Below are 144,179 nucleotides of genomic sequence, written 5' to 3'. Positions count from 1 at the left end.
TCTAAAATGATTTTCGAAAACCTTTTCCTTTTCTTCGCCCTTCTTTCATTCGATCTTTTGTTTTCTTGTGTTACCATGTGCCTTCCTTTTGCTTGCATCTTTGCTTGCTAAAAGTTTATGGATCCTCATCCACTTGCTAATCTTTTTAAGAGATCCAATTATGATGAACCAATTTCTAGTGATGTGAGTGCACTAGATTATCTTTATGAGGTTTTGCTTGAAATTCATGAATCTAAAAATTGTGATGAAGTGTTGAAAGAAGAAATTTATAAAGTGATTCACAATAGCTCCTTGAATAAAAAGCATGATTGCAATGGTTCTAGTATAAATTCTATTAATGCCAACTGTGCTAATAATATGCAAACCCATAAGCTTGGGGATGCTAATTTTGCTATGTCTACTACTTGTTGCAATGATCATGATTGGGGTGATTCTTCTTATGATCTTGAAAATTTATTTAAGCCCCATGATGAATATGAGATTGATAATAGTGTTTGCAATAATATTGAAAGTGGGTTTGGAATAGTGTAAACTTTAGATCCCACATATTTCGAGGATTTTCAATCTTATGAAATTTTTGATAAAAGTGGGTTTGGAGAGGTCATGACTTTAGTTAATGTTAATCCCACTGTTTTGGAAGACTATCAACTTTGCATGCATGTGGTTCATAAAGAGAATATTTTATGTGATAGCTATGTTGTTGAATTTTCTGATGATCCTACATGTAATTATTATGAGAGAGGAAAATATGGTTGTAGAAACTTTCATGTTACTAAATTACCTCTCTTCATGTTGAGAATGCTATCGTCTCTTTCTTCTTCCTTGCATATGCTAGTTTTTGCTTGCCTTGAAAATTTGTTTGCTTACAAAATGCCTATGCATAGGAAGTATGTTAGACTTAGATGTGTTTGTCACGTGTTTTATGATGCTCTATTTGCACTTCAATTCTTGTCTTTCATGTGAGCATCATTAAAATTATCAATGCCTAGCTAAAAAGGCTTTAAAGAAAAGCGCTTGTTGGGAGGCAACCCAATTTTATTTCTTCTTTTGCTTTTTAGGTTTTGTTTAGTAATAAATTTTTCATCTAGCCTTTGTTTAGATGTGGTTTTATGTTTTAATTAGTGTTTGTGCCAAGTAGAACCTTTGGGAACACATGGGTGAAGTCTTTGCGATCTTGCTGTAAAAAACAGAAACTTTTGCGCTCACGAGATTAGCTGTCATTTTTACTGGATAATGCTTTTAGGTTGATTATTTTTGAAGATGATTAATAGACAAATTCCTCACGTCCACCAATTTATTTCAGAATTTTTGGAGTTACAGAAGTATTCGAACAAATCAGATTGCTACAGACTGTTCTGTTTTTGACACATTCTGTTTTTTGTGTTGTTTGCTTATTTTGATGAATCTATGAGTAGTATCAGGGGGTATGAACCATAGAGAAGTTGGAATACAGTATGTTTAACACCAATATAAATAAAAAATGAGTTAATTACAGTACCTTAAAGTGGTGGTTTATTTTCTTATACTAACGGAGCTCATGAGATTTTCTGTTGAAGTTTTGTGTTGTGAAGTTTTCAAGTTTCTGGTTAAAGATTTGATGGATTTTGGAATAAGGAGTGGCAAGAGCCTAAGATTGGGGATGCCCAAGGCACCCCAAGGTAAAATTCAAGGAAAACCAAAAGCCTAAGCTTGGGGATGCCCCTTCGTCTTCGTCTATCGGTAACTTTACTTGAGGCTATATTTTTATTCACCACATGATATGTGTTTTGCTTGGAGCGTCTTGTATGATTTGAGTCTTTGCTTTTTAGTTTACCACAATCATCCTTGCTGTACACACCTTTTTGTAGATACACGCATGAATCGGAATTTATTAGAATACTCTATGTACTTCACTTATATCTTTTGAGCTAGATAATTTTGCTCTAAGTGCTTCACTTATATCTTTTTAGAGCACGGTGGTGGTTTTATTTTATAGAAATTATTGATCCCTCATGCTTCACTTATATTATTTTGAGAGTCTTTTAGAACAGCATGGTAATTTGCTTTGGCTATAAAATTAGTCCTAATATGATGGGCATCCAAGAAGGGTATAATAAAAACATTCATATAAAGTGCATTGAATACTATGAGAAGTTTGATTCCTTATTATTGTTTTGAGATATGAAGATGGTGATATTAGAGTCATGCTAGTTGAGTAGTTGTGAATTTGAGAGATACTTGTGTTAAAGTTTGTGATTCCCGTAGCATGCACGTATGGTGAACCATTATGTGATGAAGTCGGAGCATGATTTATTTTTTTATTGTCTTCCTTATGAGTGGCGGTCGGGGACGAGCGATGGTCTTTTCCTACCAATCTATCCCCCTAGGAGCATTTGCGTAGTACTTCATTTCTATAACTAATAGATTTTTGCAATAAGTATGTGAGTTCTTTATGACTAATGTTGATTCCATGGATTATACGCACTCTCACCCTTCCACCATTGCTAGCCTCTCTTGTCCCGTGCAACTTTCGCCGGCACGTACACCCACCATTTACCTTCCTCAAAACAGCCACCAAACCTACCTATTATGGCATTTCCATAGCCATTCTGAGATATATTTCCATGCAACTTGCCACCGTTCCGTTTATTATGACACGCTTCATCATTGTCATATTGCTTTGCATGATCATGTAGTTGACATCGTATTTGTGGCAAAGCCATTGTTCATAATTTTTTCATACATGTCACTATTGATTCATTTCACATCCCGGTACACCGCCGGAGGCATTCACATAGAGTCATATTTTGTTCTAAGGATTGAGTTGTAATTCTTGAGTTGTAAGTAAATAAAAGTGTGATGATTTTCATTATTAGAGCATTGTCCCATGTGAGGAAAGGATGATGGAGACTATGATTTCCCCACAAGTCGGGATGAGACTCCGGATGAAAAAAAGAGAGGCCATAACAAAAAGGAGAAAGGCCCAAATAAAAAATGAGAGAAAAAGAGAAAAGGGGCAATGCTACTATCCTTTTACCACACTTGTGCTTCAAAGTAGCACCATGATCTTCATGATAGAGAGTCTCCTATGTTGTCACTTTCATATACTAGTGGGAATCTTTCATTATAGAACTTGGCTTGTATATTCCAATGATGGGCTTCCTCAAAATGCCCTAGGTCTTCTTGAGCTAGCGAGTTGGATGCACACCCACTTAGTTTCTTTTTGAGCTTTCATACACTTATAGCTCTAGTGCATCCGTTGCATGGCAATCCCTACTCACTCACATTGATATCCATTGGTGGGCATCTCCATAGCCATCGATACGCCTAGTGGATGTGAGACTATCTTCTCCTTTTTGTCTTCTCCACAACCACCATTCTATTCCACCTATAGTGCTATGTCCATGGCTCACGCTCATGTATTGCGTGAAGATTGAAAAAGTTTGAGAACATTAAAAGTATGAAACAATTGCTTGGCTTGTCATCGGGGTTTTGCATGATTTAAATATTTTGTGTGATGAAGATAGAGCATAGCCAGACTATATGATTTTGTAGGGATAGCTTTTTTGGCCATGTTATTTTGAGAAGACATGATTGCTTTATTAGTATGCTTGAAGTATTATTATTTTTATGTCAATATTAAACTTTTGTTTTGAATCTTTCGGATCTGAACATTCATGCCACAATAAAGAAAATTACATTGATATTTATGATAGGTAGCATTCCACATCAAAAATTCTGTTTTTATCATTTACCTACTCGAGGACGAGCAGGAATTAAGCTTGGGGATGCTTGATACGTCTCCAACGTATCTATAATTTTTTATTGTTCCATGCTATTATATTATCTGTTTTGGATGTTTAATGGGCTTTAATATGCTCTTTTATATTATTTTTGGGACTAAACTATTAACCGGAGGCCCAGTGCCAGTTTATGTTTTTTTCGCCTATTTTAGAGTTTCGCTGAAAAGGAATACCAAACAAAGTCCAAACGGAATGAAACCTTCGCGATGATCTTTCATGGACCGAAAGCAATCCAGAAGACTTGGAGTCGAAGTCTGGAACTCCACGAGGCGGCCACGAGGCAGGAGGGCGCGCCCCCCCACCCTTGTGGGCCCCTCGTAGCTCCACCGACGTACTTCTTTCGCCTATATATACTCTTATACCCTAGATCGATCAGAGAGAGCCACAGAACCACTTTTCCATCGCTGCAACCTTCTATACCCGTGAGATCCCATCTTGGGGCCTTTTCCAGCGATCTGCCAGAGGGGGAATCGATCACGGTGGGCTTCTACATCAACACCATGGCCTCTCCGATGAAGCATGAGTAGTTTACCACAGACTTTTGGGTCCATATTTATTAGCTAGATGGCATCTTCTCTCTCTTTGATTCTCAATACAAAGTTCTCCTCGATGTTCTTGGAGATCTATTCGATGCAATACTCTTTTGCGGTGTGTTAGCCGAGATCCGATGAATTGTGGATTTATGACGAAGATTATCTATGGATATTATTTGGTTCTTCTCTGAATTCTTATATGCATGATTTGATATCTTTGCAAGTCTCTTCGAATTATCAGTTTAGTTTAGCCTACTAGATTGATCTTTCGTGCAATGGGAGAAGTTCTTAGCTTTGGGTTCAATCTTGCGGTGTCCTTTCCAAGGCACGTATTGTATTGTAACCATCGAGGATAAAAATATGGGGTTTATAGCATATTGATTGAGTTTATCCCTCTACATCATGTCATCTTGCTTAATGCGTTACTCTGTTCTTCTGAACTTAATACTCTAGATGCATGCTGGATAGCGGTCGATGTGTGGAGTAATAGTAGTAGATGCAGAATCGTTTCGATCTACTTGACACGGACATGATGCCTATATTCATGATCATTGCCTTAGATATCTTCATAACTATGCACTTTTCTATCAATTGCTCGGCAGTAATTTGTTCACCCACCGTAATACATGCTATCTTGAGAGAAGCCACTAGTGAAACATATGGCCCCCGGGTCTCTTTCTTATTATATTGTATCTCTTTTATTTACATTGCATCTCGTTTACTATTTTTCAATCTTTACTTTCCAATCTATACACCAAAAATACCAAAAATATTTACTTTACTATCTTTATTAGATCTCACTTTTGCGAGTGACCGTGAAGGGATTGACAACCCATTTATCGCATCAGTTGCAAGGTTCTTGATTGTTTGTGTAGGTACTAGGTGACTTGTGCGTTGTCTCCTACTGGATTGATACCTTGGTTCTCAAAATTGAGGGAAATACTTACGCTACTTTGCTGCATCACCCTTTCCTCTTCAAGGGAAAACCAACGCATGCTCAAGAGGTAGCATGGAGCTTACGGTAAAAGCTCCACCCGTGCCATCCTCCCTGACGGGCACCTTCTTGGTTTCTGGTGGGGCCGCCTTGGACCTCTTGCTCCCGCTGGCGGAGCTCTCTGGCACGTCCCCAACGGGAACGCGGTGCTCTGAAGAGGCACGTTTGCCGGAGGGGGTGCAGGAGTCCTTGCCGGGGTCAGAAGTCTTGCCGGAAGGGGTCTTGCCGGTTTTCTTCTCTCCCGGGGTCCCAGCGGTAGAAGCAAGTGCTTTGGCGGCAGCTGCTGCAACTGCCTCCCAGTAGAGTTGGTCGGCGCAGATGAGAGCGTCTTTCTTGTTAGAGGGGATGGTGATGATGCTCATTGGCCTGGGCATCTTCAACATGTTGTAGGCGTAATGTGATGCCACCATAAACTTGGCCAGCGCTGGGCGGCCGAGGATCCCATTGTTGGGCAAAGGGATCTTGGCAACATAAAAAACAATCTTCTCCATCCTATGGTTCAGCTCGCCCCTAAATGTAACGGGCAACGTGATCTTACCCTTTGGCTGACTCCTCCCCGGGTTGACCCCTTGAAACGTGCCCGTCTCCACGTGATCTCCATCGGGGATTTGCAGTCTCTTGATCACAGCGGGCGAGATCAAGTTCAGACCGGCCCCACTGTCGACTAGCACCTTCGTCACCTTGAGGTTGTGTATTGTTGACGAAACCAACAACGGCAAACACCCGACCGCCATTGTGCAATCAGGGTGATCCTCGGTGTAAAAAATGATAGGCGTGCTGGACCACTTCAGTGGCCTCTGGTCATCGAACGATGGCTCCGCCGCAATGACTTCATGCGCCCACTATTTCAGTTATCGGTGAGAGGTATGCAACTAGGCTCCACCGTCGACGCACATAGCCTCCGTACCTTTCTAGAACTCATGCCCGCTGGACTCGTCGTCCTCATCATGATCATCGTCTCCCTCTTTCTTGTCACGGCCCCGAGCGGGCCTCTTTGGTTGGTTATCTTTTCCGCGGCGACCTCCTCGGCCACCATGCTTCTTGCCGGGACGCCTCAGCACCATCCTGGCTTGTCTGCAAGCAGCTCATACTCAGCTTTCTGCTTGTCTGCAAGCAGCTCAACCTGCCGGCAATTCTGGAGGTCATGGCCCTTGGTGTGATGGATCTTGCAGTACTGCTTGTCGGAGCCTTCTGGCTTGTCGGCAGCCGCCAAGGCCCGGCAGGCGGCGCACCCGGCAACACCCTTGCCGGGGTGGCCTACCTAGCGCGCCAAAGATGTCGGGGAAATGACACCTATGGGATCCCGAGGACCCCTACTACGGTTGGCGGGGGCGAAGAGCTGCGCAAAGAGCGGGTCTAGCGATCAGCGCGAGGGAAATTTTACCAAGGTTCGGGCCGCAATGATGCGTCAAATCCTAGTCCTGCTTGTCTGTGTTTATCTTGTGTTCTTCAGTACTTGGACTAGCTACTATGCGTGCCCAGTCCAGAAAGTCTGAATCCTTCCACAGTACGCCTCGGGCCTCCTTTTATATGGCAAAGGGGTCGCCACAGTGGCACACAGGAGGTGGAAAGTATCTACAGTGTACAAGTTTATCGCCTGACACCGTAGGACATATGCATTTAATGCGCTGCCTACGTGCCCTCTTGCTTTATCAAGGACGGCAACAGAGCTCGTCCCGTCTGTCGCCGCCTCGCATTGCTTCGACACGCGTCCAAGCCGAGGAGGCATGAAGTACCATGCTGGCTGGCTGGTCGCTGTGCTGGTGCGGTGACAGGGCCTTCACGAAGATCTTCATGCGACCACGCAGGTGCTTGACTAGTTGGCCTAGAAGTTGCATGCTGCCACGCAGGCGCTTGCCTAGTTGGCGGGCTGGTTGTCGCGACGGAACGGCCGCGGGGCAGCGAAACTTTGGTAGGTGCGGGCCTGGCCGCGACCCCGCAGAAGCCCCCGGCAAGGATCTTGCCGGAGCCTCGTGGCCATCCCCGGCAAGGATCTTGTCGGGGGTCTTCATCTTCTGGTTCTTATCTAGACTCGTAGGCCTTTGGTCTTCACAAAGATCTGCATGCCACCACGCAGGCGCCCCTGAGTCTTGGTCTTGATGTTGTCGATGGTGTCAGAACTCTCAGGCTCAAGGGTGGCGGCCTTGCTGGTGTTGGGCAAGTCGCCCCGGCAAGGCTCTTGCCGGGGCTAGGTAGGCTGTAATAGCCCCAAAATTGGGTTATCAATTTTTGTGTTGTTATTCCTTCCTGGCAATCATTTTTCAAAATTTTCTCCTGAGTTTGCTGGATGACTCTGACAATTCTTTTCATTTCCAACCTTTCAAACCTTGCTCATGTCTTTGTTAGTGGGCAAGATCTCAGTTGCATCATCTCAAATCCATCAAAACCCTAATTCTAATTTTTGGAATTTAAATATTTCCTTTATGCTTGCAAAGGAGCCATTATTTCTCTTGATCTATTGATCTTCCAAATCCCATCAGAGATCCGCCAACCCTTTCAAACCTTGGATATGCAAAAATATTGCTAAGTCCTATGCAATATTTTTCATTTGTGATTTATTCCTTTTATTTTCTATCTAAGGAATAAAATCCAAAGGCATAGCTAGCCATCTCCTAAATTCATGAAAATTTGTGGAGATGATATTTATGTCTAATCCTAGCTCTGGCAAAAATATTGGCCATAATTAAATGAGGAAAATTGTTTTTTCCTATTTTAAGCCGATATTGCATTTCTGCCATTTTTCAAAGGAGCTACCATTTTTATAGCAAGAAAAATTTCCAAATTATCTGTGGAACTTTTACTTGCTATATCTTCACCATTTCCATCCAAACCCATGTTTCAAGGGTCATAATTTGAGCACATGATCCAATGCAAGTTTCTGCCTTGTCAAGAAATTTTTGCAAAGGAAGTGCTTGAACCCTTGATACATTTGAGCTGAAATTTTGCAGGGTGATTAACATTGATAAATCACCTCTGGATACCAAAAATCAGCTCAATCCAATCTTCATTGGCAATTATCTCAAGTTTCTGTTCAGATTGCTTGTCTGTGAAGGAAGTACCCTCATAGATGATCAAAATGAGCTGAAACTTTTCCATCAGCCTCTAATGACCATATCATCATTCTCCACCAAAACTCAGCTCATTCCATTGAACTATGTGAGAACAGGAGCAATTCTTTGTTTCTGTCCAAATTTTCAGTTTGTGAAGCAAGTATATTTTATCTTGCTCCATTATGGCTGAAAATTTTCCTAAGCCTTCTCCTACTCATATACCCTATCTCCACAAAATTTTGGCTCATTTCAGTTAGCCATTTGCCCTGAGGATTTTTCTCAAGTTTCTGGGCAGAATTAATGGCTGTGAAGGAATTACTATTTTGGCAAGTCCATTTGGTATGAAAATTTTACAGCATCATTATATGCCCAAGTCATCTAGATTTGCCAAGTTTTAGCACAATCCAACACTCCTAGTGAGTGCTTCTTCATCATTTGGTTTCTGGACAAGATTTGGCATTTGTACTGCAACTATGTTAAATTCTTGACCTAATGCCCTCATAATTCCCAGGACTCTAGTTCTTACTAGCCTATCCCTCCCAAACAATTTTTTACTTTTTAACCTTCCTGGTTTGATCTCAAGGATGTGGTCATGTTTGCTACAGCAAACTTGTGGAGCTTGGTTTACTCCACTCCCTGTGTCTTTGCTCGTCAATTTACCGTAGTACTGCTCTATCTTGGACGGACTACGCTGACATGAGCTGGCATTATTAAGGAGGCCAGAGCGTGCCTTGCCGGCGGTGACCATGGGCGACGCCATCCAAAACGGTGGTCTAACCACAGTTTTCATTGCCACATCTTCTTTGACCAGTTCTGGCGCCCTCATCAATGTCCTACAGCACCCCCGCAGCTCCTCTTCCCCCTGGACATCTCGCCCCCTCCGTTTTCTTCTCCGGTGAGTTGTTCCAATGACCGCACAGTGCTCTCGTGGCCATCGGCTACTTCCTCCCCTCTGTCCTCTTCCTCCTCTTGTCCTCGAGCTTTGCTCGTCTCCGTGAGCCTCTGCGCCGCGTCCGCTTCCCCCTCGTCGGCTTCCCGTACCTCCCCATGACTTCTGGGCACGACCAGAGCCGCGACCGGACGCGCTTGGCAGTGCCCGACTCAGGTGCCCTTGCCTCGACTATAAATACCCGGCCCTCGACCCTCTGGAGGTCATCAGCAGCCTCTCCTCACTCCTCTACACATCCCCGAGCCACTCATCCCTCCTCGAAGCCCCTCTCCGACCCCCACCATCGCCATGGCCGCCGCCACGGACCCGCTCGATTCCGGCGATCCCGCGCCCTCCACTCCATTCCCTCACCACCACTGCATCCCTCAGGCTCCGGCGAACCTCTCTGTGGCCTCGGCTTTCCTCTTCCCCACCAGAACAATGTAACCGCCGGCGACAGAACCCCTCTCCGCCGCAAGCCTTGCTGATCCCTCCCTAGTGCTCGTCGGCGGTAGGAACCACCCCCATCCGATGCGACTCTCCACCTTGAGCTTCTGGGTAGGTCGCGCGCCCCGAGTGGTGGCCGACGCGCCGGTGGTCGCCTTCGGGGTGGTCGTCTCCCTCGGCCACGCTTGCTCCCGCGCGGGAGGAAGAAGAAGGCCAGGCCAGGCAGGCCCCTCCCCGCGCGACCCCACCTGTCAAGGACTCTGCCGAGTCCACGTCAGCGTAAGTGGAGACGCCCGGCCAAGAATACACTTCTTGTTTCTGGAAACGTATTCAGTGTAATACGTTTTCTGTTACTGAAAACGTATTGCCTGAAATACGCTTTCTATTCTCTGGAAACGTATTTTCTCAAATGTGATTTCTCTTTTTCAGCCTCGCCCGCCGAAGTGGCTATTTTGTGAACGTTCACTGTTGAGTGCCTTTTCTGCGTAAAAAGTGAACGGCCATAACTTTGTGTTCGTAACTCCGATTGAGGTGATTCCAACGCTCATGTTCTCTGTTCGTCGAGCTCTGTCCCGCAAATCTTTTCGTGATCATTCTACACTTTTTCCCGGAGTATTCCTCGACCCCAGGCAAGCCAACCTCCTTTCATGAGCCCTGAACTTGCATGTTGACTTTGCTTGCACCTTGTGTGTGTAGTTGCAGTTGTTTTTGATATGTTTCGTCTACAGTTATTTTAGTTGTGGTATATGTTGTACTGCTTGCCATGTCATGCTTGCTCTTTATTATATCTTTTGCCATGCTAGATATATTTATTGATGATATCATGAGTCTGTTGTGGATTAGTATCATGCCTGTAATATAAATGTTAGGATGATTATAGTACATCGTTGATATGCTAGTACCTGGTATTGCCATGTTCTGTATGCCATAGTTGTTCACTCGAGTAGCTTGGTATTTTGTTCATGCATTGGTATGTTCATGCTCATTGGTGCAACCATATTAATCATGCTTGCATGTTGATGATGATGGAGAAGATAATAAGGTGACTTAATAATAACAAACCCCTCCATCATCAATGTGATCAAGTCATAGTGCCACCAAATCGAACGTCTTCAGTGCAGCCACATTTTCCTTTATGGGAAGGCCCTAATGTGATCTAGTGTCATGCCTCTCACCGGTGCCTCAAACGAGGGAAGGTTATGGTTGCGCGCTACCCTGATCAGGTAGGCGGACATAAGCCTTGTGTGCCCAGGTTTGTTTTTTAGCTCATGTCCCTGTTTGGGACCGTTTATGTTTTGCCACGACGGTGGCCGTTGATGCCTTTGGTAGGAACGGGGCCACCCAGGACTGAACCCAAAAGGGGTGTTAGTCGGAGTGGCCGGGAGAGTGTCATGGAAGTAGGTCGGTTTTGTCGGAACGTTGTTGGTCCACCCGAATGGGAGTGCGAGGCCATGGGTTCTGTGGTGTGGGTAAAGTGCGCTACCTCTGCAGAGTGTTTATTAAGTCTATCGATAGCCACACAGTTGGTAGTAGGTCACACTATCGGGTCTTGGTTGAAATGGAGGATAAACCTGAAATAACTAAGTTGATAACTAATATGTGATAAATAATGTGGTGGCTTGAACTATGAGATAGTCGTGAGAAGTCACGGTGATGTTTTGGTATGATCACGAGACGAGGTCTCGGTGAGTCATGAGTTTGCTCCGAGGAGCCATGACAGAGTAAGAGATTGTTGCATAACGTTAATATAGTATGTCGTCATGAGAGGTAACTGGTAGTTTATTTTCAGCATAGTTTATGCATGAATCCATGTCTCGTAGATGCATCTATGGCATGTTATGATTGAGATACTATGCTATGTTTTGCTATTGCTATGTTAGGAGCTTGTTTTGATATGCCATGTTAGAAAATGCTATGATGTTGTCCATGATTAGTTTGATCTATGTCTCTTGTTAATATCATGCCATGCTTAGTTTCTGTTATGAGGTAGGTTGTTGCATGTGCTTGGTTCTTGCTTTGTCATCTGTTAGTTTGGATGCTATGTATTTGGTTGTCTTGCAAGTACATTCAATGTACTGACCTGGCGTGTCATGCTAGTTTGTAAGTCGTGCCTGGATTTTTTACTTGTTTGGTCGCGCTAGGCTGTAACCTTGCCAGTCATGGACGTTGTGGAGCCCAGCCTGAGTCGATATGTTGTCGAACCAAGACTTCCGCCGCCATTTAAATAACCTTAGAGCTATGGCACACATTCTGTTCATCAATGATGTACTGATCTATGTCATGTAATTGTTGAATATTCTTGTACCTGGAATGCTGTATCATGGACCTGTCGTGCGTCAGGTGTTATCCTGGGCTGACGTGCGAGGGCCCCCTGCTCCATGCGGATCGGGGTGCCACAGGAGATGGTATCAGAGCAGCCAGGCTGGCATAGGTTCTCCTAGCATTAGCTCACCGCTACCATTAACCCGTAATGACCATAAGGGATTTGACCCATCCCTGGCATCCGGCTTGACCATTGTTGAGCAACAGGTGATGCAGCCAAGATTAACACGTCCCTAACCCGCTGTCCTCACCTAGTTTTTCGTGGATCGGATAGCAACTCTATCCATTCTGGTCCGCCGCACAGCGTACCCTTCGCCATTAAGGGAAAGGGGCCATGCCATGCGGGTGTGTCTCGCATAGCTGCCTATAAGGTCTCTTTCTCCTAGCCACATCGCTCCCTACTCAGTCAGCCATGTCCCTGTAGAGAAGCCTAGCTAGTAACTCCGAAGCCTTGACCCGCTCTCTCAAAGCACCAAAATTTACACCCAAACCTTCGCAGTCAATCATGCTGGCTTTCCACCCCTGCTTACTGATATGCTCACCAAAGCCCTTGGCTGTAATGCTAGCCCTAATTACCTGGTGTTCCAATTGGCACCTGTTCCTCACCTTCACCGATACGAGGCAAGAGTGCATATCTACCTAGGTCCTGCGGAAGATGGCCAACCCTTGATTTTTCAGGGCAGAACCATGCCAATTACTGAGTTGGCCATTCAGGCCACTGCTGTGGAGGCTATCCTATACCTCCGAACCCAATTTTCGCAAGTTGCGGAGAAGCAGGAGTTCTGCTTCTTCCCTGTTGCGGCAGAATTAGGAAGCAAGCACCCCATCACTATCCAGGCAGATGACCCAGCAATCGCTCGCCTGGTGCAATATATCACTGCCCAGGGAATGATGATTGCTAAGATGATTGCCAAGTTTAGAGCCTTGGATCGCGACGCTACTCGGGTTGTCACAGAAGCTTATCGTGAGGCTCGTCAATTTGCATCTCAAGCCATCCACCCCATGCCATACAGCTCAGTGCTACCCTCTCAGCCTGTGCCGTGGGTGAAGCCAGACATCATCACCCTCGACTCCTTCAACAAGGCTCTTTACCGTATTCACCGACAACATTTGCTTGGATCAGTTCCAGTCGCACCCCCAGCAGTTGAGCCCCAACCCATAGAAGTGTCCGACGATGAAGGTGAAGATTGGCTCAGTCTCCGTCCTCCAGGAGAGCCCCAGCAAGACCAGCCCTCTGGGTGATCTCAGTCACGCAGTGAGATGATTCTGCGAGTAGGTTAGTCAGTCTGTTCATCCTCGATATGAGGATAGAACTATGTATCCCGGAGTGAGTTGTTTCTTTTAGCGCTTTCATGCTTTGTTGTATGCTTGTACTGTTTGTAAACCGTATGATTTGTTCTCTGTATGTTTTCTTGCTTGTTGGTTTTGTTTTTGGTTGTCTCCCTGTCAAGCAGAAATGTTTGACAGTACTGGCAATATGTTTCTAACAAGATTTTAATCAGTAGATCACATACACTAAATAAGATTGACTTGTCTCGAGTCTATAATAAAATGCGCGCTGGTGTAGGTATATGTATACCAGGAGTACATTTACCCACTAGCATTAAAACACTTTAGTATGATTTGTCTGATGTGTTTTTCCTTTTGCATATTCGTTGCATCTGTCTGTTTGCTAGTTTAGATTATGCTGCATACTGTACGCATACCCGGTTCACCCACGAGTACATTCGGGCAGTACTCGGGGGAATGCAAAGTCATGTATCCCTCTCTATCTGTGCATACCCCGTGTGCCGGATTTCTAGACCCAGAGCCTCGCAGAGGCATTTCCGTCTGGCAATTCCTCGTCTCTAATTCTTTTTCCCAATTTTATTTCCGGGGGAACACTGCCAACTTTATTTCACTCGATCCAGTACATCTACCCCAATACAGATTTCAACTCCGATTCTACCTCGACACCTACTTTTTCATGGAGCAATCCACGAATTTTTTCCCGTATCCCAGTGTGCTTCCTGAGCTGGTGCAGCCACCTCACCTGCATCTAGACCCCACCACCACCATCGTCTCTGCCTTGCGTGGCGCAGGCAAGTCGCCACCCCGCTCCACCGCAGCACACGATTACTCCGCTGGCGCAAAGCGATGGAGGATCAAGCGTGGTGGAGGACCACTCAGTGCACCATCTTCTCCCGCATCTCAAGCCAGCGCACCTAGCTGCGCGTTGTCCCAAACCCGATCATTCCTGATGAGAATCAGTAGGAGGATCGACGAGCCGATCAGCGTGCCCAGCAGCGCCGCCAAAAACACCTCCTCACCGAAGGAGCTCGGCTCGATCTCACCCAAACCAAAGAGGTAGTAGAGCGGCATTGTGTTTTTGCGTTGGAGGAGAGCCGCGTTGCCGTCTTTTATAGCCCAACCCTGGTGTACGGTGAGCGAGGTCCAGGAGAAACCGCTCGTCGCTCGATCACCGGTGTCGAAGAGGTGAATCCGCGAGTAGTGCCGACAAGGTGCTGCCCTGCGACGTGAGTGCTCTCTGCACCGACATCGTGTACGCAGCGCACTACGGTACTAGGGTCCTCATTGCCCCAGGAGCTAGACGCGCGTTGTTCCAAGACGCACGCGAAGCAGCGACGAAGAAGAAGCAGCATGCTGGAGGTAGAAGAAGGAGGCCGGCAGTGGGCCCTGGACCCACGTGTCAGCAGGTGAAACCACTGTTCATTGGGGTGCATCCAGCATTTTTTCGGGAGTTTGATCTCGAGTGCCCCTAGCCGTGAAGGTAACCCTGTTTTGCCCATATCTCTTCCTGGGTGTACCAATTATCGATGCCCCAACCCGTCTGTATCTGACCAACGGGTTAAAAATTAACCCAGAGGTTTTCCTCGGTGTGGCTATCATTTCATGGTTACTGTAACCCTAGGGATCTCGAGGACGAGATTCTTTTAAGGGGGGAAGAGATGTAATAGCCCCAAAATTGGGTTATCAATTTTTGTGCTGTTATTCCTTCCTGGCAATCATTTTTCAAATTTTCTCCCGAGTTTGCTGGATGACTCTGACAATTCTTGTCATTTCCAACCTTTCAAACCTTGCTCATGTCTTTGTTAGTGGGCGAGATCTCAGTTGCATCATCTCAAATCCATCAAAACCCTAATTCCAATTTTTGGAATTTAAATATTTCCTTTGTGCTTGCAAAGGAGCCATCATTTCTCTTGATCTATTGATCTTCCAAATCCCAACAGAGATCCTCCTACCCTTTCAAACCTTGGATATGCAAAAATATTGCTAAGTCCTATGCAATATTTTTCATTTGTGATTTATTCCTTTTATTGTCTATCTGAGGAATAAAATCCAAAGGCATAGCTAGCCATCTCCTAAATTCATGAAAATTTGTGGAGATGATATTTATGTCTAATCCTAGCTCTGGCAAAAATATTGGTCATAATTAAATGAGGAAAATTGCTTTTCCTATTTTGAGCCAATATTGCATTTCTGCCATTTTTCAAAGGAGCTACCATTTTTATAGCAAGAAAAATTCCAAAATTATCTGTGGAGCTTTTACTTGCTATATCTTCACCATTTCCATCCAAACGCATGTTTCAAGGGTCATAATTTGAGCACATGATCCAATGCAAGTTTCTGCCCTGTTTGAAATTTTTGCAAAGGAAGTGCTTGAACCCTTGATACATTTGAGCTGAAATTTTGCAGGGTGATTAACATTGATAAATCACCTCTCGATACCAAAAATCAGCTCAATCCATCTATCCAATCTTCATTGGCAATTTTCTCAAGTTTCTGTTCAGATTGCTTGTCTGTGAAGGAAGTACCCTCATAGATGATCAAAATGAGCTGAAACTTTTCCATCAGTCTCTAATGACCATATCATCATTCTCCACCAAAATTCAGCTCATTCCATTGAACTATGTGAGCATAGGAGCAATTCGTTGTTTCTGTCCAAATTTTCAGTTTGTGAAGCAAGTATATTTTATCTTGCTCCATTATGGCTGAAAATTTTCCTAAGCCTTCTCCTACTCATATAACCTATCTCCACAAAATTTTGGCTCATTTCAGTTAGCCATTTGCATTGAGGATTTTTCTCAAGTTTCTGGGCGGAATTAACGGCTGTGAAGGAAGTACTACTTTGGCAAGTCCGTTTGGTATGAAATTTTTACAGCATCATTATATGCCCAAGTCATCAAGATTTGCCAAGTTTTAGCCCAATCCAACACTCCCAGTGAGTGCTTCTTCGTCACTTGGTTTCTGGACCAGATTTGGCATTTGTACTGCAACTATGTTAAATTATTGTCCTAATGCCATCATAAATCCCAGGACCATAGTTCTTACTAGCCAAATCCTCCCAGACAACAATTTTACTTTTAACCTCCTTGGTTTGATCTCAAGGATGTGGTCAAGTTTGCTACAGCAAACATGTGGAGCTTGGTTTACTCCACTCCCCGTGTCTTTGTTCGTCTATTTAGCGCAGTACTGCTCTATCTTGGATGGACTACACTGTAGACATGAGCTGGCATCATTAAGGAGGCCAGAGCGTGCCTTGCCAGCGGTGACAACTAGCGACGCCAGCCAAAACGGTGGTCTAGCCATTGTTGTCGTCAGCACATCTGCTCCGACCGGTTCTGGCGCCCTCATCAATGTCCTACAGCACCCCCGCAGCGTCCTCTTCCCCCTGGACCTCTCGCCCCCTCCATTTTCTTCTCCGGCGAGTCATTCCAATGACCGCACAGTGCGCTCTCGTGGCCATCGTCTACTTCCTCCCCTCTGTCCTCTTCCTCCTCTTGTCCTCGAGCTTTGCTCGTCTCCGTGAGCCTCTGCGCCACGGTCGCTTCCCCATCGTCGGCTTCCCGTGCCTCCCTGTGACCTTTGGGCACGACCAGAGCCACTGACGGACCGCTCGGCGGTGCCGGACTCGGGTGTCCTTGCCCCGGCTATAAATAGCCCACCCTCGACCCTCTGGAGGTCATCAGCAGCCTCTCCTCACTCCTCTACGCCTCCCCGAGCCACTCATCCCTCCCCGAAGCCCCTCTCCGACCCCCAACATCGCCATGGCCGCCGCCTCGAACCCGCTCGATTCCGGCGATCCCGAGCCCTCCTCTCTGTTCCCTCACCACTACTGCATCCCTCAGGCTCCGGCCAACCTCTCCGTGGCCTCGGCCTTTCCTCTTCCCCACCAGAATGTCGTAGCCGCCGGCGGCCGAACCGATCTCTGCTGCGAGCCTTGCTGATCCCTCCCTAGTGCTCGTCGGCTGAAGGAACCACCCCCATGCGATGCGCCTCTCCACCCTGAGCTTCTGGGTAGGTCACGCGCCCCGAGTGGTGGCCGGACGCGCCGGCGATCGCCGTCGGGATGGCCGTCTCCCTCGGCCACGCTCGCTCCCCTGCGGGAGGAAGAAGAAGGCCAGGCCAGGCGGGCCCCTCCCCGCGCGACCCCACGTGTCAAGAACTTAGCCGAGTCCACGTCAGCGTAAGTGGAGACGCCCGGCCAAGAATACGCTTTCTGTTTCTGGAAAGTATTCGGTGTAATACATTTTCTGTTACTGAAAACGTATTGCCTGAAATACGCTTTCTATTCTCTGGAAACGTATTTTCTCGAATGCGCTTTCTCTTTTTCAGACTCGCCCGCCGAAGTGGCTATTTTGTGAACGTTCACTGTTTAGTGCCTTTTCTGCCTAAAAAGTGAACGGCCACAACTTTGCGCTCGTAACTCCAATTGGGGTGATTCCAGTGCTCACGTTCTCTGTTCGTCGAGATCTTTCTGTTGGTATCATTTTCATTATGTTTTCACACAGTGAAAATTACCCCTTTGCCCTTGCCTGTAAACAGCCCCCTTTGAGAGAGAACTGTTTCCGGCAAATCTTTCCGCGATCATTCTACACTTTTCCCGGAGTATTCCTCGACCCCAGGCAAGCCAACCTCTTATCATGAGCCCCGAACTTGCACGTTGACTTTGCCTGCACCTTGTGTGTGTGTAATTGCAGTTGTTTCCGATTTGTTTCATCTGCAGTTATTTTAGTTGTGGTATATGTTGTACTGCTTGCCATGTCATGCTTGCCCTTTATTATATTTGTTGAAATGCTAGATATATTTATTGATGATATCATGAGTCTGTTGTGGATTAGTTTCATGCCCTTGATATAAATGCTGTGATGATTATAGTACACTGTTGATATGCTAGTACCTGGTATTGCCATGTTCTGTATGCTATAGTTGTTCACTCAAGTAGCTTGGTATTTTGTTCATGCATTGGTATGTTCACGCTCATTGTTGCATCCATGTTAATCATGCTTGCATGTTGATGATGATGGAGAAGATAATAAGGTGACTTAATAATAACAAACCTCCTCCATCACAATGGGATCGAGTCATAGTGCCACCAAATCGAACTTCTTAAGTGCAGCCACATTTGCCTTTATTGGAAGGCTCTAATGCGATCTAGTGTCATGCCTCTCGCTGGTGCCTCCAATGATGGAAGGTTATGGGCGCGCGCTACCCTGATCAGGTAGGCGGACATAAGCCTTGTGTGCCTAGGTTTGTTTTTGAGCTCATGTCCCCGTTTGGGACCGTTTATGTTTTGCCACGACGGTGGCCGTTGATGCCTTTGGTAGGCACGGGGCCACCCAGGAGTGAACCCAAAACGGGTGTTAGTCGGTGTGGCCGGGAGAGTGTCATGGCAGTAGGTCGGTTTTGTCGGAACTATCGGGTCTTGGTCGAAATGGAGGATAAACCTGAAATAACTAAGTTGATAACTAATATGTGATAAATAATGTGGTGCCTTGGACTATGATATAGTCGTGAGAAGTCACGGTGATGTTTTGATATGATCACGAGACGAGGTCTCGGTGAGTCATGAGTTTGCTCCGAGGAGCCGTGACGGAGTAAGAGATTGTTGCATAATGTTAATACAGTATGTCGTCATGAGAGGTAACTGGTAGTTTATTTTCAGCATAGTTTATGCATGAATCCATGTCTCGTAGATGTATCTATGCCACGTTATAATTGAGATACTATGCTATGTTTTGCTATTGCAATGTTAGGAGCATGTTTTGATATGTCATGTTGTTGCCATGTTAGAAAATGCTATGATGTTGTCCATGATTAGTTTGATCTATGTCTCTTGTTAATATCATGCGATGCTTAGTTACTGTTATGAGGTAGGTTGTTGCATGCGCTCGGTTCTTGCTTTGTCATCTGTTCGTTTGGATGCTATGTATTTGGTTGTCTTGCAAGTACATTCAATGTACTGACCTAGCGTGTCATGCCAGTTTGTAGGTCGTGCCTGGATTGTTTACTCGTTTGGTTGCGCTAGGCTGTAACCTTGCCAGTCCCGTGAGTTGTGGTGCCCAGCCAGAGTCGATATGCTGCCGAACCAAGACTTCCGCCGCCATTTAAATAGCCTTAGAGCTATGCCACACATTGTATTCATCAATGATATACTGATCTATGTCATGTAATTGATGAATATTCTTGTACCTGGAATGTCGTATCATGGACCTGTCGTGCGTTAGGTGTTATCCCGGGCTGACGTGCGAGGGCCCCCTGCTCCATGTGGATCGGGGTGCCACATAAGCCGCCCCGGCAAGGTGTTGCCGGGGGAAGTCCATCTTGCCCCTTTGCTCGTCATGCCTCTGGCTTGGGTGCTGCCTTGGCAGTCTCATACCTTCCCTTCCTCTGTCCCGCCAAGCATGGCCGCAGGTGTGGCTACGACTGCCCGTGCACAAGTAAATGGGTACAGAAAGGCCCCTACTTTTGTACACTGACAGTAGGCTAAGCACATGGCATTGCAATAGAGCAGATGCACTCCACGGCATTATATGCATGATGTACCCATATCACGGGCTAAGTTAGAGCAAGGACCTTGTGGGGTGAATAGGATTCATCATCTTTCTGCAACTCTTTTGAAGAAATGCATTTAACTATTCCATGATATTGGATATCATTGTCGTCAAGTTTGTTGGCCGTTACATTGCTCCGCCAGGTTCTTGTGGATATATCCGTGTGTGCAATTATATTTGACATGCATCGAAGATAACTAGTTGTTAGATTGCCTGTAAGAGACGACATAAATAGTAGGATTGGACTTAACTAACACCAACAGGTCTAAAAACCTAAAGGGAGAACACAAATGACAGCTACAGAATATGTATTGTTTGCACTTGAGATTAACTAGATGGCACACAAAAGTATTAAAGAACAACAACATAGGTAATACTAGAAGTGGTATAATCACCAGCCTATAGGATAGCATTGGCTGATGGATGATAACTGTGGACTAGCGTTAACGCATGAACAAGTCTCTTATCTGAACTATGGAACAACGTTAACTCCTAAACAAGAAGTGGGGACTATGGATCCCTTCTGGTGTATGCTTCCCTTGTTGGAGCAGCTACCGTGAGAACGAAGACGATGTGGCTGAAGATGCAGAAAACACATAATGTTAAGAATGACACATATCTCTGATATGAAAAAATACCCTAGGAGATCAACACTAGGGTACGAGACTGGTCACACGTCTGTTGATTGAAAACTAAATTGGGGTCACACGCTTTTTTTTGGTACTGTCCGATCTACGCCGGATGGCTGGATGGCCGTCTTGTGCCTCCCGTCTGACACTATTCAGAATCTTCCCCGAAGAGCGAGTGGCCACCGGTAGAGCAGACTGCCTCCGCGGTCCCTGGCCATGACAGCTCCGACCAAAACCCCGCCGCCCGCCCATCGCACTGCCGTGGTTGCGCCGCCGCCGTCCAAACCACAAAGACTCGCTGTCATCTAGATCCAGCGGTGGCAGTACCTTCAACCCACGCAACACTAATATATGCACCTAACCGCTGCTTCCGCGGCGAACTTGCGCCCCCGCACCCCTATGATAGACACCGAGACACAACTGCCCCAGCCAACTCGCAGCCTGGGAGCTCCGCCGCCTCAAGGGATCCTGCTTCTGTCCATTGGGAATCGACTGGCCCAGAATAAAAATTTAGGCGACTCACGTATAAATAAAGTGATTTAAGATGAGTGTATGACCTATCTTGCCGCTTGGTTTAGTAGGTAGCTCCAGTTGTCGAGTCGGTGAGGCCGGCATGGTTGCGGTGGCTACCGTCGGTGGGAAAGCAGATATGTTGCGATGGTCGATGGCTACGGGGAAGCAGTGCCGGGGCCCTGGACGCATCTGAAGTTGGAGCCGCTCCGGCGCCGTGCACAATGGCGCGGGTGAATCGGCTCCTGTATGATTCACGCGGTCGTCGTTGAGGCAGCTCCGATAGCAGAGACTAAGAGGCACATGGTCCAGTGCACGACGGCAAACGGACAGTGGCTCCGACATTGGGGAGGAGGGCGGAGGTGAATTTGTTGCAGTGGGGCACCATGGAGAAGGGCTAAGGTTTCGCGACCGAGGAGAAGGTTATTTGGCGCCCATAGTGTATGAATGGGGAATTGGAAGGGGCAACCATGTCTTACGGACGCATTTGTTTGAGATGTGGGGGAAGTTACAGTTCTATCCCTGCCTTTTGGATTCTGGGCTTGGGTCTGTGTCTTGAGGGTCGGGGATAGTAGGGTAACTTTGCTTCTCCCAAATAGTGGGCGCCAGCGATTTTGGGCGAGGAGGGCGTGTTTTGAAATAGTGGGCGCGAGCGATTTCGTCTGAGGAGATGGTGTTTTGCCGCCCATGGTTTATGAATTGTTCGGCACCTGCCATTTTGCCCGAGGAGAGGGTGTTTTGCCGCCCCTGGTTTATGAATTATTCAGCACATGTCATTTCAGCCGAGGAAAGGGCTTGCTTGCATGAAGTTACAAACCTACCCTTGATGTACAACTAGCCAATTGATGTGGGTCCCGGATAGTCCAGTAATTTCGCGTCTCCCATTTATTTGCTCGGGCGAATTCCACCGAGCAGAGGGTTTTTAGCGGTTCGTTCAAATGTTGGGAGAATGAGCATCCACATCTATCTTACCAAGTCGGTTCGAATAAATTTTGAAATATTAGCTTGCCACTTCTTTTTTAGATGGTGAGATGATGCTCGGGACTAATGTGTTTTTACATGCTCGTTGCTACCGATTTACTATTTGACAAATAGTTGACCCACTCAAAGCGGGAATCAAACCCAAAATGAAATATCTCGATTCAATGAAATAGCTCATTCACCCGGTCATAATTCTAGACTAAATCCAAAATTGAACACCTCAATTGAGTAGCATGTTGTATTATAGTACTCCATGAACATGTTGAAAGTCAAATTAATGAAATTGTTTGATACGCATATCTCCGTTCATGTGTGGATTGCAAACACCATGTTCTCCAATTCAAATATTTGAATGCAAATTTATATGGAAACATGGTTCATATCAATCTTCGATGCATAAATGCGACCTCCCCCTCTCCTGGACTCATGTTCTCTCTCTAGCCGACAATCTTTGTTTCTATCGCACACATACAAACACAAACCTTGTCGGTCTCTCTCTCTCGGTCTTTCAAGTTCGGATGCACACTCCATGTATAGGTCTCTCTCACACACAATGTATGATTCTCTAGTCCAAGCTAAATACCTAGGGTGCACTCATCGTAAACACACAAATTCCCTAGCTCGTTATATGTAACTCTCTCACGTACCACTCCGTCGTCTTGGGGACCTTCTCCCTCTCTCTCTCCAACTCTCCATCTCCCTAGGTCACACATACACATGCATATCTCACTTGCACTAGATAGACCCATCTAAAACTCTCTATCTCTCTCCCTCATTCTCTCTCCATCTGACACGCACATGCAAACGCACACAATCTCACGCCTGGCTAAGTACGACTGTCTCTCACTCCATTGTAGGCACACGCAGTCCCCCTAGGTATATGACTATTTCTCAGTCTCCACACAAACATACGCATTGCCTCTTTCCCTCACCTGGTCTATGTCGATTTCTCTCGGGGCATCTTTCTATCGCACACACACCTCATCCCTCGATCTCCCACCCATATAGTCCCCCCCCATGATCTCGAGGGGATCTCTCTATCACAAACATGCCCTCTCTTCCTCCCTATGCATCCATCTTCTCCATACGTCCCTCTCGACCTTTGTCCCTTGTTGGTCAGACCTCTATTGGATAGGTGCTATAGGGGGGTCTCTCTCCGTTGCAAACAACCATGCACTAGCTATCTCTGTGTATCTCCTCCCCTCGCTTTCTATCTCGAAGATGCATGTCTCATATGTTTGCATAAGACACGCACACACTCTCGCTCTCTCGCTCTCTCTCTATTTTACCATTTGTTGTCCCTTTCTCTTTCACACACACACACACACACACACACACTATTTTTGCACACTCGCTCTTTCTCCTTGACACACACTTGATCTCTCTCGACTTAGGTACTCTGTTTGGTCCATAGCATATAGATTTTTGAAAAGTAATACCTCACAAATTTTGGCCAGGTACATGGAGAAAAACATTTACATCTAGAACGACAAACATATATCATTAGATTCATCACAAGATGTAGTTTCATATCATGTATTCTTTGGTATTGTAGATATAAATAATTTTCTATGTAAACCTGGTCAAACTTTCCGAAGTTTGACTTCCAAAAAAATTATATGCACTTCATTATCGAACGGATGGAGTATCTCTTTCCCTCTCTCAACTCTCTGATGCACCACTCAGCCGTATCGGGGCTCCTCTATCTCTCTCAAACTTTATATCTCCCTAGGTCACACATACACATATCTCGCTCGCACTACATAGACCCATCTAACACTCTCATCCCTTGTTCTCTCTCTATGTGACACGCACCCCCCTAAGTACCATAATCTCTCACTCCACCATAGGCACATGAACTCGCCCCTAAGTATGACTATCTCTCACTATCCATCACGAACACACGTATTGTCTCCTTCCATCCCTACGTCTATCTCGATCTCTCTCGGGGTATCTTCTATCATGCACACACCTTGTCACTCGATCTCCCACCCATGTTGATATTGTAGATATAAGTAATTTCTTTATAAACTTGGTCAAAGTTTCAAAAGTTTGACTTTTCAAAAAATTATCGGCACTACATTATCGAACGGAGAGAGTAGCTCTTTCTCTATCTCTACAATCTCTCACAGGCCTCCCTATCACTGTGTCAGGTATAGCTCTCTATACGGTCGCCGTGTCAGCGTATAGCTCCGTATATTGTTTAGTTGACCGGTCAACCAGTCCACATGCTACATTGTCAGCTCGTGTTCTCAATCTTGGTGTGCTGGCCCATGTGGCAGTGGGTGAAAATAAAAAAGCTAGAGGCTCGTCTGACATGCAGTGAAGTAAAAAAAGTTGAATTCACACTCGCGGTAGCACCTTGCGCGCTACTAAATTGAGGGCACACTTCTTCCAAGTGAAGGACACACTCGCGCACACTACACCACTACACGGCGGAATGCACACAAGGACGCACTCGTGCACACCCAGCACACAATAGACACCAGCACACATGTACAACTGCGTCGCCGCCGACTGAGTGCACGGCAAGGCAGCCAACAAGCAGAGGTGGCTCGAGCCAAAACCGCATCCGGCGAGCCTGGACTTCATTAGCAGTCTCCCCGATGACATGCTGCTCGTCATCATCGCCCTCCTCCCCTCCAAATATGTCATGCGGACCTCCCTGCTCTATCAACGGTGGTGCCCCCTCTGGCGCCGCGTCCTTGTCAACCTCACTAATGACAGCTGCCTGCGCGACGGGGATTGCAAACGCATGGCCGTAGTCTCCAAGATCCTTACATCGCACCCGAGGCCGGCCGGACGCCTTGACATCTGCATGTTCAGTACCAACTACAAGGTCCAAGCCAAGTTCGATAAGTGGTTCTTATCCCCCGCCCTAGATCATCTCGAGGAGCTCAGTTTTGAAGGTGGACGATGTTGCTCTGCTGCCGTCCATGCTCCGCCTCACGCCAACGCTGTGGCACTACAGGTTCAGTGATTGCTTGTATCTGCATTGGTATTTTCCCCGAAGAGGAGAGAATGATGCGGCACAGCAATGGTAAGTATTTCCCTCAGTTATGAAACCAAGGTTATCAATCAAGTAGGATAACCAAGCAACACTATGTAGATGGTACCTGCACACAAATAACAAATACTTGCAACCCAACGCGTAAGAGGGGTTGTCAATCCCTCCTCGATAAAAAGATAGATAAAATTGTATGAGATTGGATAAATAGATCTAGTGAAAACACACACAAAAATGAAAAAGTGCAGCAAGGTATTTTTGGGTTTTTGGAATAATAGATCTGAAAACAATATGATAAAAGATAGACTCGGGGGCCATTTCACTAGTGACTTCTCTCGAGAAAATAGCATACGATGGGTAAACAAATTACTGTTGGGAAATTGATAAAAGAGAAAATAATTATGACGGTATCCAAGGCAATGATCATGTATATATGCATCACGTCCAAGATTAGTAGACCGACTCCTGCCTGCATCTACTACCATTACTCCACACATCGACCGCTATCCAACCTGCATCTTCTGTATTAAGTTCATGAAGAAACAGAGTAATGCAATAAGAACGATGACATGATGTAGACAAGATCTATTCATGTAGGAATGGACCCCATCTTTTTATCTTTAATAGCAATGATATAGGTGTGCCTTGCTACCCCTTCTATCACTACGGGAGGACACCGCAAGATGGAACCCATCACAAAGCACCTCTTCCCATTGCAAGAAAAATCAATCTAGTTGGCCAAACCAAACCAAAGTTTCGGAGAAGAAATGCGAGGCTATAACAATCATGCATATAAGAGATCAAAGAAGACTCAAATAATATTCATAGATAGAACTGATCATAAACTCGCAATTCATCAGACCCAACAAACACACGGCAAAAAGTCATTGCATCAAATAGATCTCCAAGAACATCGAGGAGAACATTGTATTGAGAATCAAAAAGAGAGAATAAGCCATCTAGCTACTACCAACGGACCCGTAGGTCTGTGGTAAACTACTCACACATCATAGGAGGAGCACCAATGAGGATGATGAACCCCTCCGTGATCGTGTTCCCCTCCGGCAAGGTGCTGCAATAGGGCTCTAGATTGGATCTCGTAGTTCTGGAACTTGCGGCAGATGGAATTGTGTTTCATCGACTCCCCTGGGGTTTCTGGAATATTTGGGTATTTATAGAGGTGAGAGGCGGTGGAAAGGAATCCCGTGGGCCCCACTACCCACCTGGGCACACTCGGGGCCTCTGGCGCGCCCTGGTGTCTTGTGGGCCCCACGGGCCTCCCCTCTGGTGCTTCCTTGGCTCCCAAGGTGTCTTCTGGGCAGAAAAAAATCTCCAAAAAGTTTTGCTGCGTTTGGACTCCGTTTGATATGGATATTCTGCGAAGTAAAAAACAAGCAAAAAACAACAACTGGCACTGGGCACTATGTCAATAGATTAGTCCCCAAAATTGATATAAAGTTGCTATAAAATGAATATAAAACATCCAAAAATGATAATATAACAGCATGGAACAATCAAAAAATTATAGATACGTTGGAGTTGGAGACGTATGAAATGGCCAGGGCCAAATCGGTGTGACCAAAAATTCCTATTCGGTCGGTCCGAGATGCATTCGGCGGAAACCTAAACCTAATATTTTTGCTCGAATCTGTTCTAATGAACTTATCTGGTGGATAGATGAATTTCATTCCTAGCAAGATACATGGCAAAATCCTTGTGCATTGAATCAGAGAAAAGAACCACGAGGAGATCGAATCTCACCCTAACTCGATGGAGATCCTCTACGCCGGCAACAGCGAAGTTGATTCCATTGACAACGGTGGAGTACTCCGGCGAAGGCGCATAGGAGACGATGGCGACGATCCGGAGACCAGGGAGGCGGCAGCAACGGGGCGCGGGTTCATGACATTTGAAGAATTTTTCAACTGTAAGGTCTGCTGGATGTATATACCCATGTGCTGTCGGTGGCACCAAGTGGAACAAATTGGTGGCACCGAGATGTGCACTGCATGTAGTTACAGCAAATCGATGGGACCGAGTTGGTCTAATCCGTAGCGCCAAGATGAAAACCTAGATCAGTCTTTATGACTTCGGTTCGACCGAGTTTAAGTGTGTTGTTTGACCAAAATGCATCAAGAAGGATTTGGAGGTCAGCCCTAGTCGGATCGATGGCTCTGAGTGCTCCTCACCCAGAGGGTCCGGAAAAGACTTGTTCCATTTTTGTGATATAGCATGAAAAGAATTTGAGACAAGAATGCATAGATAGCTAGGGGAGGTTCTTAGGCATTCTTGTACATCCACTTGGCAAACAAAACCAAGTCAATCAAAACGACAAATGGATGTCCTCGAATGGAGAAATTATGCAAACCAACATGCTCACACAATAAAATAGCAAACGAAATATGTGTCAAACATGCACAACCAACTCTAGGATCTATCAAGCAACTGGCGATGACTGGGTCATCTATATATGAGTATATTGACTTAGGAGTCAAATGATTAACATTTGATCATAGGTCATACTCATCGTTTAAGCACAAGTGGGGTTGCCAATTTTACATAAAGCATTAAAGTGTTCACACCATTGGAGTTGCTTTAGCTCAATTTTTTTAGAGCAAAGCTCCCCCTCGATGTGATATTCCCCCAAAGAGGGATGAACTAACCTTGGGTTTTGTCGACGATGACTTCTTCTAGATAGTGAAGATGTGTATGCTCAATGTTGATGTAGATCATTCGGAGCAATCATTTTTAGTGTTGCACTTTCAATACCTACATGGGTTAGTCCCACAAGGAACGTACAAGGATATCCATATCCATAGAGTGAATTCTACATATGATGATGTCCATGAAAGCATTAGGTTACCTTCACTGGTACACGTTAGTGCTATACAAACGGTTTTTAACCCCTTTCCGCGACGGCGTTCGGAACCATCACCTAGTGAGTGACTGCGATAGGGGGGTCCTTCCCACACGACCCAGAAACCATCGGGGATATGCCCTCCTGGCACACACGCTCGGCAAAATGAGGTCGTGTGCGACCGGTGATCGACCAAATACGGTTATACATACAATAGTGCTAAAAAATACAATTATACAGGCAAAATCATTTTCGGTCGTAAGTACAACCCACACAGTCAGTCCCTGCTAAACATTTCCGTTCGTATATACATCCCACACAGTCACTCCAAGGAAAACGTTTGCGCAAGGTGGCGTAACGCAAACAGTTTTCAAGAGAATGTCGTGTGTGATTGTTCATTGATCCAACACGGTTTATTCCTAGAAACTATGTGCGTTGCCTGAGGTCATCGCCCACGGTGTTTTCACAATAACCATTTGCAATAGGAAAACCCAATTAGCAGGCTAATTGGCCAATTAGCAGGCTAATTGCCCTATTATTAATAATCCATTTACTAATCTAATTGACATTCATATTAAGCACATAATATACTTCATTTACATATTAAGGAAGCAGGATTTCATAATTGAAATACATCCGAGTACAACATGATATAGCTTCAGCACTCAGCTACACCATTACACAACTGCACCAGCAGCATGTTTCACATGCAACATCTAGAACCTTTCGAAATTAGCATCATAGACTGGTACATAGACAGATGCATCTCATCTGGGAAACTGCTGAACCGGAAGGCGAATATTGAGCCTTCATTCATGCTGAAGGTCTTTGCAACTTTAGGCCAGTGCCTATGGATGATTGACCGTCCATCCTTCGACCTCTTCAGGAACACTTCAATATTGAAGCGTGGGTGTTGTATGAAAACTTTCCTCGCCTCCTGACCACAGAGGTGGTTTGAGAGGTAATCATCAGTGAACCCTGAAAACAAGGATGTGCATAAATATCTTCTCTATATTGGAAATGGGGCAAAGGAATAAAAAAGGCAAGGTATAATAGTTAGTACCATCTTGTAAACTGATACGTCTCCAACATATCTATAATTTTTGATTGTTCCATGCTATTATATATTCTGTTTTAGATGTTTAATGGGCTTTATTATACACTTTTATATTATTTCGGGACTAACCTATTAACCGGAGGCCCACGCCAAATTGCTGTTTTTTTGCCTATTTCAGTGTTTCGAAGGAAAAGAATATCAAACGGAGTCCAAACGGAATGAAACCTTCGGGAACATGATTTTCGGAACAAACGTGATCCAGAGGACTTGGAGTGGACGTCAAGCAATCAACGAGGAGGCCACAAGGCAGGGGGTGCCTACCCCCCTGGGCGCGCCCTCCACCCTCGTGGGCCCCTCGTGGCTCCACCGACCTACTTCGTCCTCCTATATATACCTACGTACCCCCAAACCATCAGTAGAGGAGCAAAAACCCTATTTCCACCGCCGCAACCTTCTGTACCCGTGAGATCCCATCTTGGGGCCTTTTCCGGCGCTTCGCAAGAGGGGCATTGATCATGGAGGGCTTCTACATCAACACCATAGCCTCTCCGATGATGTGTGAGTAGTTTACCTCAGACCTTCAAGTCCATAGTTATTAGTTAGATGGCTTCTTCTCTCTCTTTGGATCTCAATACAAAGTTCTCCTCGATTCTCTCGGAGATCTATTCGATGTAATCTTCTTTTGCGGTGTGTTTGTCGAGATCCGATGAATTGTGTGTTTATGATCAAGATTATCTATGAACAATATTTGAATCCTCTCTGAATTCTTTTATGTATGATTGGTTATCTTTGCAAGTCTCTTCGAATTATCAGTTTGGTTTGATCTTTCTTGCAATGGGAGAAGAGCTTAGCTTTGGGTTCAATCTTGCGGTGCTCGATTCCAGTGTCAGTAGGGGAAACGACACGTATTGTATTGTTGCCATCGAGGATAAAAAGATGGGGTTTATATCATATTGCATGAGTTTATCCCTCTACATCATGTCATCTTGCTTAAAGCGTTACTCCGTTCTTATGAACTTAATAGTCTAGATGCATGCTGGATAGCGGTCGATGTGTGGAGTAATAGTAGTAGATGCAGGCAGGAGTCGGTCTACTTGTTACGGACATGATGCCTATAGACATGATCATACCTAGATATTCTCATAACTATGCTCAATTCTATCAATTGCTCGACAGTAATTTGCTCACCCACCGTAATACTTATGCTATCTTGAGAGAAGCCACTAGTGAAACCTATGGCCCCCGGGTCTATTTTCCACCATATAAGTTTCCAATCTATTTTTATTTTGCAATCTTCACTTTTTATCTTTATCATAAAAATACCAAAAATATTATCTTATCATCTCTATCAGATCTCACTTTTGCAAGTGGCCGTGAAGGGGTTGACAACCCCTTTATCGCGTTGGTTGCAAGGTTCTTATTTGTTTGTGTAGGTGCGTGGGACTTGAGCGTGGTCTCCTACTGGATTGATACCTTGGTTCTCAAAAACTGAGGGAAATACTTATGCTACTTTACTGCATCACCCTTTCCTCTTCAAGGGAAAAACCAATGCAGTGCTCAAGAGGTAGCAAGAAGGATTTCTGGCGCCGTTGCCGGGGAGTCTACGCACAAGTCAAGACATACCAAGTACCCATCACAAACTCTTATCCCTTGCATTACATTATTTGCCATTTGCCTCTCGTTTTCCTCTCCCCCACTTCACCCTTGCCGTTTTATTCGCCCTCTTTTTCCGTTCACCTCTTTTTCGCTTGCCTTTTGTGTCCCGTGTGCCGTCATGGCTAGTCCTTTATCTACTCCTTTGTCTCCCGAGAATGAAGTTCTTAATTTTAAACAAAGGGAGAGAGAAAATCTAAAAGATGCTTGGTACAGAATTTGCAATGCGCAAAATAGATCTACTAGAAAGCAATCTACTTCCGTTCTTCTTCGCAATTTTTATCTAGGCATCACTCCTTGGAATAGATATATTCTTGATACCATTACCGGAGGAAATTTCTTGGGTAGCCATACTTTTGATTCTTATAATGCTATGATAGATTTGTTTGGCCCACCACCTCTTTTGGTTAATGGAACTATTTTAACTTTGGAACATGTGATGCAACGGCTTGAAATTATTGAAAATAAAGTTGCCACCGTAGAGTTGATTGAAAATTTGGATAAGAAGATCCATAACCAAATCACCCAATACGGATCTAAGGTAGGAGTTGCTCTTAAATTTTTTAAAGAAAAGGAACCTATGGTTAATGAAAAGGTAGATCAAGATACCACTAGAATTGATAAAATTGAGGATATTATTACCAACCTAGGGTCTGCCTTTTCTTCCGTGAAAAACACTCCTCCTAATGCTAAGATTGCCAAATTGGTGTATGTTCCTAAAAATAAGGGTGAAACTTCTAGTAAGGGAAATGCGGACCTCAAATCCGTAAGTGTTCGCCCCAACTTTCTCGCTATCCTTAAGTAACCTTTTGCTACAAATGATTTTCTCGATTTCGTGCCTAGGAGTTTGATAATTAATAAAAATAAATAAACTCCTAGGGGGTATAGGTGTCTTATTGAAGAATTGCCTACCAAAGATGGCAATACCTAGATCTATCCTTGCTTTTATGCCTAGCTAGGGGCGTTAAACGATAGCGCTTGTTGGGAGGCAACCCAATTTTATTTTATTTTCTTGCTTTTTATTTCTGTTTAGTAATAAATCTTTGATCTAGACTCTTGTTAGATGTGGTTTTGTGTTTTAATTCGTGTTTGTGCCAAGTTAAACCTATATGATCTTCTTGGATGATAGTTATTTGATCTTGCTGAAAATTCCAGAAACTTTCTGTTCACGAAAACAATTGTTGAAAATCACCAGAACGTTATAAAATACTGATTCCAATTGCAGTAGATCAATAAACAAATTATCTAGGTCTTCCTATTTTTGTGGAATTTTTGGAGTTGCAGAAGTTTGTGTTAGTTACAGATTACTACATACTGTTCTGTTTTTGACAGATTCTGTTTTTCGTGTGTTGTTTGCTTATTTTGATGAATCTATGGCTAGTAAAAGAGTTTATAAACCATATAGAAGTTGGAATACAGTAGTTTTAACACCAATATAAATAAATAATGAGTTCATTACAGTAACTTGAAGTGGTGTTTTGTTTTCTTTCGCTAACGGAGCTCACGAGATTTTCTGTTATGTTTTGTGTTGTGAAGTTTTCAAGTTTTGGGTAAAGATTTGATGGATTATGGAACAAGGATTGTCAAGAGCCTAAGCTTGGGGATGCCCAAGGAACCCCAAGGTAAAATTCAAGGACAACCAAAAGCCTAAGCTTGGGTATGCCCCGGAAGGCATCCCCTCTTTCGTCTTCGTCTATCGGTAACTTTACTTGGGGCTATATTTTTATTCACCACATGATATGTGTTTTGCTTGGAGCGTCTTGTATGATTTGAGTCTTTGCTTGTTATTTTACCACAATCATCCTTGCTGTACACACCTTTTGTGAGAGACACACATGATTCGGAATTTATTTGAATACTCTATGTGCTTCACTTATATCTTTTGAGCTATATAGTTTTTGCTCTAGTGCTTTACTTATATCTTTTAGAGAACGGTGGTGGTTTTATTTTATAGAAATTATTGATCTCTCATGCTTCACTTATATTATTTTGAGAGTCTTAAACAGCATGGTAATTTGCTTTAATTGTGAAATTAATCCGAATATGATAGGCATCCAAGATTATCATAATAAAAACTTCCATATTGAGTTCATTGAATATCATGAGAAGTTTGATACTTGATAAGTGTTTTGAGATATAAAGGTGGTAATATTAAAGTGTGCTAGTTGAGTAATTGTGAAATTGAGAAATATTTGTGTTAAGGTTTGCAAGTCCCGTAGCATGCACATATGGTAAAAGTTGTGTGACAATTTTGACACATAAGGTGTTCTTTTATTGCTTTCCTTATGAGTGGCGGTGGGGGACGAGCGATGGTCTTTTCCTAGCAATCTATCTCTCTAGGGGCATGCGTCGTAGTACTTTGCTTCGAGGGCTAATAAACTTTTGCAATAAGTATATGAGTTCTTTATGACTAATGTGAGTCCATGGATTATACGCACTCTCAACCTTCCACAATTTTCTAGCCTCTACGGTACCGTGCATTGCCCGTTCTCGCCTTGAGAGTTGGTGCAAACTTCGCCGGTGCATCCAAACCCCATGATATGATACGCTCTATCACACATAAACCTCCTTATATCTTCCTCAAAACAGCCACCATACCAACCTATCATAGCATTTCCATAGCCATTCCGAGATATATTGCCATGCAACTTTCCACCATTCTGTTTATTATGACATGCTCCATCATTGTCATATTGCTTTGCATGATCATGTAGTTGACATCGTATTTGTGGAAAAGCCACCATTCATAATTTTTCATACATGTCATTCTTGATTCATTGCATATCCCGGTACACCGCCGGAGGCATAGAGTCATATTTTGTTCTAAGTATTGAGTTGTAATACTTGAGTTGTAAGTAATAAAAGTGTGATGATCATCATTATTAGAGCATTGTCCCATGTGAGGAAAGGATGATGGAGACTATGATTCCCCCACAAGTCGGGATGAGATTCCGGACTAAATAAAAAAAAGGCCAAAGAAATAAAAAGGCCCAACAAAAAAAACAAAAAAAGGAAAAATGAGAGAAAAAGAGAGAAGGGACAAGGTTACTATCCTTTTTCCACACTTGTGCTTCAAAGTAGCACCGTGATATTCATGATAGAGAGTCTCCTATGTTATCACTCTCATATACTAGTGGGAATTTTTCATTATAGAACTTGGCTTGTATATTCCAATGATGGGCTTCCTCAAAATGCGCTAGGTCTTCGTGTGCAAGCAAGTTGCATGCACACCCACTTAGTTTATTTTGTTGACCTTTCATATATTTATAGCTCTAGTGCATCCGTTGCATGGCAATCCCTACTCCTCTCATTGACATCAATTGATGGGCATCTCCATAGCCTATTGATTAGCCGCGTCAATGTGAGACTTTCTACCTTTTTGTCTTCTCACATAACCCCCATCATTATACTTTATTCCACCCATAGTGCTATATCCATGGCTTGCGCTCATGTATTGCGTAAGGGTTGAAAAGGCTGAAGCGCGTTAAAAAGTATGAACCAATTGCTCGGCTTGCCATCGGGGTTATGCATGATGAGAACGTTTTGTGTGACGAAATTGAAGCATGGCCTAACTATATGATTTTGTAGGGATAAGCTTTCTTCGGCAATGTTATTTTGATAAGACATAATTGCTTTGTTAGCATGTTTGAAGTATTATTGTTTTTATGTCAACATTAAACTTTTATCTTGAATCTTTCGGATCTAAATATTCATGCCACGATAAAAAGAATTACATTGAGAATTATGCTAAGAAGCACTCCACATCAAAAATTCTGTTTTTATCATTTACCTACTCGAGGACGAGCATGAATTAAGCTTGGGGATGACTGATACGTCTCCAACGTATCTATAATTTTTTATTGTTCCATGCTATTATATATTCTGTTTTAGATGTTTAATGGGCTTTATTATACACTTTTATATTATTTTTGGGACTAACCTATTAACCGGAGGCCCAGCCCAAATTACTGTTTTTTTGCCTATTTCAGTGTTTCTAAGGAAAAGAATATCAAACGGAGTCCAAACGGAATGAAACCTTCGGGAACATGATTTTCGGAAGAAACGTGATCCAGAGGACTTAGAGTGGACGTCAAGCAATCAACGACGAGGCCACGAGGCAGGGGGGCGCGCCTACCCCCCTGGGCGCGCCCTCCACCCTCGTTGGCCCCTCGTGGCTCCACCGACCTACTTCTTCCTCCTATAAATACCTACGTACCCCCAAACCATCAGCAGAGGAGCAAAAACCCTATTTCCACCGCCGCAACCTTCTGTACCCATGAGATCCCATCTTGGGGCCTTTTTCGGCGCTCCGCCGGAGGGGGCATTGATCACGGAGGGCTTCTACATCAACACCATAGCCTCTCCGATGATGTGTGAGTAGTTTACCTCAGACCTTCGGGTCCAAAGTTATTAGCTAAATGGTTTCTTCTCTCTCTTTGGATCTCAATACAAAGTTCTCCTCGATTCTCTCGGAGATCTATTCGAAGTAATCTTCTTTTGCGGTGTGTTTGTCGAGATCCGATGAATTGTGTGTTTATGATCAAGATTATCTATGAACAATATTTGAATCCTCTCTGAATTCTTTTATGTATGATTGGTTATCTTTGCAAGTCTCTTCGAATTATCAGTTTGGTTTGGCCTACTAGATTGATCTTTCTTGCAATGGGAGAAGTGCTTAGCTTTGGGTTCAATCTTGCGGTGCTCGATCCCAGTGACAGTAGGGGAAACGACACGTATTGTATTGTTGCCATCGAGGATAAAAAGATGGGGTCTATATCATATTGCATGAGTTTATCCCTCTACATCATGTCATCTTGCTTAAAGCGTTACTCCGTTCTTATGCATGCTGGATAGCGGTCGATGTGTGGAGTAATAGTAGTAGATGCAGACAGGAGTCGGTCTACTAGTTTTTTTTTTGACAGAAAGACTGTAAGGGAACCCCTTACAGTATAATTGATGCAACAAACCCAAATTGCAAGTACCATGCCTTGAACCTGGGTGGGTGGAAAGGCATCAGCCCCTTCCCACCACTAGGCTATGCCTTAGTCTGCTGTCGGTCTACTTGTTACGGACGTGATGCCTATATACATGATCATAGCTAGATATTCTCATAACTATGCTCAATTCTATCAATTGCTCGACAGTAATTTGTTCACCCACCGTAATACTTATGCTATCTTGAGAGAAGCCACTAGTGAAACCTATGGCCCCCGGGTCTATTTTCCATCATATAAGTTTCCAATCTATTTTTATTTTGCAATCTTTACTTTTTATCTTTATCATAAAAATACCAAAAATATTATCTTGTCATCTCTATTAGATCTCACTTTTGCAAGTGGCCATGAAGGGATTGACAACCCCTTTATCGCGTTGGTTGCAAGGTTCTTATTTGTTTGTGTAGGTGCGTGGGACTTGAGCGTGGTCTCCTACTGGATTGATACCTTGGTTCTCAAAAACTGAGGGAAATACTTACGCTACTTTACTGCATCACCATTTCCTCTTCAAGGGAAAAACCAACGCAGTGCTCAAGAGGTAGCATAAACCTCCGTGCTTCCCATTGTTTCCCTGCAACACATATAAGGTAGTTAGTCATCAGGTTAAGTAAGGGTTCGCATGCTATCAGTAAAATATGTTGATGATAAATAAGCACATTGCAGATTCATCAGATTAATTCAAGCCACATGGAAAACCCATTTATCCAAACCAAGCATGATTAAGAACTAGGAAAAATAGCATTTGTATATGTTTCTCATGTATTAACTGCAACCAAATTCAATTTATTCCTCACATGATATACAATAACAGAATGCAGCCACAACAATTGAACATCGCATTGCAGAATTGAACCAAGCAGTTAACTAAACACCACAACAAATGAACCAAACGTTAACTAAGCACCACATTGCACAATCTAACATACTCCTAATAGAAGATCAGACAGTTAACCAAACCATGCATGCTTAACAATTTGGAAATATAGCAATTGTATTTGTTTCTCATGTATTTAGTACAGCAAAATTTGATTTATTTCTCACATGGTATACAATAACAGAATGCAGCCACAACAATTGAACGCCGCATTGCAGAATTGAACCAAGCAGTTAACTAAACACCACAACAAATGAACCAAACGTTAACTGAGCACCACATTGCACAATATAACATACTCCTAATAGAAGATCAGACAGTTAACCAAACCAAGCATGCTTAACAACTTGGAAATATAGCAATTGTATTTGTTTCTCATGTATTTAGTACAGCCAAATTCGATTTACTTCTCACATGATATACAATAACAGAATGCACCCACAACAATTGAACATCGCATTGCAGAATTGAACCAACCAGTTAACTAAACACCACAACAAATGAACCAAACATAAACTAAGAACCACATTGCACAATATAACATACTCCTAATAGAAGATCGAACAGTTAACCAAACCAAGCATGCTTGACAACTTGGAAAATTGCACCCTGAAGAATTGAACATCACATTTGCAGAATTGAACCAAACAGTTAACTGAACAACACATTGCACGACATATAGAACATATACTCTAGAGCAGAAGATTGCATGGTAAAAGTAGATAGCACAATCCACTAGAATTTGTTAAGGAAAGGCAGTAGCTAGCAAACTGAACATGGGTCCTTATAGTGAGCTAATAAGACAAGCTACTCCTCATTGTCGAAGATATCGATGACGATTGGCTCCTTGGAGATGGAAGAGGGCAAGGCCTCCGCATCATGGGTGCCCTCGTCGTAGTGGTGAGTTTCCTAAGCCGCTCCGGGCACCAACCTGCTGGCTCTCGAGATGAGGTAAGCACGTGCACGCTGAGAAAACACCTCGTAGTCTTCGTCGAAGGCACCGACGGTGGCCTTAAGAAAATGCCACGAACTGTTGTTTCAAGCAGCCAACCACGTCGCGACGTCAGCGCGTGAGGCATCGATGGTGGCCTTGACGGCAAGGTGGTCCTCAAAGATCTGGGGGACGACACGAATGGCAGCCATCGCGACCTCATCTGCGCGTGCGACCGTGATTTGCTTCTCCGCTACCAAATGCTCCTTGAGATCCTAGCTATACTGCGTGCACCATGGCTTAGGGCGGTGCTTATTTGGTGGAGGGGTCGGTGATTTGGGTGGAAGGTGTCGCACTCGCGCTGGCGGTCGGGGCATGTGGGATGTAGAAGGAGGAGAATGGGGTTCGGGTGTGGATTACCTGCCTGGATAGGCGAGGCCGAGCAGCGTGAAGGAGGGTCACCGGCGAGGAGGCGGCACTGCAAGCAAGGAGTGAAGGTTTGAACTTGGAAAGGAAGGCGGAAATAGGGGAAGTGTGGCTTTTGGTAAGGGGGGGCGGGGAGGTATATATTTCCGCGGAAGCCAAAAATTTGGAATCGCTTCAGCGAAAAAACTGGCACGCAAAGTGTCATCAGACATGGTCCCTTATTCGGAGCGGGCTATGGATTGTAGCCATCGCACCTTCTCGTGTAATCCGTATGCGTACTATACTCCGACGATGCTCCAAGATATTTTGTGCTGCATCTCACACCATTGGTTGTGACATCCCAAATTTTCAATTTGGATGTTAACCATTAGGTCATCATATGCATCCATGATTCTTGCATTTTTGAATTGGTTTTATTTGGACATTTTGATCCTAGAGACCTTAAGCAACTCAAGGACCATTTGAGAGAGTTGGAGGTTTTTATAAAGTTCCATTTTTGAATTTTCAAAATTGGTAAATTGGATCAAGGTGATTTTTATTTGAAATTATTTTTCCAATTATTTCGAAATAAATAAAATAATGAGATAAGATAATATGACTTCTTCAAAACATCGAGGAAATAATGGAAATTTAATTTTGAATAAAAATATATTTATTTGAATTTTATTTGAGATTTTATTCGGTTAAATTAGGGAAAAATTGCATCTTTAAAAATTGCATTTTAGCCCAGAAAAATGTTCACGTTGTCCTAAATATTAGGAAAGTACCGCGAAAATTATTTTTGGGATTTTAGGATTTATATTTTATTTTATTTTGTTTTTTCTCTGCGGTGGATTTTAAAAAAAATCCGCGCGCCGAACTGGGACGACCCAGGCGAGCCAGGCCAAGGCCCAGCCGCCGGAACCGCCTTCCCCGCGCCCGAGTCTCGGCTGAGCCGGACTCCAGCGGAAGTCCGGGAGCGCCGCGCCGCCGCCGCTTGGCCCCTTGGCCAAGTCGGACCCCCTCCCGGAGCCTTTATATAGCGCCGCCGCCGCCCCACCCCTCCTCAACCCACTCCGCCGCCCCAAGCCGCCCCAAGCCAAGCCCCCTGCTGCCGCGCCGCCGCCTGCACTAGCGCCGCCACTCGCGCCTCCCGCCGCTGTCGCGCCGCTCCCCGCCGCCCCGCTGCCGTGCCGCCTCGCCTCGCCGGAGCAACGCCGCCGCCGCCGCCAATCTTCTCTCTTGAACCGGTAAAAACCGATCGGTTTACGTTTTTTTCGGTTTCTAGATTAGATCGGTTTTATTTATATTATTTCGTTAATTAGCGAACGTTCACCCGATTAGATCTGTTAACAAACGAATTCGTTCGTTAGTCTCTATTAGCGGACATTCGTCCGATAGATTTTTGTTCTTTTTCTGTTTATTTTCGGCCAGGGACCTATCCGCGAATAGTTTTCTTACAGTTTAGTCCCTAATCTTCAAACCCTCATTAGTTTTGGCTCGTTTATCCAAATCCAGTGAAACCAATGCCAAAATCTTCGTCTTGTTGCCCTCTGTTCGGATAAACAACTTGAACATGATTTTGAAAATTTAAATTTGGTTTCAAGCAGATTTGAATTCGAACTTCTTTTGATTGTAGTTTGATTTTCATAACTCCGATTCGATTGATTCTTTTTGCAAATCGAAGCACTTCACTTGAACTTTTTGTTTAGATCTTTTGTCTTGGTTTTACCTTTGCATCTTATGCTTGAGTGCTTATGTATGCTATTGTTTGTTCACGATAGAGTTCCCGGAGTGCGAGGCTTACTACTACGAATCACTAGGGTTTTCAGATTGTTAGCAAGGCAAGTAACACTTTGATCATATCTCTTTATTACCCAGTTTTTATGCATTAGTTTCAATCCTCAAACACTGCATGGTTAGGATTTGATAACATGTGGGTATTGGGAAGTAGTTTATGAGGTAGGAACCTATTGTCTTATATCAAACCCCGGGTATTATACGTTATACATACAGTACTTTGTTATGCTCGTAGACGTGGATTGGTTTGTGAGATTCATGAATGATGTGAGAGTTATTATTAATTAAGGGAAACTTAAGGTGGCTACTTTAATACACATCTGGGTGGATTGGTTGTGGGCACCTGGGGATATACCAATGTTGTCCTAGGAGATCCCGGGGAACCCGTGTGATCACCCTATGGTTTGCCACCCAGGCTCAAAGGGATCATAAGATTATTCATGCTAGAAACTTTCGTGTGCAGCCACAAGCCATTATGGGCACTTGCATAGTTGAGTAAGTTGTGGGAATCCTTTCCATGATGGGCTAGCAGATGTAGGGGATTGTAGGTGTACCGGCCTATCTATCGGTTAAGGGGACCTCTTCGAAAAGACTGTGTCTCGGTCATCTTTTTCTCAAACATCACGCAGTGCGAGAAATACAACGGAGGAGATTGAGTCTTGTGGGGGAAAAGTGCGCAAACCTATGCAGAGTGTATAAACTAATCATGGTTAGTCGTGTCCCCGGTTATGGACATCTTGAGTATCTGGTGCTTGAATTATCTTGTTGATCTCATCACTTTACTTAATTAATTTGTTGGGTTATTAATATTATTTTGGGATTGAGTTGGGGGTACCTTCTCAATATTTCAACAAACTTTGTAGTTAAACAAAAATATATTCCTTTGTTGTAGGGAAAAACTAGCTTTATGCAAATGATAACCATAGAGCCTCCACCAGCCATATATGCATGTAGTATTAGCTGTTATTTGTTCATTGCTCTATAGTGTTATCTTGTCAGCATATTCCATGTGCTGACCAACACGGCTGCAACGTATCATGTTGCAGAATTTTCAGGTGAAGAGTAAGGTGCGCTAGGTCGTTGTCGTGCACTCAGTTTTGCCATGGAGTTGGATGGACTCATTTATCTTCGATGCTTCCACAGTTATCTTATTTAGATGGCCTTCAGCCATATTATTGTAGTAAGTACTTCCTTTTGAGACACTCGATGTAATAAGTGTGTGATTGAACTCTGGTACAAATCCTCGAGTACTGTATGTGTCAGCAATACTGATCCAGGGATGACACTTAAGCACAGAGACTTGACCGTCTGAGGTCGGGTCGCTACAAGATGGTATCAAAGCCATGTTGACTGTAGGACGCGACCACTAGGACAAGCCACAGGATACTCTTCTCTATTCATTTCTGGCTCTTCTCCATTTCTACTCTATAGATGGCGGACCCAAGGAACAAGTTCACTCAACCAGATGACGACACCCCTTTCGGACGACACTCGAAGGAAGTCACTAGGTACCTAAACATCGACATACGAAGCTTCACCAGAACCTACACCGCCACTTTACCAGAAGAGGAGCGCTGGATGATTCGAGTTCATGTTCCAGGAAGGACGTTCGCGCCATTTACTGAGCCCATCGAGTTTTCCTTTGATGCAGCAACCTGGAGTCTAGGAAAGAGCATGGAAGCCCACTTCGCCATTGGACGCATCGGCGAGGTGTACAACAAGGACCTTAAGGACACCATCTACCAGATATGTGGACGCATGGGTGAGCAATGGGAGATGATTTGCACCAGGAAGGATAAATCCATTGCATCCTACATACAGGAGTTAAATCAGCACATTCGTCGTCAAGAGAACCAAATGTGCGCCAATATGATAGACATGAAGAAGGTGATGACCCGGAACGTGGAGCTAGAAGAGGAACTAAAGTCTACGCGACATGGATATGAAGAAGAAATTGCTGTACTACAAGAGAAGAATGAAGACCTGAAGAAGAAGCTAGGAATATTCATGGGTGATCCCGAACCTGAAGAGGACATCCGTTCTGAAGACTACATCATAATAGACGACACAGACTCCGACCCCGACGGCAACGATGAAGACAGTGATGATTATGAAGACGAAGCTAGAGCTGATATTATGGAGTCTTCCACCGATCAAAATTTCTAGTCGACCACCATATTACCATTAGAGTACTTCCATGCATATAGTAATAGTCCACGAGATTTTGTAATGGTAGCTTAGATCGATTGTATGAATCTTGTTTGAATTGAGTGGTGTGAACTGAATGTGTTTGTCTCATGTGCACATGTGTAGTGATTTCTCTTTAGACCTCACTCTATTCTGTTCTCACCCCTCTAAACCTATCAGATGCCTCCGAGACATGACCCCACATTCGTCTTCCCACAGGAGCTCACTCAGTTGATCCAACAGCAGAATGCCTTGATGCAGTTGCTAGTCCAGAACCAAGGCAACAAAAACAACAGCAACAACAACAACAACCCACCGCCACCATGTCCAGTTGACAACTTAGCCTGTTTTCTAAGGTTGAATCCACCGGTGTTCTCTGTAGTACCGAGCCGGTTGTTATTGATGACTGGCTCTGCAAGATTGGAAGGGAGCTGACCACCACAGGTTGCACAGATGCTGAGAAGGTGCGCTTTGCCGCACATCAACTGGATGGACCCGCAGCCTCCTGGTGGGAGAACTACACTGCCACTTACCCCGTGGCCAATGTCACTTGGGATCAGTTTCAGCAAGCATTCCGCACTGCACATGTCTCAGCTGGAGCTATGAGTATGAAGAAGCGTGAGTTTCACAACTTACGCCAGGGAAATCATACCATGGCGCAGTACGTGGATGAGTTCAGGAAGTTAGCTCGCTACGCCCCAGATGATGTGGCCACATATGCCGCAAAGCAGGAGAAGATTATGGAGGGGTTGAATGATGAGCTGAGTATGTAGTTAATGGTGCAACATTCACCAACTATTAGGAGCTGGTAGACAGGGCTCTCATGATTGAAGGCAAGCAGCAGCAGATAGAGAGCGGCAAACGGAAGTATGGACAGGGGAGGTACAACTCTGGAGCTCAGCAGAAGCCTCGTTTTACCCTGAACTCCGGAGGACATACCCATCATAACCATGGAGGCCATACTCACAATGGAGGAAGTTCACATAACCACAGTGGCCCTAAGAATGGAAATGGGAATGGAGGAAGCAGCAGTCAGAGCTGTGCCAACCCAGCAACACCCGCCAAGAAGGATCCGAGTCACGTTACCTGTTTTACGTGCAGGCAGACTGGACACTATGCCAATGATTGTTCTGAGATAAAGAATGTTAATGGAAATGGAAGCTCTGGAAAGAAGCCCAACCCTTTCACCAGAGGGCAGGTGAACCACGTCAACGTGGAGGAAGTTGAAGAGTAGCCTGATGTAGTTATTGGTAAGTTTTTGATTAATTCATTTACAGCTATTGTCCTTTTTGACACTGGTGCATCGCATTCATACATATCAACGGGATTTGTGGATAAGTTTAAGTTGCCCACCGTAGCCCTTAAGACACCTATGTTAGTAAGCTCACCCGGAGTGGAGTATATGGCTAGCAGAGGATGTTTTCAGTTGCCATTGACCATAGGTAGGCATGTTTTCTCCTCAGACCTAATAATTTTGGTGTCACAAGGAATGGATGTGATACTAGGTATGGATTGGCTATCGATGCATGGAGGAAATATCGATTGTGCTAGTAAGTCAATCCTCCTCACCACCCCAGAGGGTAAACGGGTCAAGTATGTGTCTAGGCATGCGCCAAGGAGGACTCAATTAAATTCACTCCCGGGAGTTGTTCAGGAGGAAGTGCTTGTTGTGAAGGATTATCCTGATGTATTTCTAGAGAAATTACCAGGCATGCCACCAGATCGAGATATAGATTTTTTGATAGAGCTGTTGCCAGGCACCGGACCAATATTGAAGAGACCGTATCGGATGCCTGCAAATGATCTGGAGGAAATTAAGAAGCAGATTAAGGAGTTATTAGAGAAAGGTTATATTCGACCAAGTTCATCACCGTGGGGAGCCCCAGTGCTCTTAGTTGACAAGAAGGATGGATCCTTAAGAATGGTTGTTGATTATTGTGCACTCAATGAGGTGACGATCAAGAACAAATACCCACTACCGATGATCAATGATTTGTTTGACCAGCTGCAGGGAGCTAAAGTATTCTCCAAGATCGATCTTCGATCAAGATACCACCAGTTGAAGATCCGAGAACAGGATATACCTAAGACCGACTTTACCACAAGGTACGGGCTGTATGAGTACACTATCATGTCTTTTGGATTGACTAACGCCCTGCCTATTTTATGAGTATGATGAATAATGTATTCATGGAGTTCTTGGATAAGTTTGTTGTGGTGTTCATTGATGATATATTGGTGTACTCAAAGAATGAAGAAGAACACAAGGAACATTTGCGCTTAGTTCTCGAGAAGCTCAGCGAACATCAGCTATATGCCAAGTTTAGCAAATGTGAGTTTTGGTTGAAAGAAGTTGGATTTCTCGGACATGTTATATCTAGAGAAGGTATAGCAGTAGACCCTACTAAGATTCAGTCTGTCACAGAGTGGTTGGTACCCACCTCAGTTGGAGAGATACGCAGTTTTCTTGGGCTCGCAGGATATTATCGGAGATTCATTCAGAATTTTTCCAAGATTGCGAAGCCCATGACGGAGTTATTGAAGAAGGACACCAAGTTCAAATGGACCGAAGAATGTGAGGCAAGTTTTCAGGAGTTGAAGAAACATTTAGTACAACCCCAGTGCTAATCCTTCCGGATATACGCAAGGATTTCCAAGTATATTGCGACGCTTCTCGCCAGGGACTTGGAGGTGTACTTATGCAAGACGAAAGAGTTGTTTCATATGCCTCACGACAGCTTCGACCTCATGAGTTGAATTATGCCACACATGATTTGGAGTTAGTAGCCGTAGTGCATGCGCTCAAGACCTGGAGACATTTTCTTATTGGAAACCGTTGTGATGTTTACATGGATCATAAGAGTTTGAAGTATATCTTCACACAGAAGGAATTGAATCTCAGGCAAAGGAGATGGTTGGAGCCCATAAAGGATTATGATATGAAGCTGCATTATCATCCAGGAAAGGCCAATGTTGTAGCACACACTTTGAGCCGCAAGAGTTATGTCAATACTATCGTGCCGGAGGATTACCTCAGGAGTTAGCTGAAGATCTCAAGGAACTTCGTTTGGATATAGTTCCGAGAGGTTTTGTTGCAGCATTGGAAGTTCAGACCATGTTGTTGGGAAAGATTCAAGAAGCTCAGAAAACTGATAAGGACATTCGGAGATAAAGGAGAAGATGAGTAAAGGAAAGGGCAAAGGTTTTTGTGAGGATGAACACGAAAATTTATGGTTTGAGGATCGTATTTATGTGCCCAATGACCCAGAGATCAGGAAGTTAATTCTTTAGGAAGCTCATGATTCGCCATACTCGATTCACCCTGGAAACACCAAGATGTATTTGGATTTGAAGGAACATTTTTGGTGGACAGGTATGAAGAAGGATACTGCCGAGTATGTAGCCATATGTGACGTATGTCAGAGAGTGAATGCAGAGCATCAGAAGCCAGCAGGTTTACTTCAGCCTATGCCGATACCCGAATGGAAGTGGGATAAGCTTGGCATGGATTTTATCACCGGATTACCCAGGACACGATCAATATATGACTCTATTTGGGTAGTAGTTGATCACTTGACCAAAGTGGCTCACTTTATCCCCGTAAAAACTACTTATACAAGCACGAAGTTGGCCAAGATATATATGACCAGGATCGTATGTCTGCATAGAGTTCCAAAGACCATCGTATCAGATAGAGGAACACAGTTTACCTGGAAGTTTTGGAATCAGTTACACCAGACTTTGGGTACCAGGCTAGAGTTCAGTACAGCCTTTCATCCATAGACAGATGGACAGACTGAGAGTCAATCAGATTCTGGAGGACATGTTGAGAGCTTGTGCGCTAGATTATGGGTCTAGTTGGGATGATAATTTGCCTTACGCAGAGTTCTCGTACAACAACAGCTACCAAGCTAGTTTGAAGATGGCCCCTTTCGAAGCTTTGTATGGAAGGAGGTGCAGGACACCGTTGATGTGGGATGAAGTTGGAGACCGACAATTGTTCGGACTAGATTTGATCAGAGAGTCTGAAGAGAAGGTTAAGTTGGTTCGTGATAGATTGAAGGTATCTCAATCCAGGCAGAAGAGTTATGCTGACACTAAACGCAAGGAGGTAGCCTATGAAGTCGGAGACAGAGCATATCTCTGTGTGTCACCACTTCGAGGAGTTAAGCGGTTTGGAGTTAAAGGAAAGTTAGCCCCCCGATTTGTAGGACCATACCGAGTTGTGGAACGTATGGGTGAAGTAGCCTACAAGTTGGAGTTACCCGAAGGTTTGTTAGGAGTTCATGATGTGGTTCACGTTTCCCAGATGAAGAAGTGCCATGCAGACATGGCCGATACTCCTCTGAGTGATATAGTGCCCCTGGAAGCAATTCAGTTGGAGAGTGACGTAACCTACGAGGAGAAACCCGTCAGGATTCTCGAGTTTGCCATCCGAGTTACACGCAACAGGGTCATCAAGTTTTGCAAAGTCCAGTGGAGCCACCATACCGAGGAAGAAGCCACCTCGGAGCGAGAAGAAGACCTACGGAAAAACCACCCACACCTATTTGCTAGCCAACCCGAATCTCATGGGCGAGATTCATCTTAAGGGGGGTAGGTTTGTAAAATCCCAAATTTTCAATTTGGATGTTAATCATTAGGTCATCATATGCATCCATGATTCTTGCATTTTTGAATTAGTTTTATTTGGACATTTTGATCCTCGAGACCTTAAGCAACTCAAGGACCATTTGAGAGAGTTGGAGGTTTTCATAAAATTCCATTTTTGAATTTTCAAATTTGGTAAATTGGATCAAGGTGATTTTTATTTGAAATTATTTTTCCAATTATTTCGAAATAAATAAAATAATGAGAGAAGATAATATGACTTCTTCAAAACAACGAGGAAATAATGGAAATTTAATTTTGAATAAAATTATATTTATTTGAATTTTATTTGGGATTTTATTCGGTTAAATTAGGGAAAATTGCATTTTAGCCCAGAAAAAATGTTCACTTTTTCCTAAATATTAGGAAAGGACCATGAAAATTATTTTTGGGATTTTTATTTTATTTTGTTTTGATTTCTCTGTGCGGCGGATTTTTTTTAAATAATAAATTTCCGCGCGCTGAACTGGGCCGGCCCAGCCGCCGCCACCGCCTTCCCCGCACCGGAGCCGGACTCTGGCGGGAGTCCGGGAGCGCCACGCCGCCGCCGCTTGGCCCCTTGGCCAAGTCGGACCCCCCCCGGGGCCTTTATATAGCGCCGCCGCCGCCCCCTCCCCTCCTCAACCCGCTCCGCCGCCCCAAGCCGAGCCGCCCCACCGCCGCCAGCCTCGCGCCGTGCCGCCGCTGCCGCGCCGCTCCCCGCCGCCCCGCTGCCGTGCTGCCTCGCCTCGCCGGGGCCTTCTCTCTTGAATCGGTAAAAACCGATCGGTTTATGTTTTTGTTCGGTTTTTAGATTAGATCGGTTTTATTTATCTTATTTCGTTAATCAACGGACGTTCACCCGACTAGATCTGTTAACGGACGAATTCGTTCGTTAGTCTCTGTTAGCGGACGTTCGTCCGATAGATTTTTTTTCTTTTTCTGTTTATTTTGGGCCAGGGACCTATCCACAAATAGTTTTCTTGTAGTTTAGTCCCTGATCTTCAAACACTCATTACTTGTTGCTCGTTTATCCAAATCCAGTGAAACCAACGCCAAAATCTTCGACCTGTTCCCCTCTGTTCAGATAAAAAACTTGAACTTTCTGTTTAGATCTTTTCTCTTGGTTTTACCTTGGCATCTTATGCTTGAGTGCTTATGTATGCTATTGTTTATTCACGATAGAGTTCCCGGAGTGCGAGGCTTGCTACTACGAATCACTAGGGTTTTTCGATCGTTAGCAAGGCAAGTAACACTTTGATCATATCCCTTTATTACCCAATTTTTATGCAATAGTTTCAATCCTCAAACACTGCATGGTCAGGATTTGATAACATGTGGGTATTGGGATGTAGTTGATGAGGTAGGAACCTATTGTCTTATATCAAACCCAGGGTATTATACGTTATGCTTATACTACTTTGCTATGCTCGTAGACGTGGATTGGTTTGTGAGATTCATGAAAGATGTGAGAGTTATTATTAATTAAGGGAAACTTAAGTTGGCTACTTTGATGCACATCTAGGTGGATTGGTTGTGGGCACCTAGGGATATACCAGTGTTGTCCTAGGAGATCCTGGGGAACCCGTGTGATCATCTTATCATTTGCCACCCAGGCTCAAAGGAATCATAAGATTATTCATGCTAGAAACTTCCGTGTGCAGCCACAAGCCATTATGGGCTCTGGCATAGTTGAGTAAGTTGTGGGAATCCTTTCCATGATGGGCTAGCAGATGTAGGGGATTGTAGGTGTACCGGCCTATCTATCGGTTAAGGGGACCTCTTCGGAAAGACTGTGTCTCGGTCATCCGTTTCTCAAACATCATGCAGTGCGAGAAATACAACGGAGGAGATCGAGTTTTGTGGGGAAAAGTGCGCAAACCTCTGCAGAGTGTATAAACTAATCATGGTTAGCCGTGTGGACATCTTGAGTATCTGGTACTTGAATTATCATGTTGATCTCATCACTTTACTTAATTAATTTTTTGGGTTATTAATATTATTTTGGGATTGAGTTGGGGGTACCTTCTCAATATTTCAACAAGATTTGTAGTTAAACAAAATATATTCCTTTGTTGTTGGGAAAACTAGCTTTATGCAAATGATAACCATAGAGCCTCCACCAGCCATATATGCATGTAGTATTAGCTGTTATTTGTTCATTGCTCTATAGTGTTATCTTGTCAGCATATTCCATGTGCTGGCCAACATGGCTGCAACGTATCATGTTGCAAAATTTTCAGACGAAGAGTAAGGTGCGCTAGGTCGTTGTCGTGCACTTAGTTTTGCCGTGGAGTTGGATGGACTCATTTATCTTCGATGCTTCCGCGGTTATCTTATTTAGATGGCCTTCAGCCATATTATTGTAATAAGGAATTTCTTTTGAGACACTCGATGTAATAAGTGTGTGATTTAACTCTTTTATAAATCCTCGAGTACTGTGTGTGTCAGCAGTACCGATATAGCGATGACACTTAAGCACAGAAACTTAACCGTCTAAGGTCTGGTCGCTACATTGGTTATAATAAATTGTGTGGGATCTACTTGATTTTTTGTCTTGATTTGAATTACATAATGGGTTCACAGCAGCAATGGATGGTGAAAGGATCGATATAGTTGACTAGAGGGGGGTGAAAAGGCAACTAACATTTTTTAGCTTTTCTTTACCAATTTAAACTTTGCATCAAAGTAGGTTGTCTAGATATGCAACTAGGTGAGCAACCTATATGATGCAACAACAACAACAACAACAAGCACACAAGCAAGCAATAGATGCAACACAATATAAGCTTGCACAAGTAAAGGTACGAGATAACCAAGAGTGGAGCTGGTGAAGACGATGATGTGTTATCGAAGTTCCTTCCTTTTGAGGGGAAGTACGTCTCTGTTGGAGCAGTGTGGAGGCACAATGCTCCCCAAGAAGCCACTAGGGCCACCGTATTCTCCTCACGCCCTCACACAATGCGAGATGCCGTGATTCCACTATTGGTGCCCTTGGAGGCGGCGAGCGGACCTTTACAAACAAGGTTGGGGCTCTCTCCACAACCGAATTGGAGGCTCCCAACGAAACCACAGAGCTTTACCATAATGGAATACGGCTCCGAGGTGACATCAACCATCTAGGGCGCTCAAACACCCCAAGAGTAACAAGATCCGTAAGGGATCAGTGGGGGAATCAAATTTCTCTTGGTGGAAGTGTAGATCTGGCCCTTCTCAACTAATCCCAAAGAATCAACAAGTTTGATTGGCTAGGGAGAGAGATCGGGCGAAAATGAGCTTTGGAGCAACAATAGAGCTTAGGGAAAAAGAGGTAAGTCAACTTGGAGAAGAAGACCTCCTTTTATAAGGGGGAAACAATCCAACCGTTACCCCCGCTCAGCCCCGCACAAAGCGGTACTACCGCTGGGGGCAGCGGTACTACTGTTGTGGTCATCGGTACTACCGCTCCCCCTCGCGGTACTGCCGCGTAGACTGAGGAAAGCCAGAGGCGGAGCAGGATCTGGACCCAGGGCGGTACTAACAGCGGTGGTAAGGGCGGTACTACCGCTTACGAGCGGTACTACTGCCTCTACTGCCGCTGTTAGTGCCGCAAAACCCGACACGAGAGGCGACACTCTCGAGTCGAGGCGGTAGGAGCGCGGAACAGCAGTGGTACTACGGCTGAGAGCTCCAGGCGGTACTACCGCTGAGGAGCGGTACTGCCGCTTGTAGTTCTTGAGCGGTACTACCGCTAGGGTCCGCGGTACTAGCGTTGGGACCATATTTCATAGAGAAGGCAACGAGGGAGCCTCCATCGAAGCGGGAAGGCTTAGAGGGTGCAAAGGGGATGTGTACGTGTTGATTCCAACCTAGCTTATCCAATGCGGACCCCCTCTTGATAGTACGGTGACTCCTACGACACAAGTCCACCAAAACTGAATCGAATGAGCTACACCGTCTTCTCTTAAAACTCCGAGGGGAGGGAATCATCTCGTGCCAAAGGATGAATCTCTGAAATACTCAACGCACATGATTAGTCCGCAAAGGCGTTGTCATCAATCACCAAAACTACTTAGAGAGAGACATGCCTTAACAATCTCCCCCTTTTTGGTAGACGGATGACAACACGAGATTTGCACAAAAGGTAAGACAAGAAAGTAAATGAATCCCAAAACTACAAAATATAGACGGAGCTCCCCCTGAATGTGTGCACCTTATTAGAGGTGCCTTTGGAAAGCAAAGCACACACATTAGGATCAACACTCCCCCTATATTTTATAGTCTGACAGCATTAGAAATAGGTAATGGAACATATAAAGCTCGGATGCATAAGAGTTGGAGTGAGCAAATAATATAACAGGATAAGCATGCAACTCACATACTACCAAGGTACTCCACAAACTAGATAATAAAAGGATAAGGTACCATATGTCTCACACCATATGATAGGGTACCGGGTCTCATAAACACAAACCAAACAAACGCCAAAGACGAGAAAAGAGTTTGCGAGAAAGACATGCAAGGCAAACACACCACACAAACACACGCTCGCAACTCGATAATGACAAATCCCTAAGCTCTCTCCCCCTTTGGCATCGAGACACCAAAAAGGCAAAGAGCGCTGCTACAGCTCCAGGTGATAGCAAACCGAGGGTCTCCATCATCACATCCCAGCGGGATCGTCTGCACTGCCATCATCAGTAGGAAACTGCTCGGTGTCTGAATCGGTCCACGCGCAGTGTTGCTGAACCCACTCCTCCTCATCGGTGATCTTTCCCTCTGATCCGCTGGCAACGGTTGCACCCAACTGACGCATGAGCTCCTTGTGACGGCTCCTGGCCTTCTTCGCAGAAACATGAGCCAAATACTGTCCATGAGACTCCATGCAAAAGAGTTTCTTCATCTTGCGCTTGATCTTCTTTGCCCATGAGGGCTCCACTCCAGAGGGCTCACAATCCGCATCATCGTCAGATGCTTGATCTCATGAGAGATTAACTCACCAGTCTCCAGCACAACATTAGGATACATGCGCGCCCAAGCCTTCTCAACGAGTAACATGATAAACGGACCATAGATAGGGCACTTGCGCTCAGAGATGGCGGAGACGAGTTCAGACCACATGACATGAGAGATATCCAATGATTCTCCAGTGTTTTCTTCCTTGTCATGCTGGCAGAAAAGAAGCATATGTCTACGAGAAAGGAGTGAACCATATCCAAGTTCCCAATGCGAGGGAAGAGAGTCTCTCGGAAGATGCGATGAAGAATGTCCAGATAGGCAGGCAGCTCATAGGTCTCCTTCTGAGTCACGGGGTGAATCTTCAAAGTACAGTAGGGCCAGAGAGATTGCTTGTGAGTGGAAGTTGCATTGTGGTGAGGGCGAAAGCCAACTGGGTTCTCAAGTCCTTGATCTTCAACTCCAAGTAACTCCATGAAGGCCTTCCACTTGACAGAAAGCAGCCTGCCATTTGTCATCCAAGTCAGAGTCCTTTCCTCATCTGTTCCAAGATGGACCGTGGCATAAAACTGAGCCACCAAATCGGCATCAAAATCCTTGTTGAACTGCATGATCCCGAGGATGTTAAACTGAGAACACATCTGTAGGGCATCGCCAAAGTAGGCAGGATCCTTCTCCATAAAGTCAATGTCGATAGTGCGAACATCAACATAGATATTCTTCTTCGATTTGATCACATCAAAGTAGATGGCATACTGAAAACGGTTCCAGAAAGGTCGGTTGACCAAAGTGGGTTCTTGATCTTCCGCATAGGGGTTGCGCCGACGCCTTTCCCAGAATACCTTGGCATTCATCTGTGTCACAGTCTTGCCCCTAGGTTTTGGCTTGTGGGCAGCAGTCTTCTTGTGTTGAGAAGGAGGAGGAACACTTGAGGAAGCAGCCACGGTCTCAGAGGTACGATAGCGCTTTGAAGTTGAACGCCCGGGGTTGACACGCCGGACATGCTGCTTAGAGGGGCCATCACCTGGAACCAAACACACGGACAGAAGAAACAACATGAAAGAAAGAGCATAAGCCACCAAACAAAACAACATGCATCAAAAATTCGCAGGAATATGATGGAAGTGGGCATCCGGCGGTAGTACCGCGATCACTAAGCGGTAGTACCGCTCGAGACGGGGGAAAGGCGGTTCCCTACTGCCGTGGTCAAATCCGGCACTACCGGGATGCCAAATTCAAAAATACTCCTACCAAATATCAATCCAAATAGTCTAGTCGTCTTCTCCAACCTACTCAAGCCTTGATTTAGCCAAAAATCGAGAGATGCAACAACTATTGCCCCTAAACACACAAGATCTGAAATCTAGGCAAGAAGAGAAAGGGAACGGGGGAAATACCGGCATCCATGGTAAGAGGAAGGGGTGGGGATCGATTCCAACGAAGGGAATGTAGAAGGACGACCCAGAGACGGCGGCCCGCCGGAGCCCTCCCGCGGCGAGTCGGTGCTGGAGAGACGAGGGGGAACGAGTGGGTTGTGCGAATGGGTATGGGGGAGAAGAAACCTCCCCCTGCCCCGACATAAACCCATGGTCCCGCCCCGCAGCGGTAGTACCGCTCGGGTGGGCGGTAGTACAGCTTGTCAACACAAGCAGTAGTACCGCGCACCACCAGCGGTACTACCGCCCAGCCTAGACCCCAAAGACTAGACACAAAAAGGCTTAGCTCGAAAAGAATGGGAAAACAAACAACAAGAAGAGAGAACAAACACAAAGTGACAAGAACACTAGCGAGAGGACAACAAACACACACCCCTTCAAGAGAGGGTGGTGGCCGAGGCCACCTATGTTTGAGTCAAGAGGTTTGGCGCCGTGAAGATTTTAACCTTGGGCCCATGACCAAAACTCGTCTTTGAAGCACACGTACCAACAAAAATGGCTAATGCGAAAAACTTGATCAATTTATGCATAATGGGGGAGGGAGAGTTTATTGAGAGAACAACATTCCCCCTATGTCCATGCCTACACCTAAACAAGACATCACGAAGAGTATGGTGGGGTGTTCAAAGGTTCAAGCCACATTTCTCGAATCAATGATATTTAGCTCATGCCTTAACTCGCGAAATCTTGCTTCATCCAAGGGCTTCGTGAAGATATCTGCAAGGTTATGATGGGTGTTGACATAGTTGAGCTCGATCTCCCCAAACCTAATGTGATCCCGGATGAAATGATACCGAATCTCAATATGCTTCATCTTGAAGTGTTCCACCGGGTTGAGAGATATCTTGATGGCACTTTCTGTGACACCCGGATAATCAAGCTACAGTAACCTCTGCTAATGATGCCACGTCACCTCGATTACTGTTGCTAAGTTTGCGTTAGTTCGAAACCGATTCAAATTCAAATTCAAAGTAGAGGCAAACATCAAAAGTTTTCAAATATTAAAACAAAAATGTTCAAAGTGTTGCAAACAATCCTTGAATAATTATCATAGTGGACCAACATTTTTATAAGGTGTTTAATTGCCCCAATGTAATAAACCAATGTCTATCATAATAATCTAAATGCCTTTTTAAAACTGTATAAATTACAAACTATTTCAATTTGATGCCAAACTTAATGTGGCAGTAGCTTGATTTATAATTCAATTTTAGGTGCATGTTTCTTATTTTATGAAAATAATTTTGCTTTTGAAAAATAAAACAAAACTGAAACTAAATAAAAAGAAAAGCAAAGTAAATCTGTTAAAGAAAAAAAGGGACCCCCCCCCCCCCCGCGCTGGGCCTCAGCCCAGCTGGCCATCCAACCAGGCCGGCCCACCTAACCCCTCCATAACCCCCCACCGACGAAAACCCTAGCCTATCGCCCCCACTCCCCCACTTGCTCGCTATCCCCCCCCCAATCTGGATCGAGATCGGGGCAAGGAACCGAAGCCACCGCACCGACTGCGCCGCCCGTTCCTCCCCGCGATTCGACGCCGCCGCCGCACACCATCACCTCCTCATCCCCGCCGTCTAGCTCCGTGGCCGGATCGACCAAGGCTGCCCCGACGCCGCGCCCCGACCCCATCGCCGCCCGACGCTACCTCGCCACAGCTACGTCGCCGGCGACCGACTCCACTCCTCCTCGAGCCCACCTCGCTCAACTACAGGGCTCGGTGAGCCTCAACTTGCTCTCCCCCTTCTCTGCTCCGCTGCGCCCCTGTCGTACTCACTCCGGCCAGGCCACACCCTGACCGCGCACGCCGCGAGCGCTCCCGTCGCATCCCGCTCGCCCCGCCTGGCCGCGCCTCCTACCTCCCACTCCCCGCCTAACCGTCTGCGCCGTCGCGCCCTTGGGCCCGCCCACACGGGGGCCGCACGCGCTGGCCGCTGCCGGCAACCGCTGCCGGCTCCGGTCGCCGTGGCCCTGGCACCCCCTCCACGCCTGGTGCTGGCGCTCGTCGCCGACGCCTTCTCTGTGCAAGAGCGCACAGCCAGAGAGGCTTGGCCGTGTGCCATTGGCCAATGGGGCACGTTCCCTGAAAAAGAAAAGAGACAAAAACAAAAGAGAAAGAAAAAGATTTGGTAAAAAAATAGCTATTAATAAATAAAATAAATAAATAAATTTAATTAATTAACTTAATAAATACTGTTTATCAACCTAATCACCTTATTGAACTAGCTAGTTCTGTTTAGGTAAATTGAGTCAATGACAATCGGGCCCCACCGTCAGTTTGACCAGTCAACGGTCAGAGTTGACCGCTGACGTCATGCTGACATCACGCTGACGCAATAAATGAATTTTCCAATTAAACGAATTTAGTAATTCCAGAAATTAATTAAAATCTTTGAAAATTATTATAAAATAATCCGTAGCTCGGATGAAAAAAACTTTGTACATGAAAGTTGCTTAGAACGACGAGACGAATCCGAGTACGCAAACCATTTGTCCGCCACACATCCCTAGCATAGCGAACACACAACTTTTCCCCTCCGATTCATCTCTCCGAAAACATCAAACACTGGGAATACTTTCCCGGATGTTTCCCCCTTCGCCAGTAGCACCTACTACTATGTTAGGTCACCTCTAGCACCGCGTAATGCCATGTTATGCTTTGTGATGCTTTGCTTGCTCTGTTATTTATTGTGTTCCCCCTCCGTTACTTCTTTCCGGTAGACCCTGAGACCGCTGCCGGTACCCCTGTGATCGACTACATCGACGACGAACCCTTCTTGCCAGAGCAACCAGGCAAGCCCCCCTTGATCACCAGATATCGCCTATTCTTCTCTATACTGCTTGCATTAGAGTAGTGTAGCATGTTACTGCTTTCGGTTAATCCTATTTTGTTGCACAGCCTCTCATTGTTGCTACAGTTGTTACCCTTACCTGCTATCCTACTGCTTAGTATAGGATGCTAGTGTTCCATCAGTGGCCCTACACTCTTGTCCGTCTGCCATGCTATACTACTGGGCCGTGATCACTTCGGGAGGTGATCACGGGTATATAATATATACTTTACATACATGACACATGTGGTGACTAAAGTCGGGTCAGCTCGTTGAGTACCCGCAAGTGATTCCGATGAGGGGGCTGAAAGGACAGGTGGCTCCATCCCGGTAGAGGTGGGCCTGGGTTCCCGACGGCCCCCGACTGTTACTTTGTGGCCGAGCGGCAGGGCAGGTTGAGACCGCCTAGGAGAGAGGTGGGCCTGGCCCTGGTCGGCGTTCGCGGATACTTAACACGCTTAACGAGATCTTGGTATTTGATCTGAGTCTGGCCATTTGGTCTATACGCGGTAACCAACTACACGGGAACAGTTATGGGCACTCAGCGGCTGTGGTATCAGCCGAAGCCTTCTTGACGTCAGCGACTGAGCGGCGCGCGCCGGATTGGACTGGAACGCCTGCTAGGCTAGGTCTGCTTCCGTCCGCCCTCGCAACATGCAGGTGTGCAATGGGTGATGGGCCCAGACCCCTGCACCATAGGATTTAGACCGGCGTGCTGGCCTCTCTGTTGTGCCTAGGTAGGGCTGCGACATGTTGATCTTCCGAGGCCGGGCATGGCCCAGGAAAGTGTGTCTGGCCAAATGGGATCGAGCGTGTTGGGTTATGTGGTGCACCCCTGCAGGGAAGTTTATCTATTCGAATAGCCGTGTCCGAGGTAAAAGGACGACCCGGAGTTGTACCTTGACCTTATGACAACTAGAAACGGATACTTAATAAAACACACCCTTCCAAGTGCCAGATATAACCCGGTGATCGCTCTCTAACAGGGCGACGAGGAGGGGATCGCCGGGTAGGATTATGCTATGCGATGCTACTTGGTGAACTTACCATCTACCTTCTTCTACATGCTGCAAGATGGAGGTGGCCAGAAGCGTAGTCTTCGACAGGATTAGCTATCCCCCTCTTATTCTGGCATTCTGCAGTTCAGTCCACCGATACGGCCCTTACACATATACCCATGCACATGTAGTGTAGCTCCTTGCTTGCGAGTACTTTGGGTGAATACTCACGGTTGCTTTTCTCCCTCTTTTCCCCCTTTCCTTTCTACCTGGTTGTCGCAACCAGATGCTGGAGCCCAGGAGCCAGACGCCACCGTCGACGATGACTCCTACTACATCGGAGGTGCCTACTACTACGTGCAGCCCACTGATGACGACCAGGAGTAGTTTAGGAGGATCCCAGGCAGGAGGCCTGCGCCTCTTTCGATCTATATCCCAGTTTGTGCTAGCCTTCTTAAGGCAACTTGTTTAACTTATGTCTGTACTCAGATATTGTTGCTTCCGCTGACTCGTCTATGATCGAGCACTTGTATTCGATCCCTCGAGGCCCCTGGCTTGTATTATGATGCTTGTATGACTTATTTATGTTTTAGAGTTGTGTTGTGATATCTTCCCGTGAGTCCCTGATCTTGATCGTACACGTTTGCGTGCATGATTAGTGTATGATCGAATCGGGGGCGTCACACTTTCATTGTCACACACCAAAGAGGCACTTTTTCACAAATGACACCGCAATCCTTTAAAGTATGCCTCATCCAAAGAAGTTGTGCACAACAACTACCGGCGGCCACATACTATGCTTCGATGGACGAGAGAGACACAACTTTGCTTCTTAGAAGACCAACTCACCAAAGAGCAACCAAGAAATTGGAACCCTCCGGACATGGAGTTCCTATCCACTTTGTCTCCCGCCCAATTAGAATTCGAATAGCCTACAAGATCGAAGTTTGCTTCTCTTGGGTACCATAAGCCAAAGTTTGGGGTATGAGCCAATATCGAAAGATTCGCTTGCCCACCACAAAGTGGCTTTCCTTAGGTGCGGCTTGAAACCATGCACAAATTCCCACACTCAACATGATATCCAGTCTAGATGCACAAAGGTAAAGCAAGGAGCCAATCATGGAGTGATATACCTTTTGATCCACCGCTTTACCATTGGGATCTATGTCAAGTTGGCATTTGACGGGCATTGGAGTGGAAGCCGGCTTGACATCACTTAGCTTGAATCTCTTGAGCATGTCTTGAGTATATTTGGCTTGGTTGGTGAAGGTTCCTTCTCTTCTTTGCTTGACTTCGAACCCGAGAAAGAGCTTCAACTCTCCCATCAAGGACATCTTGAACTTTGAGGTCATGAGAGCGGAAAATTCCTCATGGAAAGCTTTGTTAGGGGAACCAAAGATAATATCATCAACATATAGTCGGCACACAAACAACTCCCCTTTGACCTTCTTAGTAAAAAGAGTGGGGTCGATTTTCCCAATTTCAAACCCACGATCTTGTAACAACTCGGTAAGGTGGTCATACCACGCATGTGGGGCTTGTTTAAGGCCATAGAGTGCCTTATCGAGTTGGTACACATGATCAGGGAAATAGGGATCCTCGAACCGGGGGGGGGGTTGTTTGACATACACAAACGCATTAATAGGACCATTAAGAAAAGCACTCTTCACATCCATTTGTAGCAACTTAAAGTTATGATGAGAAGCATAAGCAATCAACATGTGAATGGATTCAAGGCGAGCAACGGGAGCAAAGGTTTCACCGTAGTCGATACCCTCGACTTGGGAGTAGCCTTGTGCCACCAATTGAGCCTTGTTGCAAACGATAATACCATGGGTATCTTGCTTGTTCTTGAATATCCACTTGGTTCCAATGATATTATGATTCCCCAATGGCCTTGGCACCAATCTCCACCCCTTGTTGTGCTCAAAGTTGTTGAGTTCTTCATGCATGGCATTAAGCCAATCCGGATCTTCGAGCGCCTCATAGACCTTTTGGGGTTCAACATAAGAGACAAACGCATGATGTTCACAATAGTTTGCTAATTGTCTACGAGTGCTTACCCCCTTTTGTATGCTTCCAAGCACATTCGTCATGAGATGACCCTTGGTAGAGAGCTTGGATGCAATCTTGGCGGCACGACGCTCCAATTCCTCCTCAGGAGTGAGTTGAGGAGCGGTTACTTGATAATTTTGAGCGTCGTCTTGAGCTTGTTTTTGATCTTGAGCTTGCTCTTGATCTTGAACTTGCTCGTAGGAGAGAACTTGACTTTGGGCATCACTTGGTGGTTCAACACCATCTTGAGGTTGATCTTGCCCTTGGTCTTGTTCATGAGGATGAGGGCCTTCACTTTGTTCTTTGGAAGCGTGTGGGCCTTGGGTTGATGATGGTTCCACTTGAGTGGAACATTTTCCTTCTCCTTCGGCCACAAGGGGATCCTCAATGGGTAGGATAAAACCAACACCCATTCTTCTTATGGCTTGGGGAGGAATTTCATCACCTACATCACAAGTGCCACTTTGGTCCACTTGGGAGCCGTTATTCTCATCAAAATCCATGTTACACGTCTCCTCAATAAGTCCCGTGGACTTATTGAGGACACGGTAAGCATGAGAGTTTGTAGCATAACCAACAAATATGCCCTCTTGAGCTCTAGCCTCAAATTTAGACAAACGAACACCTTTCTTGAGAATGAAACACTTACACCCGAACACCCGAAAGTACTTGAGGTTGGGCTTGTTACCGGTGAGTATCTCATATGGAGTCTTGTTCAAGCCTTTGCGGAGATAGAGCCGATTGGATGCATGACACGCGGTGTTGATGGATTTGGCACAAAAGTTGTGTGGAGACTTGAACTCCGCCATCATGGTCCTTGCCGCATCCATCAACGTCCGGCTCTTCCTCTCCGCTACACCATTTTGTTGAGGGGTGTAAGGTGCGGAATATTTATGTTTGATCCCCTCATCACTAAGAAACTCATCCAAGGTGTAGTTCTTGAACTCGGTGCCATTGTTTCTTCTTATTGTCAAGATCTTTGCATTGTGTTGGCGTTGAGCTTCATTTGCAAAATCAATGACGGTTTGTTGGGTCTCACTCTTCCTCTTGAAGAAGTACACCCAAGTGTATCTTGAATAGTCATCCACAATCACCAAGCAATACTTTCTACCCCCAAGACTATCAAAGGATGGAGGCCCAAAGAGATCCAAGTGAAGGAGCTCCAAAGGCCTCTTTGAGTAAATGATAGTCGTGGGAGGGTGAGCCTTCTCATGTAACTTTCCTTCAATGCAAGCACTGCAAGCATGAGATTTGGCAAAACTAACATTTGTTAGTCCATGGACATGGTCCCCCTTGAGAAGACTTTGCAAAGATCTCATATTGACATGGGCTAAATGGCGATGCCAAAGCCATCCCACGTCAACTTTAGCCATTAGGCATGTCGCGGTCTTAGTGGGTCGCTCCGAAAAGTTAATCACATAGAGACCATTCTCGACATGCCCAACAAAGGCTACTTTAAGAGTCTTGCTCCACAAGAGGGCCAAAGTATCAATATCAATGAAAGTGGCAACGCCCATGATTGCAAGTTGACGAACAGAAAGTAAATTGTATGCAAGAGACTCAACAAGCATGACTTTCTCGATCGTGAGATCATGAGAAATGACAACCTTGCCAAGTCCCAATACCTTAGAGGACGAGGCATCACCCCACTCGACATTGGTGGGCATAGATGGAATCTTGTGCACGTCCACCACCAAGTCCTTGCTTCCGGTCATATGATTTGTGGCTCCACTATCGAGCAACCATGATCCCCCACCGGAAGCAAACACCTACAAGAGATCAATGCTTTGTTTTAGGTACCCATTTTGTAATGGGTCCTTTGATTTTAGTAACAAGGGTCTTAGGAACCCAAATAGACCACTCAATGTACTCATAAGGAGAAACAACAAATTTAGCATAAACATGTCCATCACTAGCACGACATAACACATAAGAAGGGTTAAAGTCGCCGGCTTTGTTGGAAGGGGTGGCATTGCCGTTATTGACACCGCCACCATTCAAATTGTTCTTCTTCTCCTTAGAAGCACCCTCTCCCTCCTTCACAAAAGTTTGCTTGAGAGGAGGAGGTCATTTAGCCTTGTCATTCTTCTTCTTTTTCTTCGACTTGGGTGCGAACCCAATTCCCTCCTTGGCAACAACTTCCTTTTGATTGCTCAAAAGGTCGTTGAGGTTCTTCTCACCTTGTATGCAAGACACAAGGCCTTTCTCAAGTTGCTCCTTCAACATTGCATTCTCCTCAACAAGATGCATATGCTCACAACAAGGATTAGTAGCATTTGCATTATCAATTAAAACCATATGAGGAAAAGTGACTTTCTCCTTGGTTAGCTTCACTTGGAGTTGATCACGAGACTCTTTAAGACTAGCATAATTACCCTTCACGGCCTTGTGAGCCTTGTCAAGTATATCAAACTCCTCCTTGAGTCTAGGAAGATCAACCTCAAGTTTGGCCTTCTCGGAGTTTAGCACACGACATACAACAAGAGCATGATCTAGATCTTTCTTCAATTTAGCATGGTCAACGTTGTGTGACTCATCAAGAGACAAACGATGACCGCGCTCTTCCTCAAGCGCATTAGAGAGATCCGATATCTCATCGGAATAGTCACGACTATGCCCCTCCATCTTAGAGATGGTTTCTTCGTGAGCCTCGATCATGTCATTGGCTTCACCAAGTTGTTCCAAGAGAGCAACAAAGTGCTTCTTGGATTTACCCTTAAGCTTACTCATAAATGACTCAAATTCATTTTCCTCCTCATTAGACCCCTCATTTTAATCAATGCAATCCGTAATGATGGTGGTTTTGATGTTGTGGGTTACCTTGTTGGTGGCTTTAGCCATGAGGCACTTGGTGGTGATGTTCTCGTTGGGTGAGTCGAAGAGAGACACCCGTGGAGTTGTCGCAATGGCAACAGAGGCCATGGCAACCGACTCACCGTCTTCATCATCATCATCATCCTCATTTTACTCTTCTTGTGCCACCAACCCCTTGGGAGGAGTCTTCTTGGTGAAGTTGCTCTTGTTGGGGAAGGACATGGCCTTGTCCTTTCGGATGAGCTTGCCACCATTGTCTTCCCTCTTCTCATATGGGCACTCCGCAACAAAGTGACTCACATTGCCACAATTATAGCAAGTCCTCACTTGTTGCTTGCCCTTAGCGCCACTTGTGTTGTTCTTGTTAAAGTTGGGCCTCGTGTTCTTCTTGCTCCAAAATTGCCTTGAAGCGAGAGCCATGTGCTCATGATAAGCATATTTTGTATCTTCGGGATTGCTCTCCTCTTCTTCCTCTTCATCCTCTTCTTCCACACTAACCTTGGCCTTTAAGGCAAGGTTGGGCTTCTTTGCTCTTTGAGAACGAAACACCGCATTGTCGGCGGTCTTGTCCAAGATCCTCACTGCCACAAACTCATCCAACACTTCACTTGAGGACAAGGTGTGGAAGTCCGGCCTTTGACGGATGACGGAGGACATGGCCTGGTAAGGCATCATTGCCTTGAGAAACTTGCGCTTGATCCAGTTGTCATCCGTATCCTTGCTCCCATGATCTCGGAGTGAGGCCGCGAGAGTGGTTAGTCTCTGGTAAAGCTCACGAGGTTCTTCATCTTCATTCATTGCAAAATCATCAGCTTCATCTTGCACCACTTCATAGTTGGAGCGTTGAATGCTTGCGCTTCCCTTGTAAAGGGAAACCACATGGTGCCATGCTTCCTTGGCCACGGTGAAGGGTCGAAGATGTGCAATATCTTTGGGTGGAATTGCATCTTGGATGATGAAGAGAGCATTCTCGTTGAATTGATTATCTGCGGCTTCTCTAGGGGTGAAGTTTCTTCGGTCATGCGGATAGAAACCTTCTTCAATGATTCTCCAAAGATTAGTATTGACATGATTTAAATGATGCTTAAAGCAATAGACCCAAGCGTCAAAATCCTCATTTTTCACAATCTTAGGAGGAGAACCGGCATGATTTAAATGAGTAGAGGGAATCGGTCCTCCATAACTAATTGGAGGTTCCACATGGGCAAAGATGCCACTAACATTTCTACCACTAGATAAAGGAGCCTTACCACTAGTAGCTTCCCCCTTGTCGGAGTTAGCATCCGTCACCTTGTTAGTGGGATCGACCACTTCCAACGGTGTGGTGGATAATTTAAGACCATCAAGAAAGTTCTTAAGCATGCCTTTGACCTCGGCCATCATGCAGGTTTTCAATGTGTCCAATGCCACATTAAACTCCTCACGTGAGACCGAGGTTCCCCCATCGGCCGTAGACAAGGACGGAATCACACCGGGGTGCTCGTCCTCACCGTCTATGGTGTCAACCATACTCTTCGGACGGCAGAGTCCTTAATAAAGAGACGAGGCTCTGATACCAATTGAAAGGATCGATATAGTTGACTAGAGGGGGTGAATAGGCAACTAACAATTTTTAGCTTTTCTTTACCAATTTAAACTTTGCATCAAAGTAGGTTGTCTAGATATGCAACTAGGTGAGCAACCTATATGATGCAACAACAACAAGCACACAAGCAAGCAAGAGATGAAACACAATATAAGCTTGCACAAGTAAAGGTACGAGATAACCAAGAGTGGAGCCGGTGAAGATGAGGATGTGTTATTGAAGTTCCTTCCTTTTGAGGGGAAGTACATCTCTGTTGGAGCGGTGTGGAGGCACAATGCTCCCCAAGAAGCCACTAGGGCCACCATATTCTCCTCACGCCCTCACACAATGCGAGATGTTGTGATTCCACTATTGGTGCCCTTGGAGGCAGCGACCGGACCTTTACAAACAAGGTTGGGGCTCTCTCCACAACCGAATTGGAGGCTCCCAACGAAACCATGGAGCTTTACCATAATGGAATATGGCTCCGAGGTGACATCAACCGTCTAGGGCGCTCAAACACCCCAAGAGTAACAAGATCCGTAAGGGATTAGTGGGGGGAATCAAATTTCTCTTGGTGGAAGTGTAGATCTGGGCCTTCTCAACCAATCCCCAAAGAATCAACAAGTTTGATTGGCTAGGGAGAGAGATCGGGCAAAAATGAGCTTTGGAGCAATAATGGAGCTTAGGGAAAAAGAGGTAAGTCAACTTGGAGAAGAAGACCTCCTTTTATAAGGGGGAAACAATCAAACCGTTACCCCCGCTCAGCCCCGCACAGAGCGGCTACCGCTGGGGCCAGCTGTACTACTGCTGTGGTCAGCGGTACTACTACTCCCCCTCGTGGTACTGCCGCGCAGACTGAGGAAAGCCAGAGGCGGAGCAGGATCTGGACCCAGGGCGGTACTAACAACGGTGGTAAGGGCGGTACTATCGCTTACGAGTGGTACTACCGCCTCTACTGCCGCTGCCAGTGCCACAAAACCCGACACGAGAGGCGACACTCTCGAGTCGAGGCAGTAGGAGCGTGGAATAGCAGCGGTACTACGGCTGAGAGCTCCAGGCGGTACTACCGCTGAGGAGCGATACTGCCGCTTGTAGTTCTTGAGCGGTACTACCGGTGGGGTCCGCGGTACTACCGCTCGCACCAGATTTCATAGAGAAGGCAACGAGGGAGCCTCCATCGAAGCGGGAAGGCTCAGAGGGTGCAAAGGGGATGTGTATGTGTTGATTCAACCCTAGCCTATCCAATGCGGACCCCCTCTTGATAGTACGGTGAATCCTACGACACAAGTCCACCAAAACTGAATCGAAAGAGCTACACCGTCTTTGCTTAAAACTCCAAGGGGAGGGAATCGTGTCGTGCCAAATGATGAATCTCTGAAATACTCAACACACACGATTAGTCCGCAAAGGCGTTGTCATCAATCACCAAAACTACTTAGAGAGAGACATGCCTTAACAGACAGCATTTGAATTGCTAGACCTTTTATCTGTAGTGAACATGCAACTATATGTGTGTCATAAAAGAATTGGAATAATTCAGGGTTCGTTTGGAAATTTTTATGCATTAACTGAGTTTTCAATGAATTTATGTGCATAATTCAAATTTGAACTACATGCACATGCTCCAGTGCATATAAATTGGTTGAAAAATCAAATATTTGTCCTTGGGTGCATGCTTAGGTCCCATGCAAGAAATGGCAATGAATGTCAAAAACCCTGCCACCGTCACTCGGCCGCAAACATTGAGATACCTTGTTTTAAATTCAAGTAAATCCAAAACTCGCCTGAAATTCATGAAACTTGGCATGGTATCATGGAGCGGCATCAACATGCCGTGGTAAATTTTTGTCCCATTTGGGGCAGGTTTGGGTATATGCTTTTCACAAACCAGAGCTTCTCACAACAAGCATGATGGTTTCGGCAGGGAACGTCCCGCCTTCGGGGACGAAACGATTTCCATTGCCTCTTATTGCTTTCAAAAAATTTCTCGTGTCTACATAGAACAACAAGAGTGTTGTGTCAATTTTTGTGATTTTTCGATGTTCGTTTGGACATTTTTATGCATTAACTGAGTTTTTAATGCATTTATGTGCATAATTAAAATTGGACTACATGCACATGCTCCAGTGCATATAAATTGGTTGAAAAATCAAATCTTTGTCCTTGGGTGCATGCTTAGGTCCCATGCAAGAAATGGGAATGAATGTCAAACACCCTGCCACCGTCACTCGGCCGCAAACATTGAGATCCTTGTTTTAAATTCAAGTAAATCCAAAACTCGCCTGAAATTCATGAAACTTGGCATGCTATCATGGAGCGGCATCAACATGCCGTGGTAATTTTTTTGTCCCATTTGGGGCAGGTTTGGGTATATGCTTCTCAGAAACCAGAGATTCTCACAACAAGCATGATGGTTTCGGTAGGGAACGTCCTGCCATTGGGGACGAAACGATATCTATTGCCTCTTATTGCTTTCAAAAATTTTCTCGTGTCAACATAGAACAAGAGGAGTGTTGTGTCAATTTTTGTGATTTTTCGGGGTTCGTTTGGACATTTTTATGCATTAACTGAGTTTTCAATGTATTTATGTGCATAATTCAAAATCTAACTACATGCACATACTCCAGTGCATATAAATTGGTTGAAAAATCAAATCTTTGTCCTTGGGTGCATGCTTAGGTCCCATGCAAGAAATGGGAATGAACGTCAAACACCGTGCCACCGTCACTCGGCCGCAAACATTGAGATACCTGGTTTTTAAATTCTAGTAAATCCAAAACTCGTCTGAAATTCATGAAACTTGGCATGGTATCATGGAGCGGCATCAACATGCCGTGGTAAATTTTTGTCCCATTTGGGGCAGGTTTGGGTATATGCTTTTCACAAACCAGAGCTTCTCACAACAAGCATGATGGTTTCGGTAGGGAACGTCCCGCCTTCGGGGACGAAACGATTTCCATTGCCTCTTATTGCTTTCAAAAAATTTCTCGTGTCTACATAGAACAACAAGAGTGTTGTGTCAATTTTTGTGATTTTTCGGGGTTCGTTTGGACATTTTTATGCATTAACTGAGTTTTTAATGCATTTACGTGCATAATTAAAATTGGACTACATGCACATGCTCCAGTGCATATAAATTGGTTGAAAAATCAAATCTTTGTCCTTGGGTGCATGCTTAGGTCCCATGCAAGAAATGGGAATGAATGTCAAACACCCTGCCACCGTCACTCGGCCGCAAACATTGAGATACCTGGTTATTAAATTCTAGTAAATCCAAAACTCGTCTGAAATTCATGAAACTTGGCATGCTATCATGGAGCGGCATCAACATGTCATGGAAAATTTTATGTCCCATTTGGGACAGGTTTGGGTATATGCTTTTCACAAACCAGAGATTCTCACAACAAGCATGATGGTTTCGATAGGGACCGCCCACCTTTGGGGACGAAACAATATCCATTGCCTCTTATTGCTTTCAAAAAAATTCTCGTGTCAACATAGAACAACTGGAGTGTTGTGTCAATTTTTGTGATTTTTCGGGGTTCGTTTTGACATTTTTATGCATTAACCGAGTTTTCAATGCATTTATGTGCATAATTCAAATTTGAACTACATGCACATCCGCTAGTGCATATAAATTGGTTGAAAAGTCAAATCTTTGTCCTTGGGTGCATGCTTAGGTCCAATGCAAGAAATGGGAATGAATTTCAAACACCAGGGCATCGTTGATTGCCGGCAAAACGTTGAGATACTTTGTTTTTAAATTCTAGTAAATCCAAAACTCGTCTGAAATTCATGAAACTTGGCATGCTATCATGGAATGGCACCCGACATGCTGTGGTATTTTTCGTGTCCATTTTGAGAGAAGGCACACTCGAATAACAGCCAACAAAGGCATTTTGAAAAAATAGCTGCCACTTTAATATCTCAAACGGTTGTATAATTCAAACCGTGTGCGTTCTGTTAACCATTCACGTGATGCCACATGTCTTGGTTTTAATGGCTATATGTTTTAATGGCTCTTGATCGCAAACGTTTTAGATAGAACACCAGTATGCAAAGTGAGAGCCGGATTTGTGCATCTCTTAAACGCAAACGGTTCTTTTGGAGGACCCGTGTGCAACCACTTACAAAATATTTGGTAAGATTTGCATCTGTCATATTGGGTATGTTGCCATTTGTCAAACTGGAAAGATTGACATTTGTTGATCTAGTAACATTGCCATTTTTCAACCTTGTAACACTGTGATTTGTCCAAATATGAAGCTAAAAATCACTAGCAGTATCTAATTTTTGCAACTAAAATTCAGTAATTAAGCATAGATGGAGGGGAGGAGGCGTGTTTAGCCGGGCGTGCAGTGGGCGGCGCAGTACTATTCGGTTTGACAGCGGGCGGCGCAGTTCCCGATACGGCTTTAATGCAGACGAGGGAGAGGGTAGCGGTTCCAGAAATGTTGAACGACCAATGATGCATCCTCCTTCAATTAGCATCGTGGGAATGCATGAGGGAAGTAATGGGAGGAGGACCGGGAAAAGAGGCAGCACGATGTGAATGCAACGCAGTTTGCACTCATATAAAGGCGTCCCTCCATTCCAATGCATCTACCACATCGTACGCACCTAAGCATTTGCCTAAGCACCTACAGTAATAAGTGCAAAAGTGCTCACTCCAGACCTATGGTGGCGGCGATGTGCGCGAGCGGCCAACGGCTGTGCCAGATGGTCCACGACGCCGGCCTGCAGCGTGGCACCATGGATCGTCTCCAGACGGTGTTGGCGACCGGCTGGTGGATGGCCGCCGTCGACGCCAGCTACGACTCTTAGTACGACCAGATGATCGTTGCCACCACCAACAAGTTCACCGTCGTCAAGAAGCTCGCGGACGACATCGCCGTACTCCTCCAGCCTGAGCGCCCGGGCTCCTCATTGCCTGCCACCCTAATTGGCCTCCATGGTCAGAACCTCTTTCAAGCACTGGTGGCCCTACGACTGCCCGCCGATGCCACGAAGAATGTCCACCTGCAGGTCGTGCTCACCGCGAGGCGCCTCGCCCTGCAAGAATTCGTCCACCTACACATCCATGTGTACGAGCGAATCGTGTACATAGGTATCTACAAGGCCAGTGAGGACACTACGACGTTGGCCTTCTTCAACCGGCTGGAAGCCTTGGATACCTTTGCTGAGAAGCACCTTGACCTGGCCACAAAAGTCGCCGCTCCTTAGCCGCCGGTCGGTGGCCCGGCGCACTGAGTTGAGGAGGAGGAGGTCATACGTTGATGGATGCATCTTTCTTCTTGCCTCCTATAACCACCACTGCAATCACATCATCGTGGCCTTAATTCTTATTGTGCTATTGCATTCTCGTTCCAGTCAATACAGACATGTGCGATCCCTTTGCTTAATTATATGTATCACTGTAACTAGTACTCCATCCGTCAATGTATAAGTTGTGCTGCCAGTGTTTGGGGCCGGCGCACGATCACGCACGTTCATGTGCATGCGGTTGCGCCGGGCACGGCGCGACGATGCAGTTACCCGCTGCAAAAACTGCCATGTGGGGGACATGGCATTGACCATTGGGCGGCAAGAGTCGGTCATCCGGGTGCCCAATAAAGGATGCAAAGAGGGATCCTACAGCAGCAAGGACCAGCTTCCCTACCGATAGCTCATCTAACAGAACTCCCAAGTTAAGTGTGCAGAGGCTTGAGTAGTCATCAGATGGGTGACCGGATGGGAAGTGGCCTCGATGTTAAATTAACTGATGTGATGGGTCACTATAAACATTTAATTGCGTTGAATGTACATAGTGCTTCATCATATTAGTTGAATTAACCCCGAGGTCCTTGTTTTGTAATTTTTGACATTTTTGGTTTTTTGTACACATGTTGATTGGCTTGAAGAAGGTCTATCTCATTACTTTTTGATATTTTTTGTTTTTTGAACACATGTTGATTGGCTTGAATGAAGGTCTATCCCGATACTTTACGACATGTTTCCAAAACATGGACCTTGAGGTTAATTCAACTAATAGGACGGAGCACTATATACATTCAATGCAATTACTCCCTCCTTTCTGGTTTATAGGGTTCAATTCAAAAATCTCACAAACCAAGGTAGATGGTGAGTGGTGGAATACTTTCTATAATTTGCAAAAGCACCCAAATAATGCTCTTGTTTTCCTCAAAAATTTATGTTTACCAATGTATTAATTGCAATGCATCCATAAAGTACATGCATTGGTCAATTTTCTCTTAATACTTGCATGCAATTATTTAATGCACCTTGGAATCTGAACTTGTGATGGGGAACAACCAAATTGAGCCTTATAAAATGGAAAAACTAAGATTTTGAGATAAGCCCTATAAACCGGGAAGGAGGGAGTAAATGTTTTCCAAAAAATGTGATATGATTTCTGTGAAACTTATAAGTCATGTATGTCAAATTAACCTGTGTGTACTTGATCTCGAATTAACCTCTGGGCCTTTTTGCCACGCATCACACACATCTTGTTAAGTTGAACCGTTTATGTTCTCTTCCCTAATCGAAAACAGTTCATTCGACTGAACCGTATGCCGTATATCACACACACCTTTATCTGGCTGACCATTTCTTATGCTTTCCCTAATAGCAAACAGTTCATCGGAGCGAACTGTATGCCGTATATCGCACACACATTGATATGGCTGCCCGTTTCTATTGTTCTATCTAATCGCAAACAGTTTGTCTGGATCAATCGTATGCCCTGCATCGCATACGCAACTAAAATCTGAACCGTGTTTGATGCATCCTCCATCGCAAACGTTTTGCACCTTTCTTGGCAGTTTTTTTACATCCCCGTTTGCGATAAATGCATCGCACACAGTTTCGTAGAAGGGTCTCTGATCGTAGTGTCGTGTTAGCAGCATCCTGCAGTAGTGTGTGTCCCTTTTCTTACCAACAAGAGGGTTTGTGAATCCACGAGCTAGTGCAAGATATGAAAGTTGATTGCACAAGTCCTTGCCAAAATGAATACGAGTGAGGTATGTTGGCGGAGTCACCCTCAAGAACTCTCTAGTTCTTCTTCTTTGGGACCCACATCAACTTGATGGGAATCCTCGGAGTTGTAGTTGAACTTGATGAATCGGAGCTTTACATAGTCTTGGGAACCCACTTGACCATGGCCTTAGGAGCTTCTTCAAAAGAGTCAATCTCTTCTTGAAGCTTGTCCCTGCCCTTTAGCTTGTGGTCTTGTGGTGGAAGATCATCTTGAGCTTGTGTTCCCTCAAAAGAAGTGGAGTCATACTTCTCTTGTTGAGGAACAAACTTCTTCTTGGGGTATTGATCTTCTTCCCAATCAAATCCATTGGCATTGAACTTCCGTTCAATATCAACACCTTGATTCTTCCGGTGCCTTCCTTGCTTGCAGACAATTTCCTCAAATTGCTTACTTTTGGCAAGGCTCTCGTAAACACCTTTCTCTATAATTTCCTTCAATAAGCTATTTTCTTGTTCAAGTGTAACTTGGCTAAGAGAATCATTAGTGGAATCAAGAGAATTACTAGAAGCTACAATGTTGGATATAGTAGTTATTGTTACTACTAGAAGAAAATCGTTCTTTCTCTTGTTGATAGATTTTACTTGTGGTTTATAAGTAGACAAGAGGAGATGTTTGGCAATGTAAGAGGAACTCTTCTTTCGAAGATAATCATTGATAGCTTTTAGGAACTCATGCTCTTTATCTAAATTTAGCTTCTCGAAATGTGGATTCTCATGAGTCCTTAGGAGCTCTCTATGATCCTCTTGAGTTGTTTCATGAGCTAACTTAAGAGTGTTTAGTTCTTTAGTAAGACACTCAATCTCCTTCTTATCATTGTCATTCGTTTCATCTTGATTAGCATGATTACTAGCAAGTTCATTTTCATCACTAGTTCTGTCAATAAATAAATCATCATCACCTAGCAAATCATCTTCATCACTATCAAAATCTAGATACTCGGGGTGTGATACCTTGGGGCCTTTAGCCATGAAGCATCTTCCAATTCCTTCATTTGGTGAATCAAATATGTCGTGGGAGTTGGATGACACTAGTGCAAGTCTGTCAACACCTTCATCTTGAGTATATTCGGAGTCGGAGTGATAACTTCTCTCAGAGTAGTTGTTGGAGTCAGAACCTGAAACCCATTCACCAACATGAGCTTGATGTTTTCATCTTGTGTAGCTCTTTGATGACTTGTCCTTCCTTTCCGAATCCTTGATTCTTCGAGAGGGTCTTCGTTCATAATGATCATCTCCACTCCTTCTCTCTCTTGGAGGTGATTCATCTCTTCTACTCCTTGTTTTTGGTGAGTCTTCTCTTTTCTTGTAGCGAGCCGTACACTCATTGGAATAGTGTCCAGGTCTTCCACAATTGTAGCAATTACGATCACGAGTAGAAGTTCTTTTGTCATTGTATGACCTTGACTTGTAGCTTCTCTCTTTGCTTCTACTCTTTTAGAATTTCTTGAAGTTCTTCACCATTGGGCTCTATTCTTCATTGGGGACTAGCTTGTCACTTGATGTTGTAGGAACATCACTTGCAGCTTTGTATGCACAACTTGACTTGTTGTGGAGCTCTTCCTTATCTTTGAGTGACATTTCATGAGCAATGATTCTACCAATGACCTTTGTGGGCTTGAGATCTTTGTAATTGGGCATCATTTGGATCAATGTGCACACAATATCATATTTTCCATCCAAGGCTCTAAGGATCTTCTTGATGATGAATTAGTCGATCATTGATAAGTCTCCATCGTATCTACCTTTTGAAACTCTTTTGACCTTGTTTTGGACTCTAATTTGCATGATTTGAATGGAACTAACCCGGACTGACGCTGTTTTCTGCAGAATTGTCATGCTATTATTTTTCTGAAGAAATCAAAGTTCTCGGATTTACCTAATAATTTACGGATAATTTTTCTGGAATATATAAAAAATACTGGCAAAAAAATATACCAGAGGGGGCCACCCAGGAGCCACAAGCTCAGGGGGCGCACCCCCCAGGGCGCGCCTCCCAGGCTTGTGGGGCCCCTGGACCTCCGGCAACCCTAACTCCGACTCCATATATACCTATTCGCCAAGAAAAAAATGAGAGAGAAGGATTGATCATGTTCTACGATAGGGAGCCGCCCGTGCCTACTGTTCTTCATCGGGAGGGCTGATCTGGAGTCCGTTTGGGGCTCCGGAGGGTCGAATCTCTGTCATTATCATCAACCTTCCTTCACCGCCAATTTCATGATGCTCACCGCAGGGAGTGAGTAATTCATTTGTAGGCTTGCTGTATGGTGATGGGTTGGATGAGATTTACCATGTAATCGAGTTAGTTTTGTAGGGCTTGATCCCTAGTATCCACTATGTTCTGAGATTGATGTTGCTATGACTGTGCTATGCTTAATGCTTGTCACTAGGGCCCGAGTGCCATGATTTCAGATCTGAACCTATTATGTTTTCATGAATATATTTGTGTTCTTGATCCTATCTTGCAAGTTATATGCACCTATTATGAGTTATGATCTGCATACCCCAAGGTGACAATAATTGGGATTCTTTCTGGTGATTACCGTAGTTTGAGGAGTTCAGTGTATTCACTATGAGCTAATTCTTTGTTCCAGCTCTCTATTAAAAGGTGGCCTCAATACCCCTTAGTTTTCTTATGGACCCCGCTGCCACGGGAGGGTAGGACAAAAGATGGCATGCAAGTTCTTTTCCACAAGCACGTATGACTATATACGGAATACATGCCTACATTACATTGATGAATTAGAGCTAGTTCTATGTCGCCCTATGTTATGACTGCTACATGATGAATATTATCCAACACAATTATCCATCGCTGATCCAATGCCTACGAGCTTTCCATATATTGATCTTTGCTAAGTTACTTTTACCGTTCCCGCTGTTACAATCACTACAAAACTGCTACTGTTATTATTGCCACTGTTTTTTTATATAAAGACTGTAAGGGAACCCCCTACAGTATAATTGGTGCAACAAACCCAAATTGCAAGTACCGTGCCTTGAACCTGGGTGGGTGGAAAGGCATCAGCCCCTTCCCACCACTAGGCTGTGCCTTAGTCTGCTATTATTGCCACTGTTACCGCTTTTATCATACTACTTTGTTACTAATCATCGTGCTGCAGATATTAAGTCTGTCAAGTGTGGTCGAATTGACAACTGAACTTCTAATACTTGAGAATATTCTTTGGCTCCCCTTGTGTCGAATCAATAAATTTGGGTTGAATACTCTACCCTCAAAAGCCGTTGCGATCCCCTATACTTGTGGGTTATCAAGACATCTTTCTGGCGCCGGTGCCGGGGAGCATAGCTCTACTTTCTAAGCCACTTGGGATTTATATTTGTTGATCACTATGAAGAATCTGAAAGATACCAGAACCAAGATCGTTCCCTAGGACGAGGGGAGGTAAGGAACTGCCATATAGCTTTGCACATGATTCACCTTCTGATTTGAGCAAGCTTGCGACACCACCACCTGCTATTAATCCTGATATGTCACAAGTAATTTATGATGATACTTCTACTATGAATGATGTTTATGATGATGCTAGTACTCTGCTTGATAAGACTGTGCCACTTGGTGAATTTCTTGATGAACAACTTGCTAGAGCTAAAGAAAATGAGAATGCTAAAACTGATGAGATTGTTGAAACTGATGAAATTATTGAAATTGGACACTTCAAAACACCTATTAGACCTAGCTATCCTAGATATGAATTGCCTGATATACCTGAGAATTATGTTATGGATGGAGAGGTAGCTAGGGATTTTCTTGCTTGTAAGGATAGGGATGATCTTAAGAAATTACTACTCAAGTTGAAAGAAAAATCTTTGAATGCTAGAATGAAATATGATCCTAAGTTTTCTACTTCACCTATATTTCTTACTGATACGGATTATGAATTCTCTATCGATCCTGAGTTAATTACTCTGGTTGAATATGATCCTTTCCATGGTTATGAAACTGAAACTGCTGTGGCACATCTTACTAAACTGAATGATATAGCCACCCTATTTGCTCATGAGGAAAAAATTCGCTACTACTATATTCTTAAGTTGTTTCCTTTCTCATTAAAGGGTAATGCTAAGATAGTGTATAATTTTCTTGCTCCTAGTTGTGTGCGTAGTCCCCAGGATATGATATATTACTTCTCTGAAAAATATTTTCCCGCTCATAAAAACAAGCTGCTTTACATGAAATATTTAACTTTGTGCAAATTGAAGAAGAGAGTCTCCCACTAGCTTGGGGGAGGCTTCTCCAATTACTTAATGATTTTCCTGATCATCCTCTCAAGAAAAATGAAATACTTGATATCTTTTATAATTGACTAACCGATCGATGCTTCTAGGGAACATCTAAATAGCTGTGATGGTTATGTTTTCAGGGAACGAACTCTTGAACAACCTGAAGAACTATTGAATAATATATTGAGTAACATAATGATTGGACTCTTCCTCAACCACTACGTAAGCCAACTCCGAAGAAGAGGGGTGTTCTATTTTTGAGTCTTGAAGATATGCAAGAGGCAAAGAAATCTATGAAAGAAAAAGGTATTAAAGCTGAAGATGTTAAGAATTTACCACCTATTGAAGAAATAAATGGTCCTAATACCCCGACACAGGTAGTAGAGGTAAATTCTCTCTATAGATTTGATGAAGGTGATATTCCTTATACTAAATCAGCTAGTCAATGCTTGGATGAATTTGATAACTTTATTATTAAACAAGAAAACTTCAATGCATATGTTAGTAGACAATTGAAACATAATGCTTATATGACTGAATGCTTGAGTGACTATATGTTTAGAACTATTAATGAGGTCAAGGGTGTTAGTAAACATGCATCCATGATAAAAACTCAAGTAGAACAAGTCCTCAAAGCAAAAAATGATTTGCTTAATGAGATGAATAATAAGATGAATGATCATGCTGTTAGAGTTATGACTAGGGGTGGTAAAATGACTCAGGAACCTTTGTATCCTGATGGCCATCCTAACTGAATTGAGCAAGACTCTCAAAGAATTAATATCCATGCACGTAGTCCTCCTAAAAAGAAAGACGATAGGACTTTGCATGCCTCTAGTGAACCTAGTATAGACACCCTTGGAAACCCAAATGATATTTCTATCTCTGATGCTGAAACACAATCTGGGGATGAACATGAACCTAATAATAATGATAATGATGATGTTCATGTTGATGCTCAACCTAGTAATGATAATGGTATTGAAATAGAACTTGTTGTCGATCTTGATAACCCACAACCTAAGAATAAAAGATATGATAAGAGAGACTTCGTTGCTAGGAAACATGGTAAAGAAAGAGAACCATGGCTTCAGAAACCCATGCCCTTTCCTCCTAAAGCTTCAAAGAATAAACATGATGAAGAATTTGAGCGCTTTGTTGAAATGCTTAGACCTGTCTTTTTGCATCGTCGGTTGACTGATATTCTGGAAATGTCCCCTTATGCTAAGTATATGAAAGATATTGTCACAAATAAAAGAAAGATACCAGAAGCTAAAATTTCCACCATGCTTGCTAATTATACCTTTAAGGGTGGAATACCAAAGAAACTAGGAGACCCAGGAATACCAACTATACCTTGCTCCACTAAAATAAACTATGTTAAAATGGCTTTGTGTGATTCAGGAGCTGGTGTAGTGTTATGCCTTTCTCTTTGTATCATAGACTTGAGTTGAATAAGTTGACACCAACTGAAATTTCTTTGCAAATGGCTCATAAATCAACTGTTATACCCATCGTTGCAAATGTTACTATCCTAATGGACTTTGTTATTCTTGATATACCCGAGGACGACAGTATGTCGATCATCCTTGGTAGACCCTTTCTGAATACTGCAGGGGTTGTGATGTCGCTTGAACTACGTCGGTATTTCCCAAAGAGGAAGGGATGATGCAACACAACTACGGTAGGTATTTGCCTCAGTTATGAAACCAAGGTATTAATCCAGTAGGAGTACCAAGCAACACTATGTAAATGGTACCTGCACACAAAGAACAAATACTTGCAACCCGACGCTTATGAGGAGTTGTCAATCCATCTATGGGTAACGGCGCCAGAAATTTTCAAGTTGACGGGATAAAAATTGTGTAGATTGGATAAATAGATCTTGAGAAAACGCGAAATAAAATAAGTCACAAAAAGTGCAATTTTTGGGTTTTTGGAATAATAGATCTGAAAATAAAATAAAATAAAAATAGATCTCAAAGCAAATGTGATAAAGAATAGACCCGGGGGCCGTATATTTCACTAGTGGCTTCTCTCAAGAAAATAGTACACAGTGGGTAAACAAATTACTATTGGGTAATTGATGAAGAACGAATAATTATGAGGATATCCAAGGCAATGATCAATATATATGCATCACATCCAAGATTAGTAGACCGACTCCTGCTTGCATCTACTACTATTAGTCCACACATCGACCGCTATCCAGCATGCATCTAGTGTATTAAGTTCGTGGGGAAACGGAGTAATGCAATAAGAACGATGACATGATGTAGACGAGATATATTCATGTAGGAATATCCACATCTTGTTATCCTTATTAGCAACGATACATGTGTGTTTTGCTGCCCCTTCTGTCACTGGGAAAGAACACCGCACGATCGAACCCATCACAAAGCACCTCTTCCCATGGCAAGAAAAATCGATCTAGTTGGCCTAACTAAGCCACGGATTCGAAGAAGAAATACGAGGCTATAAATAATCATGCATATAAGAGATCAAAGGAAGACTCCAATAATATTCATGGATATAGATCTGATCATAAAATCAAAGTTCATCAGATCCCAACAAACCCACCGCAAAAAAGAGTTACATCAAATAGATCTCCAAGAGACCATTGTATTGAGAATCAAAAGAGAGAGAGAGAGGAAGCCATCTAGCTACTGCCTACGAACCCGTAGCTCTATGATGAACTACTCACGCATCATCGGAGAGGCACCAATGAGGATTATGAACCCCTCCGTGATGGTCTCTAGATTGGATCTCGTGGTTCTGGAACTTGCGGCGGCTGGAATTGTTTTTCATCGACACTCCTAGGGTTTCTGGAATACTTGGGGATTTATAGGGCGAAGAGGCGGTGCGGGAGGCCACCGAGGGGGGCACAACCCCCCTGGGCGCGCCTAGGTTGGTTGTGCCCACCTCGGGCCTCCCCTCTGGTACTTCTTTGGCCCATGTTGTGTCTTCTGGTCCAAAAAATTTCTCCAAAAAGCTTTGCTGCGTTTGGACTCCGTTTGGTACTGATATTCTCCGAAGTAAAATCAAGCAAAAAAACAGTAACTGGCCCTGGGAACTATGTCAATTGGTTAGTCCCAAAAAATGATATAAAGTTGCTATAAAATGATTGTAAAACATTCGAGAATGATAATATAACAGCATGGAACAAGCAAAAGTTATAGATACGTTGGAGACGTATCAGCATCCCCAAGCTTAATTCCTACTCATCCTCGAGTAGGTAAATGATAAAAACAGAATTTTTGATGTGAAATGCTGCCTAACATGTTCATCACATATTCTTTTCTTGTGTTGCATGGACATTTGGACTTTTATATGGTTCAAAGCAATATTGTAGTTTTGATATGAAGATTTCAATACTCAAGCATATCAACAAGCAACCATGTCTTTCAAAATATCAACACTAAAGAAAGTTATCACTAGCCCATCATGCCCAATCATTGATCCATTCATGAAACACACTCGTATATTAGCTACATCCAATGCTCAAGTATGATCATAGTTCCCCTTAGTTGGTGCTTTATAAGAGAAGATGGAGATTCAAATAAAAATTTGCATAAAGTAAATAGATAGGCCTTTCGTAGAGGGAAGTAGGGATTTGTAGAGGTGCCTAAGCTCAAAGCTTAAATTGAGAGATAAAAAAATTGAGAGGCATACTTTTCCCGTCAATGAAAACGACCGAGTAATTCCCAAGACTTTCCATGCTAGATATATCATAGGCGGTTCCCAAACAAAAAATAAAGTTTATTCCTTTTTCCACCATTCTTTCACATTCCACGGCTAGCCGTATCCACGGGTACCGTACATACCAACACTTTCCAAGGAATTTATTATTTGACAACATAAAGTAAATTTCTTTTTCATTTCGAGACTGGGCATCCCTATTACCGCCGCACTCTCATGCAACGACAAGTGAATAAACACTCATATTGAGAATAACACATCTAGCATGGCAAATATTGGCCACCCCCTGCCGCTTCATGAGCGGTACAAGCACACAAAAAGGAAATTTATTTTGAAAATTAGAGATGGCGCATACAAATTTGCTTAGAACGGCATGGAAATACCACATATAGGTAGGTATGGTGGACTCATATGGCAAAACTAGTTTTAAAGATGTTTGATGCACAAGTAGTATTTCTACTTAGTACAAGTGGAGGCTAGCAAAAAGATTGAGAAGCAACCAACCAAGACACGAAAAATCACATAAGTGAGCATTAAGCATAACTAACACCAAATAATGCACCACAGGTAGGATGTAATTTCATTGCATAACTATTGACTTTCGTGCTTGCATAGGGAATCACAAATCTTAACACCAATATTTTTACTAACGCATAATTACTCACCAACATGACTCACATATCACTATCATCATATCTCAAAACTATTACAAAGAATCAAGTTTATTTTGTCCAATGATCTTCATGAAAGTTTTAATTATATCCCTCTTGAATATCTATCACTTTGGTACTAGTTTCATGTATTGCAATTGCTTTTGATAAGCTCAATCAAATCTAAGTGAAGAACATGAGCATAAAAATTTTCGTCTCTCAAAATAATATAAGTGAAGCATGAGAGAATTTTTTCAAAAATTTACTCACTCTCAAATAAATATAAGTGAAGCACGATAGCATTTCTTCAAAAAAATTAAAGCACGATGTGCTCATAAAGATATAAGTGAAGCACTAGAGCAATTCCATAGCTCAGAAAATTTAAGTGAAGCATGAAGAGCAATTCTAACGAACCATAGCATAATATTGGCTCTCTCAAATAGGTGTATCTAGCAAGGATACTTGTGACAAAATAGAAAGAAAGCAAGCAAAGACTCATATAATACAAGACGCTCCAAGCAAAACTCATGTGACGAATAAAAATATAGCTCCAAGTAAAATACCGATGGTCGTTAGAAGAAAGAGGGGATGCCGTCCAGGGCATCCCCAAGCTTAGTTGCTTGGTTCTTCTTGAATATTAACTTGGGGTGCCATGGGGCATTCCCAAGCATAGGCTCTTTTCGCTCCTTATTCCTTCATCCATCATGATCTCACCCAAAACTTCAAAACTTCAATCACACAAAACTTAACAAAACCTTCGTGAGATCCGTTAGTATAAGAAAACCAATCTTTACTTTAAGTACTATAGCGAACCCATTCAATTTTTTTATTGCATTATATCTACTGTATTCTAACTTTACCATGGTTTATACCACCCAATACGGTCCATAGATTCATCAAAATAAGCACACAATGCAAAGAAAACAGAATCTGTCAAAAACAGAACAATGTGTAAAGATACGAATTGTTCTCATACTTCTGTAACTCCAAAAATTCTGAAAATTTAGGAAAATGGAGGAAATTAGTATATAAACCTTGTGTAGAAGATTCAGAATTTTTCGTCCCTTCTGTGAATTAGAAAATTCTGTTATTGGATGCAAAAGTTTCTGTTTCTCAACAGGATCAAATCAACTATCACGAAAGCTATCCCAAAGGCTATTCTTGGCACAAACACTAATTAAAACATAAAAAAGACAATCATAACAAAGGCATAATTGTGCAAACACTCAATAACATAAATAAAAAGGAAAAAATAAATTTTATTTCGTTGGGTTGCCTCCCAACAAGCGCTATTGTTTTATGCCCCTAGCTAGGCATAATGCATATATTCAAGTGTTGTCATCTTTAGTTTTAGATCCATAGGATGCCCTCATGATTGATTTATATGGTGCCTTAATTCTTGTTCTAGGGAAGTGTTCCATACCCTTTCTTAATGGAAATTGAAATTTAATATTGCCTTCTTTCATATCAATCACGACACCAATAGTACGTAAAAATGGTCTACCAAGTATAATTGGACAAGACGGGTTGCAATCAATATCAAGAACAATAAAATCTATGGGCACATAATTTCTATTTGCAAGAATAAGAACATCATTGATTCTTCCCAAAGGTTTTTTAATAGTAGAACCCGCCAAGTGCAAATTAAGGAAACATTCTTCAATATCGGTAAGACCAAGCACATCACATAAGGATTTTGGAACTGTGGAACACTAGCACCAAAATCACATAAAGCAAAACACTCATAATTTTTAATCTTGACTTTGATAGTAGGTTCCCATTCATCATGCAATTTTCTAGGAATTGAAATCTCTAACTCCAAATTTTCTTCCAAAGCTTTCATCATGGCATCTACCATATGTTTAAAAGTTTTATTTTGTTCATAAGCATGGGGTGAATTTATCATGGATTGCAACAAAGAAATACATTCAAGCAAAGATAAATTATCATAATTAAGTATTTGTAATCCAAAAGAGTGGGCACATCACTAGTTAAAGTTTTGACCTCTCAAACCCACTTTTATCAATTTTTTCATCAAGATTTTGACCCACCGAATTATCGGGACACCTTCTAACTAAAGTTGACTCTTCTTCAGTCCCTTTATCATCAATTTTAATTTTACTAACCAAGGAATCAATAGAAGAAACACCAATCACTTTAAGATCTTCATCATTTTTATAAAAGCAATCACTAGAAAACGCTCTTTCTAAAAATTCCCTTTTAGCTCTAAGCATAGTGGTTCTTTTCTTAATTTCATCCATAGAATCATATAAAGCTTTAATTGATTCATCAACCTTGGTTACAAAAAAATTCAACTTGAGATTTTCTACATCGTAAGAAAGTCTATCAATGCTTCTAGACATATCATCAATCTTATTCAACTTTTCTTCTATTGTAGTATTGAAAACTTTTTGATCACTAATAAATTCTTTAATATTATTCTGAAGATCAGAGGTGTTCCTATTATTCTTGTAAGAAGAATTACCATATGAATTACCATAATTATTAGAGGAATTTTCAAGAAAAGGCCTAGGATTAAATTACCTCTATCATCATTGTTATTAAAATTGTTTCGCGAGAAAAATTCACATCTACGGGATCACTAGTGTGCTCAATCAAAGTAGACAAAGGCACATCATTAAGATCAATAGGAGCACTTTTATTGGCAACCAATTTCATAAGAGCATCATCTTCTCACTCAACGTACTAATTTCTTTAACTGAATTAACTTTTTACTAGGAGGTGCTCTTTTAGTATGCCATTGTGAATAGTTTGCCATAATATTTTCAAGCAATTTAGTAGCTTCACCCAAAGTGATTTCCATAAAAGTACCACCCGCGGCGGAATCTAAAAGATTTCTAGAAACAAAGTTCAATCCCGCATAAATTTTTTGAATGATCATCCAAAGATTTGAACCATGAGTAGGACAACTTCTTAGCATCAACTTCATTCTTTCCCAAGATTGTGAAACATGTTCATGCTCAATTTTCTTAAAATTCATGATTATAGTCCCAAGGGAAATAATTTTCGCGGGCGGAAAATACTTAGTAATAAAAGAATCTTTGCACTTATCTCAAGAATCGATACTATTGCGAGGCAAAGAAGAAAACAAATTTTTTTTCATGATCCCTCAAAGAGAAAGGAAATAATTTCAACTTCACAATATCATTTGCTACATCTTTTTTCTTTTGCGTATCGCATAATTGTACGAATGTGTTTAGATGGGACGCGGCATCCTCATTCGGAGTACCCAAAAACTGATCTTTCATAACAAGATTCAACAAAGCGGCATTAATATCACAAGATTCAGCACTAGTGGCGGGAGGAGCAATTGGAGTGCTAATAAAATCATTGTTATCGGTATTGGAAAAATCACACAACTTGGTGTTTTCTTGAGTCATCGTGACTACGCCAACAAGATCTAACGAGAAAACGGTGAAGGAAAAAAGAGGGCGAATAAAATGGCAATTTGATATCACGGTTTCCCTAAATCTTAAAAACTTCATGCACACAAAACTCAACAAGAACTCGTGAGATAAGTTAGTATAAATCCATGCAAAACCTTATCATTCTCTACTGTAGAAAATCACTAAAATTATAGTTTGACATTGCATACTAAATGCCTCTGCATATTTAATACCCTTATCCTCAAATAGAATCATTAAACAAGCAAACATATGCAAACAGTGCAAACACAGCAACAATCTGCCTAAACAGAACAATCTATAAAGAATTCAAGAGAAATCATACTTCCCTAACTCCAAAAATTATAACAAATTACCACACTGTAGAAAATTTGTTGTTATTCATTGTGTAAAAATTTCAAGATTTTATCAAGTTCTGACTATGCACAAATATTCAAAACATAACAGATAACTTTCGGTTTTCAAACAGCAACATATAGACTTGAAAAATAAGCATGGTAATGGCTATACTTGACCTTTTTATTGAACTAAGAGATGCAAAACATTAATCTAAATAATAGCAAGTAGATCCTAATAAAATAAAATGACGCTCCAAGCAAAACACATATCATGTGGTGAATAAAAATATAGCTCCAAGTAAGGTTACCAATGAACGAAGATGAAAGAGGGGATGCCATCCGGGGCATCCCCAAGCTTAGATGCTTGGTTGTCCTTGAATATTACCTTGGGGTGCCTTGGGCATCCCCAAGCTTAGGCTCTTGCCACTCCTTATTCCATAGTCCATCAAAACTTTACCCAAAACTTGAAAACTTCACAACACAAAACTCAACAGAAAACTCGTAAGCTCCGTTAGTATAATAAAACAAATCATTCACTTTGGTACTGTCAAGACAATATTCATAATTTTTCTCACATGATGCTTACTGTACCCTATCATTTCTACAATTTATATTAAGCAATATAAGCCATAGAAACTAGAAAACAAGCAAACTATGCATCCAAAATAGAATCTGTCAAAAACAGAACAGTCTATAAAGATCTGAATTGAAATCATACTTCTGTAACTCCAATTTTTTTAAAAAAATTAGGACAATCTAGAACATTTGTATATCAATCTTGTGTAAAAACTTCATATCAAAATCACTTTCGAGTGAATTTTCAAAATTCTTGGACTAGGAGCAAAAGTTTCTGATTTTGCACAGAATCAAGTCAACTATCATCCATACTATCCCAAAGGCTTGACTTGACACTTTATTGAAACAAAAGCTATAAAACATTATTAATACAGTAGCTTAATCATGTGAACACTCAAAAACATTTGGGTTAAATGTTGGGTTGTCTCCCAACAAGCGCTTTTCTTTAATGCCTTTCTAGCTAGGCATGATGATTTCAATGATGCTCACATAAAAGATAAGAGTTGAAACATAATGGGAGCATCATGAAGAATATGACTAGCACATTTAAGTCTAACCCACTTCCTATGCATAGGGATTTTGTGAGCAAACAACTTATGGGAACAAGAATCAACTTGCATAGGAAGGCAAAACAAGAGCAACTTCAAGATTTTCAACACATAGAGAGGAAACTTGATATTATTGCAACTCCTATAAGCATATATTCCTCCCAAATAATAATTTTCAGTGGCATCATGAATGAATTCAACAATATAACCATCACATAAAGCATTATTCTCATGATGCACAAGCATATAAATTTTACTACTCTCCACATAAGCAAAATTCTTCTCCTTCATAGTAGTGGGAGCAAACTCAACAGAATAACTGTCATGTGAGGCATAATCCAATTGAAAATTAAATAACAAGATGACAAGTTTCATGGTTATCATTATTATTTATAGCATACCTGTCATCACAATAATCATCATAGATAGCAACTTTGTTCTCATAATCAATTGGAACCTCTTCCGAAATAGTGGAATCATTACTAAATAAAGTCATGACCTCTCCAAATCCACATTTATCAATATTATGAAAAGATTCAACACCCTCCAAAATAGTGGGATCATTAGTACCTAGAGTTGACACTCTTCCAAACCCACTTTCATCAATATAATCATCATAAATAGGAGGCATGCTATCATCATAATAAATTTTCTCAACATAACTTGGGGGACAAAAAATATCATTTTCATCAAACATAGCATCCCCAAGCTTGTGGCTTTGCATATCATTAGCATCATGGATATTCAAAGAATTCATACTAACGACATTGCAATCATGCTCATCATTCAAATATTTTACGCCAAAAAATTAATTAACTTCTTCTTCTAACACTTGAGCACAATTTTCCTTTCCATCATTTTCACGGAAGACATTAAAAAGATGAAGCATATGAGGCAACCTCAATTCCATTTTTTAGTTTTCTTTCATAGACTAAACTAGTGATAAAACAAGAAACTAAAATATTCGATTGCAAGATCTAAAGATATGCCTTCAAGCACTCACCTCCCTGGCAACGGCGCCAGAAAAGAGCTTAGTTGACGGGGTGTGAGTGTCGCTTACCTAGCCTCCCCGGCAACGGTGCCAGAAAAGAGCTTGATGTCTACTACGCAACCTTCTTCTTGTAGACTCATGTTGGGCCTCCAAGCGCAGAGTTTTGTAGGACAGTAGCAATTTCACCTCAAGTGGATGAACTAAGGTTTATCAATCCGTGAGAGGCGTAGGATGAAGATGGTCTCTCTCAAACAACCCTGCAACCAAATAACAAAGAGTCTCTTGTGTCCCCAACACACCCAATACAATGGTAAATTGTGTAGGTGCACTAGTTCGGCGAAGAGATGGTGATACAAGTGCAATATGGATGGTAGATATAGGTTTTTGTAATCTGAAAATATAAAAATGGCAAGGTAACTAGTAACAAAAGTGAGCGGAAACGGTATTGAAATGCTTGGAAAAAAGGCCTAGGGCTCATACTTTCACTAGTGCAAGTTCTTTCAACAATGATAACATAATTAGATTATATAACAATCCCTCGACATCCAACAAAGAGTCACTCCAAAGTCACTAATAGCGGAGAACAAACGAAGAGATTATTGTAGGGTGCGAAACAACCTCAAACTTATTCTTTCTGATCGGTCTATTGGGCTATTCCTATAAGTGTCACAACCAGCCCTAGAGTTCTTACTAAAATAACACCTTAAGACACACATCAATCAAAACCCTAATGTCACCTAGATACTCCAATGTCACCACAAGTATCCGCGGGTTTGATTATACGACATGCATCACACAATCTCAGATTCATCTATTCAAACCAACACAAATAGCTTCAAAGAGCACCCCAAAGTTTCTACCGGAGAGTCAAGACGAAAACGTGTGCCAACCCCTATGCATAAGTTCACAAGGTCACAGAACCCGCAAGTTTATCACAAAAACATACATCAAGTGGATCACGTGAATATCCCATTGTCAACACAGATAAGCACATGCAAGACATACATCAAGTGTTCTCAAATCCTTAAAGACTCAATCCGATAAGATAACTTCAAAGGGAAAACTCAATCCATTACAAGAAGGTAGAGGGGGAGAAACATCATAAGATCCAACTGTAATAGCAAAGCTCGCGGTACATCAAGATCGTGCCAAATTAAGAACACGAGAGAGAGAGAGAGAGAGAGATCAAATACATAGCTACTGGTACATACCCTCATCCCCGAGGGTGAACTACTCCCTCCTCGTCATGGACAGCGCCGGGATGATGAAGTTGGCCACCACTAATGGTTTCCCCCTTCAGTAGGGTGCCGGAACGGGCTCCCGATTGGTTTTTCATGGCTACAGAGGCTTACGGTGGCGGAACTCCCGATCTAGGTTCTGTTCTGGGGTTTTTGGGATTTATAAGAGGCGCTGGCGTCGGGAACATGTCAGGGGGGCCCACAAGGCGACGACAAGGACGGGGGGCGTGCCCTAGGGGGGCGCCCTCCACCCTTGTGGTTGCCTCGGGACTCCCCTCCGATAACTTTTTGCTGCAGTATTTTTTGTATTTTCCAAAAATATTCTCCGTAAATTTTCAGGTCAATAGGACTCCGTTTGATATTCCTTTTCTGCGAAACTCAAAAACAAGGAAAACAGAAACTGGCACTGGGCTCTAGGTTAATAGGTTAGTCCCAAAAATCATATAAAATAGCATATAAATGCACATGAAACATCTGAGATAGATAATATTATAGCATAGAACAATCAAAAATTATAGATACATTGGAGACGTATCCAGGATATAGACGGGACTGCGGGACACGCTACGTCTGTACCTCTACTACGACACGTGCCCTTCTGATACGTCTCCGTCGTATCTACTTTTCCAAACACTTTTGCCCTTGTTTTGGACTCTAACTTGCATGATTTGAATGGAACTAACCCGGACTGACGCTGTTTTCAGCAGACTTTCCATGGTGTTATTTATGTGCAGAAACAAAAGTTCTTGGAATGACCTGAAACTCCACGGAACATCTATTTGGAAAATAAGAAAAATACTGGAAGAAAAATCCACGTCAGGGGGCCCACACCCTATCCACGAGGGTGGAGGGCGCGCCCCCTGCCTCGTGGGCCCCCTGACGCTCCACCGACCTCAACTCCAACTCCATATATTCACTTTCGGGGAGACAAAAATCAGAGAGAAGGATTCATCATGTTTTACGATACGGAGCCGCCGCCAAGCCCTAAAACCTCTCGGGAGGGCTGATCTGGAGTCCGTTCGGGGCTCCGGAGAGGGGAATCCGTCGCCATCGTCATCATCAACCATCCTCCATCACCAATTTCATGATGCTCACCGCCGTGCATGAGTAATTCCATCGTAGGCTTGCTGGACGGTGATGGGTTGGATGAGATCTATCATGTAATCGAGTTAGTTTTATTAGGGCCATATCCCTAGTATCCATTATGTTCTGAGATTGATGTTGTTATGACTTTGCTATGCTTAATGCTTGTCACTAGGGCCCGAGTGCCATTATTTCAGATCTGAACCTATTATGTTTTCATGAATATATGTGAGTTCTTGATCCTATCTTGCAAGTCTATAGTCACCTACTATGTGTTATGATCCGGCAACCCCGAAGTGACAATAATCGGGACCACTCCCGGTGATGACCATAGTTTGAGGAGTTCATGTATTCACTATGTGCTAATGCTTTTTTCCGGTTCTCTATTAAAAGGAGGCCTTAATATCCCTTTGTTTCCATTAGGACCCCGCTGCCACGGGAGGGTAGGACAAAAGATGTCATGCAAGTTCTTTACCATAAGCACGTATGACTATATTCAGAATACATGCCTACATTACATTGATGAATTGGAGCTAGTTCTGTGTCACCCTATGTTATGATTGTCACATGATGAACCGCATCCGGCATAATTCTCCATCATCGATCCAATGCCTACGAGCTTTTCACATATTGTTCTTTGCTTATTTACGTTTCCGTTGCTATTGTTACAATCACTACAAAACACCAAAAATATTACTTTTTCTACTGTTACTTCTGTTACCGTCACCACTACTATCATATTACTTTGCTACTAAATACTTTTCTGCAGATACTAAGTTATCCAGGTGTGGTTGAATTGACAACTCAACTGCTAGTACTTGAGAATATTCCTTGGATCCCCTTGTGTCGAATCAATAATTTGGGTTGAATACTCTACCCTCGAAAACTGTTGCGATCCCCTATACTTGTGGGTTATCAAGACTATTTTCTGGCGCCGTTGCCGGGGAGCATAGCTCTATTCTTTGAGTCACTTGAGATTTATATCTGCTGGTCACTATGAAGAACTTGAAAGATGCTAAGACAAAAATTTATCCCTCAACTATGAGGGGAGGTAAGGAACTGCCATCTAGCTCTGCACTTGATTCACCTTCTGTTTTGAGTAAGCTTGCGACACCTAAACCTGCTTCTGCTGTTCGTTCTGATATGTCGCATGTTATTGATGATGCCACTTCTGCTATGCATGATACTTATGATGAAACTACTTCTATGCTTGATACTACTGTGCCACTTGGTGAATTTCTTGATGAACAAATTGCTAGGGTTAGAGAGAAAGAAATTATTGAAACTGATTATACAGATGAAAGTGATGATGAAGACTCGCCTGTTATTCCTGAGGGTTATGTTTTTGAAAGAGAAGCTACTTTAGCTGTTTTAGCTTGCAAAGATAGATATGAGCTCAAGAGGTTATTAGCTAAATGGAAGCAGCAATCTCTTAATGCTAGAATGAAACCTGACCCTGCTTTTGCTACTTCACCTATCTGTGTTACTAATAAGGATTATGAATTCTTTGTTGATCCTGATATAATTACTTTGGTTGAATCTGATCCTTTTCATGGCTATGAATTTGAAACTGTTGTGGCACATCTTACTAAATTAAATGATATAGCCACCCTGTTCACTAATGATGAGAGAACCCGCTACCTATATATCCTTAAAATATTTCCGTTCTTATTAAAGGGTGATGCTAAGATATGGTTCAACTCTCTTGATCCTGGTTGTGTGCGTAGTCCTCAGGATATGATTTATTACTTCTCTGCTAAATATTTCCCTGCTCATAAGAAACAAGCTGCTTTAAGGGATATATACAATTTTGTGCAAATTGAAGAAGAGAGTCTCCCACAAGCTTGGGGGAGGCTTCTCAAGTTACTTAATGCTTTGCCTGATCATCCTCTCAAGAAAAATGAAATACTTGATATCTTTTATAATGGACTAACCGATGCTTCCAGAGATTACCTGGATAGTTGTGCTGGTTCTATTTTCAGGGAAAGAACACCGGATGAAGGTGAAATTCTATTGAATAATATGTTGACAAATGAAAATAATTGGACACTTCCTGAGCCAGATCCTGAGCCAGCTCCTGAGCCTATTCCTAAACCAACTCCGAAGAAAAGAGGTGTTCTATTTCTCAGTCCTGAAGATATGCAAGAGGCAAAGAAATCTATGAAAGAAAAAGGTATAAAAGCCGAAGATGTTAAGAATTTACCTCCTATTGAAGAAATACATGGTCTTAATTTACCGCCTGTTGAAGAAACATATGATCCTAATCCATTACCTATTGAAGAAACACATGGTCTTGATAACCCGACACAGGTAGCAAAGGTAAATTCTCTCTATAGATATGATAAAGCTGAAATCCCTCCTACTAAAATTGCTAGCCAATGCTTGGATGAGTTTGATAACTTTATGGTTAAGCAAGAAGATTTCAATGCTTATTTTGGTAGACAATTAAAACAAAATGCTTATATGATTGAACACTTGGGTGATTATATGGCTAATGTTAAAGGTGAACTTAAACTCATTACTAAACATGCTTCTATGGTTACCACTCAAGTAGAACAAGTACTTAAGGCTCAAAATGATTTGCTTAATGAATTAAATAATAAGAATAATGACTATGCTGTTAGAGTGGCTACTAGAACTGGTAAAATGACTCAGGAACCTTTGTATCCTGAAGGCCACCCTAAGAGAATTGAACAAGATTCTCAGAGAAATAATATTGATGCACCTAGTCCTTCTAAAAAGAAGAAAAAAGAAAGATGATAGGACTTTGCATGCTTCTAGTGAACCTATTGCTGAAACACCTGAGAATCCAAATGATATTTCTATTTCTGATGCTGAAACACAATCTGGTAATGAACATGAACCTAATGAAAATGTTAATGATGATGTTCATGATGATGCTCAACCTAGCAATGATAATGATGTAAAAATTGAACCTGCTGTTGATCTTGATAACCCACAATCAAAGAATCAACGTTATGATAAGAGAGACTTTCTTGCTAGGAAGCACGGTAAAGAAAGGGAACCATGGGTTCAGAAACCCATGCCTTTTCCTCCTAAACCATCCAAGAAAAAGGTTGATGAGGATTTTGAGCGCTTTGCTCAAATGATTAGACCTATCTTTTTGCGTATGCGATTAACTGATATGCTCAAAATGAATCCTTATGCTAAGTATATGAAAGATATTGTTACTAATAAAAGAAAGATACCGGAAGCTGAAATTTCCACCATGCTTGCTAATTATACTTTTAAGGGTGGAATACCAAAGAAACTTGGAGATCCAGGAGTACCCACTATACCATGCTCCATTAAAAGAAACTATGTTAAAACTGCTTTATGTGATCTTGGAGCCGGTGTTTGTGTTATCCTCTCTCTCTTTATATCGTAGACTTGATTTGAATAAGTTGACACCTACAGAATATCTTTGAAAATGGCTGATAAATCAACTGCTATACCTGTCGGTATTTGTGAGGATGTGCCTGTTGTAGTTGCAAACGTTAGTATTTTAACGTACTTTGTTATTCTTGATATTCCCGAGGACGATAGTATGTCTATTATTCTTGGAAAATCTTTTTTGAATACTGCAGGGGCTGTTATTGATTGCAACAAAGGCAATGTCACTTTTCATGTTAATGGTAATGAGCATACGGTACACTTTCCGAGGAAACAACCTCAGGTCCAGAGTATCAATTCTATTGGAAAAATTCCATCAATTATTTTTGGAGGTTTTGAATTTCCTCTACCTACTGTCAAGAAGAAATATGATATTCTTATTATTGTAACATAGTGTTATTCGAAATTTCTCCCATTCCATGTTATTCGGATTGAGTTTGTTAAGAAGACCTGATCAACCTTGTTAGTGGATTCCTTTCGATGAGCATGAGATGGATGAAACTAGAAGGCACAACCTTCTGTACCCTCCTTTTATTTTCTGTTATTTAGTTGAAATAAAGTAAAAATAGTATTTTCCTGTCTGTTTTCTGATTTATCCGTGCAATATAAAAATACCCCGAAAATAAAAGTTCTCCAAATGCCCTAAAAATGGAATATGATTTTTTCTAGAATTTTTGAGAATATCTGGCACTGAGAACACAGCAGGAGGGGCAAGCACCTGGCCACGAGGGTGGAGGGCGCGCCCCCCTGCCTCGTGGGCCCATGGTGGCTCCCCTCCACTTATTCCTGCACCCACATACTTCTTCTTCCTCCCCATAAAAAATCACTATCCAGCTCAAGCACCAGTTCTAGCTCATTTTGCTGCGATTTTTGATCTCCTTGCTCAAAGCACCTCTCACAAAACTGCTTGGCGAGATTGTTCCTTGAGGAATAAATATGCTTAGGAAAATGTTCCAAGGTGGTTCTTCAAGGAAGCAAGGACCCATGCTTGCAATGCGGGATGCTAACGATGAGCCACCAAGGGACGCTCCAGTGCGGCCTTGTGAATGGCCTTCAGAAAACTTTATGGATCGAGCGGGAATCAAGGAAGAATTTAACGCATATTTGCGTAACGCTGATCTTGTGAGCTTCGAGGCAGACAAATGCCGCCAGTACCACTATCTCACTAGTTCCTTTGTGAGGAGGTTTGAATTTTCGTCTTCACCTAATTCTCCAATGGTCCTGTTTGATCTTTATGAAAAATCTTATACCATGGACTTAGAGGATTTTACTACTGCTTGCAAACTTCCACAATGGGGTAGTGCTAGTGAACCCCGCAAGTCTGAATTTAGAAATTTTCTTGCTAGTATAACTATGGGGGAATCTAGAGATATAGCACAAGCTACCATAGGGAGCATTCATTTTCCTGCTATACATTATTTTGCTCTCTTCATAGGTAGGTGCATAAATGGTAAAGATGAAGCATGTCATATGTGTGTCCCTAACCTTAGTATTCTTAGGAGTGCTGTGTTAGGAGACAAATCTTATAATTTGGGAGCCATTGTTCCACATAGGTTGCATCATAGTAGATTTAATGGAGATTTCTTTGGAGGAAATTATGCAACCCGCTTAGCTGATTTTCTTGGTGTGGACGTTCGTGAGGATGATATTGAGTTGCCTCCTACTTATTTAGACTATAATGCTATGGTCCGCCACCAGTTTGTCGAGAGGAATGAATCACCTCTCCGGTATCGCTTAATCTTTGACAGACGTCGTGCTGTCCGTATTACTCTCCCTGCTCCTGCCTTCTTTGATTATCAGGCAAAAGGAAGACATTTTATTACCAGAGAGGAGGCAGATGAGTACGAGAGGAGGGCGGAGGCAGCTCGCCGCCACGCTGCGGCTCAGGAGGCAATAACTGCCACAGCTCAGTATGACCCCAGCTACAACTATGGATATCCGCCAGGCCATGCGTGGCAATAAACCAACTTAGGCCAAAAGCCTAAGCTTGGGGGAGTACGTATTTCCCACCGACATTACATTTATGTTCACACACTCATTGCTAGATGTCGGTGCTCATACTTTTTCACTGTAATATCCATGTTAGTTTATTTTCTTTTTCTTGCTTTGTTCTTGTGTGTTTGATAAACCTTAAGAAAAAAATATTAGTGTAGCTTTTAGCTAGTTTACCTTTCTTGCTGTAGTAGTAATAATTAAAAAGAAAACCCAAAAAGATTTCCTTTTCTTCTTTTGCTTGTTGGGAGCTTTCCCATGTAAATAGTTTTATTTATTTTCTTTTCTTTGGGGGTCGATAGAAGAAGACCATAATTAAATTGTTGAAGTGGCTCTTATATGCATTATTGTTGACTTAACCAAGAGCCCATATTGCCTTGTCTTCTCCTGCTTATTGAATGCTCGTAGATTCCAGCTTAGTCCAATGCACGTGCACTCTTATTATTATTCACATCGTTCGGTCGTGCAAGTGAAAGGTAATTATGACGATATATGATGGACTGACTGAGATGAGAGAAGCTGGTATGAACTCGACCTCTCTTGTTTTTGTAAATATGATGAGTTCATTGTTCCTGATTCAGCCTATTATGAATAAACATGTTTGCAATGACAATTAGAGATCATAGTTGCTTATGCCATGCTTGATTAGCTATGAGTTATAATGGTTTACCTTGCGTGCCAACATGCTATTAAAATGGTTGTGATGTGGTATAGTGGGGTGGTATCCTCCTTTGAATGATTTAAGTGACTCGACTTGACACATGTTCACACATGTAGTTGAAACAAATCAACATAGCCTTCACGATATTTATGTTCATGGTGGATTATATCCTACTCATGCTTGCACTCAATGTTTATTAATTTTAATGCATGTTCATGACTGTTGTCGCTCTCTAGTTGGTCGCTTCCCAGTTTTTTGCTAGCCTTCAATTGTACTAAGCGGGAATACTGCTTGTGCATCCAATCCCTTAAACCCCAAAGTTATGCCATATGAGTCAACTATACCTTCCTATATGCGGTATCTACCTGCCGTTCCAAGTAAATTTGTATGTGCCAAACTCTAAACCTTCAAATAAACATTTTGTTTTGTATGCTCGAATAGCTCATGTAACAACTAGGGCTGTCTGTATCTTCCATGCTAGGCGGGTTATTCTCAAGAGGAGTGGACTCCGCTCCTCATTCACGAGAAAATGGCTAGTCTCCGGGATGCCCAGTCCCATGCTTTATGAAAACTAAATCAAAATAATTGCAAACAAAACTCCCCCTGGGACTGTTGCTAGTTGGAGACACTCATTGTTTCGAGCAAGTCACGGATTGATGCTTGTTGGTGGAGGGGGAGTATAAACTTTACCATTCTGTTTGGGAACCGCCTATAATGTGTGTGGCATGGAAGATATCGCCATCTCTTGGTTGTTATGTTGACAATGAAAGTATGCCGCTCAAAATATTATTTATCTCTATTTCAAAACCGAGCTCTGGCACCTCTACAAATCCCTGCTTCCCTCTGCGAAGGGCCTATCTATTTACTTTTATGTTGAGTCATCACCCTCTTATTAAAAGCACTAGCTGGAGACCACATCTGTCATTTGCATCCATTACTATTAGTTTATATTGGGTATGACTATGACTGGATCTCTTTTACCATGAATTACAATGTTTAGTCAGTCCTTGATCTTTAAAGGTGCTCTGCATTTATGTTTTGCGGTCTCAGAAAGGGCAAGCGAGATACCATCTTATTATATCATATCATGATTGTTTTGAGAAAGTGTTGTCATCCGAGATTTATTATTATCGCTCGCTAGTTGATTATGCCATTGATATGAGTAAACATGAGACTTAAGAGTTATTGCGAATGTGGTTAGTCATAATCTTTGCTGAAAACTTAAATGCTGGCTTTACATATTTACAACAACAAGAGAAAACCGAGTTCGTAAAAGTTTTTCTTTATCACTTTTCGTTTATCAACTGAATTGCTTGAGGACAAGCAAAGGTTTAAGCTTGGGGGAGTTGATACGTCTCCGTCGTATCTACTTTTCCAAACACTTTTGCCCTTGTTTTGGACTCTAACTTGCATGATTTGAATGGAACTAACCTGGACTGACGATGTTTTCAGCAGACTTTCCATGGTGTTATTTATGTGCAGAAACAAAAGTTCTCGGAATGACCTGAAACTCCACGGAACATCTATTTGGAAAATAAGAAAAATACTGGAAGAAAAATCCACGTCAGGGGGCCCACACCCTGTCCACGAGGGTGGAGGGCCCGCCCCCTGCCTCGTGGGCCCCCTGACGCTCCACCGACCTCAACTCCAACTCCATATATTCACTTTCGGGGAGACAAAAATCAGAGAGAAGGATTCATCATGTTTTACGATACGGAGCCGCCGCCAAGCCCTAAAACCTCTCGGGAGGGCTGATCTGGAGTCCGTTCGGGGCTCCGGAGAGGGGAATCCGTCACCATCGTCATCATCAACCATCCTCCATCACCAATTTCATGATGCTCACCGCCGTGCGTGAGTAATTCCATCGTAGGCTTGCTGGACGGTGATGGGTTGGATGAGATCTATCATGTAATCGAGTTAGTTTTGTTAGGGTTTGATCCCTATTATCCACTATGTTCTGAGATTGATGTTGCTATGACTTTGCTATGCTTAATGCTTGTCACTAGGGCCCGAGTGCCATGATTTCAGATATGAACCTATTATGTTTTCATGAATATATGTGAGTTCTTGATCCTATCTTGCAAGTCTATAGTCACCTACTATGTATTATGATCCGGCAACCCCGAAGTGACAATAATCGGGACCACTCCCGGTGATGACCATAGTTTGAGGAGGTCATGTATTCACTATGTGCTAATGCTTTGTTCCGGTTCTCTATTAAACGGAGGCCTTAATATCCCTTAGTTTCCATTAGGACCCCGCTGCCACGGGAGGGAAGGACAAAAGATGTCATGCAAGTTCTTTACCATAAGCACGTATGACTATATTCGGAATACATGCCTACATTACATTGATGAATTGAAGCTAGTTCTGTGTCACCCTATGTTATGATTGTTACATGATGAACCACATCCGGCACAATTCTCCATCACCGATCCAATGCCTACGAGCTTTTCACATATTGTTCTTCGCTTATTTACTTTTCCGTTGCTATTGTTACAATCACTACAAAACACCAAAAATATTACTTTTGCTACCATTACTTCTGTTACCGTCACCACTACTATCATATTACTTTGGTACTAAATACTTTGCTGCAGATACTAAGTTATCCAGGTGTGGTTGAATTGACAACTCAACTGCTAATACTTGAGAATATTCTTTGGCTCCCCTTGTGTCGAATCAATAAATTTGGGTTGAATACTCTACCCTCGAAAACTGTTGCGATCCCCTATACTTGTGGGTTATCACCTTCCTTACTCGGCCACCGTTCATCGCTGCAGCCTGCAGACAGACCGATCGACTAGTATGTACGTACACGTTCGCGACCAGACAGACAAACTGTAACATACCAAATTTTCAATTTGGAATGTTATACATTAGAGCATCATTGCATATCATATTTTATTTTCATTTTGATTTTGATCCTAAAAATTCTACGCAACTCAAGGACCCACGGAGAGAGTTGGGGATTTCGTTATTTTCATATTGGGTTTCCTCAAATTTTTTAAAAGAGGATCATTTGTTTTTATTTATTTTATCTTCAATTATTTCATTTATAAAAATACGAGAGAGGGAATAAAATGACTTTCCCAAAAATAAGAAATATTGAGGATTTAAAAAAATCAACTATTATTTTATTTGGAAGTTTTCGCTAATTTATTTGAATTTAGGAAAAAATTGCACGTTTTTCAAAACTGCATTTTTGGGACAAGAAAATGTTCATCTCGTTCTAGATATTTTATTTGGTTATAGTAAGAAGAGGCAGGGGAGGTATGCCAACAAATAGAGGAGTGAAACCTCCAACCGAGAAGAACCGGCATAACCTCCAACATCGAAAACATCATAGAAGATGCGAGTGAACTCCGTTTTCGATGAACTCGAGCTTGTCATCAAGATGACCATAAGCTCCAAAACTCACAAAGAGAAGAACCAAACAAGAACCAATAAAGATGATGCAAGGATGCAATGGTTTGAGCTCTCTATGAACGATACGATCAAGCTACTCATCGAGAGCCCCCCTTGATAGTACGGCAATTGATCCTATAACCCGGTCTCCCACCTACCATCATGAGACCGGTAAAATAGAAAACCTATCAAGAGCAAACCTTTGCCTTGCACATGGTCCACTTGAGCTAGATGATGACGATCTTGACTCCCTCAAGTTGGACCACCTTTCTTGGTTGCGTTGGCTCGATGAAGACTAGTTGATTGCTCCCCCATGCTCCACTATGGGTGAGCCACTCTTCCGCACATCTTCACAAGTCCATTGTCACCACAATGGACGGCAAGCTTCAAGCATTTGATCTCTTCATGATGCTTCACTTGAACTTGCACACCACAACATCTTCACAAGTCCATTGTCACCACAATGGATGGCAAGCTTCAAGCATTTGATCTCTTCATGATGCTTCACTTGAACTTGCACACCGCAACCTAACCCCACAAAGAACTCTCACGAAGATCATGGGTTAGTACACAAAGCGTAATTGACAATGCTCACCACACCATGGGATCGCTTGATCCCTCTCGGTACATCTTCTACGCTTTGTGAGTTGATCAAGTTGATTCACTCTTGACTTAGTCTTGATCAACCATGAATCTTTTCAACTTTCTTCATTTGGATGATGTCTTGAAGATATACATGAATGATCACACAATCTTCTTCTCCAGGACATGCTTGCAATAAGCTCAACTCTCACATGACCAATCTTTGGATAATTCCTTAATAACACCTTGGTCACCACATAAACTCCTTGAAACCAACACATGAACTTCAAGAAATGCCTATGGACAAATCCTTCAAATATAACTCAAGGCAACCATTAGTCCATAGAGATTGTCATCAATTACCAAAACCAAACATGGGGGCACCGCATGTTCTTTCAGCAACCTACGCCAAGGAGGACGCATCGTAGGCCAGTATGTGGAGGATTTTAGTAAACTAGCACGTTATGCCCCAGATCACGTTGCTACTGATGCAGCCAAGAAGGAGAAGTTTTTGGAAGGACTGAATGATGAGCTGAGCATGCAGTTGATGGTAGCAACCTTCAATAACTACCAGGAGTTGGTAGATAGAGCTCTCATGATTGAAGGGAAGCAGCAGCAGATTGAAAACCGCAAGAGGAAGTATGGACAAGGGAAGTACAATTCTGGTGCTCAGCAGAAGCCACGTTTTACCCCGAAATCGGGAGGACATTTTCAGCATACCCATGGAGGAGGTAGTTCGCACAATCATAATGGCCCCAAGAATGGTAACGGGAATGGAGGAAGCAACGGCCAGAACCGTACCAACCCATCAACCCTAGCCAAGAGAGACCTGAGACAAGTCACTTGCTATAAGTGTCAGAAGACTGGACATTATGCCAATGAATGTCCTGAAGCCCAGAATGGAAATGGCAATGGAAGCTCTGGGAAGAAGCCGAACCCTTTCAATAAAGGACATGTGAACCACGTTAACGTGGAGGAGGTTGAAGCCCAGCCAGATGCAGTAATAGGTAAGTTTTTGGTTAAGTCATTTACTGCACTCGTTCTTTTTGATACTGGTGCATCGCATTCATACATATCAAGGGGATTCGTGGATAAGTATAAACTGCCCACCAAAGTTCTTAGAACACCTATGTTAGTGAGTTCACCAGGAACGGAGTATATGGCAAGCCAAGGATGTTTTCAGATGCCATTGGCCATAGGTAGGCATGTTTTCCCCTCAGACTTAATAATCTTGGAGTCGCAAGGTTTGGATGTGATTTTGGGTATGGATTGGCTGTCGATGTACGGAGGAAACATCGATTGCGCCAGTAAGACGATTTTACTTACCACCCCAGAAGGAAGAAGGATTAAGTATGTATCTCGGCATGTGCCGAAGAGGACTCAGGTGAATTCCTTATCAGGAGTTGTACAGGAGGAAGTACCAGTGGTGAAGGATTTCCCTGACGTATTTCCAGAGGAGTTGCCAGGCATGCCACCGGATAGAGACATTGATTTTTTGATTGAGCTTTTGCCAGGCACAGGGCCAATATCTAAGAGACCGTACAGGATGCCCGCAAAAGATTTGGAGGAGATTAAGAAGCAGATTAAGGAGTTACTGGATAAAGGCTATATTCGCCCAAGTTCTTCACCTTGGGGATCGCCAGTACTTCTACTGGAGAAGAAGGATGGATCGTTAAGGATGGTTGTTGATTATCGAGGATTGAATGAAGTGACCATCAAAAACAAGTACCCACTGCCGATGATCAATGATTTGTTTGACCGCTTACAAGGAGCTAAGGTATTTTCCAAGATCGGTCTGCGATCAGGATACCATCGGTTGAAGATTCGAGAGCAGGATATACCTAAGACAGCTTTTACCACCAGGTATGGGCTATACGAGTATACCGTTATGTCATTTGGTCTGACTAACGCACCTGCCTATTTCATGAACCTGATGAACAAAGTGTTTATGGAGTTTTTGGATAAGTTCGTCATAGTGTTCATTGATGACATTTTGGTCTACTCCAAGAATGAAGAGGAGCATAAGGAACATTTGCGTTTGGTACTTGAGAAGCTCAGAGAACATCAGCTATACGCCAAGTTCAGCAAATGTTAGTTTTGCTTGAAGGAAGTTGAATTCCTCAGACATGTTATATCCGGAGAAGGAATAGCAGTAGACCCCACCAAAGTCGACACTGTGACAAACTAGAAATCACCCACATCAGTTGGAGAGATCCGGAGTTTTCTTGGACTCGCAGGATACTACCGAAGATTCATTGAGATTTCTCGAGGATTGCAAAGCCCATGACAGAGCTGTTTAAGAAGGACACCAAGTTCAATTGGACTGAGGAATGTGAAGCTAGTTTCCAGGAGTTGATGAAACGTTTGGTTACATCACCAGTGTTGATTCTGCCAGATCAGCGCAAGGATTATGAAGTATACTGCGATGCTTCTCATCGAGGACTTGGAGCAGTGCTTATGCAGGAAGGAAAAGTTGTTCCATATGCCTCACGACAGCTTAAGCCCCATGAGTTGAATTATGCTACACATGATTTGGAGTTAGCAGCCATAGTACATGCGTTGAAGACATGGAGACACTTTCTCATCGGAAACCACTGCGAGGTGTACACGGATCATAAGAGTTTGAAATACATCTTCACGCAGAAAGAGTTGAATCTCAGGCAAAGGAGATGGTTGGAGCTCATAAAGGATTATGATATGAGATTGCATTATCACCCCGGAAAGGCTAACGTAGTAGCAGATGCGTTGAGCCGCAAGAGCCATGTCAACACACTCATGACCGGAGAGTTACCAAAGGAATTAGCCGAGGATCTTCGCGAGCTATGTTTGGAGATAGTTCCGAGAGGCTATGTTGCCGCATTAGAAATACAGTCTACTTTGATGGATAAGATCAGAGAAGCTCAGAAGACTGACAAGGAGATTGCCGAAATAAAGGAAAGGATGCGCAAAGGAAAAGCCAAGGGATTTCGTGAGGACGAGCACGATACCTTATGGTTTGAGGACCGCGTTTATGTGCCTAATGATCAGGAGATCAGGAAGTTGATTCTGCAAGAGGCCCATGATTCGCCGTATTCGATTCACCCAGGAAATACCAAGATGTATTTGGATTTGAAGGATACTTTCTGGTGGACCGGAATGAAGAAGGATATTGCGGAGTACGTAGCAGTTTGTGATGTATGTCAGAGAGTGAAGGCAGAGCATCAGAAACCAGCAGGATTGCTACAGCCATTGCCGATACCCGAATGGAAGTGGGATAAGTTAGGCATGGATTTTATCACAGGATTGCCCAGGACTCGTTCAGGCTATGACTCAATATGGGTTGTAGTCGATCGTTTGACGAAAGTAGCTCATTTCATCCCAGTGAAGACCACTTACACCAGTGCTAAGTTGGCAAAGATATACATGACCAGGATCGTATGTCTGCATGGAGTTCCGAGGAGCATTGTATCAGATAGAGGAACCCAGTTTACCTCAAAGTTCTGGCATCAGTTACATGAAACTTTGGGTACCAGGCTAGAGTTCAGTACAGCCTTTCATCCACAGACAGATGGACAGACCGAAAGAGTGAATCAGATTTTGGAGGACATGTTGAGAGCTTGTGCGCTAGATTATGGATCTAGTTGGGACGACAATTTACCGTATGCAGAATTTTCTTACAACAACAGCTATCAATCCAGTCTGAAGATGGCCCCTTTCGAAGCTTTGTACGGAAGGAGGTGTAGAACACCATTGTTATGGGATGAAGTTGGAGACCGTCAGTTGTTTGGACCAGATTTGATTAAGGAATCTGAACAGAAGGTGAAGTTGATTCGCGATAGGCTCAAGGTAGCCCAATCCAGGCAGAAGAGCTATGCGGATTCTAAACGCAAGGAGACTGTTTACGAAGTCGGAGACAGAGTTTATCTTCGTGTATCCCCACTTCGAGGAGTTAAGCGCTTTGGAGTTAAGGGAAAGTTAGCGCCACGATTTGTAGGACCATACAAAGTTTTGGAGCGTATGGGAGAAGTTGCTTACAAGTTGGAATTACCCGAAGGATTGTCAGGAGTTCACGATGTGTTCCACGTTTCCCAGTTGAAGAAGTGCCACGCAGAGATGGCTGATATACCATTGAGAGATACCGTGCCGCTGGAAGCGATTCAGTTGGATAGTGATTTGACCTACGAGGAGAAACCAGTTAAGATTCTCGAATATGCCAGCCGAGTCACCCGCAGCAAGGTTATCAAGTTTTGCAAAGTTCAGTGGAGCCACCATACCGAGGATGAAGCCACCTGGGAGCGAGAGGAAGATCTACGGAAGGACCACCCTCACCTATTTTCTAGCCAACCCGAATCTCGAGGGCGAGATTCATCTTAAGGGGGGTAGGTTTGTAACATCCCAAATTTTCAATTTGGAATGTTATACATTAGAGCATCATTGCATATCATATTTTATTTGCATTTTGATTTTGATCCTAGAAATTCTACGCAACTCAAGTACCCACGGAGAGAGTTGGGGATTTCGTTATTTTCATATTTGGGTTTCCTCAAATTTTTGAAAAGAGGATCATTTGATTTTATTTATTTTATCTTCAATTATTTCATTTATAAAAATACGAGAGAGGGAATAAAATGACTGTCCCAAAAATAAGAAATATTGAGGATTTAATAAAAAAATCAAATATTATTTTATCTGGAAGTTTTCGCTATTTTATTTGAATTTAGGAAAAATTGCACGTTTTTCAAAACTACATTTTTGGGCCAAGAAAATGTTCATCTCGTTCTACATATTTTATTTAGACGGTGAAAATTTGTTTTGGCATTCTTAGATTTTTATTTTATTTCCTAGAATTTTTCTTAGTTTCGGCGGAATTGTTTAAAAAAAAGAGTCACGCGCCCGACTGGGCAGAGGCCCAACCGAGCCAGCCTGCCTCCCCGCCGCCGTCTCCCGCGCGGAGACCGCGCGCGCCGCCGCCGCCGAGCCGGACTCCGCCTCCGCCGCCGCCTTGCCCCTCCCCCAAGCCACCACACCCCCCTCATTAAATAGCCGCCGCCGACGCCGCCCCCTCACCCCGCCACCCGCCCCGCCTCCCGCAGCCGCCGCCGCCTTCCCGCCGCCGCCGCCCGGAGCCCCGCAGCCCCACCGGACCCCGCCGTACTTAGCCGGAGCCCGACGAGGTAGCCGCCCGACGTCGCTGCCGTTTTTTTAAAACCCGTTCGTTTTTTAGAAAACCTAGATCCGATTTTTTTAGAAAACCCTAGTTTCCGTTTTTTTAGATTAGATCGGTTTTTTTCGGTTTAGTTTTTTTTAGCGGACGTTCATCCGTACGTTTGTTTTAACGAACGAGTTCGCCATTTAGTCGCTGTTGACGAACGTTCGTTCGTTAGCCTGTTCGTCCGTTTTCTTTTCCTCGGATTTTCCGCGATTATTTCTGATCGTGATTTCCGATCTGTTTTTCATTTTCGTTTTTCTTTTCGCTCGTTTGTCGGAATCAGGTGATTCAAGCGCATAGAGTTTCGTCTCGAAGCCCTCTTTCCATTTAACCAACTCAAACAAGTTTTTGCTTCTATAAAATTTGACTAGGTCCAGATTAGTAAATGAAGCTTGTTTCTTTCGTCATTTGACTTTCGTTGCTTCGTTTGATTTGATTCTTTTTGCAAACCGGAGTTCTTAAGTTGAACTTTCTGGTTGGATCTCTTATTTGAGTTTTACCTGTGCATTAGATGAGTACTTATTGTATGCTTGTTTGTTTGCGATAGAGTACCCGGAGTGCGCCGCTTGCTACTTCGAATCTCTAGGTTTCACGGACCATCAGGAAGGCAAGTAACACTTTGATCATACATTTCATTACCCAGTTTTATTGCATTAGATCAATCCTCAAACACTACATGATTAGGATCTGATTAAATTGTGGGTTTCGGGAAGTAGATGAGGTAGTACCTATTACCTGTTTTGTATTGAAACCCTTGGGAGTTAGTTCTACATTTGCTTATATTGCTATGTTATGCTAGTAGACGTGGATTGGGTTTGAGTGTATCCATGACAGATGTGAGTTTGTTAATTAATGGTTCAACTTAAGGTGGCAACTTAAATACACATCTGGGTGGATTGAGGCACCTGGGTATTCCAGCGATTGCCTGTTTTTTTATGGACCGCCACCCAGGCTCAAAGGGATCATAAGATTATTCATGCTAGAAACTTCCGTGTGCAGCCGCAAGCTATTATGGGCTCTAGCATAGTTGATTAAGTTGTGTGAACTCTTACAGTGGTAGACTAGCAGATGTAGGGGAAGTAGGTGTAACTGTCTACCCGATCGTAAGGTGTTAACGCTTCTAAAAGACTATGTCTCGGTCATCCGTTTCTCAAACACCATGTAGTGCAAGAATCCCAACAGAGGAGATCGAGTCTTGCGGGGAAAAGTGCGCAAACCTCTGCAGAGTGTACAATCTAATCATGGTTAGCCGTGTCCCCGGTTATGGACAACTTGAGTATCTAGTACTTGGATTATCATGTGAATCTCATCATGTTACTTCAAGTAATTTTGTTGGGATTAATGTTGAAACTTAATTGGGATTGAGATGGTGTCACCCATTCTTAATGTTTAAGAACCACCATGATAGTTAAATAAAATTTATTCCTTTGCAGTAGGGAAAAATTGGCTTTTCGCAAAACTGTAACCATAGAGCTTTCCACCAGCCAAATATGCATGTAGTATAGCATTATTATGTTCATTACTCTCTATGTGTTGCATTGCCAGCATATTCCATGTGCTGACCCGTTTTTGGGCTGCAACGTTTCATGTTGCAGACTTTTCAGACGACGAGTAAGGTGCCTTAGGTCGTGGTCTTATACTCAGTGATGCCGTTGGAGTTGATGGACTCACTTATCTTCCAAGCCTTCCGCTGTTATCGTTTTTAGATGGCCTTAAGCCATATTTATTGTATTAAGTTATCTTTTGAGACATTCGATGTAATAAGTGTGTGATTGCTACTCTGTCATAAATCCTTCGAGTACTGTGCGTGTCAGCATTACTGATCCAGGGATGACACTGATGCACAGAGACTTGACCGTCTGAGGTCTGGTCGCTACACAAACCTACGTACGGTTCGACCGGGTGGGTCCGAGCTGTCAGGGAGGTAAGGAGGCACTTCCTTGCGTGTGAAGATATAGCTGGTGTGTCCCAGCTGTCAGGGGAAGAATCATATTTTTTGCCCATAATTTTGACACACTTCCTTGCGTGCGAAGATGTAGCTGGTGGGTCCCAGCAGTCGGGGGGAAACGTTTTTTCACGAAATACGGTGGCCCGTCTAGTGGGTCCCTGCTGTCGGGTCGAGATCTTGTGCGTAATAAGGAGGCACTTCCTTGCTGCGGTCGTGGACCCAGCTGTCAGCCTCTCCACCTACAGTCCTCTTCTGATGGAAGTCGTTCCATGACCACATTGACCACGGCGCGCCGAGAGCACCAAGGCTGTGGACGAGGACGAGGCCTAGGAAGGGGATGACGCCGAGCCAGGGAAGACGCGGCAGTGGATGCCCACGCGGAGAGGAGTACGAGGGTTGACTGGTTCGGCTGCGATGTGAGGCTGTCATCGCCGCAGAATAACAGGGGTTGTGGGTGAGTAGAGGGATGGCCTGGCCAGAGGTTGGAGTAGGGTGGGGCAGTGAGGCCTGAGCGATAGTAGAGCCAGCCATGAGAGGCAGGAGCAGGCGGCACGAGTGGTGCTGGTTTGGAGAGCTGGAGCAAGAAGACCAGAGGTTGAAGAAGCACTACGGTTGTTCGATGGACATCATACGGTCACTGGAGCTAGAATCGTTCATATTGACTAAGTTGATAAAGCCCTCCGTCCGCGTCAACTTAGTAGGCCCACAAGTCAGCCACCCACTATGGTGGCTCCCAGCTAGCAGGGGAGTATTCATTTTTTTCGTGCGTAATAAGGAGGCACTTGCTTGCGTGCGAAGATATAGCTGGTGGGACCGAGCTGTCAGTGGGACGAACGTTTTTCGCAAAATATAGAGGCCCTTCCAGTGCGTAATAAGGAAGCACTTGCTTGTGTGGGTCCCTACTGTAAGCCTCTCCACTTACATCGCTCTTTCAATGGCTGTTGTTTATTGACCATGTTGACCACGCCACGTCGAGAGCACAAACGGGGTGGCCGAGGGCGAGGCCCAGGAAGGGAACGACCCGGAGCCAGCGAAGCCACAGCAGCGGATGCCCACGCTAAGGGGAGTACAAGTGCTGACTGGTCGGCTGCGGGGTGAGGCTAATGTCACCTGAAAATAACAGGATGTGCGGGTGGGTAGAGGGATCGCCTGGCGGTAGCACAGCCAGCCATGGGAGGAGGTAGCAGGCAGTCCCACCAGCGCTGGTTTGGGCGGCTGGAGCAGGAAGATCAGAGATTGATGAAGCACGATGGCTGTTGGATGGACATCCAACGGTCACTGCTCTGTGTTGACTAAGTTGACAAAGCCTTGCGTATGTGTCGAAAAAATTGAGGACATCGTCATCGTCAACCTAGTAGGCCCAGAAGTTAGCCTCCAAATCTGTGGAAAACAGCATACAACCCATTAGCCATTATTTTCAATAATTTACAGCCCATTTGCTAATTCTTAAGGATATTTTGAAGCCCATATTCTTTTTATTAGCATTATAGACCATATTCTGGGCACTGCGAAAAAATTCAACGAAATTTTGCACTGGTGGGGTCTGAACTCTTTTAATCACAAAATTTCGAGTCACGCTGAATTTTTTTTTAAATTATATCAAAATAAAATTCAAATAAATTCTCCGCAAACAATGAATAAAATTTAAAATAAATCTTGACTAGCAAGATGCCCGTGCGTTGCACGGGACATCAAGATGCATTTGTATAAGTTGTTTATCTTGTGGGAGAAAAGGATGAACGAGGGAAGGACTTATCTGCAAATGTGGAGAGGAGTGCGGGTAAATTGACATACTTTCCTTCCTATCCATTATATATAGATCGGACGGCCTATATTGCACGATGGCAGGCACACCATCATCACCAACTCTGCTTTTTATGAGAGTAGAGAAATACAGAAAAAACGATATTTGAATGTAATTGCCGGTTGGCTTTGGTTTAAAAATTTACAGCCCATTTCTTACATCTTATAGCCTATTTTCTGGGGAAGCCCATTTCTTAGTACTTGCATTCCTCCTCGTTTTGAAAGATTTGCAGCCCAGCAAGGCTGATAAAAGCAAGTAGGCCTTGGTTGGGTTTTCTCCAAAAAACGAACTGGGCTAGCCATTTTCAGAAAGAAAAAAGATATCAACTAGGCTCGTCATGTGCTTAAATATAAGCGTAAGTGTGGGCTAGATGGGCCACAGCCCCCGGACAGCGCGCAGTTGAGCTCCGTCTCTAAAACTAAAAAAAACTGGGCGAGTTGCTAGGTCCCTGGTGTTATCTGCTCGTTGTGTAATTTACTCGTTCATTGACTACATTGACAATGGCGTGGGACCTAGTTGTCAAACAATTAGGAGGAAGTATTTTTTTTTGTCTTGTAATAACAAGGCACCTGCTTGCGTAATGCGATGACCCTGGTGGGTCCCTATTGTCAGCCTCTCCACGTACAGTCATCTCATGATTCCTCTCATTTGTTGACCATGTTGACAACGCCAGACGGCGGCGAGCACAGCAAGCGAACCAAGGCGGAGAATGACGGCGAGGCCTCGGACGGGAACGAATAGGAGCCGTGGAAGATGCGGCAGTGTAGTGGCAGGTGGAGGGGAGTACGAGGGAAACAACATGTAACTCATGCTTACAAACGGTACAAAAAGCCCAAGGATTAATTGCTCATCAAATTTAGACAAAACCCAGATTGAATGTGGCAATAACATCTAACCCAACCACTCTTTTTAGCAGTGACAAACAAATGCATCGGTCTGATCCCTAAAATCAACATCCTGTGCAAAACAATTATTGGAGAATGACTTCAGGTTGTCGTAAATAGAAGCTGAGCACGTTCAGAAGCCCATTTGTCCACCTGAAACTTGTTTTTGCTATTCAACATGTCTGTCCGTGAGAAATCTCTTGTTGAAAAACTTAAGCCTCATGGACAATAGTAACCTCGCATTCAACAGGAAGAATGTGACAAAGCTTATGTTTGCCTGGTTGGATGCATATCCTTCCATCGTTATTGTCCTCAAACGAATGTCATGAGAACTGAGAAAATCCTGGTGCTTATTACGCCACCGATTGGTTATATGTTTTTCTCCATGTGTTAGTGCCTAAGTAGACATGAAGATTGAAAACAGTTAAGGCATGAAAGAAGAGTATGTCGAAAGAGCGACAGCTGAACGGTTAATTCTAGTACAATATATACGGGCTTTCAATGTGCATGAAATCATCACCTTTATATATAAATTCTCCAGACATTGAAAGCATCGCAACAAGCCAATAATTATGTTCAGATCATAACTAAACATTCCGATATATAAGATCTTGACAGAATCCAGCAGCATTGATAGGCTATCCATGGACGAACTCTTCATAATATTAGTGCCCTGTGTGGGCTTCCGTTTGCGGTGATTCCCACTCGCAAAAATCACAAATATTCCAAAATAAATCTTCGTATCTTTTTTTGCATTTGGACTTCGTTTGATATGGATAATCTGCGATACAAAAAACATGTAGAAAACAGGAACTGGCACTGGGCAATGGATTAATAGGTTAGTCCAATAAATCATATAAAAAGTTGCCAAAAGTATGTAAAACTTGTATAATATTGGCATGAAACAATCAAAAATTATAGATACGATGGAGACGTATCAGCATCCCCAAGCTTAATTCCTACTTGTCCTCAAGCAGGTAAATGATAAAAAAGATAATTTTTCATGTGGAATGCTACCTAGCATAAACTTGATCATATGTCTAGTCATGACATCAATATTAAGACATAAGTGATTCAAAGCAATAGTCTATAATTTGACATAAAGACATCAATAGTCAGGCATCGCAACAAACAATCATGTCTTTCAAAATATCAACGCTAAAGAAAGTTATCCCTAAAAAATCATATAGCCTTGTCATGCTCCGTCTTCTTAACACAAAGTATTATCATGCACAACCCCGATGACAAGCCGAGCAATTGGTTCGTACTTTTTGACGCGCTTCAGCCTTTTCAACTCTCACGCAATACATGAGCGCAAGCCATGGATAGAGCACTACGGGTGGAATAGAGTATGATGATAGAGGTAAATATATAGAAGACAAAAAGCAAGAAAGTCTCACATCGATGCGGCTAACCAACGGGTTATGGAGATGCCCATCATTCGATATCAACGTGAGGAGTAGGGATTGCCATGCAACGAATGCACTAAGAGCTATAAGTGTATGAGAACTCATTATGAAACTAAGTGGGTGTGTATCTAATCCAATAATGAAAAATTCCCACTAGTATATGAAAGTGACAACATAGGAGACTCTCCATATGAAAAACATGGTGCTACTCTGAAGCACAAGTGTGGTAAAGGATACTAACAATGCCCTTCTCTCTTTGTTTATTTATTTATTTTCTTTTTTCTTTTCTTTTTCTTTTTCCTTTTTTTCTTTTTTTCTTTTTCTTTTTTTCTTTTTCTTTTTCTTTTTATATTTTTTCTCTCTCATTGTCCAGAGTCTCATCCCGACTTGTGGGGGAATCATAGTCTCCATCATCCTTTCCTCACTGGGGCACAACTCTAAGAAAAATGAATAATGATGATCATCACACTTCTATTTACTTATAACTCAAAAGAAATAAAAATTACAACTCGATACCTATGACAAAGTATGACTCTATATGAATGCCTCTAGCAATGTACCAGGATGTGCAATGATCTAGCGTAACATGTATGAAAAATGATGAACGGTGGCTGAGCCACAACTACTATGTCAGCTATATGATCATGCAAAGCAATATGACAATGAATGCTCAAGTCATCAAGCGGAAGCGGTGGAAGTTGCATGGCAATATATCTCGGAATGGCCATGGAAAAGCCATAATAGGTAGGTATGGTGGCTGTTTTGAGGAAGATATAATAAGCTTATGTGTGATAGAGCGTATCATATCACGGGGTTTGGATGCACCTGCGAAGTTTGCACCACGTCTCAGAGTGAGAAAGGGCAATGCACGGTACCGTAGAGGCTAGCAAATTGTGGAAAGGTAAGAGTGCCTATAATCAATAGACTCACATTAGTCATAAAGAACTCATATACTTATTGCAAAATTTTATTAGCCCTCGAAGCAAAGTACTACTACGCATGCCCCTAGGGGGATAGATTGGTAGGAAAAGACCATCGCTTGTCCCCGACCGCCACTGATAAGGAAGACAATCAATAATAAATCATGCTCCAACATCATAGCATAATGAGAGACTATACGTGCATGCTTCGGGAATCACAAACCTTAACACCAATATTCTTACTAACCACCGTTTACTAGTACCTCCCACATATTCCATCTCTATATCGCAAAACTATTGCAAGGAATCAAACATATCATATTCAGTGATCCATAAGTTTTATGTAGGATTTTATGACATGAGAGTTTAATTATTTCTATAAAAGATCATGCTCTAACAAATATAAGTGAAGCAAAAAGAGCATTCTTCAAACAATGGTTTTCTATGTGAAGAGAAACAGGCAATCCAAACTTCAAATGATATAAGTGAAGCACATGAAGCATTCTATAAAGCCATACTCAAAAGATATAAGTGAAGTGCAATGAGCATTCTATAAATCAACCATGGACTATCTCCTACCAGCATGGTGCAAAAAACAAAAACAAAAACTAAGAGCAAAAGACACTCCAAGATTTGCACATATCACATGAACGAAACGAAACCGAAAACATATCGATACTTTGCTGAAGAAAGATGGGATGCCTTCCGGGGCATACCCAAGCTTAGACGCTTGAGTCTCCTTTAATATTTACTTGGGGTGCCTTGGGAATCCCCAAGCTTGAGCTCTTGCCTCTCCTCCTTCTCCTCACATCGAGACCTCCTCGATCTTTGATCACTTCATCCACACAAAACTCAACAGAAAATTCGGTAAGATCCGTTAGTATAATAAAGCAAATCACTACTCTAAGTACTGTTGCAAACCAATTCATATTTTGTTTTTGCATTCTAGCTACTTTAATATAACTTTTTCATGGCTTAATCCACTGATAGACATCGATAGTTTCAACAAAACAAGCAAACAATGCATCAAAAACAGAATTTGTTTTAAACAGGACAGTCTGTAGTAATCTAGACATTCACCATACCTGTCGTACTCCAAAAGTTCTGAAAAAATTAGGAAAAATAAAAATTTTGTATATCAAGACAGTGCAAAAAGTTTCAGGACCGTTTGACGTTCCAGTAAAAAATGTAAAATCGTGCACTATAGCCAAAGTTTCTGTTTTGCACCGCACAAACCAACAACCAATCTAAACATCCTAAAGGCAAATCTTGGCACATTATTTTTATAATAGAATGGAATTGTACAAGGGGGTAATTATTTTTGTTGAAAAAATTCTGTAATTAAGATTCACAAAGTTTCCATGGGCATGAACAAAGTTCAAGGACGTCCCCCACTTTCACAATGCTCGTCTATCTCACTTTCACTTTTCTTTTTGTGGAGTTTTAAGTTCCCCTCTATATTTTCTGTTTATAAACTATATAAAAGCACTCAACAGAAATAAATGACTCTGTAAAACTTCCAGGTTGTCTCCCTGGCAGCGCTTTCTTTAAAGCCATTAAGCTAGGCATAAAGTTCTCAAGTAATGAATCCACCCCGATCCCAAGGTATATCAAAGCCAATTTGAATCAACAATGATTTGGCATTTAGTAGTGAGCACAAAGCAACATATATCATGCAATGACAAAGTCTAACTCTCTTCCTATGCATCGGCATGTCATACAAGAACAATTCATGCACACAGGGCCGGTCCTGAGATTTCCGGGGCCTGGGGGGAGACAACACGGAGGGGCCCTAAAGCCACATAAACATACTGATATTTTTCTTTCTATTTAAACCACAAATAAATATTTGGCGGACTATAATTTATGGTGCCTTGTCTTCTTGACTATAGAAAACAGGGGTCATAAACATTCACAGTAAAAGTTGATCAATCTCATCAATCTACCATTATATATATTTATATTGTTAGGTGAATTAGTAGCACTTCCATGGCTACTAATTTTTTTGTCTTCCTACAGTTTTCACTAGTTGTCCTTGACAACTAAAGCTAACACTATTTAAAAAAATTACTCCTTGGAGTTGGCAGCAGAAAGACTAGTTTTTGCAGGGAATCAGTAGAGCACTTGTATCTGCTCTAAAAAAATGCCAACAACTCATGTGGGACTCGATCAACTCATATGCATGTTTTCCCCCATTATCAGATGGACTCTTTCTAGATAGCATCCTGCTAAATGAATAGCAATCTTGCTAATCAGCACACAACATATGATACAAGAAATTAAGAGTACTGCTAATTAAATAAAAGTGCTAAGAAAGGCATGGGACAAGGTACCTGGATGGCTAGATAATTCGAAATCGCAAGATTTTGCTGCTGCGTCACGAACAAATGTCCAAGTTTCTCTTTTCGAATCCCAATCAATATAAGAAATTGGAGTGTGAGAAAGAGATACGTACGAGAGAATAACCTTCAGGAAACCAACGAACGATCTAACAAGAACAAAGAAAGAGAAAATTTTCGGTTAAGAGAAGATTGATGGGAATCTGGAAACCGCATTACCTTCTTCCACTAATGACGCCCAGCAGCCAAAAAATACTAGTATTAGACGAGTGGGCGGGGCACCGTCATCTATGGTATGGCCGATTTGTTGCCAATCAGGGAGGAGGAGTATAAGCTGAGAAGATTGCACGGCCTGCTAATTAATCAATTAACTTTTGTTTCCTTTAGGAGAATCAGTCGACCTATTATAGACTAAACAATTACACACGTATATAGGGCAACCAATCAATCGGGGGACCCTTCCTACTCGGGGGCCCGGGGCAGCCGCCCCCTGCCCCCCTCAGGGCCAGCCCTGCATGCACATCAAGTAAAGGCCAATACATAGCATAAGTTGTTTCTTGCAATTTTACCGTGTTGGAAACATAAAGAGGCGGAGATGTAGTTCCTCTCTCATAATAATTGCAAGTAGGAGCAGCAAGCACATGCATATTATATTCATCAAAATTATCATGTGCAACGGTAAAAGGCAACCCATCAATATAATCCTTAACAAGAGCAAACTTCTCCGATATAGTGTAGTTGGGAGAATTCAAAAAGATAATAGGACTATCATGTGTGGGTGCAATAGCAACAATTTCATTCTTAACATAAGGAACTATAGCAAGTTCATCTCCATAAACAAAATTCATATTGGCATCTTGGCCACAAGCATAGTAAGCATCAAGTTCATCAAAAAGGGATATTTCAAAAGAATCAACGGGTTCATAGCAATTATCATAGCATTCATCCTCCGGTAAGAACGAAGGAACATTAAACAATGTATGAGTTGGAGGGTTACTCTCATTAGAAGGCAGGAACGGGTGATCAATCCGGTCTTCCTTCGCTTGTTCTTCGCTCTCCTCATCATCTTTTTCATCCAATGAGATCATAGTTTCATCAATTCCTTCTTCCATAGACTCCTGCCAAATATTAGTCTCTTCTTGCATAGCGGAGACTTTCTCAATAAATGCATCAATATCGGAATTGTATTTATAATTATCATAGCAAAATTTAAGGATGGCAAAATTTCCAAGTGTATAAACATCATCATCAAAAGCTTCATACTTTTCAAACAAAGATTCAATTTCATAAGCACCCTTAAAAGCAACAAATCCTTCTATTCGTTCCACATCATAATAATCATATCTACCATTAGCATAAGAAGCTAAGGTTTCATTGTCATTAAATTCACATGAAAAGGGAAGATGTGGAGCATTCATCCTAGAGCAACAAGTAAAATCATATCTCCGACATAAATCCCAAGCATACCAATGCAACATTTCAATTTGATCCCATAAAAGTTTTCCCTTTTGAGTCAAGCGACAATCCCTAAAGTATTCGCGTTGATCCAACGTTACTCCCATTATCAAGTTGAATGGGGTTTTCTCAGGATTATCAAAGTAGTGCATAATATTTTTCACATAACGAGCATCGAGGGTTTTAGGAGGTTCCCCATCTCCATGAGTAGCAAGTACCACTAAATTTTTTGGTGTTTCGTGTTCCATATCCATAACTAAAGATAGAGAACAACGTAGAACAGAAAATAAAAACTACTTAGTGATAAAGCAAACAAGCACACACGAGAATATTCACCCCACGCTATTGCTCCCCGGCGACGGCGCCAGAAAAAGGTCTTGATAACCCACAATTATAGGGGATCGTTTGTAGCCTTTTTCGATGAATAAGAGTGTCGAACCCAACGAGGAGCTAAAGGTAGAACAAATATTCCCTCAAGTTCTATCGACCACCGATACAACTCTACACACACTTGATGTTTGCTTTACCGAAAACAAGTATGAAACTATTTTGCAATGATAAAACTATGAGTACTTTGCGAGAATAAAACTACGAATAAATTGCAAGGTAATAAAAGTGGACAGCTTTTGCCAATAAGAAAGTCATTTGTCCCTAGGCAATCGACAACAAGTACCGGTAATCATTCTTGTAATTTTATATGAGGGAGAGGCATGAGCTAACATACTTTCTCTCTTTGGATCATATGCACTTATGATTGGAACTCTAGCAAGCATCCGCAACTACTAAAGATCATTACGGCCATGAAACTCAACCATAGCATTAAGTATCAAGTCCTCTTTACTCCCATACGCCATAACCTACCTATCAGCGTTGAAGTTTCCGTCACTCTCGCAACACTGACAATAAGCAAATTATGAACATATTGCAACACCCTACAATGGGGCCCCCTCACATTTGCACGATACGGGGGGCACCATAGGACATCACCATAAATAAAATATACAGTCATGCCAACCAAGATCACGATTAACCCACAGGACAAAACGGATCTACTCAAACATCATCGGATAACCATAGATCATTGTGAAATAATATATGGAGTTGAGCACCATGTTTAAGTAGAGATTACAGCGGGGGGGGGGGGGAGGTGTTACACTGCTGCATAGAGGGGGAGAAAGTTGGTGTTGACGGTAGCAAGGTTGTTGATGTAGATCGTCGTCACGATCCTAGCCCCGGCGGAACTCCGACTCCACCGGGAGAGAGGGGGAGAGAGCCCCCTCCTTCTTCTTATTCCTTGGCCTCCCACCTAGATGGGAGGAGGGTTCCCCCTCTGGTCCTTGGTATCCATGGCGCCGGAGGGGTGGGAGCCCCTCCGAGATTGGATCTCCCTCTCTGTTCTCTTCTGTTTCGCGCTCGCTTGATCTGGCCAAAACCGTTTCTTATATTCCGGGAGATCCGTAACTCCGATTGCGCTGAGATTTTAACACGATTTTTTCTGGATATAAGCTTCCTTGCACCCGAAATATAGCTCCAACCGATGTACGAGGTGGGTACAACCCACCACCGCGCGCCAGGCTCCTGGCTCGTGCGCTGGTGTATCGTGCCCTGTGTGGGCCTCCGTTTGCGGTGATTCCAACTCCCAAAAATCACAAATATTCCAAAATAAATCTCCATATATTTTTTATTGCATTTGGACTTCGTTTGATATGGATACTTTGTGATACAAAAAACATGCAGAAAACATGAACTGGCACTGGGCACTGGATCAATAGGTTAGTTCAATAAATCATATAAAAAGTTGCCAAAAGTATGCAGAAAATGGAGACGTATCACCTAGTTGGCATGCATGATACTACTTATGATACTCCCATTACAACCAGCCTGGTAGAATTAATATACCTAATCTAAATGGTTGCCGCCCGATGTCTTTGTCCTCCTCCAGCATCCGCCTGAAGTTGAATCGTGCAAGACACCAGCTGTTTTCGCCGGTGTCGCCTCGGCGGTGGCCTTCATGGGATACAATCGGCCACGGCCTCCCGTGTTCTACTTCTCCTCGAAGATGGTGGCAGGCGGGGACATGCTGGCTGTCACTTCATCGACATCCGCGTAGCCGCGTCACCTCATCGACATCCACGGCGGCTTATTTCTCTGCCTGCATGGCGCGGCTACGCGTGCTTCGACAGCAGATGATGCAGTCACAGGCACTGGAGGTGCTGTATGAAGCGGAAGCGTCGAGGGCGGCGACGATGCCCGTGCCGCCGTGCTCCCCGACAAGCCGCCGTAGAGCAAGTCGGCACTTCCTCGAGATGTATTGGAGCGGCCAGCTGCGGAACCACGCGCTAGCTTAGTGCGGCAACTGCCTACGATGGTCTAGGCGAGGTAGGTGGAGCAGCGAGCTGCCTCGCTCGTAACTGCCGGGCTAGGCGGGCCACCCAGACGACTTTTATGCCGAAGAACTTCTCTTCCTGCTCGTCGAATGCAGCCAAAAGAGTGGAGAAAATGGTGGAAGGACGAGCTTGGCCCGCGTCCTGCTCCTGAACGGACGTGTGTGAACGAAGTGGGTTTCTTGCATTCCAGGCGGGTTTAAATGTAGGTTTTTGAATGCGGCGAGGAGTCGGGTAGAGCTGGGAGTGCAATGGGCGGTGCCCTCGACCGACGCGCCGCTTCTAATTGCAGACACAGTGAGAGGTCGCGTCTGCCCTGACCCCCTTGACCATGGACCCTGACTGTGTACGTCCGGCTTTGAGGACAATGTTATCCTTGGACCTTGACGGTGTACACCTTGTGTCCAGATCTGAGACGCCACGTGTACTAGATGAATGACTCCAAGTTCGACCACTGTGATGCTTAGGTGCGAGCCGAGGAACACCGTTGGAGAGACCCCCTCATAATTTTCCTACATTAGTCGTTTGATTCATAGGATAGAATGCTATAGGATTTTTTCCTATGAAATCACGTGTTAATTGGCAATCTACCATGCACTCCAACTTCTTTTTCACTTCATTTGTTTTTCCTGTGTCAAACACTTTGGATTTTTTAGGGCAACACTGTGTTAATGTTATGGGATTCAAGTGGGCATGCCACTCCAATCCTTTATTTTTCCTATTCCTGCATTTAAGTTCCTACGAAGAGAGTACTTGCTCTAAAATGATGTGTCGCTGTAACAGCCGCCTATATTAATTAACCATGCTCTAAAAAGGTGGACCAGCTTTGGCTATAGTAGATACTGTACTAGGTTAGTAGGTGAGCTTGCGCTTGGCTCTTCACCTATTCCGGAAGTCGAACAATAATGATGGTACTACAATAGTACTTCTGGCAATCTGACACCAAATGAACTGCTGCACGTCCACCAGTTGCAAGCAAAAGTTTCTCCTTGTGCTACGAGCCACCGCGCACGCGTGGGCGAGGGAGAAAGCGTAGTAAGCAAGCTTCTCGTCCTTCTGCAAGTTGACGGGGCAAATCAATGTTATTGAGTACTCTCTCCAAAAAGGACCGACCATGTCCATGGCTACCATCCCATGCTCCGTCATTGAGTACATGCACTATTCACATGCCATCGAGGAGAAAAAATATTGCATAGTACGTGCCATCGAAGTGCATGACTCGCTTACGCATTGCTTATCTCCATTTTCTTGCATGACACGTGCACCTTGATGCTAGATGTCCCGCGTGTTGGCAAAAGGATGAGCAAAGCTCACGTCATAAAGGAACATGAATAAATCTTGCTTTCTGGACATACGTACATGGTAGGACGTGGTGTCCAATCACCATTTAGTAACTAATTTTGTGTTACCAAAGAAAACATGTGGTTCATTTCTAAATTAAAGTAGTCAAAACCAGCATGGAGGTAATCAGTCACCTTATTGTACTTGCTCTGAGCGAGGGAGAGGTCGTACTAGTATAAAGCTTCTCCTCGTTTGTGAGTTGACGGGACACATCAAAAGTAGTGTATTAGTCTCCAAAAAGGGCTGACCATGTCCATGGCTACCATCCCGTGCTCTGTCAATCGGTGCGTGCACGATTCACGTTCCATTGAGAAAATAATGTTACGTATGTGCCATCAAATAGAATAACTTCATTTATAAAAAACGCGCCACCACGTCATGATCGAACTTTGGTTCGTCCACGCGTGGTTCCCATGAACAATTACTACAATCGACAAATTATCAGGTGAGATGCCTCTTCATACAGAAATGAGCTCACCGTGTACCCGCGCGTGAGTATTAGGCAAAGCGGCAAAGAGTACCTACTTCGGTGCATGCACCTCTTCCCTTCGTGCTCATATTCCTTTTTTGGGTGAAACATGCACGTACTCCACCTACGTTCGTGACCGTTGGTGAGTCTCTCCTACTATACTTAACTCCATTTTCTTGCATGACTTGTGGACCTGGATGCTGGATGTCCCACGTGTCGGCAAAACTTAGAAGAACGCTTTCTGATAACTGAGAAGGAGGAAGAAACCTCGCGGTGGATCGTCTGGACTCTTTAATATTTTTATTCGGCAATATAAAATTTACCCAATCTTCTCCATAGTAGACCGGAAGAGTCTGAAACACAGCAGCCTAGTGTAGTTACATCATACATGGTGTCGGTGTACAAAAGTAGGGGCCTTTTTGTACCCCTTTACTTGTGCACGGGCAGTCATAGCCACACCTGCGGCCATGCTTGGCGGGGCAGAGGAAGGAAAGGTACGAGACTGCCAAAGCAGCACTCAAGCCAGAGGCATGAAGAGCAAAGTGGCAAGATGGATTTCCCCCGGCAACACCCTTGCAGGGGCGGCCTGCATAGCCCCGGCAAGTGCCTTGCCGGGGCGACTTGCCCAACACCAGCAAGGCCGCCACCCTTGAGCCTGAGAGTTCTGACACCATCGACAGGGTCGAGACCAAGACTCAGGGGCGCCTGCGTGGTGGCATGCAGATCTTTGTGAAGACCAAAGGCCTGTGAGTCTAGATAAGAACCAGAAGACGAAGACCCCCGGGAAGATCCTTGCCGTGGACGACCGCGAGGCCCCGTCAAGACCCTAGCCGGGGGCATCTGCGGGTCGCGGCCAGGCCCGCACCTACCAAAGTTTTGCTGCCCCGCGGCCGTTCCGATGCGGCAACCAGCCCGCCAACTAGGCAAGCGCCTGCGTGGCAGCATACAGCTTCTAGGCCAACTAGTCAAGCACCTGCGTGGTGGCATGCAGATCTTGGTGAAGGCCCTATCACCGTACCAGAATAGCCAGCCAGCATGGCTCTGCATGCCTCATCTGCTTGGACGCGCATCGAAGCAAGGCGAGGCGGCGACGGACGGGACGAGCTCTGTTGTCGTCCCCGATAAATCAAGAGGGCACATAGACAGCGCATTAAATGCGTTTGTCCTACGGTGTCAGGCGATAAACTTGTACACTGTAGATACTTTCCACCTCTTGTGTGCCATTGTGGTGACCCCTTTGCCATATAAAAGGAGGCCCAAGGCGTACTGTGGAAGGATTCTGACTTTTTGGACTAGGCACGCATAGTAGCTAGTCCAAGAACGGAAGAACACAAGATAAACACAGACAAGTAGGACTAGGGTTTTACGCATCATTTGCGGCCCGAACCTGGGTAAAAATTCCTTCGCGTTGATCACTAGACCTGCTCTTTGCGCAGCTCTTCGCCCCCGCCAACCGTAGTAGAGATCCTCGGGATCCCATAGGTGTCGTTTTCCCCGACATCTTTGGCGCGCCAGGTAGGGGGCGCTAGGCTGTGAAAATCTGGTCTAGAAGTTAGCGCATCGACTTCCTCATCGCGATGGCTCCAAAGTAGAAGAAGGCGCCAGCGGTCGGCTTGTCTGGAGCCGGTCGGTCCGCGCCAGTGCGGGCAAGGACCAGGGTAGACACTGGCGGCGGAGGGGTGTCAAAATCATCCCCATTACTCTGGTGCCAGCAGCCAGGCGAGTGGTGTCGTCTGCAGCCGCAACAACGATCCGCGTGGTGACGGAAAGCTAAGTCACGCAAAACCTCAAGCAATTTCCTTTTTATAGGGTTATTTTCCTCGAAAGATTTTGCTCCTTGTATGGAAAAGCTGCACGCAAAGGAACCCTTCCTCTATTGGCAACGCCCTTGTTCTGTTTCGAGTCCGCTCAACAATTCAAGCAGCTGCGCCGAGAATGGCAAGATGGTTTGCCCGACAGCAAGCGCCCCCGGCAGGCTGCTAAGGATCCGTTCCTCAAAGCGCACAACATGGGTTTACGCGCCGGCAAACCTATCCAATTAAGCGTAGGGTGTGTACATACAAACAAAGATCAAACAGGAAGATAGCATGCACTATTTCAAAATACTGCAAAGTTATATTACATCAGTGGTAGCGCGGATGAGCTGTGGCTCGTCATGAACATACCTCTCCGACAAGTTGTCGAAGAATGTCTGCACCAGCTCCGCTTTTGGCTCGGCCCAGGTCGAATCGAGGCCGTGCGTGTTGAAAACCGGCATCATGGCGATAATGGCGGTCAGGCAAGAGTTGTTGCTCAACGGGACCACCCCCGCTGGCAACCCGAACAGGCTATCAGACATGCCGGCCTTGGTGGCCTTGCCGGTATTCTCGGCCTTGCCGGTCCTCTCGACCCTGCCGACCTCGTCAACCTTGAGCTGGAAAAGCCTGTGACAAAGATGAGCATGCCGCAACACCGTGAAGTTGTGGTTCAGGCCAGGGCGGAGCCTCATGATGTCGGCCGCGTTCCTGAAGTCCCAGGCCGGCCTCCCCTTATTGTGCAGTGGGGCAATCCAACGGTAGATGAAGTCGGCCCTGATCATCTCGAGGGTGAGCCCGACCGAGGTGAGGCGATGGCAACCATGAGCTTCCTGTCATCAGCGCCGAGCTCGCCCCAGTCCTTGTTGCGGACCGGCAGCCTCCGACGCACCCGGCAGAACTCCTGCGGATCTGTCTCCTTGATCCAGCACCACCGGCGCTGCCACTCATCCCACCTCTCCTTCTGGGCACCCTCCGGGTACGTGCCCCTACTCTGGGTCCTCGGGATCCAAGTGATGCAGCCAGAGATGGCACCCCCTGGCTGGATGCAAGGGGTTAAGTAATGGCGGAAGAGCGTCGTCCTGGGGTGCACTCCGGCGAAGCCCTCACAAAGGTGAGCAAAGAAGGCCATGCACGCAATGGCGTTCGGCATGAGATCAAGAAGGTGGAATCCGTAGGTGTGCATGATATCGTTGAAGAAATCTGAGAAAGGGGGGCAGATCCCGCAAGAGAAGTAGTTGACAAAGAACGGATATCGATTTGGACCGGGCTTGGCGAAGGAGGCAGGGACGATGCGCGTGGAGGGATGCCCCGATGTCTCCCTCCCCCACAGGGGCCTGACCTACTCCTTGAGGGTGAGCGCGTCGACCATCGGGGTGAAGAGAGCGTACTGTGTCCACATCTCCACCAACTCGCTCTCCAGCGCCTCCTTCCCCCCGACGTCCTTGGCCGCTCCCTTGCCCTTGCTTGCCTTGGGCGCCATGGCGGCGGAGAGGGGGCGAGGGATCAAGGGCAATGGGGGCGCGGCGGCGGCGAGCAGAGGCGAAAGCTCCGATTTGTGCTTGAAGAAGAAGAGGGGAACGACGGTTCCAAGATTGGAAAAGGCGCGGAGGGTAAATGAGCAGCGACCCTGCGGTTTCCTCTTTTTTTATGGGGAAGACGCAGGCCGCCTCTTTACTGTTCATTGCGAGGTGACGCAAGCGTGCTGCGACCGTTCCACGCACGACCCCCACGCCACGCACTCAATGCGAATCATGGGGAAGCGCAACTAGCAAAGAAATTACCGCGGTTAAAACTCTGCCACGTGTACCTGCGCGCCGTTCTGGGCCTGGCCCAACAACGCTTCGCGCTTATGTGTGGCCCAGGACCGGGGGCTCCTATCGGTGTACAAAAGTAGGGGCCTTTCTGTACCCCTTTACTTGTACACGGGCACTCGTAGCCACACCTGCGGCCATGCTTGGCGGGGCAGAGGAAGGAAAGATACGAGAGTGCCAAAGCAGCACTCAAGCCAGAGGCATGAGAGCAAAGGGGAAAGATGGACTTCCCCCGGCAACACCCTTGCCGAGGCGGCCTGCATACCCCCAGCAAGAGCCTTGCTGGGGCGACTTGCCCAACACCAGCAAGGCCGCCACCCTTGAGCCTGAGAGTTTTGACACCATCGACAACGTCGAGACCAAGACTCAGGGGCGCCTGCGTAGTGGCATGCAGATCTTTGTGAAGACCAAAGGCCTGCAAGTCTAGATAAGAACCAGAAGACGAAGACCCCCGGCAAGATCCTTACCGAGGACGACCGCGAGGCCCCGGCAAGACCCTTGCCGAGGGCATCTGCGGGGCCGCGGCCAGGCCCGCACCTACCAAAGTTTCGCTGCCCCGCGGCCGTTCCGACGCGGCAACCAGCCCGCCAACTAGGCAAGCGCCTGTGTGGCGGCATGCAGCTTCTAGGCCAACTAGTCAAGCACCTGCATGGTGGCATGCAGATCTTCGTGAAGGCCCTGTCACCGCTCCAGCACAGCAACCAGCCAGCCAGCATGGCGCTGCATGCCTCGTCAGCTCTGCCGCGCGTCGAAGCAAGGCGAGGCAGCGAAGGATGGGGCGAGCTCTGTTGCTGTCCCCGATAAAGCAAGAGGGCACGTAGGCAGCGCTTTAAATGCGTTTATCCAACAGTGTCAGGCGATAAACTTGTACACTGTAGATACTTTCCACCTCTTGTGTGCCACTGTGGCGACCCCTTTGCCATATAAAAGGAGGCCCGAGGCGTACTGTGGAAGGATTCAGACTTTTTGGACTGGGCACGCATAGTAGCTAGTCCAAGAACAGAAGAACACAAGATAAACATAGACAAGCAGGATTAGGGTTTTACGCATCATTTCCGACCCGAACCTGGGTAAAAATTCCCTCGCGTTGATCGCTAGACCTGCTATTTGTGCAGCTCTTCGCCCCTGCCAACCGTAGTAGGGATCCTTGGGATCCCATAGGTGTTGTTTTCCCCGACACATGGCCAACCCACGCTATCACCATATTTCTTGGCCTCTATGCGACACCTAGCTCTAGTAATCCACCAGCCCATATGGCTTCTTGCTCCTCGTCTCTCTCAATGTGTGGCGGGCTGGCGATTTTGCCGTCTATTGAGGTCGGTTAAATCATCACATGTTAGTGACATGCCAAGAGCATTCTAAAAAAATATTGTACTCTATTGTTATGCCAAGAAGAGGAAGCGCTTTGACCGACGGACCAAACGAGACAGGCGTGTCATGCCACAAGTGGGTCCAGTTTCTCATTTTCAACTTGTTTGGTGTAGTAGTAACACTTGGTTTTGACTATTGATAAGATTTTATATAGGGCCTAATGTATTCTTCGAGGTTGCCTTTGACTATTGATAAGATTTTATATAATTTGAAAATTATTTCATTCGAAGATCCTTTCACGTTTCGTTTAAAAAAAGATCCTTTCACGTACGAATTTGACGGTATGCTTTGAGCAACTTGCATGTCCTATACTGCTCCTGTTTGGATACTCTAACTTAGCTAGAGGTCAGACTAACTCATGACTAACCCTGAACTAACTCTAGCCAAAGAGGTGTTTGGATGACAGGGTTAGATTGACAATAAATGCACTTGATTGATAGAGAAAAGTGATTTTTCAGTGGGCCCCACGAGAACTAGATCCAATTAGCACCACTTGGCTAGTGGGATAGAGAGAGAAAAGTAATTTTTCAGTGGGCCAATGAGAACTATCTCCAATTAGCACCTCTTGGGCGGGATAGTTTTTTTTGGGTGGGTTTGGTGCAACTTGCTCCAATTTAACCATCATGTTTGGATACTTTAGGGCTATTTGATCCCCAACTAGCTCAAACTAACTCTAATCCATGGATCCAAATAGGGCCAAAGTTAGTCTCGGAAAACGCATTAAGCCCTATATACATGGACAGACGGAGTACATGATACTAGCAAATGCTCACCATTAGTAGTAGTTCATTGGTTGGTTTTGATTTTTGATTCAGTTGTTGTGCTGCTACCGTCCAATATTCGCGTGTGGTTGTTTCTAGAATAAAAAAGGAGGTAGTACTTACTGTGGGAAAGGTGAAGTGATGCTTGCTTCGCCCGAGCAACTTATTACTCTGGGAATATTGGAGTACCGGCGGATTCAACGAAGAGAGAAATGATGGTTGCTTCGTCCGATTAACTTACTGTGGCGAAGGTGGGGCTCTGTGATTTGACTGCTCACTAGTCATTATTACTGCGGCCCAATGACCGGGGTGAATCTTCCCTACAATTGTGCACTTAATATTGCTGCATGGCAGGTGGAGCCGGATGAAGGATGTCCCACATGTCGGCGAAACAAAGTTGAATTGTTTCTGGCATTGCTATCAATCCTTCAGGATTTGTTTATATGTATGCATAATTTTCCAGCATAGTGAAGTTGTTCTGTGATGCGATGAAGGTTTCAACTTTGGTTCCCGCAGAAAAAAAGATTTCAACTTAGGATTCATGTGTCCTCTTGCCTCAAGATTGTCTCGTTACAACATTCCATCAAATACAAATGAAACTACCGTGGCTGCAAATGCATTTCAATGGTTCGCAGATCAGCGCCAATATTCACATCACAACTGAAGACAAAGTTGTGAGAAGGTGTACAAATAAAGAAAAATATATAATTGATCGATGTTGTTTGTAGGCATGGCTCCATTTCCTGGGCACAGTGTTCATTGGTTGGCAGCTAGTTTCACCCAGATCTGTAGCCAAAAAAGAGGTGTGCGAAGGACATCACAATCCGATCATTTTGTGCAGCTCCACTAAAATCAAGTTGATCATCCCTGTTTGCAACGATATTTAGTCAGTGTGATTACACTAATAGTGGAACTAGATGATGAAACATAACACTCACAAATAGAAGCCGATCACCTCTGCGATCTCTCTTTAGGAATAACTACTTGTTGGAGAAGATTAGGCATGGAGTTGGATGAGGAGGATAGCAAAACCAATGTCCCTTTCTGCAGTCCCAAAGAAATGTAAAAACGTTGCCTGTGTGACATTTTGGCAGAACTGCACAAAACACTCTTAAGAAAAAAGTGATTTGTGCAGTTCACCAAAAGGTCGCAATAGCAACGAAGTGAAATGGATAGCCCTGTTTGCAAAAGGAGGTAGAAAGGAAACAATTACTGCCCAATAACACAAGTTGAAGACATATACGCCGACAAAAAAGAAGCATATTCCATGTAATAAGGGAAAGATAGCAGCATGGTGGTTTATCAAAAACGGTTTGAGGATGAGATTGCAAGATGGAAAGTACATCAGCCGAGAGACGTTTTAAGCAAACAACTAAAGAAGATCAACATGCAGGATTTTCCACATGCAGCAACATGGGAAGATGAGTAGTGGAGCAAGGCCGGAGGAAGCTGTACCTGAGGGTCGTCGGGATGTAACTAGGAGGGCGCCGTCGGCCGGGATCTGCCCATACTGCGGTAGCGAGCAAGTGGCGATGGCCCTACCGCGCCGGAGCTTGGTCAGAGAGAACGGCGGGTACCGCAGATCGAACGTGCTGCCTCAACACCGTCGAACGGAGAAACGATGCACATCCTCCCTTTCCGCTGGCGGACGGGATGTGGCCGGATCAGTGACTAACGGTGAGAGAGAGAGGCCACCGCCGCCTTGTGTGAGATAGTGTGACGAGAGACAAACCCCGGCAGGCAGGCTCCATTGTATATAGTGGAGCGAATTTTCTTTTTTCCCGACGACAATCATTTTATATTATGTACGTGCCATTGAGGAATATAACTTTATTTCATACTAAAGCGTCAAGTCGAACTTTGTTCCGTCTACACGTGGTACACGACCCTCCTTCGAGTCTACAACCACTACACGCGTCAAATTATCACGTGGGCTTCCTTTTCGTACAGAAATGAACTCCATCGTGTACTCGCGCGGATGTGGCCGGGAACGAGACGTGAGTATGTGCGTCGTGCATGCACCTCTTCTTTAGGTACAGGTACGTATGTGGGTGGGTGTGAGAGAGATGGTTTGTGTGAAACAGAGGCAATGTTTCAATTATATATCAAACAAAAAAAACGTAACACATGTAATGTGTGTGAAACAGAGTCATGGATATATCATATATAGAGGGAGCGATCCACGAGAAGAGAGTGGAGGGATCATCGGCGTGAGATATCGATCGAGTTGAAAACAGGGAGGAAGTGTGTGGGTGCGCGATCGATAAAGAGTGCCATCAAATTTGTGTTTGCCCACGCCAAAGATACAAGGCGGCGGGCCTACTGGAATGTGAGAAGGCAGAGGTGCAGTTTTTCTCTATGGCATGGATACCTACCTACAATGTTCGACTATCGGTGTGTGGGGGGGGGGGGGAGGGGGCAGAGACCTAACTATAGAGAGGTAGATCGACTAGTATATGTGTGGAGAAGGAGAGAGACCTAGCTATGTATTGAGGGAGATCGGTCGGCATCCATGCATATGTGTAGCAGAGGAATAAGGTTGGGAGAAATACAAAGGTAGAGTGTCGGAGGGTTGGTGGTGGAGTTGCTTCTCACAAATGGTGGGAGAGGCCTGCTAGACAAATGGAGGGTACGAGTGCAGTATCAATAAGAGAGGGGATGTCTGCCTGTCTATGCACGTGCGTGTGAGAGACGGGTAGGGAGGTATGCAAGGATGATGGGGGGACGATATGGTTGTGGTAAGCAGACGTAACTACATAGGAAGATCAATCATCGTGTGTCCGAGAAAGGGAGAGACATAACTAGTGAGGTACGTTGATCGGTGCGTGGGGAAAACTAATTATAGTCGACCTAGCTATATGTAGGGAGATCGATACGTATACATGCATGCATGTGTTAGAAGAAAATAAGGTCCGGAGAGACGGACAGGTGAGAGGGGTGCGGCTAGGAGGTGGTGCGAGAGGCCTACTATGTCGAGGGGGGGAGTGTGCAAGTATGATATCTATGAAAAGAGGGGCGGGAGTGTGCACCTGCGTGGAACCGTATTGGACATAGGGGGGCATGGACAGTGAGAAGAGAAGAGGGGAAGTGTGTGTTGGTGGTAGGCACACTTGGCTAGAGAGGTATATTGACCGGTGTGTGCCTGAAAGAAGGAGCCGGGGGGGCTACACACACCGTGGGGGAATGACCTAAATAGAAAAAATGAATGTGCGCGATGGAGAGGACGCTGAGGAGGGTGAGAGGGGGCGGGCGTGTGCATGCACGGTAGAAAGTTAGCGCTAGCTACAAAAAGAAGAGGATCGTGAAGGTGTAAAAGACGAACAAAGATCATAATTCATTATAAAAAAGTGGACTCGGATATTTGAAGAAGATAGCATAGTGTTTTAAACCAACGCATGCATGAATGAATATACATAATGGAGATACGGATGGTGTAGTTATGAACATGTTATACTACATATAATATATAGAACATTGATTATAATTTGTGATAATGTGTGGCTTTTGCAGGTCAGGGCTAAATAATTGTCATAGTGTAGGGGGCGGGGCACTATACTTTGTGTGATAAACACGGTGTACGTATGGAACATGGTTTAGATTATGAATATCTAGTTAGTACATCAAATGTACTATTATTTGGAATCAACATCAAGTGTATTAAAAAAATTGAATTCGAGTTCATATAGTACACATAGTTCATATCTATCTCTATAGTAATCATGTGGTGTGTTGTTAAGATAATACACGAATGATGGTTTAAGTTGGCAACAATCATGATTATAGATTCTTATTCAAATAGAGAAACGAATTCAAATTTAGTTCGAATTGCAGCGGTAGTATAGACATTTGGAATGCACTAAAATGTCCGTATGAGTAGGTTACATGCATTATACAGCTAGCAAAAAAATTAATTGGACATAACATGGATTCATAGCTTTGAATAGCATTTGCCAGTAAAACGGGACAAGACTCTTTCTTTGTGTGGTGTGAATAGTTTTATTATTTTTTTGTTTTTTTCATTGAGGGAAGTGCGAATTGATTTTGTACGTACAATATTACATGTTAGGCTTGTCCCTAAAATTCAACCCGCGCCTTGTTATATCCCGAAAATTCAGATATCGTGCTCCCAAAACTCACACCTTCACAACCCGCGCCTTGCTATCCCGAAATTACAAAGCGCGCGAAAACTCCCTCCAACTGCCAAATCGCGACATTCAAAATCCCCCTTCTAACCCTGAGCCGAAAGGGGCGCTAATTCAAATTGGTGGGGGTACTTTTCTAATACACCCTACCTTTTGGACAAGCGCGTCCCTAAGTCATGGTTCCCCCTCCCATCGCCTCCTGTTCGCCATTCGAAATCCCAGGCCGCCATAACCTCTCCGATCCAGCCGCGAAACCCCACCCTCCTTCGTCCGCCACCACACCGCTGCCTAGTCGGAGCATCTTCCCCGACGACGTCGTTCACTTCAATAGCTCGACGTCCTTCATCCACCTCCCCAGATGAGGATTTGTCGTCGATCTCGTCGTCCCGCCGGTTCAGCCGCCCCGTCCTCCACCTCCAAGGAGCTGCTCCGACGATCGCCTCGTCTATCACGGCTGATCCATCCCCACAGTGCCGCCTTAACCTACTCCACCGAAACCGCAGCATCCGCACTGACTCCTCGGACAAAGCCAAGGCCTACTCGGCTCCACCAAAGAGGTTGTACACTCATCACATCGCACCTTCTCTTTAACTCGACCTCCCGGCACCGACGGTGCTCCATTCCGCACCGCCATGGCGTGGCTACCTCAAAGCCGGCGCCACGGGCGACATTTCCACAACGGCTCTCCCCCAGTGCAAGGTCCCTTCGGCGGCGGTGGCCATACCAGCCGGAACTGCTACTGCTGCTCCGGCTCTCGCTCGCGTTGCGGCTGCTACTCCAGCTCTTGCTTGCCCGCTTGTGCTGCCGCTATTGCTCCGGCTCTTGCTCGCTCGCGCGGCTACTTTGCTCCCCCTTGATGTCTACTACACAACTTTATTTCTTGTAGACTCGTGTTGGGCCTCCAAGCGCAGAGTTTTGTAGGACAGTAGCAATTTTCCCTCAAGTGGATGACCTAAGGTTTATCAATCCGTGGGAGGTGTAGGATGAAGATGGTCTCTCTCAAACAACCCTGCAACCAAATACAAGAAATCTCTTGTGTTCCCAATACACCCAATGCAATGGCAAATTGTATAGGTGCACTAGTTCGGCAAAGAGATGGTGATAAAAGTGTAATATTGATGGTAGAAATATATTTCTATAATCTGAATAAATAAAAACAGCAAGGTAGCAAATAGTAAACGGGCACAAAAACGGTATTGCAATGCTTGAAAATGAGGCCTAGGGTCCGTACTTTCGCTGGTGCAATCTCTCAACAGTGCTAATATAATTGGATCATGCAACCGTCCCTCAAAGTGCGATGAAGAATCACCCCTAAGTTCCTATCTAGTGGAGAACATAAGACGGAATTGTTTGTAGGGTACGAAACCACCTAAAAGCTATTCTTTCCGTTCGATCTATTCAAGAGTTCGTACTAACACAAAGATATTCTTTCCGTTTGATCTATCCTAGAGTTCGTACTAAAATAACAACAAAGCAAATTCAGATTCATAATATTCAATCCAACACAAAGAACTTCAAAGAGTGCCCTACCGGAGAAACAAAGACAAGAACGTGCATCAACCCGTATGCGTAGGTTACCCCACAGTCACCTCAGGAATCCGCGAGTTGAGTGCCAAAACATACATCAAGTGAATCAATACGATACCCCATTGTCACCACAAGTATTCATATGCAATGCATATATCAAGTGCTCTCAAATCCATAAAAGTATTCAATCCGATAAAACGAAATCTCAAAGGGAAAACTCAATTCACAACAAGATATAGAGGGGGAAACACCATATGATCCGATTATATTAACAAAGCCCGCGATACATCAAGATCGTGACATCTCAAGAACACGAGAGAGAGAGAGAGAGATTAAACACATAGCTACTGGTACAAACCGTCAGCCCCGAGGGTGGACTACTCCCTCCTCATCGTGGTGGCCACCGGAGATGATGAAGATGGCCACCGGAGATGATTCCCCCTCCGGCAGGGTGCTGGAACGGGGTCTAGATTGGTTTTCGGTGATACAGAGCCTTGCGGCGGCAGAACTTCTGATCTAGGTTAACCCCTGATGGTTTCTCTATTTATAGGATTTTTTGCCGTTGCTGTCACGCTAAGATGGGCCTCGAGGTGAGCACAACCCACCGGGGCAACCAAGCCCACCAGGCGCGCCCTGGTGGGTTGTGCCCTCCTCGTGGCTCTTCTGGCCCTCCCATGAAGCTTCGGGGGTCTCTTTTGTTCCAAAAAAATCGTCAAAAAGTTTCAGCTCATCTGGAGAACTTTCATTTCTGCACAAAAAACAACACCACCGTAGTTCTGCTGAAAACAGCATCAGTCTGAGTTAGTTCCATGCAAATCATACCAAAACCATATAAAATTGTTTTAAACATGTCATGAATACTTCATAAATTATAGACACGTTGGAGACGTATCAGCATCCCCAAGCTTAATTCCGACTCGTCCCCGAGTAGGTAAATGATAAAAGAAATAATTTATGAAGTGTGAATGCTATCAAAGTGCATAAGTTTGATCAATGATAATTTCAATCACTTTTCCTAGCATCATAACAGCAACTCTTTCTCATAAAACTTATCATGATAAAGTAGCAATTGAAAATGGAATTTTTGTTGTGGAATGCTACCTATCATATTCATCATAAACTCTTTTCTTTTGTAGCATGGACATTTGGAATTCCATATGGTTCAAAGCAATAGTCTAGTTTTGACATGAGGACTTTAATACTCAAGCATACCAACAAGAAACCATGTCTTTCAAAATATCAACGCTAAAATAAGTTATCCCTAGCCCATCATGCTCAATCATTGATCCATTCATGAAACACACTCGCATATTAGCTACACTCAATGCTCAAGTACGATCATAGGGCCTCCTAGTTGATGCTTTATAAGAGAAGATGGAGACTCAAATAAAAATATAAATTGCATAAAGTAAAAGAAAGGCCCTTCGCAGAGGGAAGTAGGGATTTGTAGAGGTGCCAGAGCTCACGGCGAAAATTGATAGATAAAAAACATTTTCAGAGGCATACTTTTACCACCAACGAAAACGACTTAGAGCTCCCAACACTTTCCATGATAGATATATCATAGGCGGTTCCCAACCATAAAATAAAGTTTATTCCTTTTTCCACCATACTTTCACTTTCCATGGCTAACCGTATCCAAGGGTGCCCTCCATACCAACACTTTCCAAGGAATTTATTATTTGACAACATAAAGTAAATTCATTTTTCATTTCGGGACTAGGAATCCCTAATACCTTTGCCTTACTCTCGTGCAATGACAAGTGAATAAACACTCACCGTGAGAATAACACATCTAGCATGGAAAATATTGGCCACCCCTCTCGCGAGCGGTACGAGCACACAGAAGAGAAATTTATTTTGAAAATTAGAAATGGCACATACAAATTTGCTTAGAACGGCAAAATAATACTGCATATAGGTAGGTATGGTGGACTCATGTGGCAAAACTGGTTTAAAGAATTTTGGATGCAAAAGTAGTGATCATACTTAGTGCAAAATGAAGGCTACCAAAAGATTGAGAAGCGACCAACCAAGAAACGAATAATCTCATAAGCGAGCATTGAGCATAATTAACACCGAATAATGCACCACAAGTAGGATGTAATTTCATTGCACAACTATTGACTTCCGTGCTTTCATAGGGAATCACAAACCTTAACACCAATATTCTTACTAAATCATAATTACTCATCAACATGACTCACATATCACATAATCATATCTCAAAACTATTACGAGGAATCAATTTTATTTTGTCCAATGATCTTCATGAAATTTTTTATTATATCCTTCTTGGATATCTATCACTTTGGGACTCATTTTCATGTGTTGCTTTTGATAAGCTCAAAAAAATATAAGTGAAGATCATGAGCATAATATTTCTTTCTCTCAAATTAATTTAAGTGAAGCAAGAGAGAATTTCTTCAAAAATACTAAAGCACACCATGATCAAAAAGATATAAGTGAAGCACTAGAGCAATTCCATAGAAAAGAGCTTCGTTGACGGGATGTGCGTGCCGCTTACCTAGCCTCCACGGAAACTATTTGAGGACTCTATTTTATTTAAAAACTTTCAGATCTAAGTATTTTACTAAAATAGCAAGCAAAAAAAATAAAATGACATTCCAAGGATATCACAACTCATCTGAAGAAGCAAAAACTTAGGCTCAACCGATACTAACCGATAGTTGTTCATGAAGAAAGGTGGGATGCCTACCGGGGCATCCCCAAGCTTAGATGCTTGAGACTTCTTGAAATATTTTTTTGGGGTGCCTTGGGCATCCCCAAGCTTGAGCTTTTGTGTCTCCTTAATTCTTCTCATATCACGGTTTCCCTAAATCTCAAAAGCTTCATCCACACAACACTAGACAAGAACTCGTGAGATAAGTTAGTATAAACCAATGCAAAAACTTTATCATTCTCTACTGTAGCAAATCACAAAAATTATTATTCAACATTGCATACTAAATGCCTCTGCATATTTAATACTCCTATCCTCAAATAGAATCATTAAACAAGCAAACATATGCAAACAATGCAAACATAACAGCAATCTGCCAAAACAGTACAGTCTGTAAAGAATGCAATATTCATCATACTTCCCTAACTCCAAAAATTCTGAAAAATTAGCACACTGTAGAAAATTTACCATGCCATAATATGTAAAAATTTCAAAATTTTATCATGTTCTGACTTTCCAGAAGAATTTAGACAATGACAGAAAACTTTCTGTTTTTAAACAGCAACATGTAGACTTGCAAAATAAGCATGGTAAAGGCCAAGCTTGACATTTTTATTGGAATAAAAGATGCAAAACATTATTCTAAATATCAGCAAGCAAATACAAATAAAATAAAATGACGCTCCAAGCAAAACTCATATCATGTGACGAATAAAAATATAGCTCCAAGTGAGGTTACCGATAATGTTGGAGGCGAAAGAGGGGATGCCTTCTAGGCCATCCCCAAGCTTAGTTGCTTGGATCTTCCTTGAATATTACCTTGGGGTGCCTCGGGCATCCCCAAGCTTAGGGTCTTGTCACTCATTATTCTCCTCATATTGATATCTCACCCAAAACTTGAAAACTTCAATCACATAAAACTTAACGGAACTTCGTGAGATGGGTTAGTATGATAAAGACAAAGCATTGACTTTGGTACTGTCAAAGACAAGATTCATAATTTTTCTCACACAATGCCTACTGTACCTTATCATTTCCACAATTTATATTGAGCAATATAAGTTATAGAAACTAGAAAACAAGCAAGCTATGCGTTGAAAACAGAATCTGTCAAAAACAGAACAGTACATAAAGATCTGAATATTCGTCATACTTCTGGAACTAAAAAAATTCTGAAAAATTAGGACCACATAGAAAATTTGTATATAAATCATCTGTAAAAAATTCAGAATTTTTCGATGCTCCATTGAATTTAAACAATTCTGTTTCTCGAAGCAAAAGTTTCTATTTTTTCACAGATTCAAGTCAACTATCATCCACACTATCCCAAAGGCTTTATCGAAACAAAAGCAATAAAACATGATTACTACAGTAGCTTAATCATGTGAACATGCAAAAACAGTAGGTAAAATTGTTGGGTTGTCTCCCAACAAGCGTTTTTCTTTTATGCCTTTTAAGATAGGCATGATGATTTCAATGATGCTCACATAAAAGGTCAGGATTGAAACACAATAAGAGCATCATGAAGCATATGACTAGAACATTTAAGTCTAACCCACTTCCTATGCATAGGGATTTTTGAGCAAATAATTCGTGGGAACAAGAATCATCTAGCATAGGAAGGCAAAACAGGCAATACTTCAAAACTTTCAACATAAAGAGAGGAAACTTGATATTGAGAAGCATAGAAGCATATGTTCCTCTCTCATAATAATTTTCAATAGCATCATGAATGAATTCAACAATATAGCTATCACATAAAGCATTCTTTTCATGATCCACAAGCATAGAAATTTTATTACTCTCCACATAAGCAAATTTATTCTCATGAATAGTAGTGGGAGCAAACTCAACAAAATAACTATCATGGGATTGATAATTGAAATCATGATGACAAGTTTCGTGGTTATCATTATTCTTTATAGCATACATGTCATCACCATAATCATCATACATAGGAATTTTGTTGTCATAATCAATTGAAACCTCTTCCAAAATAGTGGATTCATCAGTAAATAAAGTCATGACCTCTCCAAATCCACTTTCATCATTATAATCATCATAAATAGGAGGCATGCAATCATTGTAACAAATTTGCACATCAAATCTTGGGGGACTAAGAATATCATCTTCATCAAACATAGCATCCCCAAGCTCATGGCTTTGCATATCATTAGCATCATGGATATTCAAAGAATTCATACTAACAACATTGCAATCATGCTCATCATTCAAATATTTTGTGCCAACATTTTATTGACTTCTTCTTCTATCAATTGAGCACAATTTTCCGAACCATCATTTTCAAGAAAGATATTATAAAGATGATCAATAATATGATTGAACCTCAATTCCATTTTTTTGTAGTTTCTTTCATAAACCAAACTAGTGATAAACAAGAAACTAAAAGATTCTATTGCAAGATCTAAAGATATACCTTCAAGCACTCACCTCCTCGGCAATGGCGCCAGAAAAGAGCTTCATGTCTACTACGCAACTTTATTCTTGTAGACTCGTGTTGGGCCTCCAAGCGTAGAGTTTTGTTGGATAGTAGCAATTTTCCCTCAACTGGATGACCTAAGGTTTATCAATCTGTGGGAGGTGTAGGATGAAGAGGGTCTCTCTAAAAACAACCCTGCAACCAAATACAAGAAATCTCTTGTGTCCCCAACACACCCAATACAATGGCAAATTGTATAGGTGCACTAGTTCGGCGAAGAGATGGTGATAAAAGTGTAATATTGATGGTAGAAATATATTTCTATAATCTGAATAAATACAAACAGCAAGGTAGCAAATAGTAAACGGGCACAAAAACGGTATTGCAATTCTTGAAAATGAGGCCTAGGGTCCGTACTTCTGCTGGTGCAATCTCTCAACAGTGCTAATATAATTGGATCATGTAACCGTCCCTGAAAGTGCGATGAGAGAATCACCCGAAAGTTCCTATCTAGTGGAGAACATAAGACGGAATTGTTTGTAGGGTACGAAACCACCTAAAAGCTATTCTTTGCGTTCGATCTATTCAAGAGTTTGTACTAAAATAACACAAAGATATTATTTCCGTTCGATCTATCCTAGAGTTCGTACTAAGATAACACCAAAGCAAATTCAGATTCATAATATTCAATCCAACACAAAGAACTTCAAAGAGTGCCCTACCGGAGAAACAAAGACAAGAACGTGCATCAACCCCTATGCGTAGGTTACCCCACAGTCACCTCGGGAATCCGCGAGTTGAGTGCCAAAACATACATCAAGTGAATCAATACGATACCCCATTGTCACCACAAGTATTCATATGCAATGCATATATCAAGTGCTCTCAGATCCATAAAAGTATTCAATCCGATAAAACGAAATCTCAAAGGGAAAACTCAATTCACAACAAGATATAGAGGGGGAAACACCATATGATCCGATTATATTAACAAAGCCCGCGATACATCAAGATCGTGACATCTCAAGAACACGAGAGAGAGAGAGAGAGATTAAACACATAGATACTGGTACAAACCGTCAGCCCCGAGGGTGGACTACTCCCTCCTCATCGTGGTGGCCACCGGAGATGATTCCCCCTCCGGCAGGGTGCCGGAACGGGGTCTAGGTTGGTTTTCGGTGATACAGAGCCTTGCGGCGGCAGAACTTCTGATCTAGGTTAACCCCTGATGGTTTCTCTATTTATATGATTTTTTGGCGTTGGTGTCACGCTAAGATGGGCCTCGAGGTGAGCACAACCCACCGGGGCAACGAAGCCCACTAGGCGCGCCCTGGTGGGTTGTGCCCTCCTCGTGGCTCTTCTGCCCCTCCCACGAAGCTTCGGGGGTCTCTTTTGTTCCAAAAAAATCGTCAAAAAGTTTCAGCTCATCTGGAGAACTTTCATTTCTTCACAAAAAACAACACCACCGTAGTTCTGCTGAAAACAGCGTCAGTCTGCATTAGTTCCATGCAAATCATACCAAAACCATATAAAATTGTTTTAAACATGGCATGAATACTTCATAAATTATAGACACGTTGGAGACGTATCAGCATCCCCAAGCTTAATTCCTACTCGTCCCCGAGTAGGTAAATGATAAAAGAAATAATTTATGAAGTGTGAATGCTAGCAAAGTGCATAAGTTTGATCAATGATAATTTCAATCACTTTTCCTAGCATCATAACAGCAACTCTTTCTCATAAAACTTATCATGATAAAGTAGCAATTGAAAATGGAATTTTTTGTTGTGGAATGCTACCTATCATATTCATCATAAACTCTTTTCTTTTGTAGCATGGACATTTGGACTTCCATATGGTTCAAAGCAATAGTCTAGTTTTGACATGAGGACTTTAATACTCAAGCATACCAAAAAGAAACCATGTCTTTCAAAATACCAACGCTAAAATAAGTTATCCCTAGCCCATCATGCTCAATCATTGATCCATTCATGAAACACACCCGCATATTAGCTACACTCAATGCTCAAGTACGATCATAGTGCCTCCTAGTTGATGCTTTATAAGAGAAGATGGAGACTCAAATAAAAATATAAATTGCATAAAGTAAAAGAAAGGCCCTTCGCAGAGGGAAGTAGGGATTTGTAGAGGTGCCAGAGCTCCAAGCGAAAATTGATAGATAAAAAAGATTTTGAGAGGCATACTTTTACCACCAATGAAAACGACTTAGAGCTCCCAACACTTTCCATGATAGATATATCATAGGCGGTTCCCAAATAGAAAATAAAGTTTATTCCTTTTTCCAGCATACTTTCACTTTCCATGGCTAACCGTATCCACGGGTGCCCTCCATACCAACACTTTCCATGGAATTTACTATTTGACAACATAAAGTAAATTCATTTTTCATTTCAGGACTAGGCATCCCTAATACCTTTGCCTTACTCTCGTGCAATGACAAGTGAATAAACACTCACCGTGAGAATAACACATCTAGCATGGAAAATATTGGCCAACTCACCGCCTCGCAAGCGGTACGAGCACACAGAAGAGAAATTTATTTTGAAAATTAGAGATGGCACATACAAATTTGCTTCAAACGGCAAAAGTATACTGCATATAGCTAGGTATGGTGGACTCATGTGGCAAAACTGGTTTAAAGGATTTTGGATTCACAAGTAGTGATCATACGTAGTGCAAAATGAAGGCTAGCAAAAGATTGAGAAGCGACCAACCAAGAAACGAATAATCTCATAAGCGAGCATTGAGCATAATTAACACCGAATAATGCACCACAAGTAGGATGTAATTTCATTGCACAACTATTGACTTTCGTGCTTGCATAGGGAATCACAAACCTTAACACCAATATTCTTACTAAAGCATAATTACTCATCAACATGACTCACATATCACATCATCATATCTCAAAACTATTAAGAGGAATCAAGTTTATTTTGTCCAATGATCTTCATGAAAGTTTTTATTATATCCTTCTTGGATATCTATCACTTTGGGACTCATTTACATGTGTTGCTTTTGATAAGCTCAAACAAATATAAGTGAAGATCATGAGCATAATATTTCTTTCTCTCAAATTAATTTAAGTGATGCAAGAGAGAATTTCTTCAAAAATACTAAAGCACACCATGCTCAAAATGATATAAGTGAAGCACTAGAGCAATTCCATAGAAAAGAGCTTCGTTGACGGGATGTGCGTGCCGCTTACCTAGCCTCCACGGCAACTATTTGAGGACTCTATTTTATTTAAAAACTTTAAGATCTAAGTATTTTATTAAAACAGCAAGCAAAAAACGACATTCCATGGATATCACAACTCATGTGAATAAGCAAAAACTCAGGCTCAACCGATACTAACCGATAGTTGTTCATGAAGAACGGTGGGATGCCTACCGGGGCATCCCCAAGCTTAGATGCTTGAGACTTCTTGAAATATTTTTTTGGGGTGCCTTGGGCATCCCCAAGCTTGAGCTTTTGTGTCTCCTTAATTCTTCTCATATCACGGTTTCCCTAAATCTCAAAAGCTTCATGCACACAAAACTCAACAAGAACTCGTGAGATAAGTTAGTATAAACCAATGCAAAACACTTTATCATTTTCTACTGTAGCAAATCACAAAAATTATTATTCAACATTGCATACTAAATGCATCTGCATATTTAATACTTCTATCCTCAAATAGAATCATTAAACAAGCAAACATATGCAAACATAACAGCAATCTGCCAAAACAGTACAGTCTGTAAAGAATGCAATATTCATCATACTTCCCTAACTCCAAAAATTCTGAAAAATTAGCACACTGTAGAAAATTTACCATGCCATAATATGTAAAAATTTCAATATTTTATCATGTTCTAACTTTCCAGGAGAATTCAGACAATGACAGAAAACTTTCTGTTTTTAAACAGCAACATGTAGACTTGCAAAATAAGCATGGTAAAGGCTATCCTTGACATTTTTATTGGAATAAAAGATGCAAAACACTATTCTAAATATCAGCAAGCAAATAAAAATAAAATAAAATGGCGCTCCAAGCAAAACTCATATCATGTGACGAATAAAAATATAGCTCCAAGTGAGGTTACCGATAATGTTGGAGGCGAAAGAGGGGATGCCTTCTAGGCCATCCCCAAGCTTAGTTGCTTGGATCTTCCTTGAATATTACCTTGGGGTGCCTTGGGCATCCCCAAGCTTAGGGTCTTGTCGCTCATTATTCTCCTCATATCGATATCTCACCCAAAACTTGAAAACTTCAATCACATAAAACTTAACGGAACTTCGTGAGATGGGTTAGTATGATAAAGACAAAGCATTCACTTTGGTACTGTTGGGGATATTACTACTAGGTGTAAACCGGCCAAGGAAGCCGGGTTATCCCCCTAATGGATTGTTTATACTTAAAAGCCCATGAAGACAAGGAATAAAGTGGTTTACTACAGAGACTCGAAGGCCCAAGGCCCAAAGGTAGATTAAGGCATGTAGCTATAAACCACCATGTAGTACATGACTTGTATTGTAAGGTATGACAAAGTAGAGACCGAGCCGGTATGTGTATAAACCGGCATCGGGACTCTGTAAGCCGGCGGGCGTCGACCTGTGTATATAAAGGCACGACCCGACGGCGGTTCAAGGACAACAAACAACAACTCGAGACTCAGGCAAAGCGTATTCGCTCCCTGGTCATCGAAACCCCATCAATTCCATCACAACTAGACGTAGGCTTTTACCTTCCTCGAAGGGGCCGAACTAGTATAAAATTCTCTTGCGTCCCTTGTCCGTTTTAACCCCGTTAAGCTAACCCGTTGCGATGGCTCCACGACTAAGTCCTTTCGCTAGGACATCTGCCGTGACAAACCCACGACAGTTGGCGCCCACCGTGGGGCTATCGAGCGATGGTTTCGAGTTCTTGAAGGGCAATTTTGAAGGGCTCAAGGGATACGCCATGGGCCGGCTGACCAAGAGTCATCGCGACAAGCTCTACATCGACGACGCAGGCTGGGGCCCCGAGGTCGGCTCAATCGAGTACGGGTACCGGGTCCCCTTTGGAGGAATTCACGTCTTCATTGGCAAGATCGGCGAACCGGGCCCTGAGCCGGACATCTGCACCGACCTCGTCGAGATGGCTCAGCGTGCAAGCCCTGCCCGGGTTTAGCCCGCCGTGAAGCATGCGTTTGTAGGGTTCATCAATGGTGAGGAACTTGAACCGGCGTCCGATGGCGAGACCGTCGTCTACTCAGATGACGACTCGTCCACCGGGGAGACCGAGTCACTGTACCAACTGCAAGATGGCCAGCTTGGGGGCTATTCCGATGGCGACAGTATTCCGGACCCCTTTGAACCATCGAACCAGGTTGCGATCTTCATGGCTGGAACTCAACCCACGTTGCAATCTTCAACCGCGGCAGCAATAATTTCTGGATCGGCAGCTGGGGCGGGAGGCCCCGCGCCGGCCGGCCAAAATCTTGTCTGATTTATTGGATGCCTGGATGACCTTACTGACCGCACAAGTTACCGCCGACACCCAAGATCAGCATAATGCGGAGGTGGCTAAGCTGTAGGATCAGATAACTCAAGCTAAGGAGGACTTAGCGGCTGAAGAAACCAGGATGGCTAAGGAGCGGGCCGCTTTAGAGGCACAAGCACAGCGGATTCAGGCGGAAAATTATCGACTCCTGTTGGATCAGAACGCTTCAAACGACGTGTTAAGGAGAAGGCATCGGTCATGACTACCACCGGTTTATGAGGCAATGAATCTCTTTGGCACGCCAGGAGTAGGAACCAGTAATCCGGCAGCCGTGAAACGAATTGAGGCGCCGAGGACCGGAGCACCGGATCAGCCACGGGTGATGGATCCCCCTCGACGGACCCATAACCGCTGCAGTATGTACCGGCGCCGCCGGGTCACTTCTCCACCCCTTTGGATAATATGATCGCTGCCGCAACACGATTAGCCGCTATTCCAATGGAGGGTGAATCCCCAGCAGCGGTTGAGACGCGGCGTGCTAGGGATCTTCTTCAGACGGCTGTGGTGCAGCAACAGGCTTATTCATATAGCCGAGACAGAATTCATTCAACCCCATGCCCGAGCCGGAGTTATAGCAGGCACATCGATGAACCAGCTGTGTCAAGCAGTGCGCGGAACCGAGACGCTCCTCGAGGACCTAATCCGGCGCGTGGTGGGGCAAATGCTCAGGATGTGGTGAACGACGGAGCACGTCGAGAAGCCGAGTTAGCAGCACAGGACTGTCAGCTCACTCCGGTTCGTCCGGTGGCTTCCGTAGAGCAAGGCCTTACTTTCAGCTCTTGGGGGGTGCCCTGCCTTGTCCCGGCTTTGCGCAATGTACGGCTGCCCAAGGATTTCAAGGGCCCCCGTAAGGTGCCTAATTACACCGCTGATGTGCCTCCCGAGTCATGGATTGAGAGTTACGAGATGGCTATGGAGATGTTAGATGTGGATGAAGCGGCCTGCGCGAAATATTTCGCGATGATGGATGGAACAGCTCGCACGTGGTTGAAAAGCTTACCAGTTAATTCCATTGGGACATGGGGTGAGTTAAAAGCCCGGTTTATAGCAAACTTCAAAGACACGTGCAAGCAACCTATGTCAATTATGGACTTAGCCGCCTGCGTCCAGGGAGAAGGCGAGTCAACAACCCATTGGGTGCGCCGGGTTTCGGAGATCTCACATTCTTCGGATCGCATCAATGCCGACTCAGCGATTATAACATTGGAGGGGAATTGTCGGTTTCAGCCTTTAAAGTTGAAGTTGGGACGGCTCAAGCGTCACTGCAATGACATGGGAACACTTATGGCTGCTCTGGTTAAGTATGCTGATTCTGATAGTACCAAGGACCCCGAGTCTGACGATGACAAACCGGGGAAGGGAAAGAAGAGCGGCAACTCCAAGGGGCAGCAGCATAACCCGACGGGCCACAATAATAATGGTAAGCGGAAAGCAGATCATAATTCAGATTTTGTGGCTAACACCAATACATAGGGTAATGGTCAGCGTCATAAAGGAAAACCGCCCCCAAGAAGGGCAGAGCCCAGTCCTAATCCAGAGCGCCTGAATTACCTGTTGAACCAGCCCTGCCCGAAGCATGGAATGCAGGACAAACCGGCCACGCACCTCTGGAAAGATTGTTATATCATGCGAGAATTCAAAAATTCAGATTTCTTCCGGAATGATCATGGACCATCCGGCGGTTCAGGATCCGGGTCCTATGGGCCAGGTTATGGAGGAGGCAACTCCAGTTTAGGATTCCAAGGCAATCAGGGTGGACATGGCAATCAAGGCAATCAGAGCAACCAGGGTGGTTATAACCAACAAGCAGGACCGCAGCAGCAACAGTCAGGGTACCAAAGTCACCCAAAGAAGTTGAATAGTGGACAGTACCACGTTTTCACCACCAGCTTATGCAAACGCGATCAGAAGCTTCATAAACGAGCGGTGAACTCGGTTGAACCGGCAGTGCCTCTTTATTTGCGATGGTCTGAGCAGCCTATTGTCTGGAGCCAAGAGTACCACCCGCCCCGGGTTGACAATCCGGGTCATTTGGCATTGGTGGTGGCGCCTCAGGTTGGAGGTTATAAGTTCACTAAGGTGCTCACGGACGGAGGCAGCAGTATCAACATCTTATATTATGACACCTTCCGTCATATGGGGTTGACAGATAAGAATCTTAAACCGTCGAACACTGTTTTCCATGGTGTGGTGCCTGGCAAATCAGCCTATCCAGTTGGTAAAATAGCTCTGGAAATCGCTTTTGGAGATGAGTATGACTCAAGATCAGAGACATTGACTTTCGAAGTGGTGAAAATCCAAAGCCCGTATCATGCGCTGTTTGGACGACCGGCTTATGCTAAGTTCATGTCACGACCCTGTTATGTTTATCTACAGCTCAAGATGTTGGGTCATAAAGGGACTATCATAGTACATGGAAGCCGCAAGATCGCTTTGGAGTGTGAGGAAGGTGATGCGGCCTATGCTGAGTCGGTTTGTGCAGCAGAGGAGTTGAAGTTCTATAAGGACAACGTTGATCCGGCGGACATGACTTCTTTGAAGAAACCAACCACGGAGCATGATCTGGCCTAGAAGTTTAAATCGGCTGGTGAGACCAAGATGGTTGATTTTCTGCCCGGCGATTCATCCAAACAGTTCATCATCAGTGCAAATCTGGATCCAAAATAGGAAAGCGCGCTCATCGAGTTCATCCGTGAGAATCGGGGTATCTTTGCATGGAAGCCTTCTGACATGCCAGGTGTACCGAGGGAACTCGCTGAGCACACCCTTAATATTGATCCCAAGTTTAAACCGGTCCGACAATTCCTTCGCCGGTTCAATGAAGAGAGGCGCAAGGCTGTTGGTGAGGAGGTAGCCCGGCTCTTGGCGGCAGGGTTCATTGTTAAAGTTTTTCATCCGGAGTGGTTGGCTAATCCGGTGCTGGTGCTTAAGAAGAATGGCACCTGGCGTATGTGTGTGGATTACACGGATTTGAACAAAGCGTGTCCGGCTGATCCTTTTGCCCTCCCCCGTATCGATCAAATCATTGATGCTATGGCGGGTTGTGAGCGTTTGAGTTTTCTGGATGCTTATTCAGGTTATCATCAGATTAAGATGGCAGTTAAGGACCAGGAGAAGACAACTTTTATAACTCCCTTTGGAGCCTTCTGCTATGTGTCTATGCCCTTTGGGCTCAAGAGTGCCCAGGCAACTTATCAGCGTTGTGTTCAGAATTGTCTTCATAACCAGATTGGGCGCAACATTCATGCTTATGTGGATGATATTGTAGTGAAGTCCAGGAAGGAGGAAACATTAATAGATGACTTAAAGGAGACCTTTGATAACCTCCGGGTTTATAAGATGATGCTCAACCCGGCCAAGTGTGTTTTTGGTGTGCCAGCAGGCAAGCTTTTGGGTTTTTTGGTGTCTAACAGGGGCATTGAAGCTAATCCGGAGAAGATCAAGGCTATTACTTCACTGGCTAAACCGAAGTGCATCAATGATATTCAGCGACTGGCAGGCGGGATTGCAGCATTGAGCCGGTTTATAAGTCGTCTCGAGGAGAAGGACATCCCTTTATATGAAATGCTGAAGAAAACGGACAACTTTGTCTGGAGTGATGCGGCTAATGAAGCGTTTGAGGCTCTAAAGCGGCAGCTTGCCGAACCACCTGTTCTTGCCGCTCCCATGTACAAGGAACCATTGTTGTTATATGTGGCTGCTAATGCTCGGGCTGTCAGCGTGGCTATTGTGGTGGAGCGCAAGGAGGCAGGAAAGGAGTATCCAGTTCAACGGCTGGTTTATTATATCAGTGAGGTGCTCATTGAGTCAAAACAGAGATATCCACATTGGCAGAAGCTTGTATATGGGGTTTTTATGGCGAGCCGGAAGCTGAAGCAATACTTTCAGGGCCATCCCATTACTGTGGTCAGTTCTGCTCCTTTGCGAGATATCATCCAGAACAGAGACGGGACTGGCCGGGTTGCTAAGTGGGCTATTAAGCTTGGGCCTCACGGATTAAAATATATGCCTCGCACGGCCATTAAGTCTCAAGCACTCGTGGATTTCATCAATGACTGGACAGAGTTGCAGGTGCCGGAGGATAGACCGGATAACACATACTGGATGATTCATTTTGAAGGATCCAGGCAATTGGAGGGCTCGGGGGCTGGAGTGGTTCTTACTTCCCCTCGAGGTGACAAATTTTGTTATGTTCTCCGCTTGATGTTTCCTAGTACTAATAATGCAGCTGAGTACGAGGCCCTGCTCCATGGTCTTCGGATGGCTAAGGAGATGAATCTGAGCCGGGTTAAATGTTTTGGTGACTCGGACCTAGTGGCTCAACAAGTTTCTGGTACTTGGGATTCCAGGGACCCCCTCATGGCAGCATATCGTCGAGAGGTGGATATTGTTGCAGGTCATTTCAAGGGTTATCAGGTTGATAATATAGACCGACGAAAGAATGAAGCGGCGGACGCTTTAAGCCGGTTGGGCTCCCAGCATAAACCGGTGTCGCCCAATGTTTTTCTTGATGTTTTGCATAACCCGTCGGTCAAGCTACCCACGGAGGAAGACTTAGCTATTCCTGATCCGGAGGCTCGGTTGGTGGCGGCGCTTCATGTCACCCCGGATTGGACGATCCCATATTTGGTGTATATGAACCGGGGTGAGTTACTAGAGGATGAAGTTCTGGCCAGGCAGATAATCCGGCGTTCCAAGTCCATGACTATTGTCAATGGCGAGCTACATCATTGCAGTGTCTCAGGGACTTTTGAACGTTGTGTTTCTCCTGAAGAAGGTCATGAATTTTTTCGCGAAATTCACGAAGGTGATTGTGGTCATCATGCCGGTTCAAAGTCCCTGGTGGCTAAGGCTTTTCGTCACGGTTTCTATTGGTTGACGGCTCATGCTGATCCTGAGGACTTGGTCAAAAGGTGCGATGGCTGTCAGAAGTTTGCACGCCGGGCTCATGTTCCGACTCAGGAGCTGAGGATGGTTCCAATTACCTGGCCATTTGCAACCTGGGGGCTTGATATGGTTGGACCCTTTAAGAGGTCTAAGGATAATAAGACCCACCTCTTGGT

The sequence above is a fragment of the Triticum aestivum genome, chromosome 7D (assembly GCF_018294505.1).
Source record: "Triticum aestivum cultivar Chinese Spring chromosome 7D, IWGSC CS RefSeq v2.1, whole genome shotgun sequence".
Taxonomy (NCBI): Eukaryota; Viridiplantae; Streptophyta; class Magnoliopsida; order Poales; family Poaceae; genus Triticum; species Triticum aestivum.
The sequence above is the reverse complement of the archived record's forward strand: the minus strand, read 5'-3'. Positions refer to the sequence as shown.